The sequence below is a fragment of the Saccopteryx bilineata genome, chromosome 12, assembly GCF_036850765.1.
Source record: "Saccopteryx bilineata isolate mSacBil1 chromosome 12, mSacBil1_pri_phased_curated, whole genome shotgun sequence".
In the NCBI taxonomy this organism is placed as follows: domain Eukaryota; kingdom Metazoa; phylum Chordata; class Mammalia; order Chiroptera; family Emballonuridae; genus Saccopteryx; species Saccopteryx bilineata.
Genome location: NC_089501.1, coordinates 33,406,120 through 33,547,999, shown reverse-complemented (window position 1 = coordinate 33,547,999; position 141,880 = coordinate 33,406,120). Strand labels below are relative to the sequence as shown.

General features: G+C 44.5%; 6 protein-coding genes and 1 pseudogene across 8 annotated transcripts in view; 4 read left to right on the top strand and 3 right to left on the bottom strand.

The window, feature by feature from the left end:
* The window catches only part of LOC136316061 (microtubule-actin cross-linking factor 1, isoforms 1/2/3/4/5-like), a 30,577-nt gene extending 26,862 nt beyond the window's left edge, over positions 1-3,715 (top strand). The window contains 2 exon segments of the mRNA XM_066247804.1: positions 3,127-3,184; positions 3,563-3,715. Of these exon segments, the coding sequence (XP_066103901.1) occupies positions 3,127-3,184; positions 3,563-3,715 (211 nt within the window).
* A 19,823-nt stretch (positions 3,716-23,538) lies between these two features.
* Positions 23,539-25,059, bottom strand: LOC136316060 (serine/threonine-protein kinase MARK2-like). The gene has a single exon (XM_066247802.1). It carries the CDS (start codon positions 25,057-25,059, stop codon positions 23,539-23,541), a length of 1,521 nt encoding a protein of 506 aa, XP_066103899.1.
* Positions 25,060-26,301: 1,242 nt separating this feature from the next.
* Positions 26,302-36,339, top strand: LOC136316307 (solute carrier family 22 member 2-like). The gene is made up of 6 exons (XM_066248295.1): positions 26,302-26,367; positions 28,673-28,787; positions 31,514-31,793; positions 32,605-32,713; positions 33,239-33,351; positions 36,170-36,339. Exons 3-6 carry the CDS (start codon positions 31,670-31,672, stop codon positions 36,292-36,294), a joined length of 471 nt encoding a protein of 156 aa, XP_066104392.1. The 5' UTR covers positions 26,302-26,367; positions 28,673-28,787; positions 31,514-31,669; the 3' UTR covers positions 36,295-36,339.
* A 4,082-nt stretch (positions 36,340-40,421) lies between these two features.
* Positions 40,422-42,443, bottom strand: LOC136316059 (uncharacterized protein DDB_G0287625-like). Its single transcript, XM_066247801.1, has 2 exons — positions 42,382-42,443; positions 40,422-40,953 (listed from the first exon to the last, which is right to left on the bottom strand). Exons 1-2 carry the CDS (start codon positions 42,441-42,443, stop codon positions 40,422-40,424), a joined length of 594 nt encoding a protein of 197 aa, XP_066103898.1.
* Positions 42,444-46,990: 4,547 nt separating this feature from the next.
* LOC136316058 (solute carrier family 22 member 2-like) lies at positions 46,991-48,137 on the bottom strand (annotated as a pseudogene).
* Positions 48,138-48,525: 388 nt separating this feature from the next.
* LOC136316057 (microtubule-actin cross-linking factor 1-like) lies at positions 48,526-140,350 on the top strand. Its single transcript, XM_066247800.1, is given in 47 exon segments — positions 48,526-48,693; positions 49,216-49,365; positions 51,695-51,928; positions 53,460-53,663; positions 56,177-56,695; positions 57,471-57,647; positions 57,905-58,055; positions 58,827-59,035; positions 60,550-60,716; positions 62,109-62,247; positions 62,377-62,508; positions 86,098-86,169; positions 88,412-88,566; positions 90,087-90,093; positions 92,843-93,026; positions 93,420-93,590; positions 95,330-95,337; positions 98,455-98,633; positions 101,964-102,102; positions 102,896-103,089; positions 105,399-105,482; positions 109,202-109,361; positions 109,698-109,758; positions 109,761-109,967; positions 109,970-110,022; positions 110,974-111,058; positions 112,657-112,898; positions 113,571-113,601; positions 113,604-113,776; positions 114,910-115,029; positions 116,571-116,774; positions 118,383-118,614; positions 119,250-119,354; positions 119,357-119,474; positions 120,979-121,020; positions 121,065-121,080; positions 121,456-121,521; positions 121,608-121,718; positions 122,217-122,318; positions 122,404-122,577; positions 122,669-122,824; positions 130,638-130,775; positions 131,359-131,554; positions 131,990-132,167; positions 138,318-138,479; positions 138,923-139,087; positions 140,282-140,350. Coding segments are annotated over 42 exon segments (5,928 nt in total). The 3' UTR covers positions 130,665-130,775; positions 131,359-131,554; positions 131,990-132,167; positions 138,318-138,479; positions 138,923-139,087; positions 140,282-140,350.
* LOC136316198 (microtubule-actin cross-linking factor 1-like) lies at positions 63,041-82,782 on the top strand. Of its 3 annotated transcripts, XM_066248052.1 has the most exons (7): positions 63,041-63,458; positions 64,195-64,361; positions 79,167-79,244; positions 79,843-80,004; positions 81,307-81,419; positions 82,022-82,117; positions 82,740-82,782. In XM_066248052.1, the coding sequence occupies exons 2-6, from the start codon at positions 64,329-64,331 to the stop codon at positions 82,059-82,061; spliced, it is 426 nt and encodes a 141-aa protein (XP_066104149.1). In that variant the 5' UTR covers positions 63,041-63,458; positions 64,195-64,328; the 3' UTR covers positions 82,062-82,117; positions 82,740-82,782. The 3 variants fall into 3 exon arrangements, 1 of the variants encoding a protein (XP_066104149.1); XR_010727671.1 differs by lacking the exons at positions 79,167-79,244; positions 79,843-80,004; positions 81,307-81,419; positions 82,022-82,117; positions 82,740-82,782 and adding exons at positions 70,625-70,758; positions 71,917-72,227; XR_010727670.1 differs by lacking the exons at positions 79,167-79,244; positions 79,843-80,004; positions 81,307-81,419; positions 82,022-82,117; positions 82,740-82,782 and adding an exon at positions 70,625-70,991.
* Positions 140,351-141,880: the final 1,530 nt, after the last annotated feature.

Sequence of the window (141,880 nt, the reverse complement as noted above, 5' to 3'; positions counted from 1 at the left end):
CAGACCTGTGGGAGACACTGCCTGTGATGAGCCCTCAGCCACCTGCTTGGTGCTACAAGCAGTCCAGCATTTGTGTCTGCCTGTGCTGGGTCTAGGTGCAAATGGAAATCCCAAATTGCAAACCTAGGCTGGCTTTAATCCACATTGGGCCTGGCAGAAGTTCCCTTGAAAATGCCAAGATTCCCTGGGTCTCACCTCCTGAAACATTTGTCTGCAGGCTGTATTTTGTGCTCCACCACTGGAAAAAACTGTGGTAAATTCTAGAGCCTGCGGGAATTCAGGTATTAAAGTGAGGAGTGTGACTTTGCCTCTCTGCCCCAGGTGTCAGTCTGTCCAGACTTTTTCACAGTTCTCAGGTCGGTGTGGTCCCAGGAGTCTGGTACGTGCTGCCTCAGATTTCCAGAAGTGTGTTTTGCTTGCACTCTGGACAGTTTCTATAGAGTCTTCCATGAGGTGGAATTATTGGTCTTAGACTCCAGAGTGTATAAAGGAAAGCTACAGCCTCCACACCTACAAAACTGGGTCACTGATATGCCCATTTTTTCACGGCTCCTCAGCCAAACAAAGTCACCATGACTCGTGCAGGAGAGACTCAGAGGACAGAGCTGTTACCTCTCCCTAGGCTGATGCTGCTCAGAGGAAATGCTTCAACCAAGAATGATGGTAACAGCAGTATTGGAGAGTGACTCAGCACAGGGATCCTGTGGCCATCCCCCACAGTGTCTCTCCCTGAGCCTCCACCTTTAAACTCTCCTCATGCATCTCTATTCCTCTCAGCTCTCCCTCTACTGGGGTCCTGGGTAAGTGGCTTTGAACAAGATTTTCTGTGTGGGCCCTTTAAAACTGAATGGCATCTCTCAGAGCTTAGTCTCTTTCCCACATACAGTAACCTGGCTCTTTTCACCTCCACATGCTGTGTAGGCAGTGCTTCTAGGCTCTTGGGCTCAGGGTTGGGGATTCCCTACTTCAGGGTTCTCTTAGTCAGGAGCTCCATATCAGGAATGTGGCTCTTCCTCCTGAGCTTCTTCCCTCAGTCATTTTGGATACTCAATTTTTGTTTCTCCGCAACAAGGGGATCAGCAGGGTCACATCAAGTGGGGCTGACAGTCTCCTCTGTAGAAGTTCTTACAGCTGGTGAGACCTTGGTCTCAGGGAGGAAGACTTAGAGGGTCCTCTTCTAGGGCTGACGTAGCCCCTGCCACAGCATGTGGCTAAGCCACTCGACCAGATCCAACAATAATTTGACAGGGACCCACACTTTAAATGTCCATGCTCCAAGCCTCTGTCCTTTCCCCTGTGGAATCTAACCCTGGAGAGCAGGATATCCAGCACCAGGCTGGCTCAATATGAAGCTCCACCGTATCTAATTCTCATGAGCCACTGTGCTGGTGCTGATCACACAGAGCGGAACTTGCCTCAGCTGGGCCAGGTGTGAGGAGCCATTTCTTTGGATACCAATCTAGCAAGGGATGTTAGGTTCTGAACCGATGTTCTCTGCAGCTGGGCACTGAATGTGCCAGCCCTGGGCCTCCCTGGCAGGAACACGGTGCAGACCGATGGGAGTCACTGCCCATGATTTGCCTTCAGCAACCTACTTGGAGCTACAAGCAGTCCAGAGTTTGTGTCTGCCTGTGCTGGGTCCAGGTGCAAATGGAAATCCCAAATTGCAAACCTAGGCTGGCTTTAATCCACACGGGGCCTGGGAGAAGGTCCGCTTAAAATGCCAAGATTCCCTGGGTCCCACCTCCTGAAACGTTTGTCTGCAGGCTGCATTTTACACTCCACCACTGGAAAGAACTGTGGTAAATTTTAGAGCCTCTAGCAATTCAGGAATTAAGAAAGGTGAGGAGTGTGACTTTGCCTCTCTGTCCCAGCTGTCAGTCTGTCCAGACTTTTTCACAGTCTGAGTGGGGGTGGTCCCAGGAGTCCGATGGGTGTAGCCTCAGATTCCCAGAAGTGTGGTTTTCTTGCACTCTGGACAGTTTCTATAGAGTCTTCTGTGAAGTGGAATTATTAGTCTAAGACTTAGGAGTATATGGAGGAAATCTGCAGCCTCCACACTTACAAAACTGGGTCACAGATGTGCCCCTTTCTTCTGGCTTCTCAGCCAAACCAAGTCCCCATGACTCATGCAATGGAGGTTCAGAGGACAGAGCTGTAGCTTCTTGTCTGCAGTTACTGATCTCTATGCTGTTTGTGTTTGTGCATGTATAGTCAGCGACGAGCCAAATTTTGTGTAAAGATCAGTTTTCTCCTCAGTGATGATTGTAGCTCCATAAAATCCGCAAGCTGCATGAGATGGGCCTTCAGTTTTCATCTGGTCCACCTCTGTTTGCTGCTGCCTGGACTTCCCAAGAAGTTCTGTAGAAAGACTGTAGTGTAAGCTGAGACTGCTCTCAGCCAGCCAACCTCGTCTACAGGTTGCAAGGTGGTAGTTTTAGGGCAGCTGAGTTTGAGAGTGCCATTTTAGTGGGACCCCCTAGTTCAGGACCTCAGTATGGGGAATGTGGCCCCTACTCCAGAGCCTAATTCCTCAGCCACTGCTGAATACTTACATTTTATTTCTACTGAGCTAGGTGAATAGCCGGTTCAGATTGAATGGTACTGACAGTCCCTTCTCCTGATGTTCTTACAGATGGTGAGACCCAGTCTCAAGGAGGAAGACTGAGAGAGTTTTTTCTTGGGCCTGACTGTGCTCCCCCACCAGAAAGTGGCTAAGCCCTTGACCAGATCTATCCATAGGGTCAGAAAGGCCTTCATGTTAAATGTCCATGCTCCAGGCCTCTCTTCTTCCCCTTTGGAATCTAGCCCACTGGGCAGGATATCCAGCACCCAGGCCAGCTGAATGTGAAGCTCCACCTTATCTAATGTAAGTGAGATGCTGGGCTGGTGCTGGTCTCAGAGAGCTGAACTCGCTTACAGGTATCCTTAGGATGCCACTCTAGCAAAGGCTGTTATATCCAGAAGCGATGCTCTCTGCAGCTGGACACTGGATGCCCTAGTCCTGGGCCTCCCTCGTAGAAACCCAGTCCACACCAGTGGGAGACACTGCCCATGACTGGTCCTTAGCAACTTTCTTGGATCTACAAGCAATCCAAAAATTTTTGGCTACCGTTTTTGGTTCAGGTGCTCGGAAATGCCCAGCTGCACACCTAGGCTGGCTTCTGCCCGCTCTAGGTCTGAGGTAAGGTCTGCTTAAAATGCCAGGGTTCTGTGAGTCCTGCTCCTGCGGCCTCCATCTGCTGGATGCTTGTTGGACTCGGCCACTGAAATAACCTCTTGTAGAGTCTGGAGCATGCAGCCCTTTGGGGATGAGGAAGGGTAGTGGGTGTGGCTCTGTACCTCTGTACCAGGTGTCAGTTTTTCCAGACATTTTTCAGAAACCTCAGTAGGGTGTGGCCTCTGAGATCCAGATGTGTTGTCCACCCACATGCTGGACAGCTGGTACTGAGTCTGCCGTGAGGCAGGATTACTGGTCTTAGACTTTGTAGTGTGTGAGGGAACGCTCCGGCCTCAACAACAATCTGAGTCACTGACACACCCCTGCCTCCTGGCTTCTCAGCACAACCTGGTCACCATGATTGGCACAGGAGAGACTCCTGAGGCAGAGCAGTTGCTTTCCCTCAGGATTAGTGCCTCTCGGAAGAGACTGCTCCATCCAGGAATGATGATGACTGTGATGTTGGAGAATGACTCGGCACAGGAGTTCTGTTGACTGTCCCCCACTGGGTCTCTCCCTGGGCCTCCAGCTTCACACTCTCCTCTCAGAACTCCCGTCCTTTCAGCTCTTCCTCCACCATTGCCCCGTAAGTGGCTGTGAAGGAGATTTTCTGCGCATGCCCTTGAAGGACAGAGTCTGCATATCTGAGAACTCCATCTCTTTCTTGTAAACAGGAACCCTGCTCTCTTCACCACCAAATGCTGTGGGGGCTTGTCTTCTAGGCTCTGGGGCTCTAGGCTGGTGCTCTCGGCCTGGGGCTGAGGACCTACACCTCTCAGGGCGACCCTCCCCTCAGTGTGAGTCCCTCTGGACCCTCACGCTCCGCTTGCTCTTGGGAGCTGGGTGGTACCCTTCAAATCTCCACCTTTCCTACCCATCTTGTTGTGGCTTTTTCCGTGACCCTTGGTTATAGACTCCTGTTCCTTTAGTCCAAAGTTGGTTGTTCAAGATGATTGTTCTTAAATTACGTTGTAATCCAATTTGGTCCTGGTAGGAGGCAGCTTGTACACCTGTGTACTCCTTCACCATCTTGGAATCTGGAACTGAAAATTTTGATACAAGCAGTCAAATTCATTCTGGTAATAATTACTAAGTCCAATGGAGCTTTATTTATAATTAAAATGGGAGGGGAAAAAAGGAGACTAAATATGCAAGAAAGAAATCTATTTTCTTGAATCTATAATTATAGTGGCTTAGTTTTCTTCATTCTCAATTCAAAAGACAATATCTCATGGGAGTTTTCCTCTGGAGAACTTAAGGATAAGTAATGAGAAATAGATAGCCCTCTTTAGGTAATCAATATTAGGCATTTGCAAATTCAGAATTTTAGTGTGATCCTTTAAAGTAAATTATTCTAAATCAACTCTGGTCATTTATTGTATATAATTTATTCCACTGTGTAATTTTATCTGAACTATTATTGCATTTTTATACAATACCCATAAAAGCTTGCCTGCACTCCTCTCTTGGGTTCCAGTTTATAGTATTTCTTCCGGTTCCATCTATTGTGTAAATATCATGTAGTTATCCCTTCTCTGCTATAACTTGGCCAAACTACATTTTAAGAAGTAGAGTAGTAATTATAGCCAAATCACCCCTTTGCATATATAAGGGTGAGCTGAGACTTTACTTACACATTTCAAATAAAAAGAGGCAATCCCTTGTCCAGGAAACTGGTATTCTAAAGACCTCTCATGTGTATTTGTTAAAAGTGAAAATAAAATGGAAGTCTGCATCCTTTTCTTACAATTTCACTCCTTTAATCTCTCCCCAACACTAGTATCCTCTAAAATAAACAGTATCTTGAGAAGGAGTGTTTTTTTTTTCCTCTCCTTTTCCTGTTTTAATGCAGGAGTAGGCATCTGGATGCTTAAAGCTGCCAGGTGCATCCCACGTAAAACCACCAGCTGTTCCTTCTAATAACTGGAAACATAAAGAGCAAAGAGCTAGACATTTGGAGTCAGCAAGAGACAATGCACTATTATTATAATTAGGGCAATTGATTTGTATTGTAATTGCAATATTATATTTCTTAAATTTCCTGGTATTCATGGAAAAACACCTAGTATGTCATTTTCATTAGCTCTAAAGGTTGCCAATAAGAACAATGTTTAGGCACATAACTCAGGAGAGAAGGAAAAATGATGATCGCCACAGTTTCTGAAACTCTATTTTAACATCAATATGACTGGGAGATTAATAAAACAAATAGTGAAAATTATATGCATTCTCTAGTTACTCTGTCAAGACATTATTTTCATGATCACTTTCTATTATGATAGCTTTATCTGAAAATTTCCTACATAAATGCATTATTTTTAAAATGTATAGCTTTTAAAATATAATTTTACTTATAAGTTATCATTGCTTTGGGTTCATATCTATATTTAAGAACTGATGGTTGTAGAAAATTGCATTGGCTTATATTAAAAAATCAAAATTAAAGAAAATATTATTTAAAAATAATATAGGTCTTGTTTATTTGGATCAATCATGATATACATGTAGACTTCACTAAGATTCACTATATTATTACAGTTAATCTAGAGTAAGATTTCAATACCATAACCACATGAGTCAACAGATGGTTGATTTAGCAGATTTTCTTATGGCAATACTGTGTTAATCAATATGATTACAAGTACAGATTTAGTAAAAGATTTTTAGATTCAGAGTTCAGACCATGGCAAAATAATTTACTTTGAAGCACATTTCATGCTTTGGGAAACATTCTTTGCATTGGAATGTACAAACATTACATTTAACTGTTATGCTTTTCATTATAAAAGTTAAATCAATATTTAAAATGTGTTGGAAGATTTTAGGAATGTGGACTAATATGCACCCTCAGTCTCACTGTTTACAATGTAAACTTACAACCATTTGATCACTTCTGAGAGGCTTATATGTGCCAGGCACTACTTTTAAGGAGCTGACATTCTAGCAGATGTGCTGGGAAAGAAGCCATAGGAGCTCAGTAGGGAAGGGAGGTTGTCAAGCAAACCAGCGTGAGATGGGAGAAGGGCGGTGAGCAAGAGCATGCTGTACCACAGGCCTCGGTGGGAAGCCTCTCAGGTTAGGTTCCGTCTTTTTAGAAAAGAACTAAGGCAAGTGAGAGATTAGGACGTGCAAGTATCCTGGACAAGAATCAACTTCAAATAAGAGGTAGCACTCTCTTATACATAAATTACTATAAATATTTGTTTGTTGAAAAGATATTTATTGAGCACTTCTAAGTCCTAGGGACTGGGCTCAGCAGCAGGATTACAAGGGTGAATAAGATATAGTACCTGCCATCAAAATAGTCACAGAAAAACAAAAAAGGTAATAATAATACAAATGCTAATTATCATGACTGGGGCTATGCATAGGTACAATTTCTCCTCCTTATCTTTATTATACTAGTAATAATATAACTCCCATATCAAATTTATCTTTAATAAAGTCTTATAGTGATTAATATAGTTACATAATCAAAGGGACTCGTTCAAGTTCTGGCCCTAGTACTTTATCAGGACTTTTCCTATAGTGTCTATAGAAATCCAACTCTAGTTTTAATGAAAGTAGCATTTATTGGCTTTTGATATTGGCAAGTCTGAGGCGTGGCCTCAGCCTCAACTGCTCCCAGGGTCAGCAGGTGTCATACTGTTCACCTTCTTTCCATCTCTCAGCTCTGCTTTCCTCAGTATTGGCTCCACTCACCACAGGCTGTGTTTGTGTAATGAGAAAAAAGGCCACTAGTACCCTAACTATATGCGACTCATACTGCTGTCATAAGAGTAGAGAGATCATTCCTTTCCCAGCATCCATACCCACTGTCCTGGCGTCTGATCCCGCAAAAAGCACATGGTCGGTCGCTCCTACGCCATCACTGCATCCACCCTGACTATCCATTATGGTGACTTAGTCACTTGCTAAGTTAAGTCAGGGACAAGCAGAGGCATGTAAGTAACATATTTACCAGAATCCTATCCAATTTGAAATGGACAGTATAGAAATGGTTCACTACTACCAGAATAAAGGCACAGAGTACTGTGCGGGCAAAGACCAAAATGGACTACTGCAGGTAGATTAATTCTGTGACCTAAGTCAAATCATATTACCTTTCTGAGTCCCAGTTTCATGATCCATGAATACACCAGCCTCATAGTGTCAAATTAAAGTTAAGCGTATAGAAGATATGTTTAATAAATATGTCATCATTATCACTAATGATAAACAAGTGCTACATGAGTGGTAGCAAATTGTGGCTGGTGGAGCCAACAATTTCAGAAAAGAGGAAAGGTAGACTTTTCCCCTGAGAATGAAAAGGTGACAGGGCCACCCAGAGTCTCACTACTGTGTGGTTGACTGAGAACCCTCAGCCTTTGGCTACAGGGGCCACTTAACTGCACAAGGTAGCTCCACATGGAACTGATGCCCAGAGATCAGAAAGCTCTCTTTTTGCTATTTCTCAAACACACTAAGATGTTTAACATTTTAATGACTTAGAGAGAATGCAGATTCTCTTGGTAACATTCTTATTTACTGGAGTTGATCATTTAAACTGTATCAATATATACACTTCCTTGTTATGATACTAAATTATTTTCATTTAGAATGAAATGTAAATGTGGTGTTTTTATATATTCTGTCTTGGCTCCTGGTCAGATATGACTGCTCACCACTGCTCTAAGCCAGGGTAACAAACCCACTGGCTTAATGACCAAGTGTGGCTGTCCATCTGTTTTTGCATGAGCCCCACACTAAGAATAGTTTTATGTGTTAACCAGCTGTTTTGAAAATAAGTTTGCTGACCTGTTTCAAGATTATTTTTTCTCTGAGAATTTCATTCTTTTTCTTCACAGTTACCAATATATCTTGGCAAGTAGCACAGTTTATATCCTCTGTGCTGTTCTAGGCAGTTGATACAAAAATATGTGTCTGAACAGGAAAGCCGTTTTGCTTCAGATATAGATTTGGCACATTTTGTTAATGTTACCGTTTAATATGCTCCTTCCCCAATACCTTTAAAGTAATTCTGTGTGCGCCTTCAGTCTCCCAGGCTCTGAAGATGGACGTTGCCATCAGAGCTTCTGAGCTCTGAACCCGCCCTTTGAGTCTCCACTGTGTGTCACTGTGCACGTGCACCGATGCAGTTTGCCACATGGTTGACTGTAAACATTCTCAAATATACACACGAGACCCCTTTAGTTGCTTAAGTCTTTCAGAGCAGCAGCTCATCATTCAGCAGACCCGCAAGGAAGAGACTACAGAACAGGTCTGGATAAGCAGACCCGCAAGGAAGAGACTACAGAACAGGTCTGGATAAGTAACGGAGCACAGCTTACTTTGGGTTCTTTAAGGGGCAGACACAGAAGCGGTGTTTCCCAACGTGGGGCCCACGCCCCACAGGGGGGCAATTCGATAGTTAAGGGGGGCAATTTGAAAATGGACTCGACACGACTTTAACTCTTTTGTCCTGGGCCATTTAAATGCAATGCTAGATATCGGTGCCAAATTTAACAAAAAATGCAATTCTTAAATAATTGCGGTAAATAATTATTAAGTATAATATCGTTTGACGAGACCAAAATATCAACTGAGTGATTGGCATCGTCAAGTAAACTTCGTCCTGGGTTCACTGTGGAGCGTGCTGTCTGCCGCGGTGAACCCCGGACGTTTTAAAAACTCGCTAAACAACGCAGTTATTCTCACCTAACTGGCCCATCACAATTTTTGTAGTGTTTCACATCATTCAGTTGGTGCTAATTTGAAATAAGTGTCAGTCAAAACTGTTGTAAAAGCTCGTTGATTTAATAAATATACATATATATATTGTATAGATATAATTGGTAAGTATTTGATTTTATTTTGATCAATATTAAACTCTTTATTAAGTACTTCTTGCATCGGGGCTAGAAAGCAATAATATTTTATAAATATTATTGGGGCTATAATAGTGCATGCACGACAATTTTAATTTTAGAAGCATAACTTTCCAGAAAATTTTGTCAAGTGGAAAAAATATCGATACCTTTTGATTTGCGGTGGTAGTGTAGTAAATGTGTTATATACATTTAAATAAATATGAATTTTTAGTATACGTTTACTCTATGTCACATTGAATATATTTTAACACTTTTTTTTTTTTTTTTTTTCTGAAGCTGGAAACGGGGAGAGACAGTCAGACAGACTCCCGCATGCGCCTGACCAGGATCCACCCGGCACGCCCACCAGGGGCGACGCTCTGCCCACTAGGGGGCGATGCTCTGCCCCTCCGGGGCATCGCTCTGCTGCGACCAAAGCCACTCTAGTGCCTGGGGCAGAGGCCAAGGAGCCATCCCCAGCGCCCGGGCCATCCTTGCTCCAATGGAGCCTTGGCTGCGGGAGGGGAAGAGAGAGACAGAGAGGAAGGAGAGGGTCGGGGTGGAGAAGCAAATGGGCGCTTCTCCTATGTGCCCTGGCCGGGAATCGAACCCGGGTCCCCCACACGCCAGGCCGACGCTCTACTGCTGAGCCAACCGGCCAGGGCCTTAACACATATTTTAATATTAGTTTTTAATTGATCTTATTTTTATTATAGCCCATAGTAAAATGAGTGGTGCAAGCAAGAAAAAAACTCGTCAATATTCGGAGGAATATTTAAAATTTGGGTTCATACCCGCTGTTCACGATGAGCGGATTCCTTTTTGTCTTTTATGCCAGCAATGCTTGACCAACGAATCAATGAAATGAGGTCGTCTTGAGGCGCATTTGAAGGCAAAACATAGTGCTCATGTTAATTCAGATTTGAGTTACTTTAAAACTTTAAAGAAAAATTTTGAAAAAAGAACATTAAAGTCTCTATTACTGCTCATACTTCAACTAATAATTGTGTTCTTGAGGCTAGTTATCAAATTTCTTTATTCATCACTAAAACTGGAGAAAATCACACTATAGAAGAGAATTTAATAAAACCGTCAATATCAGCATTTCTTAAAACGGTTCTTGAAAAAGATGACAAAGATGTAAAAGCTATGCCACTCAGTGACAATTCTGTTAGCAGAAGAATAGACAAAATGAGTGAGGATATTGAAAAACAACTTATTGAAAAGCTGAAAACAAGAAAATTCTCCTTGCAAATGGATGAATCAACTTTGAGAGACAGTGAGGCAGTATTGATAACTTACGTAAGATATATTAATAAAGGACATTTTGCTGAAGAAATGTTGTTCTGTAAAAGATTAGAAAGCACTACTACCTCCAAAGATATATATAATAAGCTAAAAAACTACTTAGATGTCAATGATATACCAATGAAAAATATAACATCTTGTGCTGTAGATGGTGCTCCCAATATGATGGGCAAGAAAAATGGCTGCTTAAAATTGATGAAAGATGCGAATCCAGAAATGATTCTTGTGCATTGTGTTATTCATAGGGAAAACTTGGTAGCTAACAACATCTCGCCTGTTCTGAATGAAGTATTACATACAGTAATAAAGTGTGTTAATGCTATTAAAGCTAGTGCCAAATGTGAGCGTCTTTTCAAGCTATTTTGTGAAGAACAAAATGAAGACCATGTGAGACTTTTACTTATACTGAAGTAAGATGGCTATCTAAAGGAAACTGTTTGAAAAGATTCATGGAACTGTTTGATACTCTTAGTGATTTTTTAAGCGACAAACCTGAAATGAAGTATCTGTTAACAATAGATGGTAAAGCATTTGTGAGTTATTTAGCCGATATCTTTGAAAAACTAAATATATTAAATAAGCAACTTCAAGGAACAAATAAAACTCTTGTCGATGCAAAAGCAAAGATATTTGGTTTCATTACCAATATTGAGTTATATCAGAAACATATTAACAACAAAAACTTTAAACAGTTTCATTGGCTCCAAAAATGTGAAGTAACTGATACCGCTTTACTTGTTATTGTCAATCATTTGAATATTCTATCGGCTGATTTAAAAGAAAGATTTTCTGATTTAAAACAAATTGATTTCCCAACATTGATGATGCAGCCAATGTTAGTGGATTTGTCTGATATATCAAATATGCAGTATCAAGAAGAACTCACAGAATTGCAAAATGATGAGTCAGTTAAAGCTTTATTTAATATCAAAGGAGCGATGGCATGGCTTTGTGAGGAAACAGAAATCAAATACCCAAATTCAACCAAATGTGCAAGAAAACTATTGCTACCGTTTCCATCTTCATTTTTAGCTGAATGTGGATTTAGTGCTGTAAATGATTTACTGATAAAAAAAAGAAATCGGCTGGATTTAACATAACGTGGAGACTTGAGACTAAAGCTAACCAGTTGGAACCTAATATAAAATCTCTGTGCAGCAAGCATCAAGCACAAGGATCACACTAAATTAAAATAATAAATTAATATAGAAAAATCTGTATTAAAATTATTTGGAATTTAAATTTCTGTTTTTCATTATATGTTTTGAAATTTTACTTACTGTGTTTTGTTAACAATTTCATAGTCATTTCTTCCTAGAACCTATCATTTATGTTTATTAAGTGAACAAATCAATTTTTTAATGTTAAAAATTATGTATGTTACATAGGGGGGGACATAAAAATTTTAGAAAGGTTAAGGTGGGTCATGGCACAAAAAAGGTTGGGAAACACTGGGTTAGAGGAAATGTGCAAGAGGCTGGGAGAGCTTCCAAGTCATGGTGCAGATGCAGCTGCTGTGAGAGAGAGAGGGCAGGAAGGGAGGGCAGGACAGTTCTAGTGCTACTGTACTGTTCTAAGAAAGGTTGACAAGGCCTATGCATAGTTCCTGAGCCAAAGGCCCTGTTAGAGGAGTTTCATCTCTGGGAAATGAGCCTACATCAGTATTCCTGCCACACTCAGTCATTGCTGCAAGCAGCCTGTGGGATGTCTGGGCTTAGCACAGTGGGGGTTTCAGAGAGGCAGCTGGGTCCCTTGGTCAATTACGCTCCCGTGGTTGGAGTTTTGCAAGGTATATTCTCATGTCTGCCACACGGAACAATAAAGAAAAACAGATCGCGCTGCTAAGAAAGCAGGTCATACAAACAAATGAGAAAAAGGAAGGTCATTGGAAGACAGTGTTTCTCTCATTCACTCTACCTAGACTTGATTCTACCGGAGATGTGGCTGCTGGGAAAGGAAGACTGGAGATCAGTTGTCCTTTGTCACCGACCAAGGTGAGGCAGTCATGGAAAGCGGCCGGTAAGAGTGTGGCCCGAACCAAAGAGGTAGACGAAGTCTGGCTAACACATAGACAGGAAACTCGGACTGTCCACTCCATAGCTAGAGAGTAGGGCTGTATTTTGAGATCTGGGCTGGACTTTTGCAATCTTCTCTCATTTTCCCCCCCATTTCTACCCTGTCTCTAAGTGGTCTGTTTGAGATGCTGCTGTTCAAATAGCTCTTCTTGATGGCTGCCACAGCTGGGAGAATGTGGACGTGGGGGCTGAGCTGCAGTGGGGGTCGGGGTGGGGGCTGAGGCCTGGTTTCTACAGCTGCCAGCAGTGACATGGCAACAGTTTCCAGATCTGGGAAGACAGTTGAAGAATGATATCTAGTCTTATTAAAAAGAATGTCCTTTCAATGAGCTAGTTCTTCAAATTGTTCAATTTCTTTTCATGTGTTAATTAATGCAAGAAAAGTGAGAATAGTCCTTCCTTAAAAAGAATAATATATGTGAGATTTTGAAATTCTGCATTTCTCACTTTAAACATCTCTAAGGAAACTTGACATTGACCTGCACTTTTCAGTATAAATTGGCAATATTTGATATTCTATCAGCTTTGGGCTTTGTGTGTGTGTGTGTGTGTGTGTGTGTGTGTGTGTGTATGTGTTTATATGCTACCTTTCCCAAGGGATAAGCCATTTAGCTGACGTGCTCAGTATTTTCTTGAAACCAACTCAGGTAATAAAGGTGAATGGTATTTACTTTTTCAGTGTCCTTCCATCTGTCTTGTAAAGACTAAGAAGTGGTGAAACATCAGACAATGCTATTTAATATTTTATAACTTTAAAAACTATAAAAGATATAACTACCTCTCTGCCCTTCTCACTTCCTGACTCCTTCCCACTCCTGTAAGCATCCAATACCTACATGTTCTCTCAGTTTCCCAGTGACTGTCCTGGGCTTCCCTCCTGTGAGTGCACGTAGTGGAGTAGCAATTTTGATGTACTAAGAAGTTAAATGAGCCCTGGCCGGTTGGCTCAGCGGTAGAGCGTCGGCCTAGTGTGCAGAGGACCCGGGTTCAATTCCCGGCCAGGGCACACAGGAGAAGCGCCCATTTGCTTCTCCACCCCTCCGCCGCACTTTCCCTCTCTGTCTCTCTCTTCCCCTCCCGCAGCCAAGGCTCCATTGGAGCAAAGATGGCCCGGGTGCTGGGGATGGCTCTGTGGCCTCTGCCTCAGGCGCTAGAGTGGCTCTGGTCGCAACATGGCGACGCCCAGGATGGGCAGAGCATCGCCCCCTGGTGGGCAGAGCGTCGCCCCTGGTGGGCGTGCCGGGTGGATCCCAGGTCGGGCGCATGCGGGAGTCTGTCTGACTGTCTCTCCCTGTTTCCAGCTTCAGAAAAATGAAAAAAAAAAAAAATGAAAAAAAAACAAAAAAAAGAAGTTAAATGAGAATTGGGTGGATAAACTCTACTAATGTAAGGATTTTGGAAAGTTTTTCACAAATAATACTCTTTTGAAGGACAGGAGCTATACCTGTTAGGAAGATAAGTGATCTTACTTTCATTTCCCCCCTCCCATTTGGCCTTTTGATATTTGGAAATGGTTTAAGAATTATTGTACAACTAATTTCTTCTGGAAGAATATGTCCCTGTCTACTGACATTCTTATCCATTAGAATCATAGAAGAAGTTTCTATCTTTTTACCTCTTTTCTTTTTCTTAAGTGAGAGGCAGGGAGGCAGTGGCAGAGAGACAGATTCCTGCATGCACCCGGTCCAGGATCCACCAGGCAAGCCTCCTACAGGGCAATGTTCTCTCTGCCCATGTGTGGCTGCTCATCCCTTGCTCAACAACCGAGCTATATTGGCACCTGAGATGAGGCCATGGAGCCATTCTCAGTGCGTGGGGCCAGCTTGCTCAAACCATTTGACCTCATGGCTGCTGAGGGGACCAGAAAGAGAGAGAGAGAGAAAGGGGAGGGGGCGGGGTGGAGAAACAGATGGTCGCCTCTCCTGTGTGTCATGCCTGGAAATCAAACCAGGAACTTCCACATGCTAGGGCAGACACTCTACTGCTGAGCCAACTGGCTGGGGCCTCTTTTTACCTCTTTCAAAAGTGAGAGACATTAAGTCATTAAAAGTACTAATAAAAAATAATATTTTATGAGAAATAACCCAACTTTTAAAATGGTTGCTCTTTCTTTTTAACTCTAGGACCGTAAGACTGCAATTATTTATAATTTGTTCTCTATTATCAGTGATTGTGGAAAATATTCTTATTGTCTAATTCAATGTTAATATTACTCTGGTACCCAACACATATGATCTTTGAGGTTATTTGTGCCAACTTATTGGTTAGAATAGAAAATTCTCATTTCTAACTAGTGAGAAATTATATGAAAAAAGAAAATTCTAAAGCTCACACAAAGAGTAATTTTATACGAGCATCTCCTATAGTATATGTGGCCTTTGTACTCTCAAAACTACAAATCAATAATAAACTAAGATTAATACAATTACTTTAAATTTTGTTGTTTTTATTAATTTCTTCTGCTGCTAATTTACATTTTCAGAATATAATTATCTTTGTCCTAAACATTCAAACCTTTATTAATTAACTATAATATGCACTGGCACATAGTAGCATCTATGTAATAATAGACCTTTCAATATAAATAAGGCTCTGGATAGTTCATTTTGGAAGTTTGTTTTAAAAAATTAAAGTGTTCATGTTACCTTACTCTTTTTTGCCCAGCTGGCTTTGGTGTGTTTAGTTGCAGTAATATTGGTGGAGAGCTGAAATGAAAAGAACTTGAACTGCAGAGCGCAGGATTCTGGAGACGGTCGGGGTGGAGAAGGAGACGTGGGCAGATCCTGGGGTCGCCCCGGGCCGTGCAGGCTTCCTCTTCGGTCCTCCTGGGCTGTTTGGGTCTTTGCCTTTTGTCAGCAGAGTTGGAAGACATGACAGGAAGTGTAATTATGTTTGTCATTTAAAACATCTTCTTATCTTTTTTATTTCTGTGAAAGAGTGAAAACACTGGTTTGAAATATTATGGTCCCGTTTTAGAAAGTAAAATACTTTTGTTTTCATCTTTAAAAATCTGTTAGCAATGTTTGCCTTTGTGGAACTAGTTTTGAGGAATTTCATCTTAGTGATTAAAATCTTTTTAACGTTGTTAAAAAGACTTCTGTAATTTGAAAGTGTTACAAATCAATAAATAGAGATAATATTAATTTTCATTGTTTCTATTAATTTCTTATATTACCTATTTTGATTTTAACAATATAATTACTCTATCACCAATATTAACAAATTTAAATATTATAATAATGACTTATAGCCTGACCAGGCGGTGGCGCAGTGGATAGAGCGTCGGACTGGGATGCATAGGACCCAGGTTCGAGACCCAAGGTCACCAGCTTGAGCACGAACTCATCTGGTTTGAGCAAAAGCTCTCCAGCTTGAACCCAGGGTCGCTGGATCCAGCAAGGGGTTACTCGATCTGCTGAAGGCCCATGGTCAAGGCACATATAAGAAAGCAATCAATGAACAATTAAGGTGTTGCAATGCACAATGAAAAACTAATGATTGATGCTTTTCATCTCTCTCCCTGTCTATCCCTCTCTCTGACTCACTCTCTGTAAAAAAAAATGACTTATAGATCAACTGTAGTCTTCAATTTTAAGGAGTTTTATGGTGGCAGAGAAGTTAAAATTTATTTGAAAGCATACAAACTTTGCTCTTTTAACTCTATGCTTAAGTATTTTGACAAAAATAACTGCTAGGTTCCTTCTCAAACAACTGAAAAATTATATATTTCAGAAGTTACTTATAAATAAAGTAGCCAGATATTTCATCTTATAAATCAGGACAACTAAAGATAAAATATTAATAAAATAAATAGAGGAATTTTTAGGAAACTTTTAATTAATATAATTTAATAAATGTGTAGTGCAAAAAACACTTCTTAAGGTCTCATGTTAATACTTGAAGGTGATATATGAAAAACATGTCACTAAGTTAATCAGAATAATGCAGAATTCAGTATAAAGCAGGTGGGTTTATCCTCATGTTGCCAAAGGTTTCATCACTGAGGTGCCCACTGGCCTCACTGTGATACTTTTCCGCTCCGTCACCAGGACTTGAGGAAAGTGCTCAGAGGGAGGCTTCAAGGTGGTCTGAGTGGGTCATGTACCCTCTAGGAATGCAGCTTCAGTTTCCATGCTTACAGCTGTGCTGCTCCTGTTTCTCTACCCAAGTTTTCAGATATAGTTCATCTGTATAGACATTATTCACAGTCCTTTAAGAGGGAGAGAGACGAAGGGAGTGACTATGTGAGGATGAAGTTTAACATAATTCTGAGAGAACTTTTAAGGAAAACTAACACAGCACATTTGAAAAGGCTTTTCTTACTCATTATTCCTTGCTGCTAAGTATAGTGATACCTCAGTTTTCGTCAATAATTCGTCCAAAAACAATCAGCGAAATCTGAAACCAATGAAAACTGAGGCAATTATTTCTATATGTATCAATGTAAATCCAATTAATTTGTTCTAGACACTCCAAAATGCATACCAAAAACCATTTTATAGAGAATAAATGTAGTGTTTAATACTAAAAACAATAAGAAATTAACATAAAATGAATATAAAAGACTAATGTAAAAAATAAATGAACATTTAACATGGCATTTACCTTTCTGAAGACTCTTCTTGGCGTATGGAAGACGGTGAGGAGGGGAGAGAGGTGCAGATACTGCATACGCAGTGATCACTTACATGTCATTATAGTATTAGCACTTGCAAGCAATAAGAAAAGCACAAAAACACTGGGAAGCAATGGAATTGTTGGGTAGACATGCGGGGTGATGCTCACACAATGAGAGGCAATGCCACACTGAGCAGGAGAATGCAGGGGTCGCCCTTTGTTTTTGCAAAATTAGCACTGAGGTCACGTGGGCACGCCGATGAAATCCATGGCAACTGACAAAAACCAAGGTAAATGTTTCCTAGAAAAAAGCAACAATAACCGAAGTCAGTGAAGACTGAGGTACTGTAGTCCTACTTATCATGTCTTAAAAGAGACAAGGCAATTTCACAGAGCATGTGGCAAAAATCAAAAGCCTGTAAAAAGAGAATAATTTACTGTCAAGGTGCTCTATTGGGCTTATGTGTTTTTATATTGTCTACCATATCATTTCTCAAACATTAGCCACTGCATCATATCCATGGAAACCTCTCTAAGCTCAAAAGACATTTTAAAGATGGTAGATGTCATTATTTTCTCAGGCCAATAGCTAGGATCTGATTGGTTATTACCCTATTTCAGGAAAGTTTCAGGAGCTAATCAGCAGTGTTATCAGCTATGACTTTCATTGCTGCTGTACTATAAACTTAGCAATAAAGAAAACTGTAAATTCAGAATTTATTCTTTGGAGGAGTGTACCTCATGCTGAGAAGATTAATGAAAAATTCCTGGCCCATTGTTTATTAAAGATACCACCATTTTATAGCACTTTAATTGTAAATCCACTCTTTGACATCCTAACTAATGGTTCTTGCTAAATTAATAAAAGTAACATATTAGGTTTAAATCCCAGATAGGTAGAGATTGCTGTTTTAATATCCCATCAGTATCCTTTCTCTTTCTACAGGGGCTGTCAGGCCAGTAGTGTTAATAACATGCATGAGTGAAGATGCTCTTTTATAACTCTAATGGTGGCAAAGAGTTTTTCCTTTATATTAGCAGGCAATCAATTCCAATAGCTTTTTAATGCTTTCTTAAAGAATCAATTTTAAAACAGAAGCTCTTCAGGGGACCCTCTTAAATTTCTGCACAACCCAGTCTCCTAATTTTCCATTACAGTGCAATCTAAAGCAGCTACCAAAATACTGCAAAATTTTTGTCTGTAGAAAATTTTTACAAAATGCTTGTCTGTCTCAGCATCTCTCTATGCGCTCAGCACAGTGAAGGACACTGCAGAGAGACTCATAGGTGTTTGCTGAGTAAAGCTAAGTGATCTGCTGAAGTGAATGGGGGTGGGAGGACATCAATTTGCATTTGTACTTGGACACCATTAAATTTAACTCCAGTGAGCAACACATAGAAGTTCATTAAAGCAAATGTTCAATAAATCCTTTACAAAGGACAGCCTATTTGCAATAAAAGGGCCATAGTTTATGCACAATTTTGAAAAGTTTTGTTGGAGATAAAGTATAATAAAGAAAAATGTTGTCTTTCTTATAGCAGCTACAAAAATTTGCTGGGATATGGTTTTCAATCTCCCCATTGCATGTACCCAGTTATTAGGAGAATCATCTAGGTTATGTCAATTAATTTTCAATTCACTTCAGGGGAACAGAGCAATGATTTATTTGGCAATAGTGTTGAAGAAAGTGTTGGGAGAATTTTAGCAATCTGAAAAACAAAATCAGTTTGTTCTGATTATCGCCATATTAAAGGGTAAAAGGGGAGAAACAAAAGTTACTAGAATGTGTGTCTGGACTGTTGCAAGCACACTAGAAGCATGATTTGATGGTGGGTTGTCCCTTCATACATGCGCTTAGCAAGAGAATGGTGCTCAGTGATTCATCTCAGCTTGGAGATTACACAGTGAAATACCAGGAATATTCCTCCATATGCTACTTCAGTTAAAGATCTTCTAGGCAAGATAGCCAACAGTCATATTTCTTTGAAATAAAGAAGTATCATGCTAGGTTACAATCAAGGAAGAATAGTTTTCCTGCATACAGAATAATTAGCCAGGTTGACCGAATGTAAAAGAGGAGCTGTCAAAGCAATTGTCTCATAACTATAAGAAAGACACATTTTTCTTTATTATACTTTATCTCCAACAAAAATTTTCAGGATTGTGGATAAACTATGGCCCTTCTATTGCAAATAGGCTGTCCTTTGTAAAGGATTTATTGAACATTTGCTTTAATGAACTTCTATGTGTTGGTCACTGGAGTTAAATTTAATGGTGTCCAAGTACAAATGCAAATTGATGTCCTCCCACCCCCGTTCACTTCACCAGATCACTTACCTTTACTCAGCAAACACCTATGAGTCTCTCTGCGGTGTCCTGCACTGTGCTGAGTGCATAGAGAGACGCTAGACAGACAAGCAAACTGCTGTAGGTGTGACATTGCAGCCTGCAGCACAGCCTGTGAAGATGCTCGTGGTACTCTAAGGACATACAATATTTTCAGTAATTTAAGATTAATAATTTAAAGAATCAATCAAATTTAACAAGGCCAGAAAGAACAGGGGAGGTTTGCCCAGGAACTGATGGTCAGAATTGTTGAAGTCTAACCAAAGGGTCAGGAGAACTAACTAGAAGAGGGGAGGGAGCAGTGTTCTAGGACAAGAGACATGATCAGACTTGTGTTTTGAAAAGGACACTGTGGCTGCATTGTGGGGGACATACTGGGAGGAGCATAGACAGTGGATGAAAGAATTCATATAGAAGACTGTTACCTCCATCTAGAGAGAGAGGAAGCTTACCAGTACTGTATGCTTACTGATGTTGCAAATCTCTGACCCCCCAACTGTAGGCGGCCAGGTTGGACATTTCTTTCTTGATTACATGTAACTGATGGTGAAGGCCCTGATCTGTGTGGATTGTAATGAAGTGGGCTCAGTTGGATTTCTGAAACTTGGTGCATTTAGGATGAAGGTTGTGCTGATAAGTAGGAATAGATTTAGGATCCTTGACTGAGTGGTGGACAGTCATAGGAAAATGCAGAAGTATGAGTTTGACTTATGAAGCTAAATCTTTGTTTGGTTTGATTTGTATATTATTTTGGGTTACTACTGATAAAAGCTCCTGTTTCTATTGAGTAGTTTTCTTAATAACACATAAATGTACTTTCTTGGCCAGATTCTTTTTCCAGGTCAGACTTCAGCTTGTCTTTCTCCTAAGAAGTGGTTTGTGAAGTGATTATATAGGCCATGCTCAGCCTGAGGTGTGCAAAGCCAGGCTTAGTGACTTATTAGCTCTATGACTCAGGAAGCTCCCCAATCCTTGAGGCTCAGTTTCCTCTCCTGTAGGTTGAGCGCACTCAGTACTCCCTCATATGAGCTTATAGGGACTAGGTAAGGTAGAGCTTGTGCAGCTCCAAGCGGAATCCCTGCCATTCAGTCATCAGATCACACACACCTTTTCTCTTGTTAATCCAGAGTTGTCTGACTATAGATAAGCAGTCAGGAAAAATAAACGTTTTGGCACCAGATGGCAATGTTCTTGGTCAGGGTTGTAGTCAATCTTAGTTGGACAGGATCAGATGACCCACTTTAGGCAGTTCCATGGCACTCAGAACAGATGTGACCCAAGAATCCAGGAGCCAGGGCAGTGGCAAAGCAAGTTTCCTGAACTTGTGTAGTAAGGGACACAAGATGACTGTTGGAGAGTCTGTCGGCACCAGAGTGTCCTGGTGAAGATGGAGTTCTGGGGCAGTTATCACTGTGGTTTCTGCTTCCTTTATAATGGCTCAGCATAGGCCAGCGTTATGAGACCTGCGCTCAGGACACACCGGGGCTCTCAGTCGTGCCCATGATGTGTCTCAGACAGCACTGCCTGTAGCACTTCAAGAGAGCGTGAGCACCTAAGGACTGGCCTCTGGAACCCGGCTCCTGCACAATGGTCTGACTTCTAAGAGCCAGACAGGAACCTGGGCCATCTGACTCTTTAATGTGTCCTCTCTTCCATTATCCAATGTGCTTTGACCTCTTGATGTTGTTTTTGGCATTGGATTAACCCTGTAGTAAATGGCTTCAAAGAAGACCAAGAACTGGGACATACATATTCACAGACATATATTCCTGAATCATCCCTTTTAGTCTTCTTTAAAGACATAAAGTAACAATAAGGGTAGGTTAGGCTATCTAGAAGATTGAAATATGAGCTCAATGTAAATAATGTGGAAACTCAAGAGAACAGGGTTAGTGGGATTTATTATTTATGGTCTCTCAACAATGCAAATGTAAATAAATAATTAACATGTGTGTGTCTACTAGTTTGGGCTGTTCAACAGAAAAACTATTTTTAATGTTTAAAACTTTTATGAATGTTAAATGCTGTTGTAGAAATAGAACTACTATATATTTGAAAACTACATTTATGGGAGCTAGTGGTATTGATTTTTTTGTTTGTTTGTTTGTTTTGTTTTGTTTTCATTTTTCTGAAGCTGGAAACAGGGAGAGACAGTCAGACAGACTCCCGCATGCGCCCGACCGGGATCCACCCGGCACGCCCACCAGGGGCGACGCTCTGCCCACCAGGGGGCGATGCTCTGCCCATCCTGGGCGTCGCCATGTTGCGACCAGAGCCACTCTAGTGCCTGGGGCAGAGGCCAAGGAGCCATCCCCAGCGCCCGGGACATCTTTGCTCCAATGGAGCCTTGGCTGCGGGAGGGGAAGAGAGAGACAGAGAGGAAAGCGCGGCGGAGGGGTGGAGAAGCAAATGGGCGCCTCTCCTGTGTGCCCTGGCCGGGAATCGAACCCGGGTCCTCCGCACGCTAGGCCGACGCTCTACCGCTGAGCCAACCGGCCAGGGCTTGATTTTTTTTTAATATCAGTACTTTTTCCCTGGGCTTGTCAAAAGAGAAGAAGCTATCATGATTTCAAAGAGCATGCAAACTATGTTTATTAATCTTTCGATTATTTTTGAATTATAACAATAAACAGACAGCTTGAGTTAGAAATAATCACACTGCCTTGGCCAGTAGGCTCAGTGGTAGAGCGTTGGCCTGGTATGCAGGAGTCCTGGGTTTGATTCCCGGCCAGGGCACACAGGAGAAGTACCCATCTGCATCACCCCTCCCCCTCTCCTTCCTCTCTGTCTCTCTCTTCCCCTCCTGCAGCCAAGGCTCCACTGTAGCAAAGTTGGCCCTGGCGCTGAAGATGGCTCCATGGCCTCTGCCTCAGGCCCTAGAAGGGCTCTGGTTACAACAGAGCGATGCCCCAGATGGGCAGAGCATCATCCCCTGGGGGGCATGCCGGGTGGATCCTGGCGGGCGCATGCGGGAGTCTGTCTGACTGCCTCCCTTTTCCAACTTTAGAAAAATACCAAAAGAAAAAAAAAGAGAAAAGCCAAAATAAACCTTTTAAAAAAACACACATAAATATTCTGTGCTTGAGGATGACTACCTCCATTTACTTAATCTCTCAAAAACATATAAAAGTTAAATCTGCTCGTTTACCAATGCTTCATGAGAAAATGGATATGTGAATAGTCACCAAATTTATTGCTTATGTTTGAAATGCTGATATAAAATTGTAAGCTGTGTACCATCTACAGAATTCACTTTGGGAGGCTCTGAAAGCAGCTCAAAAAGAGGGATTATGAGGGTGGCTATCAGTACATATGAAAGGTAAGTGGGAGGTTGTCTGACTTTAAAATGCAGATATAATTGAAATTTATGATATATTCCCTTTTGAGGGCAACTGTAGACTCCTTACATGGAGAAAAATCCAACTTCCAGAGGTTAAAAGTGAGGTCCATATGCTGCTCTTTGGAAAAGAACTATCTTACATTTTAAGATAAGCTGGATTGTAAAGACAGTCAGTAGTTTTAACAAATAATAGGACAGATGCTCAGAATTCCAGGCATTGGTTTGCAATTGAGCTGTTTCTCCCAGGGGCAACTTTGCTGCCTACTCAAGGACTAATTGCAGAATTGTGGCAAGGATTTTAAACACACACACAAACACAAATCATGGTTAATGATTTTCCTAAGAAAAGTTGGAAAGTGCAGCTAAGAGAAAATATACCTGTTATTCAGCATTTAAAATACTGACTTCACCTGCATCTTGCCTTCACCATCAACACGTCAAACTGGTGTGACTTTTGCCCTTCGGACTGTTGACTTTGTCTTGGATGGGCCACAACAGAGGCATTTTAAAAAGCCTCTTAAGAACCTCCTGGTCACCCTCCGCCAGCCGTGGCGGTGGCCAGGAGAGGCTGGGGTCCCACCATCAGGCAGCCCAGTCCTTTCTTCTTGGGTTCTACTCCCGCAGCTGGTGTTATGGCTGCTGGTTGTAGGGGAGGAGCGCACAGAGTCAGGCTGGAGCTCTGGGCTGCAAGCAGCATTCATGTTCTCTTGGCTGGTTGGTGGAGCACTGGCCCTGCCCTCATGGGTGGATGGTGGAGCTCCGGCCCAGGAAGCTAGACCAGATTATGGAGCACTGGCCCGAGAGGCTGGGCCAGATGGTGGAGTGCTGGCACAGGGGGCTGGGCCGTATGGTGAAGCTCTGGCTCGGGACTTGGGGCTGGATGGTAGAGCACTGGCCCGGGACTTGGGGCTGGATGGTGGAGTGCTGAGCCAGGACTTGGGACTGGATGGTGGAGTGCTGACCCGGGAGGCTGGGCCAGATGGTGGAGTGCTGACATGGGAGTCTGGGCCAGATGGTGGAGTGCTGGCCCAGGAGGCGGGGCCAGATGATGGAGTGCTGGCCTGGGAGTCTGGGCCGGATGGTGGAGCACTAGCCCAGGAGGCTGGACCAGATGGTGGAGTGCTGGCCTGGGAGTCTGGGCCAGATGGTGGAGCAGTAGCCCGGGAGGCGGGACCAGATGGTGGAGTGCTGGCCCGGGACTCTGGGTTGGACATACCTTCTCCTGAGATACTGGCAGAGTCCTCCTCCACCGAAACCTGGGCTGAGGGAAGGACGATGTCAAGAGACTGAGGGCAGGGCCTTAAGGGGACAGTGCTTCCCTTCCTCTTATATTTCCTGGCCTCCAAGAGGAGGTAGGTCCCCATTATGTGATTGTATGACTGTCCCATCAGCGCCTTCCATATCTCAGGGTGCTGGAAGCCAATGCAGTTCATTTCTGCTACAATTTCGGGGTCCAGGTTGCCCCGGGGCACATCGCCGTATGGCTCTAGTTGTTCCTTTTGGCTGTTAATTACCCATGGATGTTGGAAGAGTTTGTCAGCAGCTGACCTCTCGCTGGGATTGAGAGCCATTAAGTTCTTGAGTAAGGCTTGACTCTCCACTGACAAATAACCTGGTATTCTGAAGTTCCCAGTCATGATGTTCTTTTTCACTTTAGTTAAGTCCTGGCCCCTAAATGGTGACCATCCCATTACCATGTGAAAGGAAATTACACCGAGGCCCCAGATATCCACCTTCTGGCCCTCATAAGTTTGCTCCAGCAGCATCTCAGGCGCCATACAGTTCACAGTCCCACAGTATGTTTTCAGTTCATCCCTTTGCACCTTCCTCCCTAAACCAAAGTCTGTTATTCTGATATTTTTATCCACATCGACCAGGATATTCTCCAGCTTCAGGTCCCTTTGCACGATATTCAGCCTGTGGCAGTACTGAAGGGCCAAAAGGAGCTGTCTAAAAATGCATCGTGCTTCTGCATCAGTGATTGGGCGGTCCCTTAATAAATAATCAAAGAGGTCACCACCGCTGACATACTCCATGATGATGTATAGTTTGGAGTCCCTGACAATCACCTCCACCAGCTTGACCACATTTGGATGGTTTAATGTTTTAAGGAACTCAACCTCCCAGATGGCGTTTGGGCAGTCCTTTAAACTTACAATTTTTATGGTGATGCATATGCCCATTAGGACGTGATGGGCTAGCTTAACTGTGCCAAAGCCCCCTGTGCCCAGGGTATGAACAAAGATATGATTCCCCACGTCGCCCATCATCCACCAAGTTGTTGCTTCGTAGTCAGCAAACATGGTGACTTGGCGATGTTGTAAATTCACGCCTTAACCAAATCAAGATCCAGATACACTAGTCCAAGTCACAGTCCGAGTTCCAAATCCAATACAATAAATCTGAGTCCACAAATCAAAATCCAAAGAGAATTGTCCAAAACAGTCCAAATCCAAATCCAAATCACAGTCCAAACGTGTCTAAAACCTCAGGTCACTGTAACGCTCCCTGGGCCGTAAAAGACAAAATGCTCAGCTCAGCCAGGGCCTTATATAGGTTACTTTGTTATTCCATCACAATGGTGCCCTTATGAGGTCAGAGCCAATCACGGCCAATCATGGCTGAGCATATACCACAGTGTTTTTTCTCCCTTTTGTGTTCCATGACCCTTTTACTAAAGAAAATAAAGAACCCCCCAAAAGCTTTCTGTTTATGTGAGATAGTAAATAATGATTAATATTGACTATATTGGAAATAAAAATCTATGATGCAAAAAAGTAAAATAAAATAAATAAAAGTAAAAAGTCTGGCCCTTGCCTTTGGGGCATTGAGGACAGTTGTTCCCAGCCCAAGGACATCAGTTCCAATGTGAGGTTGCCAGTTCGACCTTGGAATCATGCATGCTGAGGTCATTAGCTCTAACCCTGTGGCACTGGCTAGAGCCCCAGTCAGGGCACATATGAGAAGCGATCAATGACACAACACAGTGCAACAATGAGTTCATGCTGTAGTGTTCCCTGTGTCTAGCACAGTGAGTGGCAACACAGTACAAAATACTGTGTTTCCCCATGTATACAACACACCTATGTATAAGATGCACCTTAATTTTGGAGCCCAAAATTTGAAAAAAAAAATGTATTACATAAAGTTATTGAACTCAAGTTTTATTCATTATAAAATTTATACAATTCCTTATCACTGTCAAAACTCCCATCTATTAGCTTGTCCTCATTTGTGTCTGATGACGAATCACTGTCTTCTTATATTGCCTCGTCATCAGTTCACTCTTCCGTTTCATGGAAAGCCAGGGTCCACATTTCAGGGACAGAGGTCGAGAGCTTCCACCATGTTGGAAACCAAAGGGCTTTTTACTTCAGGCTTGAACGTTTCCTATCTTGGATCTTACAGTTTTCATATTATTTATCTGGTGTTTAAGTTGGCTTCTAGTGGTGGCACCCTTTGAAGAGAATACAATATGACTGTTCTTTCTCTGTCCCTTCTCAGAGGAAACTTCGGGATACAGATAGCAGAGTATGGCTCTCACATCCCCACTTCCCATATCCATGCCCAAAGCAGACATCCCTGATCAATCACAGCAGTCTTTGTCCCAGGTAAGACCAACATGGGACCCCACACAGACCGTAACAATCCATCTGAGTTCCCAGGGCCAGAGAAATGCACTTGTCACCCTGCCCAAGGGAAACATGGAAAATAGCAGACACTTCAGAAATTCCTGCTGTGCAGGAAAGCAAGAGAGAGGCTGCATTTTCAACCAAAACTCTCCCATACAACAAACCCAGGATGCTTCATTCCTGGACAGACCCACCTGGTCTTCCCATAGTTGTCTAAGAATTAGACATCTCGACCTTCCCAGAAAATCTGTTTCTCCTCCAAAATCCAGTAAAACTCTAAGAGCAAGCCTTAGCTCCATCCCTGTGTCCATGTATGGCAGACACCCCTGGGCCACCATTCCCATTTGGAGTTCTTGATTTCTGACCTGGATGCTGCCATCTTTCCTTCCGCATCACCATCCTCTACCCTACACATTTAAAATTCTAGCTCCACCTTGTCGCTCTCCTGCTTAAAAGTCTCTCGATGATTTTGTTCTCCACAGAATAAAGACCCAGTGCTTTAGCATGACAGAAAAGTTCACCTATTATCTGACTTCTGACCACCTCACAAATACCCCTTCTTTCCACTTTCACTCAATAGAATCAAACTTGATTTACCTACAACTTAACTGACTTCATGATGTGATGACATTTTCAAAAGGTCACTCAAGGTGCAGAGTAGAGAACAGGTATTTTGGGGGGATGAATGCAGGAAAGAGGATCAGGGGAGTCTGTTGCCATAGTCCTTGCAGGAAAGGACAAGGGTCTGAATGGAGATGGAAGGTGTGGTTATGAGGAGGAAGAATTAGAAGCAGTATCAATAAGGTGGCAATGACAGAGCTGGGGACTGAGGTGGAGGCTTAGAGGGGGCAGGTACTGAATGGATGACACCCCGAGCGCCAGCTGGGCGTCCATGTGCTGGTGGCGTGTGCTCAGAGAGACAGGCAAACAGAGGAGGGGCGGGTGTGGGGGGGGAAATAGAGGCGAGCTTGGACAGGAGGAACTTTGGGGCTGCAAGGACATCACCATGCAGATGTCCAGGGGCAGTTACTCTTCTTTTTTAAAACTTTCTTTTTTTTAAATTCATTTTAGAAAGGGGGTGGAGAGAGAGAGAGGAGAGAGAGAAGAGGGGGAGGAGCAGGAAGCATCAACTCCCATATGTGCCTTGACCAGGCAAGCCCAGGGTTTGTAACCGGTGACCTCAGAATTTCCAGGTCGACACTTTATCCACTGCACCACCACAGGTCAGGCCGGCAGTTACTTTTCAGGATCAGAAGTTCAAGAAAAATTCACGTCATTGTAGCTCTGATGGTGGATGAGATCATTTAGAGAGGATGAGAGGGCCAGGGGAGGAAGGCAAGGGGGCAGAATTTTTGGAAACCAAGCTAAGGAGGAGAACCCGAGACTGAAGAATGAGGTGGCCCCAGTGGGGAGTAAAAAGGAGGTGCAGGGGCAGAGGGGGTGTGGAAGTCACAGTAGGAAGGACTCGTGCAAGCCTCACCTGATTGGTGATGTTGAGCACCTTCTCATGCACCTGTTGGCCATGGAGATGTTTTCTTTGGGGAGAAAGATACCTATTCAAATTCTCTGTCCAGTTTTAAATCAGGTGTCAGTGTTTTTGCTATTGAGTTTTAGGAGTTTTGTTTTTTTGTTTGTTTGTTTGGTTTTTGTATTTTTCTGAAGCTGGAAATGGGGAGAGACAGTCCGACAGACTCCCGCATGCGCCCAACCGGGATCCACCCGGCACGCCCACCAGGGGCGACGCTCTGCCCACCAGGGGGCGATGCTCTGCACCTCTGGGGCGTCGCTCTGCCGTGACCAGAGCCACTCTAGCGCCTGGGGCAGAGGCCAAGGAGCCATCCCCAGCGCCCGGGCCATCTTTGCTCCAATGGAGCCTTGGCTGCGGGAGGGGAAGAGAGAGACAGAGAGGAAGGAGAGGGGGTGGTGGAGAAGTAAATGGGCGCTTCTCCTATGTGCCCTGGCCAGGAATGTAACTCAGGTCCCCCACACGCCAGGCCGATGCTCTACCGCTGAGCCAACCGACCAGGGCCTAGGAGTTTTTTATATGTTTTGGATATTAACCTATGATCAGATGTACGATTTGCAAATATTCTCTCGATTGAGTGGGTTTCCCTTTCACTGAGTTGGTGGTGTCCTTTGCCGGGCAGCCCCTGGACAATTCTATTTCCTGTGTAGTAGCCCTACTGTGTGCCTCACAGACAGCTGGTTATGGCTGCTGGGGAAAGGGGGCCAGTACAATTTTTCCTCCACTAATGACACAGTTGACACTTGCACTGTCCCCTAGGTGTATCCCTGAGTCCCCAAGATGGCTAATCTCCCAGAACAAGAATGCTCAAGCCATGAGGGTCATTAAGTACATCTCAAGGAAAAACAGAAAGTCAGTACCTGCGTGCCTTCAGGTGAGCCAGCAGCTGTGAGGTCAAGTCCAGGGCCGTGAGGAGGAAGATGCAGAAAACCTGGTCCTGTCACCAAGAGCTGGTCCTGTCACCGAGGGGTGGTTCCTGTCACCGAGGGGTGGTTCCTGTCACCGAGGGGCCAGTTCTGTCACCGAGGGGTGGTTCCTGTCACTGAGTGGCCGCCATGTGCCCAGGGTGCTTCTGTCGTACAAGATTCATGGTTCCTGGGTCAAATGTCTTACATAGGTGGACAACATAAACCTGAAAGGAAACCCCCATAAAATCACTTAGAAGTCAAATGAGGAGCCTCAGGACTGCCCGGGCCCCTGCGCCTGACCATCAACGTCTGGTTTACCTCCGAGTCCGCCAGTGGCCCCGTGGACGGAGGTCTAATTCAGAGGGAAGAGTCTGATCAGGGGACAGACTTTCCAGCACAATCACATCTTAGAATTCAAACACCGGGGATAGAAAGTGTTCCGAGAGTTATTCAGCACCCCTTCCCTTCCAGAACAGAAGGCACCGAGGCAGTCTGTTTTCTGGGCTGTGCGTGGTTTGCCCTCAGTAGACCTTCCTGCTTTAACTTAAAGCTTCTCATCTGGCAGGGGCTGGAAAAGAGAAAATCAGGTTTATTGGGAAAGCATGTTGCAAGGAGAGTAAATCATTTCTGACCAAGGAGCTAAGATGGAAAACAGTGGGAATCTGAGATTTTACGCGACACTCAGATTGAGGATTTGGGAGCTCAGAGGCCTCTTTTTTTTTTTCACTTCCTCTCTGGTTTCCTGGGGGCATGAGGAGGGGGCTGGAATACACATTCTTTTCCAGTAATGACTGGCAATAGCACTGGTTCTTAGGTTTTAGATTTCTGCAGAGATTAGTCAGAGAACAAAGCAGGTGAGGGGCATTGTCAGGCCAGAGATCACCGCTCAATTACTGGCGATAAGTCTGGTCAGTGCTGGACCAGCTGGAGGTTTGCTCCTGATTCCTTGGTCTCTCACACACCATCCTGTGAGGCTCAACCACCCCACCATGCTTTCCCTATATAGGGTCACTTTAAATGTGTGTGTGGGTTACCCCACCGCCCTGAGTCCAGCTTCCTTGCCTAGGAAACAGGCAGCCCTGTGTGTGCAGGGCTCTGCTCAGTCCTGGCACATTATCAGCATGCAAGGGACTATGATTACACCCTGTATGACCCGGGGACACCATCACTGAATATGAAAAGTGGTTCTTATTGTTTCTACTCTTAGAGCCTCAGAGGAGATGAAGAAGTTGGCAAGAAGTTGAAGCCTTTGTTTCTCAACCTGGTCAGAACCCCTCAGATAAGAAAACACACTTTAATCTTGATGTACAACTGGTAATGAACACTTTTCACCTTAAATCCTTCCCAATGCCTTCAACCCCTACCGTCCACTTTGGGGAAGGGAAAGCCGTAGCCCAGTTCCAGTATTGGCAGTGATGGTGGAGAGCCGGGCGGGCTCATGGACAGCAGGCTTCCTGATACCGTATTTGTTAGACGCTGACAGCAGCTTCCAGGTCTAAACATCAGCCGGTGTGTTCTCAACCTTGGCTGCACCTTGCAATCACCTGGGAGATTTTTAACTATTAAGGCTGGACTCGTTCTTGCCAAGGATACTGTTTAATTAATTGAGAGGAGGACCCAGGAACCAATATTATTAAAATATACAGCCAAAATTTGAGAGCGAGTGGTATCGATCAATCGATGATGGGTGTGGAGATCTCCTGATTGTATAGGGCTGGCAACGAAACACCCTTTTTTTTCTCTTTTCTACCTGGAGAAACAACTTTTGAACAAGAATAAACCACAAGAATAAGCCAGCAGCTCAGCAATCCAGCAACTTCAGCTTGAAGGCATTCGTGGTCTGAGAGCTCTGAGCCGCAGCCCCGTGCTGAGCCCTCCTCCCAGGTCGACACGGGGCAGGAGCGGGGACAGGGGCGGGGACAGCTCGCACCAGCCAAGGGAATGTCTGAACCCCTGGCAGAGGCAAAGCTCCTCAGGAATTAATTAAGCAACCGGCACAAATCGCATAGATTGGCCTCCGTGTTCTTCTTTCCTTGCCTGGATAAATTGTGACCCTTGAAAAGGACCCTCATGTTGTCCATTACAGACAATGCACACTTTCAGCCCACACACTAGACACGTGGTCAAACTTTGGTGAAGAAGAGAAGCCTTACCCATTGGCTCACCTGGTTTCACAAAATCCGAATTAAGTAGTCAATTCTTGGGTTTCAACAGCATGAGCAGACCACAGAGAAATCATGGACAACCACCATCTGTCTGGTTTTATTAAGCAATCACTCTATTAAGACATTTCTTCTTGCCTTTCAAAGTTGACCAGGGAATGATACCTTTTTCATTAGGCAGGAGCTAGAAAAGAGAAATTCTGGCTAATACCGTATTTCCCCATGTGTAAGTCGCACCCTTTTTTGAAAATTTTGGGGTCTAAAAACTGGGTGTATCCTATACAGTGGTTGTAGTTTCCTTTTTTTTTTTTTTTTTTTTTTTTGCATTTCCCACTTTTTCACACGGATGAGGGGTGGTATGAATTTTATGATGAATAAAACTTGAGTTAAGTAACTTTATATAATACATTTTTTTTCAAATTTTGAGCTCCAAAATTAAGGTGAATCTTATACATGGGAAATATGGTATATTAGGAACTCAGAGTAAGATGACAATGAAAGGTGACTACAGCCAACCCTTGTTTTTCCAGAAGTCTCCTTGCGCCGGTGACTTGCTCTCAGAGCCGGCCCAGACCTGAGCTCTTCTCCCTGTCCAGGTTCTCGGGTTCCGCCCTCTACCAGGACCTCATCATGTATACAGGCCTCACGGGGGCAGTGTCTAGCTGGACTTCTTTATCTTGGCCCTGATGGAATTCCCAGCTGCCCTCATCATCATCCTCTCCATCGACCGCGTGAGTCGCCGCTATCCATGGGCTGGATCGAATCTGGTGGCGTGGGCAGCCTGTCTAGCCTCAGTTATTATCCCCGATGGTAAGTGTCAGGCCCAGCTATGGTCTTGCTCTCCAAGATCCTAAGAAGAGGGCTGTCACAGCCCTTTGATAGGAAGACCATGTTATTTATTATCCAAAGTAGTTTGGAAAAAATAAACAAAATATCTAGCATCTTTCTGACACACTCATCGGCCTTTGAGAACAATCGCAGCCAAAGGCTGCCTGATGTCACACGATGACATCCAATTGCTACAAGCCATCCAGCTGGCCCAGAGCAGAGAGCACGGGCTTTGGTGTGCAGCTGGCTCAGGGTTCAAGTCCTTTTCCAGCACGACACTTCTCAGATGTTATTTAGGCAACTCCCTTGACCTCCCCAGTGTCCTGCAGAATTAATGAGAAAACGGCATCAATGAATAATTATTCAGCTCCTTTCCTTTCTTGTAAAATACTTTCTCAGTGAAGGGGAGTGAAACTGTTACAACAGAATTCTCTTAGCAACATGGAGCTTTGCTTGAATCCTTCAGTTATTAGCAACTATTTCGAATATGCCCATATGTTGCTATTTCTTTAGTGTGGCCTCTAATAGACTCAAGTTGGCCCAGCTTTGGAAACTGATATAATTCTGTTGTCATTAATGGCCGAGGTCTCAGGTTAAAGGAGTATTAAAATTGTGTCTAAAGTTAAAACTAAACAGACGTGTAGAATTTGCTGGCATTGTCCTGACTGTGAGAAGAACCAACTTCACTGTCTTGTCCCAATCTGGAACCTGGGGTTTCCCCTTGCAAAGGCCCCTGGAGCACAGTTTGAAAACCAGGGATAGTGCAGTGCATGAAGTGCTGTGTTTCCCTCAGATCTCCAATGGCTAAGAGTGACAGTCGCTTGCTTGGGTCAAATGGGGGTTACACTGGCCTACGAAATGGTCTGCCTGGTCAACGCGGAACTGTACCCCACGTTCATCAGGTGAGCACGTCTTCCTCCGCGGGAAGAGGGTGGGGAGGGGGGGCATTTGCTCCTTGGCTAGAACACCACAGGTGCCGGTAGAGGACACTTGACTTTTCAAAACACAGGTGCAGAAAGATGAGAATTGAAAGGCAGTAGGCAGGTCACATCTCACACTTACAGGCTGGGGTAAAGCACAGAAGATGAGTGGAGAGTGCAGGAAATCTGAGCCGCAGGAGAGGACCAGCAGAGGCAGCGGGTGGAAACAGCGCGAATGGGACCCCAGACACAGGGAAGCCGGGGGTAACAGTGCAGGGAAAAATCACCCCCCCCCCAGCGTTTCCACGGGAATGAATATAAAACCAACCTCACAGAATACAAGCGAGAGGTGGAACATGTATCGTTCACGTGTACTGAAAATAACACGAACATGTTTCTCAGTTCATGACACTGTACTGATTTGGGGCATCATTTACTGGAGATGGGATGAGACAGCACACTACACTGTGATAGGTTAAAAGGTTAAATTGGCCCCCTGCCTTTCAGGAATCTGGGTGTCCTAGTCTGCTCCTCCATGTGTGACATTGGCGGCATCATCACCCCGTTCCTGGTATACTGGCTCACCGAGGTCTGGCATGAGCTCCCGCTGGTAGTTTTTGGTAAGAAATCCTAAGAGATGTTGAATGAAAACCTATTTTTCCAGGGAGACTCCATTCTTCTACCTCAACAGAGGTGCCTGTTAGTAACTACTCAGTACGACTAGTAAGCAGTAATACCGTCAATGTCAGTAATACTAGTTTTAGTAATCGTGTCAATAGCTCCTAATGCTCAGGTATGGGAATCATTAGGACCCCCCGGAGAGGTGCCAAGTCAGGGAAGAATGCGGTGGAAGGAAGTGTCCCTGAAGAAGCCCCTCGCTCTCTCCTCTCTGGTTTCCACCCTCCTCGGATCTCTCTGTCAAAGAGCTCACTCACTCTGTCTGCCTCCTCCAGAGCCAGACGTAGAAAAGTACGGACCTTCACTTCACTGCTTTAAGAAAAGGCTGTGGAACTTGACAAAGAGCAGCTGCAAACCCAGCGGAAACAGAGACCGTGCACGAGCACTCGGAGCCCCTGTGGGGGTTGGGCACCGCCTCAGCTCCCTCCAGCAGTCAGGTCGAAAGGGGCACATGCTTCTCCTCGGGCTGCAGGAAAGCACAACGCAGAGCCCGCCCCGCCCCCGCCAGCCTGCCGGACAGACAGTGACAGGGACAGATCTAATGATCAGGGAGGAACACACAGAGGCCTTTGTTGACACAAAGTCCACAGACCGTGAGAGGGGGCTGGGCACCCTGGGCAATGCCATTCCTTCACACCCACGGCCTTCGCCCACAGCCATAGACGACGGGACAGTCCTCCCCTCGGCGGCCACCCAGATGCGGCCTCAGATTCACACACAGCACATTCACCTTTGCACGCCAGCTGGGACTTCCCAGCACCCTCTATTGTCCCCTTTAAGACTCATTCTGAGCCGGTTCCCATGTGACAAAAACATGCCACTTGTCACCGTGGGCAAGCAGCACTCACTGCATGTGGGAGGAAGAAGGGACCATTGCTTTTCTCCTCACTCTGACGTTGTCACACACAAGTGTCCCTGCTCCTTCCTCTACTCAGGGGATCTATGAGGGGACATTCCCACTGCTGTTGTCCTGCCAGTTAAAGCTCCAGGCCACATGAATGCCACCCCAATCCAGCTTAACAAGATGGCCAAGGTCGGGAGCTCTTATCCTGAGATAACCACGACGTGGTCACAGAATATCTGGCACTGTTTACGGGATGTGCATGCCCCAGATGTCTTCCTCCCCCAGCACTGTCTGAGGGACCTGTCCCCAGAGCCCCCTTCCATCTTGAGAAAGTGCCATCCCACCCTCGAGACTCCTTCCTTCCTGGGAGGACACTGGAATGAGCTCCCTCTCAACCACTCCCTTAGGTGGGCAGCAAGTTGTCCATGGGTCCCTGGGATATTTCTGGGCAGAGAATGGCTACTTTGAGTGTCCTTAAGTTATTTAAGAAAGCAATGCAAAGCCCAGACCCAGGAGATCCACTGGTAGGTTGTAGCTGCATTTCAACACTTACAGTAAACTCTGTGATGACTCTCCATTATATTTTTGCTAGTACAGTAGTTTCATCTTCTTCCCTCACCAGCTTTTAATCTGAGTTGCTAACAGGAGTCAAAACTAATGGTTTTACATTTCAACTTCTTTCCCTTCCTTTTCCACACAATCATAGTGTACCAATCCCGGTCTTGAAACGACCAGAAATGAAAACCTAGAAGCCTGAAAATCAGCAAACCGGCACGTTTGGATAATCGGCATGAAAGAGCAGGGGGAAGGGGATAAGGGGAGCACTGGTGAACTAGGCTGATCTTTGCAAATACAAAATGCTAAGTGGATGGTAACAATAGAGTTTCTTATCTTCATAATTCAGGCCAGAGACTCAGAACCGCTGAATAAGTTCACTGTGTGAGTTACAACCAAGTGTGTCTTCAGAGGTTTGGAGAGGTGTTTGAGGGGCTGGCTATTTAGTTCACTCTATGCGGCAGGCACTGTTCTAAGTACTTAACAAATTGAGCCTCAGACTGGGAGGAGGGCATGTCTCCCCACATTCTGGAGAGGAGTCCGGAGCCTCGGGGAGTGGGCAGAGCTTCCCAGAGCACGAGAACCAGTCAGCAGGTGCCCGGCTGGGGGCAGGCCCCCAGAACCACTGAGCTCTGGGGCCTCTACCCCCACCATTTCCTAAGGACTCAAAAGTGGGAGTCCAACATGCCTCTTTCTGAAACTCTGAGACTAGTGAAGCACCTACATCCCACTTCCTGCATTCATAACAGAAAAACATATAAAATGTAAGCTTAACATCTCAAACCTTTAACGAGAATTTAAGAAATAGAAACATAATGTTTGCTGTTATGCCCCCCCCATATACCAAAAATTAGAGACAAAAAAAATTAGGAAATTATTAAACACCTGAACTCGAGATCAAAGTCCTGGCTATACTTTTTAACGCTGTCTCACAGTAACACTTTAAAAGTGACTCATTACTTCTACTTGCCAGTGATGATAAAAGTTTCTGACGCAGTTTTCCTTCCTAAGTGCTTTATGTTGGCAAGGTTATGTTCTTTCTTTTCTTAGAGTTGATTTTCTTTTCCACAGTTATTCCTAACCCCAAAGTTCCTTACTCTTATGGCAAGGTCCTCCAGCCCAGAATAACTTGACTCAAAATGTGAAGTATTTCATCTCCCTATAAGGCAGTGTCATCCAACAGAGTTTGGGATCAGCCAAATATTTATTGGTGGAGAGTAGGGTTGTCAGGTAGCAAAGAAATTTGTTAAGTATAAAAAAATTACACACACAAAAAGGGTTTTTTTAGAAATAAGGGGAGTTCTAACTATAGACCCCACTGCTTCCCTGCTTAACGTGCTGCGCCTCTGTATGGCTTCCAGCTGTGATCGGCTCGGTGGCCGGAGGACTGGTGCTGCTGCTGCCAGAGACCAGAGGGAAGACCTTGCCCGAGACTATCGATGAGGTTGAAAACATGCGGAGGTACGGAGCTGGAAGTCCCACCTGAACTAACTCACGCGTGTGTTCCGCCTGCGCGGAGGCCGGTCGGAAGGAAAGAGGAGGGAGACCCTCTCTCCTATCACACACGTTGAGATCAATCCCAGCAGAATCAGGCTTGCGAGTACAAATGAAGAAACAGTAAAATAATAAAGAAACTGTAGAAGACCTTTCTTCCACCTTTGTAGTGGGGGAGGTCTTTGTAAATACGGCCAAAAATCCAGGACCCGTTAAAAAACATGGTCAGTAAGTTGTAAGTTTGCTTTCACAAAAAAATGTTAAAATCTGCATTAAAAAGTTACTCTAAGCTTTAAAATACAGCAGACTTTAAAATATACAGCAAACTTAGATAAAATATTTACTCCTCTCTCCAAAGGGCTAATTTCCACAATTTGTAAAGAGCTCTAACAAAATCAAAAGAGTAACCACTCAATAGGAAAAAAAAAGAATAAATGAGCAAAGGATTTGAACAGATAATTCAGTGAAAAAGAACTTTTTTTATTTTTTAAATAATTTTATTTTTTTAATGGGGCGACATCAATAAATCAGGATACATATATTCAAAGATAACATGTCCAGGTTATCTTGTCATTCAATTATGTTGCATACCCATTACCCAAAGTCAGATTGTCCTCTGTCACCTTCTATCTAGTTTTCTTTGTGCCCCTCCCCCTCCCCCTTTCCCTCTCCCTCTCCCCCCTCCCCCCGTAACCATCACACTCTTATCTATGTCTCTTAGTCTCACTTTTATGTCCCACCTACGTATGGAATAATGCAGTTCCTGGTTTTTTCTGATTTACTTATTTCACGTCGTATAATGTTATCAAGATCCCACCATTTTGCTGTAAATGATCCGATGTCATCATTTCTTATGGCTGAGTAGTATTCCATAGTGTATATGTGCCACATCTTCTTTATCCAGTCATCTATTGATGGGCTTTTTGGTTGTTTCCATGTCCTGGCCACTGTGAACAATGCTGCAATGAACATGGGGCTGCATGTGTCTTTACATATCAATGTTTCTGAGTTTTTGGGGTATATACCCAGTAGAGGGATTGCTGGGTCATAAGGTAGTTCTATTTTCAGTTTTTTGAGAAACCACCATACTTTCTTCCATAATGGTTGTACTAGAAAAAGAACTTTTAAACATATGAAGATATGCTCCCCCTCCTGAATCAGAGACGTGCGAATGCACGCCGCATTAGGGTCCCCTCGGATGCTTGATGACCAAGCTGCTTGGGGACACACTGTGGCGGGAAAGACTGTGGAGCAAATGTCTTCAATGGCCAGCAGGGGACAGGCTGGAAACGTCTACAAGGGGCAATCTGACCACAGTATAAAAATTGCCAATGTCCATACCCTCTTACCTCGCAATTCCACAAGTCTAGGAGTCTGGGTGGGCACTAGCAGAGGCTCAGGACTGTTCTTTAAGGCACTTTGTTAATATGTAACAAAATTCTGCCCGTTGATCTGGAGACCAGTTATATAAGTTATAGTAGATCATTCAATAAGATATCATACAGCCATTGAAAAGACTAAAGCAGCTTTGTAGACACTGGGAAGGCAAGTTCTCCAAGACATGTTATTAATGAAAAAGGCAAAAAATAGAAAGTATAAATTCTACAGTTTGTGGGGAAAAGAGGAAAAATGCACATGGAGTAAATAGATAAGCATATTTACTTGTATCTTTGGAAAGATATTCAAGACCCATAACACTGGCTGTCACAGAATTGGGTAACTGTGGGACCACAGGGGGAGGGAGACTTGTCAATGTATACTTTTTGTACTTCCTGAATTTGAAGCCATATCAATCTATTCAAAAAGTAAACTTAAAAAAATGCAGAGAAACATATAGGAGACACTCCCTGCAGGTTTGTTCATGCAGTAGGCTTAGATATCTTCATTTTGTCCATTCTCCATTTCTGGCCTCCTGGTGCCATGAACTGACCTGAATGTCATCCGCTCTACAAAGTGTTCCTGTTGAACGCGTTCAGTATTCAGGCAAATCTTGCGGCGAAGGATCTCCAGGGTCTGAGGCTTCCCCTTGGGCTCGAAGCTTAGAGTTGGGAGAGGCCTTTGAATCCATCCAGAGGTCACATGGGCAGCCCGCCAGAGCAGGGTCTCAAGGGCTTTGCTTGGCCCACTAGGTACTTTTTAAAGTGGGAAATTCCACATGAACTGGATTTCCAGGATCTGTTCACATAAACCACCAGAAGATGGATAACCCTGAGAAGGCACTTCCTCTTGCGGACAAGTTGCAGGAGCTGTGTGATGGCTCAGCAGTTGGAGGGCGTGCCCACTGGAGTCGGCCCCCACCCCCCAGGCCCTGTTCTCCTGTGCCTGGTGTGTGTGCACTTTCTACCTGGCACGTGGTAACATTTGAGTGTGAGATCCTCGATCTAGACAACCCTTCCCCTGCACCCTGATCTCGATGCAGTGTCCCCTGCACACAGGCCCCTCCCCATGAGGACAGACTGTATAATGTGTAATGTTCTATCCCAGAGCGTAGCCCTGAGCAGGTGCTCACCGATAGTTCTGGAATCAATGCTGAGTTCCTTCCCGAGTCCCTGACTGAGGTCCCTGTGGCCAGCTCTCGTTTCAGGAAGGAGGAGCCGGGCCCTCAGGACAGGCCTTCCCGTTTCCTGTCCCTGTGGTCTTGCCTCCCCCAAGCCTCAATTCTTCATCCGTAAATGGGACAACAGTTCCTGCTCCTTGGATTTTTGTAATGACCAGGTGAGGTAACACAGACAAAGTGCCTGGCTCGTACACTTCTAATAACCACTGTTATTAGTCATTAAAGTTTTCATAGCTGTTGTATAAAACAGAGAATATGCACCTAGATGTTTTATTGGAAATCCATTTTAAAACATGTTCTGCATATTTTGAGACACATACACCTGTACTTACAAGGGTTTTCCATTTTATCAGGTGGTTCAAAGAGGCTAAAGAGTTATTTTGAAGATTAACTCTGTTATTTTTTATTCTGTCTATTTCTGTGATTAACACATACTTCTATGAAGACTTTCACTTTCCTTTTTCTGCATTACTGCACCCAGCTTCCTTTTCAAAGATAGAATACGGACCTGCAGAGACCTCGGGGAACTGCAGAGGGGCGTGGGCGAGGCAGGGTTGGGAGGGTACCTGCAGACAGACGAGGACAGCCTGAGTGAGGACGGATGTCTGGGAACAGCAGGCAGACCGCACGTGGCACCTGGGGGTTGGCATCTGGGATACCTCACTCAGGAGAGCTGACACCAGGCAGAGTGTCACACACTGAGAGAGACCCAGCAAGAACAGCGTCTGTCGGAAGCCCCTGCCCACCACCCAAGTCATTCAGTTCCTAAGGGCACTAAGCCCGTCCTAGTTACAAAGATAGACTTTGACTTTTAATGTGTTCTGTATTTCATCTCATGAGCATGTTTTCTTTTCTGTAAAATTGGAGCAATAGCTAATATTTACTAAGTGCTTTCCACCAGTGCCTCCCAAGGCCTCTCGTTCAATCGTTGCAACAAACAACCTTTGCAACGGGCATTAGTAGTAAGTCCATTTGACAACTGAGAAAACTAAGGCAAGACTTTTCCAGGGTCACACAGCCAGTAAGTGACAAAGCCAAGGTTCTAGTTCTGGCAGCCGAGTCCAGGGCCCATGCACACGTAGGGCTGGGTCCACAGGTGGGACAATGACAGTGAGGTGCTCAGTGCCAGGCCGCACTTAGTTACCAGCCAGTCAACATGGTGGCTGTTGTTGCTGCAGATACTTTTGTTGGCTACTGTTGTTCCTTCTATTGTGGTTCCTGTTGTTGAGGCTGTTCTTATTGCTGTTGTTGCTATTGTTGATGTTTTCACTTCTGTTGTTTCTGCAGCTGTTACTGCTGTTATTGTCCCTGTTTTTGTTGTTTCTGCTCTTGTTATTGTCACTGTTGTTATTGCTATTATTGCTGCCGCTGTTTCTAATGTTGTTGCTGCTATTGTTATTCCTGTTGTTGCTGCTTTTGTTCCTGCTGTTATTGCTGCTATTGCTGTTGTTACTGCTCTTATTGTTGCTGTTGTCATTCCTGCTGTTGTTGCTGCTGCTGTTGTTGTTTCCACTGCTGGACCTGCTGCTGCTGTTCCTGCTGCTGCTACTATTGTTATTATCTCAGCTATTATTATTGTCACTATTGTTGCTGCTGCTGCTGATGTTATTGCTATTGCTGCTGCAGTTGTTTCTGTTGCTGTCACTACTGCTGTCACTGCTGTTGTTGCTGCTGCGACTGCTGTTACTTCTATTGCTGCTGCCATTATTTCTCTTGCTGTCCTTCCTGCTGTCATTGCTGTTCATGTTGCTGTCATTGTCCTCACTATTGTTGCTGCTGCTATTGTTACTGTCATCCCCACTATTGTTGCTGCTGCTATTATTGTTGCTGCTGCTATTATTGTTACTGCTGCTGCTATTGTTCCTCTTGTTGCTGCTATTGTTGCTGTCATTGTCCCCACTATTGTTGCTGCTGCTATTGTTCCTGTTGTTGTCCCCACCATTGTTGCTGCTGCTATTATTATTACTGCTGCTGCTATTGTTCCTCTTGTTGCTGCTATTGTTGCTGTTGCTGCTGCTATTGTTGCTGTCATTGTCCCCAATATTGTTGCTGCTGCTATTGTTGCTGTCATTGTCCTCACTATTTTTGTTGCTGCTATATGACACATTCCAGCCGCAACGAGTCTATAACTGGGTCCCAAACGGAAAAAGAAATGGAATTGAATAAATTATACACAGAAACTTAAAGATATACACACACACAGATATGTTCCAGAGGACGCCACAGCAAACAGTCTCTACTGTTCCTCAGTCATGACGTAACTACTCCCAAAAGTGCATCCACCTTTATTCATGAAAAAAACATGGTCCATTCAACTAAGTTTCTTAGGCAATCTAAAGACAACCCCCACCATACCATTCAAATCCAACTTTACACTAATAAGAAATGAGCTTCCAGCCTCTTCTGGAGAACATGAATGAGACAAATGAAAATCCGGTATAGCTCTTTGTTCACTAGGAAGGTGAGGTGGAGGTTGGGACCAGCACCTCTATCCAGATTTGCAAAAATACCCCGTTTATTTATTCAGTCCCCAAAAAAGAACCATAAATCCATGTTAGATTTATATATTTATATCTTCCCACAGTGGAAGATGTGCTCAACTGATGAACGTGGGGTACAGTTCCGCATTGACCAGGCATACATTTCGTAGGCCAATGTAACCCCCATTCAACCCAAGCATGCAACTGTCACTCAGAGCCATTGGAGATCTGAGGGGAAACACAGCACTTCATGCACTGCACTATCCCTGGTCTTCAAATTGTGCTCCAGGGGACTTTGCAAGGGGAAACCCCAGGTTCCAGATTGGGACAAGACAGTGAAGTTGGTTCTTCTCACAGTCAGGACAATGCCAGCAAATTCTACATGTCTGTTTAGTTTTAACTTTAGACACAATTTTAATACTCCTTTAACCTGAGACCTCGGCCATTAATGACAACAGAATTATATCAGTTTCCAAAGCTGGGCCAACTTGAGTCTATTAGAGGCCACACTAAAGAAATAGCAACATATGGGCATATTCAAAAGAGTTGCTAATAATTGAAGGATTCAAGCAAAGCTCCATGTTGCTAAGAGAATTCTGTTGTAACAGTTTCACTCCCCTTCACTGAGAAAGTATTTTACAAGAAAGGAAAGGAGCTGAATAATTATTCATTGATGCCGTTTTCTCATTAATTCTGCAGGACACTGTGGGGAGGTCAAGGGAGTTGCCTAAATAACATCTGAGAAGTGTCGTGCTGGAAAAGGGCTTGAACCCTGAGCCAGCTGCACGCCAAAGCCCGTGCTCTCTGCTCTGGGCAAGCTGGATGACTTGTAGCAATTGGGTGTCATCATGTGATATCAGGCAGCCATTGGCTGCGATTGTTCTCAAAGGCCGATGAGTGTGTCAGAAAGGTCCTAGATATTTTGTTTATTTTTTCCAAACTACTTTGGATAATAAATAACATGGTCTTCCTATCAAAGGGCTGTGACATCCCTCTTCTTAGGATCTTGGAGAGCAAGACCATAGCTGGGCCTGACACTTACCATCGGGGATAAAAACGGAGGCTAGACAGGCTGCCCCCGCCACCAGATTCGATCCAGCCCATGGATAGAGGCGACCCACGCGGTCGATGGAGAGGATGATGATGAGGGCAGCTGGGAATTCCATCAGGGCCAAGATGAAGAAGTTCAGCTAGACACTGCCCCCGTGAGGCCTGTATGCATGATGAGGTCCTGGTAGAGGGCGGAGCCCAAGAACCTGGACAGGGAGGAGAGCTCAGGTCTGGGCCGGCTCTGAGAGCAAGTCACCGGCGCAGGGAGACTTCTGGAAAAACAAGGGTTGGCTGTAGTCACCTTTCGTTGTCATCTTATTATTGCTGTTCCCTCTATCCACTGCTTTTACACCACCTGACCCACTGCGATGGCTGGCTGTGACTTCAGAACCAAGACAGGCAAAGAAATTATGCTCACATATAAAGCTATGCTATATATATCCTGCTCACAAATATTAGAGGATATTTCAAAATGAATATGAAGCTATAAAATATCCCCTAATTTTTGTGAGCAGTGTAGACACAGCACAGCGGGGTGATCGAGCCTCACACGATAGTGTGTGAGAGACAGAGGAATCGGGAGCAAACCTCCAGCAGGACCAGCACTGACCAGACTTATCGCCAGTACCTGAGGGGTGACCTCTGGCCAGACAGTGGCCCACGCCTGCCTGCTTTGTTCTCTGACTAATCTCTGCATGGATCTAAAATGTAAGAACCAGGGAGAAGGGAAGGGGGGTGGAGAGGGGCACAAAGAAAACAAATAGAAGGTGACAGAGGACAATCTGACTTTGGGTGATGGGTATGTAACATCATTGAATGACAAGATAACCTGGAGATGTTTTCTTTGAATATATGTACCCTGATTTATTGATGTCACCCCTATAAATTAATAAAAACTTATAAAAAAAAAGAACCAGTGTTACAGCAGTCATTACTGGAAAAGAATGTGTATTCCAGCCCCCTCCTCACGCCCCCCAGGAAACCAGAGGAAGTGAAGAAAAAAGAGGCCTCTGAGCTCCCAAATCCTCAATCTGAGTGTCACGTAAAATCTCCGATTCCCACTGTTTTCCATCTTAGCTCCTTGGTCAGAAATGATTTACTCTGATTGCAACGTGCTTTCCCAATAAGCCTGATTTTCTCTTTTCCAGCCCCTGCCAGATGAGAAGCTTTAAGTTAAAGGGGGGAGGTTTACTGAGGGCAAACCACGCACAGCCCAGAAAGTGGACGCTTCGGTGCCTTCTGTTCTGGAAGGGAAGGGGTGCTCAATAACTCTCGGGACACTTTCTATCCCCGGTGTTTGAATTCTAAGACGTGATTGTGTTGAAAAGTTGTCCCCCTGATCGGACTCTTCCCTCTGACTTAGACCTCCGTCCACGGGGCTGCTGGCGGACACGCAGGTAAACCAGACCTTTGTGGTCAGGCGCAGGGGCCCGGGCAGTCCTGAGGCCCCTCATTTGACTTTTACATAATTTCTGGGGGGGTTCCTTTCAGGTTTATGTTGTCCACCTATGTAAGACATTTGACCCAGGAACCATGAATCTTGTATGACAGAAGCACCTTGGGCACATGGTGGCCACTCGGTGACAGGACCAGCCCCTCAGTCACAGGACCCACCCCTCGGTGACAGGACCAGCCCCTCGATGACAGGACCAGCCCCTCAGTCATAGGACCCACCCCTCGGTGACAGGACCAGCCCCTCGGTGACAGGACCAGCCCCTCAGTCACAGGACCCACCCCTCGGTGACAGGACCAGCCCCTCGGTGACAGGACCAGCCCCTCGGTGACAGGAAAGGCCCCTCGGTGACAGAACCGGGTTTTGTGCATCTTCCTCCTCACAGCCCTGGACTTGACGTCACAGCTGCTGGCTCACCTGAAGGGACGCAGGTACTGACTTTCTGTTTTTCCTCGAGATATACGTAATGACCCTCATGGCTTGAGCATTCTTGTCCTGGGAGATTAGCCATTTCGGGGACTCAGGGATACATCTAGGGGACAGTGCAAGTGTAAACAGTGTCATCAGTGGAGGGAAAATTGTATTTTCCCAGCAGCCTTAACCAGCTGTCTGTGAGGCACTCAGTAGGGCTACTACACAGGAAATAGAATTGTCCAGGGGCTGCCCAGCAAAGGACACCACCAACTCAGTGAAAGGGAGACCTACTCAATCGAGAGAATATTTGTAAATCGTACATCTGATCATAGGTTAATATCCAAAACATATAAGGAACTCCTACAACTCAATAGCAAAAACACCAACATCTGATTTAAAACTGGACAGAGAATTTGAATAGGTATCTTTCTCCCCAAAGAAGACATCTCCATGGCCAACAGGTGCATGAGAAGGTGCTCAACATCACCGTTCAGTGGGGACGTGCAAACTAACCATGGCGAGGGACACCTGTTAGAACAGCTACTCACCAAAAGACAGGAAATAACAAATGCTGGTGAGGATGTGGAAAAAAGACAACCCTTGTGCACTGTTGGTAGAAATAAAAAGTGGTGCAGCTACTAACAAAAACAGTGTAAAGTGTCCTCAAAAATTTTCTATATAGAGCTACCGTATGATCTAGCAATTTCACTTCTGGGAATATATCTGAAGAAAACAAAAACACTAATTCTGAAAGATACGTGAAACCTCCCATTCATTGTAGCATTATTTCCAACAGCCAAGATAGGGAAACAACCCAAGTGTCCATTGGTGAATGAATGGACAAAGAAAATGTTATACACACACACACACACACACACACACACACACACACACAATGGCATATTATTCAGCCATAAAAAGAGAATGAAATCTTGCCATTTCTGACAACATGGAGGGACCTGAGGGACATTACAATGAGTGAAATAAATCAGACACAGAAAGACAGGTGCATTATGATTTCACATAGATGTGGGATCTAAGGGGAAGAACAAGCTCACTGATACAAGGAACAGATTGGTGGTTCCCAGAGGGAGGGGATGGGGGTGCATGAAATGGGTGAAGGGGGTCAAAAACGACAAATTTCTGTTTAAAATAAATAAGTCGTGGGGATGTCGTGTATAGCGTGATGACTATAGTTCACAATACTGTGTTGCATATTGAAAAGTTGAAAGGGGCCCTGGCCAGTTGGCTCAGCGGTAGAGCGTCGGCCTGGCATGCGGGGGACCTGGGTTCGATTCCCAGCCAGGGCTCATAGGAGAGGCGCCCATTTGCTTCTCCACCCCCACCCCCTCCTTCCTCTCTGTTTCTCTCTTCCCCTCCCACAGCCAAGGCTCCATTGGAGCAAAGATGGCCCGGGCGCTGGGGATGGCTCCTTGGCCTCTGCCCCAGGCGCTAGAGTGGCTCTGGTTATGGCAGAGCGACGCCCCGGAGGGGCAGAGCATCGCCCCCTGGTGGGCAGAGCGTCGGCCCCTGGTGGGCGTGCCGGGTGGATCCCGGTTGGGCGCATGCGGGAGTCTGTCTGACTGTCTTTCCCCGTTGCCAGCTTCAGAAAAAAATACAAAAAAAAAAAAAAAAAAAAGAAAAGTTGAAAGGTAGTAGGTCTTTAAATCCCTCATCACAAGAAAAAAATTCTGTGAAATCGTGCAGTGGAATGTAGAATATTTTCTCCTTCTAATGCTGACTTCCACTCAGCCCTGTGCAGGAAGCCGCGGGTCTCCTCTCCAGAGAGTCCCCACGGACACCCTGGGGAGCAAACCGCACAGAGGGTGCAGGTGAACACCCAGGTCTGAGCCACATGTCAGCTCAGGGGGGCTCCAGGCCTTTTAGTTGTGAGAACTGGAGGGAGGTGGGACGTGGGAGTATGTGGACCGTCTCAGGGAAAGCGGACATACTATCTGTGTATCATTCTGAGAGCTGACTTCTTAATGGAATGAGCTGAGAGTGTGAGATTGGAGGGCAGGAGAGCTGATATGCCAGACTGCACAGAGTGCACCTGCCTAGAGGACATGGGCACCCCTGCACATCAGGACTAGAGCTGCTTGGGTCTGTGTCTGCAGAGGATTCTGAGCGGCTGGGCCACGGGTGATGGGAGGAGGGGCCGTCTGGACTGCTCTGGGTCATTCCTCAGGGACAGAGGGTGGCTCTGTGAGCTGGGCTCGGGTTGGAAGTTTTTGTAGGAGCGCGGTGGAGAGAGGAACCAAGGATGATTCCTTGGCTAAGACCTGATATCAGAGACAGAAGGCTTTTGTGCTCAGTAACAGTCAACCCACAGCTCCCAGCATGGTCCTCTTCACTGTGACATTTCCGGGAAGTTTTCTAGGTCACACGGGGTTTGTGTTCAGCTCTGGCCACTCACAGTTCAGGAAGCAGAGTCGGTTTGGCCAACTGCTGTCTGAGCTGGAGGACCAAGAAAGTGGAGGATGTGGGGACTGGGTCTGAGAAGGCAGGAACTGGAAATGGCTAGCCCAGAGGTGGTGTGTCTGGCGTATCCAGTCAAAGGACTGACTGGTGGAAGAGCAAGGGAAGTAACTTTTTTGAAACTCTAAGTGCAAAGTTAGGAGTACTGGGTAAACTCGACAGGGGTGTGAATTCTGGCTCAGCAAGCAGTGTCCTGGACCCGAGCTTTGGGTTCCGCCATAAAAGGGCTCACTTGATGTGGAAACAGCATTAGTCATTATGGGGTTCTGGCAGAGGCTGGGAGGTCATTTGTTCGGGGCACTGCTATGGGGCCCTGGACCAGAAGAAGGACAAGAGGGCCCCTAACGTTACCTGATCTCAAAGAGCTGACGGTCTTCAGGGACATACAGTCAGGTCACACAATGTCATGTCAACAGTTGACCCCAACAAGCAGTGAGATGTGAGAATTACAGAGATGCATGCGTAATGCCACCTGGCTGGCTTCAGGGAAGGTGAGGCTTGCACGGGGTCCTTCCTCTGTGACTTCCACACCCCCTCTGCCCCTGTACCTCCTTTTTTCTCCCCACTGGGGCCAGCTCATTCTTCAGCCCCGGTTTCTCCTCCTCAGCTTGGTTTCCAAAAATTCTGCCCCCTTGACATCCTCCCCTGGCCCTCTCATCCTCTCTAAATGATCTCATCTACCATCATAGTGACAATGATGTGAATTTTTCCTGAACTTCTGATCCTGAAGAGTAACTGCCCCTGATAGTCTGCATGCCTGTGGTTTCCTGTGGGTTTAAAGCCCCTGTGACTCTGATCTCTCTCTCTCATCATTGAATTTTCTCTGTGTATAGCCTTGTTGGGCACATTTCTCTCTCTGTGTAATACCCTTGGGTCAGAAACCCTGAATTTCTTAAGAGCTATATAAGAATCTGGACGGTGTGATGTTTACCTCATTCCTGACATCACTGTTTTCTGTCCAAAGTGCATGTCTGGCTTCTTCCTTAAGAAAAGTGGTTCTCACCTCGGTCACGATGGAGGAGCCGGGCGTGTCGTACACCCAGCCATGCTGACAGGGGCCCAGCGGCAGGTGGCTCTTGTTGGTGGCCAGGACGGCCAGCGGGTCCACACAGCCCAGGGCGCTCTGGTTCCAGTCCGCCTCGTAGCTGCGGCAGTGGCGGGGGAAGGTGTGAAGTTCGGCTCCTCGGCCGGGCTCCAGCCACAGCACCGGCTCAGCTCAGCCACGCCGGGGCTCCGGCAGCGGTGGTCGGGGGTGAAGCCCAGGAAGACGATGCCCACGTAGATGGGGGCGAAGGCGGCGGAGAGCAGAGCGAGGAGGAAAAACGTTTGCTTCTGGAAGAAGTTGAACTCCCCTACGTGCTCTAGGATGTCATCCACACTCGGCATTCTTGCTGTAGGCAGAAGTCCTGATGCGTTTCCCTCCACGGCCACACTGTCCCCGAGAGAGGCTGCGGCCAGCTCAGCACAACTCTTGACCAAAAGTCAAAGTGTGAGTGTGAGTTTGCTTTAGAAAGAGGGCAGCTTTTGGTCCAGACCTTCCTGAGATCTGGCCGGCCCCCAGCTGTGCCCTTCTCCAGAGGGAGCTTGTCCTGCTACTCTCCTGATGTGCCTGAGCAAGTAACAGGGCCAGATGTTGTGTTGAGTAACGTTGCTCCTGAAGAGCTTGCACAGCCTCCTACCAGCGGCACAACCAATCCTTCCTCTGTGTCACAGTGGGAGACACCTGAGCACTTGCATATCATGGACCTGTTCATCTTTCCCTCGTGTACCAAGTGTCCAGGAAATTAATATATGCGTAGCTCACCCACACAGTCCGCCTTTTCTCCAAGGCTCCGCAGTGAACGCACAAGCACTTGGCCATGCCCGCCAGCGGCTACTGACGCAGGGACTGGACCAGAGCCCTCGCCGGTATTTGAGGAGCTGTGCAGACCCTTCCACCGGTCTGCACTACAGACAACGGCATGTGCCCCGGACGTGTGGCGCGGCTGTTTATTCGGGGTTTTCTCTGCATGTTATAATTCTACTTTTTAAAAAAAATGCCAGTTCTCGCCTTTCAACTCTGAAGTGTCCTTCCCTTGACCCATTTGTAAGGAAAAATATTTGCCACACTTGTAGGTCAAGGGTGAGACAGGAGCGTTCTCATCCTGCTGTCTTGTGTTCCCAGATATTTCTGCCTGTGGTCAGGGTGCCCCATCAGCATGGTGTTGGGTGCACCCAGATGCCAGGGAAACAGGCGACCCATCTTCCTGGTGGGCTAAAAAATACTGGCTGCATGGGGGAGTTGCCCCGTGAAGGTGGCCTGTTGGTACCTCCACATGTGAGAACACCAGACATCGAATCCAATTTTCTTTCCTCCTGTTCTCATCTCCCACCAACTTTGTCATCCTGAGCTATAACCTTGTTTTATATTTCAGGGAATTATCTTGTTTTTGTAGAATGAAAGTTATTAATTGTCTCTTGGCCCCTTTGCATTTTAATTAGACCCTGCAGAAACAACAAAATACTTGTCACCAGAAACTGGAGGATCTTTGCAGCTGGGTAGGACAGGCGGAAAGAGCATTGGTGGGCCACCAAGGCAGAGCCACCCAGCAGGATCTTTCTGCTTTGCAGAAGAACCAAAGTGACTCGAAGGTCAGTGTGGGTTAATTCATTTCTTAAATTCCTTCAACAAATATTTATAAAAGGTTGCTAGATATCATGCATAGTGCTTAGTGCTACCAACATGCTGGTAAATATCCCTGCTCACATGAAGCTTACCATCTAGTAGAAGGGTCAAGTGTGTGTGTGTGTGTGTGTGTGTGTTTGTGTATAGAATCATGATAATGTATAAGTATTATTAATTATGTCAGGAAGGAAAAGTTACAAGAATGTATAATAGAGAGACCCAATCTAGTCTGGGATATCAGAACAGTTTACCTTGAAGAAGTGTCGCTTAAACCGAGAAATGAAGGACACACAGGGTTGAAGGCATGAAAGGGTAAGAGGAGGAAGAGAATATGCAGCTTGTGTATCTGTGTTGGTGAGAATGGGATTGAGCCCCTCACTGTCCAGAACTGAAAGACAGCTAGTTCAGTTGGATTGAAAAGAACACAAGAAAGAAAGATTAGTGACTAATGAGGCTGGAAACTACTCGGAGGTGCCCACATCATGCTGGTTCTTACAGGCTGCAGTAAGGATAAGGAGAGGATGGAAGACCAACCAGGCCTCGACTCAGCTAGAATCCTGTTGTCAACTCTCATTACACAGTCAAAATATATTCAACACGTTTATGGGGTTCTTCATTTTTGTCTTCCCTAAATATTTGGTCAGAAATTTAAATTTTGCTTTAGGCCCTGGCCGGTTGGCTCAGCTGTAGAGCGTCAGCCTGGCGTGCAGGGGACCCGAGTTCGATTCCTGGCCAGGGCACATAGGAGAAGCGCCCATTTGCTTCTCCACCCCCCACCCCCTCCTTCCTCTCTGTCTCTTCCCCTCCCGTAGCCAAGGCTCCATTGGAGCAAAGATGGCCCGGGCGCTGGGGATGGCTCCTTGGCCTCTGCCTCAGGCGCTAGAGTGGCTCTGGTTGCAACACAGCGACGCCCCGGAGGGGAAGAGCATCGCCCCCTGGTGGGCAGAGCGTCGCTCCTGGTGGGCGTGCTGGGTGGATCCCGGTAGGGCGCATGCATGAGTCTGTCTGACTGTCTCTCCTCGTTTCCAGCTTCAGAAAAATACAAAAAAAAAAATAAAATAAATAATAAATAAATAAATTAATTAATTAAATAAATTTTGCTTTAAAATTGAATATTAGAGCCTGACCAGGCGGTGGCGCAGTGGATAGAGCATTGGGCTGGGATGAGGAAGGACCCAGGTTCGAGACCCTGAGGTCACCGGCTTGAGTGTGGGCTCATCTGTTTTGAGCAAAAGCTCACCAGCTTGGACCCAATGTTGCTGGCTCGAGCAAGGGGTTACTCAGTCTGCTGAGTGCCTGCGGTCAAGGCACATATGAGAGAGCAATCAATGAACAACTAAGGTGTCTCAATGCGCAACGAAAAACTAATGATGCTTCTCATCTCTCTGTTCCTGTCTGTTCCTATCTCTCTCTCTCTCTGACTCTCTCTGTCTCTGTTTAAAAAATTTTTTTTGAGCCTGACCTGTGGTGGCGCAGTGGATAAAGCGTCGACCTGGAAATGCTGAGGTCGGCGGTTCAAAACCTGGGCTTGCCTGGTCAAGGCACATATGGGAGTTGATGCTTCCAGCTCCTCCCTCCCTTCTCTCTTTCTGTCTCTCCTCTCTCTCTCTCTCTCTCTCTCTCTCCTCTCTAAAATGAATAAATAAAAAAGAATTTAAAAAAAAAGATAAAAAAAAAATTTTTTTTGAATATTAGAAAATTTCTTAATTAAAAATTATGTTAAAGCCTAACCAGTCAGTGGCTCAGTGGATAGAGCGCCAGACTGAAAAGCAGAGGGCCCAGGTTCAAAACCCCGAGGTCACCGGCTTGCACGTGGGCTCACCAGCTTGAGCACAGCGTCGCTATCTTGAGCGTAGGATCATATAGACATGACCCCATGGTCACTGGCTTGAGCCCAAAGGTCATCAGCTAGAAGCCCAAGATCTCTGGCTTGAGCCCAAGGTCACTGGCTTGAGCAAGGGGTTGTTCTCTCTGCTGTAGCCCCTGGGTCAAGGCACATATTAGAAAGGAATCAGTGAACAGCTAAGGTGCCACAACAAGGGATTGATGCTTTTCATCTTTCTTCCTTCTTGCTTATCTGTTCCTATTTGTCCCTCTCTGTCTCTCTTTCTCTGCCTCTGGCACAAACAAAAAAAAATTTTTTTATTATTTGCATTGGTTTAGGCCTAAACCTTAAGCAATTATAGTCAGGGACATACATCTGTTGCAGATAGGTCATCCCACCTCGTAGTGTTGTTAGAGGTCTTAGGTGTACTGCAGTCAAAGGCTCTGCCATCCCTGTTTTCATGTGTTAAGGATTTAAAGGATGACATTCAGAATCATGCCACCTCATTTGCCAGTGTTATTAGAGACATTGAAGGGCTCCTGGAAGAGAACCAGACCAAGATGAGCCCCCACGCGTTGACAACTCTTCAGGAAAAACTTCGTCAGGCTAAGGAGCAATATGAGGCTCTCCAGGAAGGGACGCGGGTGGCCCAGAAAGAGCTGGAGGAAGTGGTGACCTCAGCCTTACAGCAAGAGACTGAGAAGGTAACCAGACTGCAGTGACACTTGCTATTTCTCCAAAAATGTTTTGGTACCTACACAAATGAAAGGTAATGAGGGGAAACCGCCTTATAGAGAGCATAGACTCATGAACAAGGGTTGTTTCAGGAACAGATCTGTGAACCAACATTTTATTTTTTACAAGAAACATCCTGAAGAATTTTAAGTCAGGAATAGTTGGTAGGAAATTCATATTACCCCTACCCCCCCCCAAAAAAAAAAATCTGGCTGCTGAGTGCTCAGTATTCTAGTTGGAAAATGTCAGAAAGAATTTAGTGAGAAAGAGGTACTCTGAGGAGGAAAATGCAAATGTCATATTTCTTCCAGGAATCTAGACTCGTGATTCGAGAGTGCTGGGGGGATGGGGAGTATTCGTGGGCTGCAAGCCACCCCCACCTGCCACTGTGGTTTCAGTGGGAATCAGCACTGGGATACCCTGTGAGAAGGGAGGTCTCAGGTGGTCTTGTGGGCCCACTCGGCACTGGCAGATTGAATTGGAATCCTTTGTCTGGCCACGGACTCAGATGCTAACAGGGAAGTAGAGAAAAGAGAAATAAGTTACTTGAAGATGAATCCTGAACTATATGAATGTATCCCATGGCATATCTTTTCAATCAATTAAAATACTTGGAGAGTCAGAAAATAGTTTCAGAACTTAATGCTCTGTTTGGCAGAGAAAGGGATAGCAGGAGACTATTTCCCTTAGGGAGGAGCAGCCAGGGAGTTGAGTGTGACTGTGTTCGCTCTTACCCTGGGAGGCAGTGTATCACTTGCATACCTAGAAAGGATGCTGTGAGACCTTGCTGGGTGCCAGGACTAAATCGCCTCCTAATAAAATGAAGCCTTTTAATAAAATCCTGGGATTTTCTCCCTCCCACTCTACCTTTTAAAACAGTAAGGTATAGAGAAAATCTAGAGATAATTTTAAATAATTACTTTTTTCAATAGATTTAGATGCTTGTTCTTTTTTGTGGGTCAGTGACTGATTTCACCCTGTCTTGGAGCTTCTCTTTTTCTTTTTTTTTTCTTTTCATTTTTCTGAAGCTGGAAACAGGGAGAGACAGTCAGACAGACTCTCGCATGCGCCGACCGGGATCCACCCGGCACGCCCACCATGGGGCGATGCTCTGCCCACCAGCGGGCGATGCTCTGCCCATCCTGGGCGTCGCCATGTTGCCACCAGAGCCACTCTAGCGCCTGAGGCAGAGGCCACAGAGCCATCCCCAGCGACCGGGCCATCTTTGCTCCAATGGAGCCTTGGCTGCAGAAGGGGAAGAGACAGAGAGGAAAGCGCGGCGGAGGGGTGGAGAAGCAAATGGGCGCTTCTCCTGTGTGCCCTGGCTGGGAATCGAACCCGGGTCCTCCGCACGCTTGGCCGACACTCTACCGCTGAGCCAACCGGCCAGGGCGCTTCTCTTTTTCTTTAGTGTAAAAATTTCCCTCTTGACTTAACCTGTACCCTGTAATTGCTGAGTATCTATGGCCTTCCTATGATGGCTCCCTCTGTGGCTTTCAGAGCAAGGCAGTAAAGGAACTGGCTGAAAACAGAAGTCAGATGGATGCTCTCTTGGATTGGATGGCCTCAGTGGGCTCCCCTGCTGGACAGATGGAGCGGCTGTCAGGAGCTAGCCTGGAGAAAGGAGACTTGGATACCACTGATGGTCACATGGGAGTGAACCACACCGCAGAGAAACTGGACAAGTGATGTGAGAAGATGAAGGTGAGGGTGTTAGCTTGTCCTCACTGTGCTGGGGACTCTCTTCTGCCCTGGACAACTTACCATAACCTTGCTCATAGATCCAGTGAGCTGTTCAGTTTATCTCTTTGATGTCTCAGCAGCTTTGTACTGTTGGGCGCTCACCTTGCAGTACTCTGCCCCTTACTTTGCACAGCACTGCTCTGCCCTTCATAATCTTTCTCCTAGGCCCCCTTTCTAGTGCTGTTGTGCTTTCCGCTAGTGTGCTAGGCCTCCTCTCATCTTTCAGAATATACTTTTCTAGTCTTGTCCATTTATGACATTTCAGTTAACATTTATACTAAATAATTACATGTGTATATTTGTCTCCAGCCCAAATGCCTGTGCTGAGATTCAAGCCAGTATATAAACCTCTATCGGTGACTTGGAATCACAGGCGCCTCAAACTGACAAGTGGAACTCCTGTTTCCTATACTGCCCCTCCCTGATCAAACACGTTCTCCTTCCTGTATGCCCATCACTGCCTGCATTAGACCTCATCTTAGACTCCTTTCCCTGCCTCACTGCCCCATATCGCATCAGTCATCAAACCCCATGTTGCTTATCTCTCTTTCACAGCAGCCACACTGCTTTGTCTCCAGTGAGATGTTATTGTAGTTCCGACTGCTATCAAGTCATCTTCTACTGGTCTCCTTTCCTGTTGGCTTTTCTCCTCCAATCCATCCCCCACACTGAAGGGATCTTTCTAACATGCTATACCCTTTTAATGGTTCCCTATTGCACGCATGAAACCATTTCTTACTATGTATCTGTACTCATTTATTCATTCATTTAGCAAATATTAACCACCTGCTATATGACAGGCAGTAGAGATTAACCAGTGAACCAACCAGATAAAGTGTCTCCTGGGACATTAACTGACATGCGCAGGTACATTGTATTACATGATTGAGGGATGCTTATATTATATATTCAAGGCACTTAAAAACACATAGATCACATGTTGTAGTAGTGATATCTTTCTTGCAAAGCAAATCTGGTTTAGCTGGAGTGCTTCATTGAACAGCTTGTGTGGTCCATTGCCTTATTGTGTACTAATAGGATTTGTGCCTCTGGCATGCTTCTGTGCTTGGAAGATTCATTGTAGTGTGTCCCCCCTAAGCCCTAGCACTCTTGTAACAGCACAGAGCAGAGATGGTTCTGCTGTCATGGGAACCTTCCTGCTGGCAACAGTCTGCTTGACCAGTGCTATCTCCATTCTAGGAAGGAAACTGCCGTACTGATGGGTGGATGGTTTAAAGGGTGAGAAGGAGACATCTGGATGTCATACAGATAGGCTATATGGTACTATACGCTCCCTGCTATCTATCTGAGCAGGATATATATATATCTCTCAGTAGTTGCATAAACAGTATAGATATTTAGGCACACTGACTGAGCTCCCACTGACTTTTGTTAGACTCGAAAAGAACATTGTTAAAACAACCACTACTTGCCTGACCAGGCGGTGGCGCAGCGGATAGAGCGTCGGACTAGGATGCGGAGGACCCATGTTCGAGACCTTGAGGTCGCCAGCGTGAGCAGGGCTTATCTGGCTTGAGCAAAGCTCACCAGCTTGGACCCAAGGTCGCTGGCTTGAGCAAGGGGTTACTCGGTCTGCTGTAGCCCCACAGTCAAGGCACATATGAGAAAGCAATCAGTGAACAACTAAAAGTGCCACAACGAAAAACTGATGATTGATGCTTCTCATCTCTCTCCATTCCTGTCTGTCTATCCCTCTCTCTGACTCCCTCTCTGTCTCTGTAAAGAAACAAACAAACAAAAAAAACAACCACTACTGTCCTCCTTTCACTTGTATTCCATTGGAATAGAAAGAAGGTCCACATAGAAACACATGGAGATAGCACATACAAATGACCTGTTCTGTCCAGAAACACTATTTACTCTAATATATAAATTTTTTACTTAACAAATTAATTTTCCTAGATCTTTCCTGTTAGAGACGTAGGTAATTGTCTTCACAGATAATTGATTGACATCTCCCAGCTAAGAATTTGCAGTTTTTATAGTGTCCCATGTGTGGCTCACCCAGCTTATTCTCCCCTTCCATTAATTTAGGTAACTATTAGTTGGCAATTTGTACCTTCTCTTTGACTAAGGTAGTTTAGTGAAGAGAGTCAGGTCAGGAGTTCATCCCTTAACTATCTGCATGATCTTTATCAGTAGTGTGTCTTTTTGGTATTCACTTAACCCTATCTTTAATATTGATATTATATTGTCTTCCCACATTGCATATTGTGCCACAAGTCAGATGAGATAATACATATAAAATATGTTTAAGAAGTATGTTTCTATATGTGTTCGTTCAGCTGGAAGTGGCATATGGCATCATGCTTAGAGAGAAAGGGAGAGATTAGTGATTTCTGAGCATCTATAAATGTGGTCTATGCATTTCTGTTTCACCTCTAGTTATAGTTATAATCAAATTATTGTGGTGTCTGTACTGATTATCCTTTGTTTGGGGGATTTTTTGCCAGGCCCATCACCAAGAATTGCTGTCTCAGCAGCAAAATTTTATCCTGGCCACCCAATCAGCTCAGGCCTTTCTGGACCAGCATGGCCACATTCTCACACCTGAGGAGCGAGAGATGCTGCAGGAAAAGCTAGGAGAGCTAAAGGAACGCTACGCTACTTCCTTGGCCCAGTCTGAGGCAGAGCTGAAGCAGGTGCAGACACTACGGGGTGAGCTGCAGAGGTTTCTGCAGGACCATCAGGAGTTTGAAAACTGGCTGGAATGGTCTGAGAAGGAGCTGGAGAGCATGCACCAGGGAGGCAGCAGCCCTGAGGCCCTTCCCTCCCTCCTCAAGCGGCAGGGCAGCTTCTCAGAGGACGTAATTTCCCACCAAGGAGACTTGAGATTTGTGACTATCTCAGGACAGAAAGTGTTGGACACTGAAAACAGCTTTGAGGAAGGCAGAGAACCATCAGCAACTGGATCCTTAGTGAAGGACAAGCTGAAGGATGCAACAGGGAGATACACTGCTCTCCATTCAAAGGTATGGAAGAGGCTCTGGCAGCCTCTGGGTCAACGATCGTGGCAGGCCTCACACTACTGTGGGTGGTTTCTGAGGCTTAGAAACCTCACAGCACAGTGAGTGATCTCATCTGTATATAGACTACAGGCAGAATGTCTTTTTGAGCTGTGCAAAAATGTAAAATGTGGAGGCCTATGGCTGATGCCTGATCCTAGCCATACTGGGTATGTCTCACTCTGGTGATGAAGGTGGAGGTGCTCACCTCTTGTATCTTGACCAGCAGACACAGCCTCCCGAGAGACATAGCACAGGGGAAGCTTACACCACGTACGCAGTCTCTGTTCCTGGACAGAGCATCTAGGGGTAACCCTTATTTTCATTCCTATCAAAGAACTCTGTTTAGCTCCTCAGGTATAGAGTCTAGTAGTGAGTTCTTCTCATCTTTATTGTGCTTTGTACCAATACCTCTTAACCCTTGAAAAGGAACACTTTTGTACCTCTTAATGCCATTTCTGCCTGCAACCTGTTGTATATTATGTTGGTGGTTTATCATCCAACTCACTAAATCTTCTCTTGTATGTAATAAAGTTGAGGTGAATAGTAGAATCAAGCAGCAAGGAACTCACTCATAAAAGGTCGTTGCTACCCCTCTATCCATGGAGGCCTCAGTACTACTTCTAACTGTAGTTACGGTGAGTTCCCTGTAACAAAGCCAGGCCTCTCTTTGGACTCGGCCTAGGCAGCTGCTGCCTTTTGCTGGGCCTTGCTTAAGCTTGCTTTCCCTCCTCTCTGGCAGTGTACACGATTGGGTACTCACCTGAACATGCTGCTAGGCCATTACCGGCAGTTCCAGAGCAGTGCTGACAGCCTGCAGGCCTGGATGCAGGCTTGCCAGGCCAATGTGGAGAAGCTCCTCTCAGATACTGTTGCCTCTGACCCTGGGGTCCTGCAGCAGCAGCTTGCAACAACAAAGGTAAGCCGGGACACAGGCTGTGGTTTTGTATGGCTTACAGTATCCAAAAGTAAAACAAATACTGGTGTTTAGGTTAAAAGCTGCTGTTGAGTTGGAATGCCTGGGAGAAGATCCCATTCCTAAACAATTTATTCTAGTATCTATGGCTGTGGATAATTTGAGAATTACTTTGTAAAGCATCCTAGTAGTCCTGGATTCCTAGAACCAGCTTTGATTACTCACATGTTTTTCTTTTGTCCTTTTTCATGGACAAGCAGCAGTTGCAGGAGGAATTGGCTGAACACCAAGTACCTGTAGAAAAGCTCCAAAAAGCAGCTTGTGACCTCATGGAAATTGAAGGGGAGCCAACCCCAGACCACAAGCATGTTCAAGAAACTACAGATGTGAAGTGGCAACAGGAATAATGCAGTCTCAAATCCTAGTATGTACCTCTGTCCTGTAATAGATCCCATTGTGTTCTGTAAGTATCTGATCCTAGCTGGGTGCTGAGGATATAAACATGAATAAGTTACCCTCTTATGAACTTGATTCTTCTGTCATTGAAGGGCCTTTGCAATCTGGCTTCAACCACTTTTCCCTAGGCATTCTGCCTTCTATCCACACCCTACATTTTCCTTTCCCAAGTAAATTTTACATTTCTTAATTGCTTTACCCCTGAAGTTTTTCCTGTTGCTTAGCTGATAACATTAATTGTTTACCATACATCTTGTGCATGCTTCAAGACATAGCCAAGAGGTTGCTTACTTTGTATACTCCTGACTTCTGCTGGAAAGGTGGTCTCCTGACCTCCTAAAAGAAATGAGAGAGAAATAATTGTTCTTCTTTCAGGCTTCTCTAGTACTCTTAATCCCAGTGTGAGGCACTCGTGCTTTTGTCTTCACGGTTAGTTGTGATGTGCCTTCCTCTGTCTATGCTGTCTTTTATGTTTATAAAAAGCAGGATTTGACTGTGATTGTCTTTAGTCCTCAGCTTCTAGCACAATTTCTGGCACTTAGTAGGTGCCAAATACATAATGCTATGGAATTTGGCTCAACTACTAATGCCCTTTAAGCTTATTCCTTCTATTTGTCTTGATGTCTATTATTATTATAATTAACATGCCATTTAAATACATTCTTTTTTAAAAGCATAACACAAAAATAGTCTCCACTCTCTCTTTTCATGGCCTTGACTTTCCAGATTCCATACTTGGCCATTTCCAAAGCCTGTCCTGTGGCCTGGCCGGACGCTCTGCTCTGCTGCAGAAGGCGATTGCCCAGTCTCAGAGTGTGCAGGAGAGCCCGAACAGCTTGCTGCAGTCCATCCGGGAGGTGGACAAAAACCTGGAAGAGAAGCAGGTGGCATCCCTCTCATTGGGAGTCATCCAAGAAGCCCTTGCCACTAACATGGTGAGACCTCTACCACCAGAGTTTCATATAGGGTATATTTGCCATGTTCCATAATTGTATCACTTTGAAAAAGTAACAGGAGAAGAATTCTTTTTTTGTGTGTGTGTGTGTGTGTTTTTCTGAAGCTGGAAATGGGGAGAGACAGTCAGACAGACTCCCGCATGCGCCCGACCCGACGCTCTACCGCTGAGCCAACCGGCCAGGGCCTGTTTGTCCATTTTTTAAAAACATAGCCTAATTTTTCTCTCATAATACATGTTCAGCCCAATCAGAAGGATACTTAGCTCATCATAGTCACTCAGGGATGGAAGTTGATGAAAACTTCATCCTGACATAAGTTTTCATGATTATTGCTTCACTAGGAAGAAAGAATACCATATATATTTTGTTAATCAAAGCAAGCTTTACTTGCCCGCAGCTGACTGATATGTAATCCTGCCATGTAACTAGAAGGCATGGAAGTAGGAATATTTGGTGAAGAGTATTATCTACCAAACATAGATACATATATCCAGCAGTGGAATTGCTGGGTCATAATATATAGCCAGCCAACCTGTGCTCTGAAATGGCTGCCCATTCTGTTTCATTAGCCTTTCTATTCATTTACTATAGTACACTATTATTACCAGAACTTTAAGGTATGTTTTAATATCTGGTATGCTCTCATTCTTGTTTTTTTCCTTCAGGATTTTTCATAGCTATAACTGTACATTTATTTTTCCATATGAACTTTTTAATCAACTTTATTCTATAGAAAAATTGATATTTTTATTTGAGTCATATTAAATTTACCTATACATACATACATGTATATGTAAATACACATTTTTATGGACACCTTTCCATTTATTCGGTCTGCTTTTGTATGTTGCAGACTGCTTTACTCAATAAAGATTTTATGTTTCTTATTAGCTGATTCCTGAAATTGTACCTTTTGTGTGGCTATTGTCTGAAGTCTTCACACTTGATTTTTATATGTTGGTTTTATGTTCTGATACCTTATTTATTGAATTACTTCATTGTTTGATTTACTTGTATTTTTTATTCTCTTAGGTTTTGCAAGTACACTTTCATGTAATGTGAAAATGTAGTTTTATCTCAGAATTTTTCTGCCACAAATTGTTTTCTCTTGCCTAACATCTTCAATGCAATGTTAACTAATAGTGGGGAGAGTGTTTGCCTGGTTTATGGAAGAAGAGGTAGACTGTAGAAGCTTGGAGAGGTGTAATGGCCTAAGATCACAAGCCAGGAAGAGGCAAAACTGCCATTGAATTTCAGGTCTTTTTGACTCCAAAACCTCCATTCTTTTCATTCTCTTATGCTGCCTAGCTTCTTTCATCTTTTAGTGTGTACTTATTTTTAAGGGTTAATATATTTCCTGTTAATATATTTTAGGTACTCAGATACAGTGGAAAGAATGCAGGCTTTGGATCTTAAGTCCAGCTCTGCTACTTTTTTAGGCAGTTGACTAATATATTTCAGAGAAGTTAATATATTTCCTGTTTGTTTGACAGGAGCTCAATTTGGAAATGGAAGGCCAACAGGAGAACCTTGATACTCTCGAGCACCTGGTCTCGGAACTGAGCTCCTGTGGCTTTGCACTGGACCTTTCTCAGCACCAGGACAGGATACAGAACCTCAGAAAGGACTTCACAGAGCTACAGAAGATAGTTAAAGAAAGGTGAGTTCTCATATATGTGGGTCAGTGTCGGGGAGCTAGTTTTTTCCTTGCTGTTGAGTGAAATGATTATCTCACCATTAATCACTAGAATATATGATACCAAGAACTCTACTATGGAGTCATAGGAGATTTGGAGAGTGCCTCTTACAACCAAAGCTATTTAATCTACTTTATGTTTAGTGGTTTTTCTGTTACTAAATAATGAGTTGGTTTGTTTTTTCAGTAATGAGGCTCAGTTACCTCTCTGTACTATAAAAAGCTTAGGTCACCTGGACCAAACAGATCAAATTTAGGGCAGCAAATAGGATTATGGCAGGATTTGAAATAAAGAGAAAAGTTGGAGACTTCGCAGACATAATTGAGGGTTATATTGGCAATAAGCCTGCTTGTTTTGACCACATTTAAGTTGCTGTTTTAGAGGAGTGTGTGGGTTCTCTCTCTTTTTTTAAGGCATACATGGGGATGTGACAAAGGTGGCCAGTTTCGGGTTATCAGCTCACTGCTGTAAAACCATGATTTTTTCATTAGAAAGCCTCATGTGGATCTAAGAGCTTGTTAAGATTTCGTCTCTTGGTTTAGCCATATGTATTAGGGGTAGTCAACCTTTTTATACCTACCACCCACTTTTGTATTTCTGTTAGTAGTAAAATTTTCTAACTGCCCACCGGTTCCACAGTAATTGTGATTTATAAAGTAGGGAAGTCACTTTACTTTATAAAATTTATAAAGCAGAGTTACAGCAAGTGAAAGCATATAATAATCATTACTTACCAAGTACTTTATGTCGAACTTTTGCTAAGTTTGGCAGAATAAATCTTTATAAAACAACTTACTATAGTTAAATCTATCTTTTTATTTATATAGTACTTTGGTTGCTCTGCTACCACCCACCATGAAAGCTGGAACGCCCACTAGTGGGTAGTAGCGATCAGGTTGACTACCTCCGATATATATAATCTTGATTTAGCAGATGACGGCCTTAGTGACTAGAGGAAAGTAGTTGCTCAAACCAATGCAGGTAGGTAATTTAGGGGAGGGGAGAAGATGGGGACAAATGCCAAGAAGGCTTTATTTTTCTTCCCCTATGCTAAGGCCTTTTAGCTCTGGCTTGAAGTCTGATAGATGTGGCTGGCCATTTCCAAAACTTGAGTTCCAAATTGATTTCTCTTTTCTTGATTTTTGTTATTTGTGAGTATACTTACTCTAACTTCACAGAGCCTCTGTTTTAACATCTTCCTTGCTAAAGGAATTAGCATTTGAATTAGGCCTTGAAAGAGTCAACTGCCTAAAAAGTAGCAGAGCTGGACATAAGATCCAAAGCCGGCATCCTTTCCGTTGTATCTGAATACCTAAATAGCAGGCTCCCTTTAGTTTTTCTCACTTTCACTCTAGCTTAAGTAAGACTGAAGACTCCTTTCCCCAGAAATGTCCAAACAAGGGCAACAGATTCCTCACTCTGATGTTCTCCTACATTACACGTGGTTGTTCAGCCAAAGCTGCTGTGGCAAAGATGATGGGAAGGAACGGCCCTGTTAGGAAACTGATGCCATTGTCTCAGAATAAACTTAGTTTTTGTTTGCGTTGACTTCTTTACACAGCTTAGTCTGGCAAGTAACAAAACCTCTTCATTAACTGAGGGGAAGATGCATCATCTTGCCAGGAGCAATTGGATGAATTCCGGAAGCTAGTTAGGACCTTCCAGAAATGGCTGAAGGAAACAGAAGGGAGTATTCCACCTACAGAGACTTTCATGAGTACTAAAGAGCCTGAAAAGCAGATTGAATACCTGAAGGTAGGTGAACAAAAAGATCTCCAGGACTCGGGCTAGACAGCAGTTTAGAAATATATATGGATTCATGTCCAGCTGTGGGAAAGTGGTGTGAGATATCAAATTATCCCTTTGTATGAGAATAGAAATTCCCACCTATCCCTTCCCCCTACCCGAGCACTGAGCACCAAAAATCTCCTACTTAAAAACCAGGCCTGCCCTGCCTGACCTGGGTGGCACAGGATGGAACACGACAGGGTCCGGGGGGAGCTGGGCCAGGGGTGGGGGGAGAAGAGGGCGGGACTCTCCCTTGTCAGGGGATTTGCGCTGCTTGGCGAGACTGGTGCAGTGCGGCTCCCGTCCTTCGCCCTCCCTGGGGGCGGGGCTTTCCCTCCGGCCTGAGGGCCGCGGGGGCGTGGCTTGCTGAGCCGAGCGGCTGGCGCCCAGGCTTCGTCGTCCCGAACCGCGCAGAAGCCCCTCCCCCGGTGCCTCGGCCTCCAATCCCCTCCCTGTCCGCTCGGGTCTCTCCTTTTTCCTGCCCCCGCCCAGCTCCCTGTCCGCCGTCCTCCCCTGAGCTTTGCGTTGCTCCAGGGCTTCCAGGGGAGCTGCCCGACCGGTGCGGCTGTGGCGCGGCGGCGCGGGAAGGGCGTGGAGAGCCGCCCGCCAGCCCGGCGCTTCCAGCGAGCCGCGGGCAAACGGCGCCTTTTGTTCCCAGCCAGAAGTTTGCTTGCCGGACCGTGACAGCTGCGGGCCGGGAGGTCGGCGGGGCCGGCGTCGGCGGCAGCGGGGGAGGCGGCGAATACAGGCGGCTGCTTGACGTGCAGCCCACGGCGCGGCGGCTGCGGCCCGGGGACTGGCGGCGGCGGGGGAGGCGGCAACCACAGCACGCGGGACTCAGCTGCCGGAGGGACAAACTAACTTCCGGAGCGCGGGACCCGAGGCCGGCGCGGCCCGGAGCCACCTGCCAGCCAGCGGTGAGGCAACCCTGGCCCTCGGGGTGCGCAGCAAGGCGCGGGGGAGCGGGCCGCGCCGAGCGAGCCCTTCCGACAGACCCGCGGTGGCTGCTGAGTATAAAGTGTGAAAGCACAGTTGGGACAGTGAACTCTTAACAGCCGCAGGGAGTGGCAGACAACACATTCGCTTACACTTTAAGAAGCGTGTTCAGTTTTAGTGGAATCCTCACATACTTTGTGTGATCCTGAAAGAGAAAGGTAGACATTTATTTTTACTATCTTTAATGCACTAGTTTACTGTGGCATGTATTGGACTGAACACTTTGACTTAAGTATCCTATTTCAGTGTTTTAGCCACAGCTTTAGCTTAAGAGGTTTTTGGGTCAGCAAAATTTTAAACAATGCATTTATATAATTTTATGTATAAAGAAAAGTCTATCTAAATATCGGGAGGGTGTTAATTTTTATTTCAGTGCATTTTTCTCCCAGTTCAAAGTAAGTTCCCTGTTAGTCACGTAATGTTGGCAGTCACTGCTCCATTTAAAAACTTAAATGTATGAAAAGTTTACGTGGATGGTAGAAAATGTGCTGTACATCTTATGTTTTTGCCTCAAGGTGAAAAAAGTTCCTTCTATTATTAAGCTTAGTATTTGGTGGGGTGGGGATTGGGGAGTTGTTTTTTCATTCTTATTGCGAATTTTAAAGTGACCGACCCCATGTTATCACTTTTCATTCTTTTTAATCATGTGTACGATAGCTGCTCCAGCGACCCTTGGATGATTGAAAGGCCACTGTAGACATGCTTCAAGCAGAAGGAGGCAGAATAGCCCCGTCAGCTGAATTGGCTGATAGAGGAAAAATGACTGGACAGTCGGAGAGTCTGGAAAGTAGATGGGCTGGGCTCCTCAGCAAGGCAGCAGCCAGGTAAGGCCAGAGGCGTTTTGAGAATGGGTCAGAGAAGGTTTGTTTTGCCCTATTTTTGACTTGCTATCACTGAGATGCTCTAAAAGCTCCTGGGTGCTTCATACAGTGCTTTGAAAGGTATTTAATGGCTTTTATCTTAAAGAGGGTACAGTCTTACAGATGATCCTCATAACCAGAATAACTCTCAGGTTATGAGTGTCACTCCTCCCTAAATTACTGAGACCTGGAAGACACCTTGGTCTGTTTTTCTGCTGCAGCATAATTGTGATTCCAAACGACAAGACACAAGATTCCCACCATCCAGCTAGTTAATTTTCTGAGTGTTTGAAACAGATTTTTCCCCTTCATATTTATAAACAATGTTTTTGATACTTAGAAATGAAATTTTCACTGATTTTCTTTCAGCTTATTAGAATAGTAGATGTTTTTGCATCATAGAGCTAGTCTGTGGTTCTGTTAAATGTGCTTTCAAGAAATGCATAAATATTACTTTCTTCAATAAATGGCAAAAAGACAGGTAGTATATTTTTCTCCTCTAAGGCAATGCCTTCTCATTCCATAACTAAAAGTTCCCCTAGTGTCACATGGACTTAATAAGTCACATGGATGTCTTTACTTTCAGCCTATACAGTCCCCAGTTTTAAAAGTAAATAATAGCTGATCAGAAATCAATATGAGAGTAGTAGAGTTGATTATTGATTATTTCTTATTGTGGACTAATTCAGTTGTCTGCCAATAGCAGTCTTCAAATAACTTCCTCCTCAGTCTGTTTACTTTCACCTGCTCATGGCTTATGTCTTATCTGAGTTACAAAGCAATTGCTTGCCCATATTAGTGAGAAAAAACAAAAATAAAAGAATTCAACTTATTTTTACTTCCAAATTGCACTGCTTTTCTTCTTTTTTTCTTTTTGCATTTTTGTGAAGCTGGAAACAGGGAGAGACAGTCAGACAGACTCCCGCATGCGCCCGACCGGGATCCACCCGGCACGCCCACCATGGGGCAACAGCTCTGCCCACCAGGGGGTGATGCTCTGCCCAACCTGGGCATCGCCATGTTGCGACCAGAGCCACTCTAGCGCCTGGGGCAGAGGCCACAGAGCTATCCCTAGCACCCGGGCCATCTTTGCTCCAGTGGAGCCTTGGCTGCGGGAGGGGAAGAGAGAGACAGAGAGGAACGCGCGGCGGAGGGGTGGAGAAGCAAATGGGCGCTTCTCCTGTGTGCCCTGGCCGGGAATTGAACCCGGGTCCTCCGCACGCTAGGCCGATGCTCTACCGCTGAGCCAACCGGCCAGGGCTCACTGCTTTTCTTCTTTCTCTGGCCATTTCTATCAGGATTGCCATTAAACTTCCAGTAACGTAGGCCTAAAACCTCAACCCTAGTGTTAGTTCCCCTTACCTCCTACCAGCACCCCCAGTTTGTCACATCTACCAGCATGCTAACTTCTGTCCATTTTACGTCTATGGGGTCTTCCAATTCACATACCTCAGTTCATGACTTGAGTTCTCATTTGGCTTAGTTCACATGAAGTAGCTTCCTAACCAATCACTGTACTCATCTCTCTGCTGCCACTTACCCCAAGGCCTTTGCCTTTTTGCACACTCAAAAACATTAAATGTTGCCTATAAATAAAATCTAAACTATCAATAGTTAACCCAGCATTCAAAACTTTTATTTATTTATTTATTTATTTATTTATATATTTTTTTCAAAACTTTCTACTGTTTGGTCTTAATTTACCTTCTTAGTTTCCCCTATTCCTCTCAGTTTTTATACAGTGTGTCCGTAAACTCATGGTGCACTTTGACCGGTTACAGGAAAGCAACAAAAGACGATATAAATGTGAAATCTGCGCCAAATAAAAGGAAAACTCTCCCAGTTTCATACCTATTCAGTGCAGTTCGATGTGGGCTCACGCACAGATGTTTTAGGGCTCCTTAGGTAGCTATCCCGTATAGCCTCTACAGACTCGTCACTTACTGCTGACCTACCAGAATGGGGTTTCTTCACCAAACTGCCGGTTTCCTTCAACTGCTGATCCCACCGAGTAATGTTATTCCTATGTGGTGGCGCTTCGTTATAAACGCACCGGTATTCACGTTGCACTTTGGCCACGGATTCGAATTTAGTGAGGCACAGAACACACTGAACTTTGTACCATCCACATATCGACTGGCATGGCCGTGGGCTGCTCTGCTGTATACACGGTGTTACATCATCATCTGCGTGTGCGCACATGCTGCCACATCATCCTACAGAAACTGGGAGGGTTTTCCTTTTATTTGGTTCAGATTTTACATTTCTATCGTCTTTTGTTGCTTTCCTTTGACCAGTCAAAAGTGCACCATAACTTTACAGACACACTGTATTATAGGTAAAGAAAATCATATTTTGTTCTTCAGTCTTTTTGCTGGTAGTGTTGCATCTCCACAAAATACTTTTGGCCATCTTCCCTTCTTCTGTGAATTACCTAAGTACAGCGGTACCTTGAGATACAAACAGACCAACATACGAATTTTTTAAAGATAAGAGCTGCGACTTGGTCCGTATTTTTGTTAGAGATCCGAGCGAAATTCCGAGATACAAGTCATGATTCAGGAAGCTGCCGCTAGTTAGCACGTTGGCACACGGTCCAGTATCGGCAGTTTGATATACGAGTTGATTGACTTTTGAACTCGGTTACAGAACAAATTAAATTCGTATCTCAGGGTACCACTGTATAGAATAATCTCACCTTCCTCTTAAATAGCTGTTTATTAGTACCTTGTACTCTGGTTAATAGTTTAGGTAGTACTTATCTCCTGGGTCCATACTTTCATTAAAGTCATTTGTGTCTAATGGACCTATGATTCTTGTTCTTCCCTACTCAGTCCCATCCTCCTGGCCTAACACAGTTTTTAGGCCATTTTTTTAAAGAAAAATGTCAAAAGCAGCTTCATTTGCTATAGACATTGTAAAGATCTTTTTGGAGTTGTTTTTTTTTTTTTTAGAGTTCTTGATTATTTTTTTAATTTCTTTTTTTACAGAGAGAATGAGAGAGAGAGGGATAGATAGGGACAGACAGACAGGAACGCAGAGGCATCAATTATCAGTTTTTCATTGTGGCACTTTAGTTGTTCATTGATTGCTTTCTCATATGTGCCTTGACCGTGGGGCTACAGCAGACTGAGTAACCCCTTGCTCAAGCCAGCAACCTTAGGTCCAAGCCGGTGAGCTTTGCTCAAACTAGATGAGCCTGCGCTCAAGCTGGTGACCTCGGGGTCTTGAACCTGGGTCCTCCGCATCCCATTCCGACGCTCTATCCTCTGCACCACTGCCTGGTCAGGCTAATTTAGAGTTTTAATACTAGATTTTCGATGCCTCTATATTACTTTAGGTTTTCTCTTTGCACCCCAAGTCCTGTATACATTGAGTTTTTCACACTTCCAGAATCCAAAATTAGAGATGAATCAGAAAGACAAATTAGGGCCAGTTTTTTAAAATGAAATTCTAGTTTAATATTAATCTTTAAAATAATATGTTCTTGTTTGCAAGAGAGAGAGAGAGACCAGTGAAGCATCAACTTGTAGTTGTGTCACTGTAGTTGTTCATTGATTGCTTCTCATACGTGCCTTGACTGGGGGACTCAAGCCAAGCCAGTGACCTTTGGCCTTCAAGCCGGTGACCATGGAATTATTTATTTTTTATTTTTTTTTTGTATTTTTCTGAAGCTGGAAACGGGGGAGGGGGGGAGACAGACTCCCGCATGCGCCCCACCGGGATCCACCCGGCACGCCCACCAGGGGGCGACGCTCCACCCACCAGGGTGCGATGCTCTGCCCCTGGGGGGGGGGGGGCTCCACTGCGACCAGAGCCACTCCAGTGCCTGGGGCAGAGGCCAAGAAGCCATCCCCAGGGCCTGGGCCATCCTTGCTCCAATGTAGCCTCCCTGCGGGTGGGGAAGAGAGAGACAGAGAGGAAGGAGAGGGGAAGGGGTGGAGAAGCAGATGAGCGCCTCTCCTGTGTGCCCTGGCCGGGAATCGAACCCGGGACTTCTGCACGCCAGGCCGACGCTCTACCACTGACCCAACCGGCCAGGGCCCATGGGATTATTTTGATGATCCCATGCTCAAGCTGGTGCCCCTATGCTCAAGCTGATGAGCCTGTACTCAAGCTGGCAATCTTGATGTTTCGACCTTGGGACTTCAGTGTCCCAGGTCAACCCTCTATACATTGTGCCACCACTGGTCAGGCTAGTCATATTAATTAAAGATATATTTTGAAGGCTGGTATAAACTAACTAAGAAAGAAAATTCTATACTTTATGTTGACACTTACAAATGACATCTAGAAATGTTTTTTTAAATATTTAAACATAATTGAATTTCCAGATAATTAAAAGGGCATACCTATATATTTAAATCATGTCTTATTAAAATAAGTAGCACAAAGGAGCTCTTCGGTAAAGGTTTGCTGAACTAAAGTGCATCCTGTACTCCTGAGCCTTTTCAAATGATAGAGGAGTTAGTCTGTTCTTAACGCTTTTTTTTTTTTTTTTTAATAAATTTTTATTAATGGTAATGGGATGACATTAATAAATCAGGGTACATATATTCAAAGAAAACATGTCTAGGTTATTTTGTCATCAAATTATGTTGCAAACCCCTCGCCCAAAGTCAGATTGTCCTCCGTCACCCTCTATCTAGTTCTCTGTGTCCCTCCCCCTCCCCCTAACTCTCTCCCTCCCTCCCTCCCATGTCCTCCCTCCCCCCCCACCCGTGGTAACCACCACACTCTTGTCCATGTCTCTTAGTCTCATTTTTATGTTCCACCAATGTATGGAATCCTGTAGTTCTTGTTTTTTTCTGATTTGCTTATTTCACTCCTTATAATGTTATCAAGATCCCACCATTTTGCTGTAAATGATCTGATGTCATCATTTCTTATGGCTGAGTAGTATTCCATAGTGTATATGTGCCACATCTTCTTTATCCAGTCTTCTATTGAAGGGCTTTTTGGTTGTTTCCATGTCTTGGCCACTGTGAACAGTGCTGCAATGAACATGGGGCTACATGTGTCTTCACGTATCAATGTTTCTGAGGTTTTGGGGTATATACCCAGTAGAGGGATTGCTGGGTCATAAGGTAGTTCTATTTGCAGTTTTTTGAGGAACCACCATACTTTCCTCCATAATGGTTGTACTACTTTACAGTCCCACCAACAGTGAATGAGGGTTCCTTTTTCTCCACAGCCTCTCCAACATTTGCTTTACCCAGTCTTGTTGATAATAGCTAATCTAACAGGAGTGAGGTGGTATCTCATTGTAGTTTTGATTTGCATTTCTCTAATAACTAATGAAGCTGAGCATCTTTCATATATCTGTTGGCCATTTGTATTTCTTCCTGGGAGAAGTGTCTGTTCATGTCCTCTTCCCAATTTTTATTGGAGTGTTTGTTTGTTTGTTGTTGAGTTTTATGAGTTCTTTGTAAATTTTGGATATTAGGCCCTTATCTGAGCTGTCGTTTGAAATATCAGTTCCCATATAGTTGGCTGTCTGTTTATTTTGATATCAGTTTCTCTTGCTGAGCAAAAACTTTTAATTCTGATGTAGTCCCATTCATTTATCTTTGCCTTCACTTCTCTTGCCATTGGAGTCAAGTTCATAAAATGTTCTTTAAAACCCAGGTCCATGATTTTAGTACCTATGTCTTCTTCTATGTACTTTATTGTTTCAGGTCTTATATTTAGGTCTTTGATCCATTTTGAATTAATTTTAGTACACGGGGACAGGCTGTAGTCGAGTTTCATTCTTTTGCATGTGGCTTTCCAGTTTTCCCAAACCATTTGTTGAAGAGGCTTTCTTTTCTCCATTGTGTGTTCTTGGCCCCTTTATCAAAGATTATTTGACCATATATATGTGGTTTTATGTCTGGGCTTTCTATTCTGTTCCATATGGTCTGAGTGTCTATTTTTTTGCCAATACCATGCTGTTTTGATTATCGTGGCCCTATAATAGAGTTTGAAAGTCAGGTATTGTAATGCCCCCAGCTTCATTCTTTTTCCTTAGGATTGTTTTGGCTATTCGGGGTTTTTTATAGTTCCATATAAATCTGATGATTTTTTGTTCCATTTCTTTAAAAAATCTCATAGGGATTTTGATGGGAATTGCATTGAATTTGTATATTGCTTTGGGTAATATGGCCATTTTGATTATATTTATTCTTCCTATCCAACTTTTTTTTTTTTTTTAAGATAATTTTTTTTTTTTCTTTATTCATTTTTAGAGAGGAGAGAGAGAAACGGGGGGAGGAGCTGGAAGCATCAACTCCCATATGTGCCTTGACCAGGCAAGCCCAGGGTTTCGAACCGGCGACCTCAGCATTTCCAGGTTGACGCTTTATCCACTGCGCCACCACAGGTCAGGCTCTTAACGCTTTAAAGCAGTGGTCCCCAACCTATTTTGGGCCATGGACCGGTTTATTGTCAGAAAATATTTTCATGGACTGACCTTTAGGGTGGGACGGATAAGTGTATCACATGACTGAGACAAGCGTCAAGAGTGAATCTTAGACGGATGTAACAGAGGAATCTGGTCATTTTTTTTAAAAATAAAACATCGCTCAGACTTAAATATAAATAAAACGGAAATAATGTAAGTTATTTATTCTTTCTCTGCGGACCAGGACCAAATGGGTCTCCGGCCCGGGTGTTGGGAACCACTGCTTTAAAGTCATCATTATGGCCTTTATTATTAATCTGTGTGCCAATAGAGTTCTGTGGTGGTTCTCCTTATTAGACTGCCTCCAACATTCAGGCTTCCTCTCCTCTTTGTAATTTGCTGTTAAAGGGGGGGGGGGATCAGTGCAACCTTCATGCAAAGGCCCCTAAATTTTAGGAAGGGGTTTGATGAATTGGAGACACTGGGCAGTCTGGGACTGGAGCCTGGCAAGGGTGGGTGAGGAGTTCAGGGATGTCTCTGCCGCTCTCATGACTCCCCCAGCCCTGCACTGTGCCTCCAGCAGCCCCTCTGCAGGCTAGTTCTGCACTGAGCATGTGGCCTCCCCTTGGAAGCCAATTTTCCACACAGCGAAAATGTTTTCTCTTGCCCACTTTAGCAGATGGTCCCCTACCTCGGCCTGAATTGAGAAGCACAGAAATCACACAGGGGACAAACGGCCTCCTTGGCAATGTCTTCCAGGCACATTAGCTTACAAACTCACCTCCATCCTCACCCTCGCCATTTGTCTTCATTGTTGCTATGCCCTGGAGCTGGCCAGGGAGACCACCAACAGGGCACTTGGCTCAGATGCTGCTCAGGAAGTATGAGGGAGGGAGGAAAGAAGGTAGGCAGTTTTTGAGGGCTTGGTTGTGGCTTTTTGTTTCCTTAACACCCTTATCTGCCCTGTCCCCTCCACCCTTCCCAAAAAGGAGACTGCTGAAGTCCAAGTCATCCTGGTGGTTGGCAGTAGAGAGGGGTGGATTCCTAGCTCATAGAGGATGAATTCATAAGTCATGGCAGAAACTCAGGATCTGGACTTCGACAGTGAAATCCTCACTCAAGTGTCCTCTGATTTAGACAGCAGAAGAGATTCTTCTGGGAAGAAGACGTGACTTGGGTCTTCTACAGATTATCAGAAATATGAGCTTCACCTGACCAGGCGGTAGTGCAGTGAATAGAGCATCGGACCTGGGACATGAAGAACCCAGGTTCAAAATCCCGAGATTGCGAGCTTGAGCATGGGTTCATCCGGCTTGAGTGTGGGATCAGACACATGACCCCATGGTCACTGGCTTGAGCAAGGGGTCACTCAGAGTGCTGTAGCCCCCTGGTCAAGGCACATATAAGAAATCAATGAACAACTAGAGCTGCAACAAAGAAATGGTGCGTCTCATCTCTCTCCCTTTCTGTCCGTCTGTCCTATCTGACCCTCTCCCTGTCTGTCTCTGTGTAAAAAAAAAAAAAAAAAAAAAAAAAAAAAGAAAGAAAGAAAAGAAAAATGAACTTCTATGAGGTTGAAGGGCAGAAGTCTGGCCTGAAGGTTTGAGGAAGGACAACAGGGATCCCCAGAAGACAATCAACATTGTAGTGAATTCTGGTGAGGACCGTGTCCCTGGAGCAGGACTGATGGTAGGCAGGGGACATGCAGTGGCCAGGGGCCAGAGCCCCTGTGTGAGCAGGGTGGCGTGGAGTGGGCTGCATCAGGGGTCTGTGCAGAGGCCACCACTGGTAGCCATGGGCTGGGGAGGTTAGTCCTTAGGCTCCTGGAACAGCCCAAAGGGATGGCAAGACCATTTGATCTTGCCTTATCGTTCTGTGCCAGGGGAAACCAAGAGGACCACTGTCTACTTCCCAGAGCGACTATGGGAGTCTCAGGAAATGCAGGTGTCTTCTTGGAGAAACTGAGAGTTGAAATCATTATACAGGTTTCCAAGATCAGACAGTTCGAGACCATTTATTTGAACACCAGGAGAGGAAGGAGTTTCTGCCCCTGTAGGGAGGAGCATCTTGGGAACCTGAGTCTCAGGGACTTCCCTGGACATGACACGTGGTTGTGTGTGGACCGGAGGGGTCATGGGTGTCTGAGCAGTAAGGTCCCAGCAAGGAGCAGGTCTGGGGAGAGCTTAGCTGGGGTCTGGGTGCTTTGTGAGGTGTTGGGCACCTCCAAAGATGAACTCTGACCCAAAGGCTAGTGTGGAGATATGGGCTTTGTAGCTGAAGTGCCACTCTGATTCTTGGAGCTTAGAGGTCGCCCAACCTCTTGCTTACAAAATCAGATGTTGTCATTAGGACACCGATTTGGATTGAGCTTCCTCAGTGACAGTTGCTTGGATGGTCTCCTCTCTCCTGATCTGCCCAAAAGAGTCCCTGTGCCTGGTAGGGGCGGAGTGGGTGGGGAGCCGGTGAGGAGGGGTAGGGGTAGGGGCGGGGCAAGGAGGGGTAGGAGCTGGCGAGAAGGGGTAGGAGCTGCCTAGGAGGGGTAGGAGCTGCCTAGGAGGGGTAGGAGCTGGCGAGGAGGGGTAGGAGTTGCCTAGGAGGGGTAGGAGCCGGCTAGGAGGGGTAGGAGCTGCCTAGGAGGGGTAGGAGCTGCCTAGGAGGGGTAGGAGCCGCCTAGGAGGGGTAGGAGCCGCCTAGGAGGGGTAGGGGCGGGGCGGGTGGGGAGAGAGCCCGGAGTGTGTGGACTGGCAGCCACTCTGCAGTTTGGCCAGTCTCTGGGAGGTGGCTGCAGACTGGGGTGCGCCAGTGGCCGGGCAGCGGCCCTGACAGCGCCCGTCATGGGGAGCGAGGAGCCCGCACACCTTGGCACCGGTGGCTCCAAGACCCAGGAAGGAAAGAACCCAGACACACAGACATTTTGGGCGGATCGGGAGAGAGGAGGCCGGCCAAGCAGCTGTCACTGAGGACGCCGCGGGATGCTCTGCCCTCAGCATGCGGACACGCTGGTACCGGCTCCAGGCAGGAGGATGTGCCCCCCCCTCCCGCAGAGCCACTGCGGGTCCCAGCACTGTGGGTCTCCAGCTCAGGCGGCTGCCTGTGCTGTGCCCGCACCGTGGGAGCGCGCCCTGCAGCACCTGGCTCCAGTCTCCCCAGGAAGTGCAGGAAACGCTCCCTAAACTCCACTTGGTACGTCTCACCCGCTTCCTTCTCTTCTCCGCTCCCGCCGGGGACCTCCCAGCCACCTCCTGCGTGTGGGGCCCTCCCGCCTCTTTCTTTCACCAGCCCTGCTCGCTCCCATTCACACAGACTGGCTCTGCGCCGCGCCGAAGCCCGGGCAGCCAAAACCTGAATTAACAGCCGCCAGGAGTGCTGGAGCCGCCCAGCGGTCTGGTGTGACCCGCTGCCCGGCCTCGCGTCCTGGGTTCGCTCCCTCCCGCACCGCGGCCCCTGCCGCCACCGCCGCCAACGCCAAGGACAATGGTGAGCTGGACATCCGCCTCCCCCTGGGGACGGGACCTAGCACAGGGCAGAAACCGCTAGATCTGGGGTGAAGTGACAAGGGCGGAAATCAACTAGGGAAGGACAGACCCGGGATGGCAGCCACAGTACTTTTTTGAGGCGCGGTACTGCTGGGCAATGCCTGGGGAAGACTTTTTTTTTTAATAATTTTTTTTTCTTTACAGAGAGAGTGTGTCAGAGAGAGGGATAGACAGGGACAGACAGACAGGAACGGAGAGAGATGAGAAGCATCAATCATTAGTTTTTCATTGCGTGGTGCAACACGTTAGTTTTCATTGATTGCTTTCTCATATGTGCATTGACCTCGGGCCTTCAGCAGACTGAGTAACCCCCTGCTGGAGCCAGCGACCTTGGGTTCAAGCTGGTGGGCCTTTTTTTTTTTCTTTCTCTCAAACCAGATGAGCCCACCCTCAAGCTGGCAACCTCGGGGTCTCAAACCTGGATCTTCTGCATCCCAGTCCGATGCTCTATGCACTGCGCCACCGCCTGGTCAGGCATAAATAAATTTTTATTAATGTTAATGGGGTGATATCAATAAATCAGGGTACATATATTCAAAGAAAACATGTTCTGGTTATTTTGCCATTCAATTATGTTACATATTCATCACCCAAAGTTAGGTTGTCCTCTTGTCAACCTCTATCTAGTTTTCTTTGTGCCCCTCCCCCTCCTCTTCCCCTCTCCCTCCTTCCCTCCCACGCCCCCCCCCCACCCCTGGTAACCACCACACTCTTGTCCATGTCTCTTAGTCTGGTTTTTTTTTTTTTTTAATTTTTATTTATTTATTTATTTAGTTAGTTCATTTTTAGAGAGGAGAGAGACAGAGAGAGAGAAGGGGGAGGAGCTGGAAGCATCAACTCCCATATGTGCGTTGATCAGGCAAGCCCAGGGTTTCGAACCCGCGACCTCAGCATTTCCAGGTCGACGCTTAATCCACTGCGCCACCACAGGTCGGGCTCTTAGTCTGGTTTTTATGTCCCCCCAATGTATGGAATCATATAGTTCTTGGTTTTTACTGATTTACTTATTTCCCTCCATATAATGTTATCAAGATCCCACCATTTTGTTGTAAATGATCCAATGTCATCATTTCTTATGGCTGAGTAGTATTCCATAGTGTATATGTGCCACTTCTTTATCAGTCTTCTGTTGTAGAGCATTTTGGTTGTTTCCATGTCTTGGCCACTGAACAATACTGTGATGAACATGGGGCTACATGTGTTTTTACGTATCAATGTTTCTGAGATTTGGGGGTATATACCCAGTAGAGGGATTGCTGGGTCATAAGGTAGTTCTAATTTTAGTTTTTTGAGGAACCACCATACTTTCTTCCATTATGGTTGTACTACTTTACATTCCCACCAACCATGAATTGAGGGTTCCTTTTTCTCCACAGCCTCTCCAGCATTTGCTATTTATTACCTGTCTTGTTGATAATAGCTAGTCTAACAGGTGTGAGGTGGTATCTCATTGCAGTTTTGATTTGCATTTCTCTAATAATTAATGAAGATGAGCATCTTTTCATATATCTGTTGGCCATTTGTATTTCTTCCTGGGAGAAGTGTCTGTTCATGTCCTCTTCCCATTTTTTTATTGGTTTGTTCGTTGTTGAGTTGTATGAGTTCTTTGTATATTTTGGATATTAGGCCTTTATTTGAGCTGTTGTTTGAAAACATCATTTCCCATTGAGTTGGCTGTCTATTTTGTTGTGAGTTTCTTTTGAGACATTTGCTGGGGCTTGAGGTTAAACTAGTGTGAGATGGGCACGAGCGAGGTGATTCTTGGGGTGAATTTAGAGTCATCGGTGTGTGTCTTGCCCAGAGGTGGGTGCAGCGCTCTGGGCTTTCTTTGAACTGTGCTCAGCAGAGTTTGGGGGCTCGCGCTGGGCCACTTCCCGGGGTGGCCTTGGGGACTGTCGCTTGCAGTGCAGATGGCTTTGGGAGAGGTAGGGGTATGCGAGGCCCAAGCACAGGGCGGGCAGAGTACAAGCAAGGATTAGTGAACTTGAAGGTAGGGTGTCTTCTCCTCCCCAGCCTGTCTCTACTCCTCTCAACCCCAATCCTTGCCTCCTGGTAGCTCCTGTTCACACCCCCCCCCCCCCCCCCCCGCACACACACACAGTCACTCACACACTCAGAAGTTGGATGCCATTGAGGGGATTGTCATATTATTACTACTAAGAGGTGCGTGAGATCTTGTGACTACTGGCTGGAGCGCGAGACTCCTGCTTTTAGGACTTGGGTGACAGCCGTGTTTTCCGGATGAGAGGAAAGAGAGCCCAGTCATGGGTGGATGCCTCTACCTGGCGTTTACCTGTATCTGTGTACAAATGGTCCTTGATTAAAGTGATTGAATGAGCAGCAGGGTAGACTTCTTTACTTTAGGAATGTGAAGTCACTTATCAGTGAATTGATGGAGACACACAAAGATATTAAAAGAGGCCCTGGCTGGTTGGCTCAGCGGTAGAGCATCAACCTGGCCTGCAGGGGACCCGGATTCGATTCCCGGCCAGGGCACATAGGAGAAGCACCCATTTGCTTCTCCACCCCCCCCCCCCCCCCCCCGCCCTCCTTCCTCTCTGTCTCTCTCTTACCCTCCCACAGCCAAGGCTCCATTGGAGCAAAGATGGCCTGGGCGCTGGGGATGGCTCCTTGGCCTCTGCCCCAGGCCCTAGAGTGGCTCTGGTTGCAGCAGAGCGATGCCCTGGAGGGCAGAGCATCGCCCCCTGGTGGGCGTGCCGGGTGGATCCTGGTTGGGCGCATGCGGGAGTCTGTCTGACTGTCTCTCCCCGTTTCCAGCTTCAGAAAAATACCAAAAAAAGAAAAAAAAAAAAAAAAGATATTAAAAGAAACATAATGATGGGAAGGGAAATGTTGCTTACATGTAACTGCCTCCAGTGCAGGGAGTTTTAACAATGGAGCAATGAAAAGTGCTCTGGCCCCTTTCAGATTACTCTCCAGATCTTTCAAAATATCTTTTCTCAATTAAGAAAATATATAGAATATCATAAATAATGTAAAACAATGTATTCAAATAGATGCCTAAAGCAGATTACCTGGGAGACTATGAGCATAGTATTCAGTGGAGTTTCACACAAGTACTAGGATCATGGTTTCTAGATTAAGCCAGAGCTCATGATTAGATTTTAAAATTGAAAGTTGCTTCCCTTTGACATCTCTGTGAGAAGGTGTGGCTGACAAGGTGCTGATTATGCCTGCATCATTGTCCTTATCATTTTGCAGGCATACACAGATGTTTTTGAATGAATAATCTTACTCACTGAATTTTCACTCACTCAAAAAGTACTTATTGAGTCAATGAGCACATAATATACAGAGCTGAGCTGGTTATTTTTTTTATTAATTTTAATGTGGTGACATTGATAAATCAGGTCAATATGTTCAGGGAAAACATTTCCAGATTATTTTGACATTTGATTACGTTGCATGACCCTCACCCAAAGTCAAATTGTCTTCTGTCACCTTCTATCTTTCTTTGTGCTCCTCCCCTCCCCCCACTCCCTCTCTCCTTCTTCGCCCCCCCCCTTACCTTCACATTCTTATGAGTCTCATTTTTATGTCCCATCTATGTATGAATTTATATAGTTCTTTTGTTTTTTCTGATATACTTATTTCACTCCGTATAATTTTATGAAGGTCCATCCATGTTATTGTAAATGATCCAATGTCATTTCTTATGGCTGAGTAGTATTCCATAGTATATATGTACCAAAGCTTTTTAATCCACTCATACATTGATGGACACTTAGGCTGTTTCCAGATCTTCGCTATTGTGAACAATGCTGCCATAAACATGGGGGTGCATTTCTCCTTTTAGAACAGTTCTATGGTTCTCTTAGGGTATATTCCTACAAGTGGGATAGCTGGGTCAAAAGGCAGTTCGATTTTCAATTTTTTGAGGAATCTCCATACTGTTTTCCAGTGGCTGCACCAGTCTGCATTCCCACCAGCAGTGCAGGAGGGTTCTCTTTTCTCCACATCCTGGCCAGCACTTATTCTGTGTTGATTTGTTGATGAGCACCATTGGACTGGTGTGAGGTGATATCTCATTGTGGTTTTAATTTGCATTTCTCTAATGATTAGTGATGTTGAGCATTTTTTCATATGCCTATTAGCCATCTGTATGTCCTCTCTGGAATAGTGTCTATTCATTTCTTTTGCCCATTTTTTGATTGGATTGTTTGTCTTCCTGGTGTTGAGATTTACAAGTTCTTTATAAATTTTGGTTATTAACTCCTTATCAGACGTATTATCAAATATGTTCTCCCATTGTGTAGTTTGTTTTTTTATTCTGTTCTTAGTGTCTTTAGCTGTGCAAAAGCTTTTTAGTTTGATATAGTCCCATTTGTTTATCCTGTCTTTTATTTCACTTGCCTGTAGAGATAAATCAGCAAATATATTGCTGTGAGAGATGTTGGAGAGCTTACTGCCTGTTTTCTTCTAAGATGCTTATTGTTTCACGGCTTACATTTAAGTCTTTATCCATTTTGAGTTTATTTCTCTGAATGGTGTAAGTTGGTGGTTTAGTTTCAATTTTTTGCAGGTAGCTGTCCAATTTTCCCAACACTATTTATTAAATTAAAGAGGCTGTCTTTACTCCATTGTATGCCCTTACCTCCTTTGTCAAGTATCAGTTGTCCATAGAGCTATGGATTTATTTCTGGGTTCTACGTTCTGTTCCATTGATCTACTCCAGGCTGTAAAATCTGACCCAGAGATTTGTTGTCTTAAGTTTCTATTTTCTGAGTAAGTGATCTTTACTTATGTGCAGACATAGCATTGACATAGTTGAAGCTATGCCATAAATATACTTTTCCTCTAATTATTTTTATTTCATACCTTTCTTACCAGGGAAAAATGTCCCAGAATTTTCACACTAGTTATGTTGAGACTCCTGGGAAGCTGGAGACACAGTATTGTAAACTAAAGGTAAGTTTTGACCAACTCTCCTGTGTTCTGTTCATGGAGAATCTGCTTCGCTCCATACAACGCTGCCCTAGCTAGGAGAGCTCTGAGTTTGGCCCTGTTTTGGTTTTCTGTTAATAGATTGTATCATTTACTCTGCAGTTGTTCACATGTAGTATAATATTTTCTTAATGGATCAGAACCACTGCCCCAGGAAGTTTTAAGTAGAACCTGTCTGAGCTGTCATGCTTTACAAAGCAGTGGCTGTGTGTGCTCTGAGACACCATACTGCAAGTTTGAGGTTGATTAGGAGGGGACTTCTGTGTTCTTCATTTCTATCATTCAGTGTTGCCCAGGGTAGGACAAGCCCAGGATCATTTTTTATCCAGGAAGCCCCACAAAGGCCTGGTTAGTTCCAGCTTTTAGTTAAAATTGACAAGGGCTCTCTCTGGGAGTCCTGTACCAGACTTGTACTACATTTAAGTCAATGGAGAAGCACCCAGAGTTGTAAAAAGGAAGACAAAATTCATTTCCTGAATTATTCTTTGCTTGGCAGTCAAATGTGCTATCTTCTGTAGATGAAAGGCTGGTGGTTTCATCTTGTAACCCTTGCTTTGTGTAGGGAACTTCTAGCTTCCGGATGAGGCACCTTCAGAGCCTGCAGAAATTTGTTTCCAGAGCTACAGCTGAGTTGATTTGGTTGAATGAGAAGGAGGAGGAGGAACTAGCATATGATTGGAGTGACGACAATCCCAATATCTCGGCCAAGAAAAATTACTTCTCTGTGAGTCTAGCACAACATGCCTGTCATATTTCTGTAATAGCAGCAGAAGGAGACAGAGGGTCTAGTCTGCTGAGAGCTTGGGTTTCTGGGTTTGCATTCTGCTAGGTAGAAATAAGGATACTGTTTAATGCATCTGCGCATGGGAGAAGTGGATGTGGAGAGAGAGAACTCGAACGCTAGAATGAGTTTGTTTAGAAAGACAGTGTCTTGGGTTCGCAGAGCAGCAGCCTGCAAGTTGAGTCATTTCAGAAGCAGCATGGCTTGTGGTTAAGCTTATAGTCTTTGAAGTGAGCTAGTTCTAATGTAACTCCTTATTCCTCTGCTTACTAGCTCTGTGACCTTTGCAAGTCATTGAATCTCTCTGGACCTCTATAAAATGGGATAATAGCACCACTTCAAAGTGTTGTGTAAAAGATTCAGTAAGATTTCTGTAATTCATTACAAAACTTTTTGGTCTCAATCTCTTCATTTGTGAAATGGGAAGGAAAAATCAGCATTGGACTATGGGACAGTACTTTGTATTCTTTTCAGTGAAAGATGGACACAAGTTAATAGGGTTACTATTTGGTGTTTTTACTATTTCTACATCTCAGAGGATTTTTAAACATTTTGTAAATCCTATGCAAATAGGAAACTTTTTAACTAACATTTACATTATATATTTTAATTCCATGAATTTAGAGTTTATTTTAAAATATAGGCTTTTCCTGAATAGAGAGTGGTACAGGATTCTTCTGAGGTAAAGGAGACGGAATAGATATGATAATTCCTAGAACAGTCTGTATGAGAACAGACTATATAGATATAAAGAAGGTGCTTGGAAAGCATCAAGGGAGAGGGGTCAAATGTGATAGAAGAGCTGGCATCTAAAGTAGGTCTTGCAATGTTAATAGAATTCAGAGCCAGAAGAGGACACTGCAGGCTGTGGGAATAGTCTTAGCGAAGCCAGCCACTCAGGACCTCGGGTCCACTGGTGTGTCAGGTCCTGTGTTAGGTGGGTGCAGGCATGAACTAGCCACTCTAGCCCAGTTTTGTCCTTTCTCTGCTTTCAGTACTCGTCCTATGTTCCCTCTCTTACTCAGGTCTGGCGTGGGACCCATATCCTTTGTGAATCATTTCTCAGTAATTCCAGTATTTTTGCTCCTTTCTGAAATCCTTTGGCATGTACTGTTCAAGCATCTCGTTTTGGCTGTAACCCAGTGCTGTAGGCTTTTAAAAAGTAGGGCAGGGAACAGAGCCTTTTCTTCACTGATACTGTCCCTTTAGTAGTGCTTATTGTATAAACCTTTATTCCATATTCAGGAGTTGAGAATGGAACTGGAGGAGAAACAGGATGTGTTGTTTCGGTCTCTACAAGATACAGCAGAGCTGCTATCACTTGAGAACCACCCAGCCAAGCAGACTGTGGAGGGGAGGTATGGACTGGAGGGTGTGTGAGGGCCAAGTGCTCAGAGGCAGTTGTTATAAAAGTGTTCAAATCAGTGGCTTTGTTCTGCTGAAAGACCTGGAGGAATGATGGGAACATTTGTCTTGGGTCTTCTCCCTTTTCATCTGAGCCCTCAAAAGACTGCAAACAGTTTAGATGGTCTAAGAAGAATACTATGAAAAACAAGAAGGGATATTGACTCCTAACTTCACGGGGAAAATGCCTTGGACCATATTTTTTCAAGTAACTGCCCAGACAGATCCTCTTGTTGATGTGGTAGCATTGCCCAGAGAGGAAAGATGGTAGAGGAACTCAGGAGGGGTTTGTTTATGCCTGAGTTTTGCTGGCTAGATCCTTTAGTTGCAACTGAGTGTGGAGAGGCCTTTTCTGTGTAACCCCTTCTTACAAGACCATGTTAGATAAAAGACAAGCCTCTTGCTTACGGGAAGCACTGAGCAGGTGCCAGTCAAGTACCTCCATGTATCTTCTGTAGGCCTCCCTATCCTTAGGAGATTGCACTTGGAGGAGAGCGTTGTGCGTGTATTGGGTGTGTTGATTTCATGCTGCTCTGCCTGTGCTTGGTGGTTGCAGGCTTACAGCGCCGCTGTCCAGTCCCAGTTGCAGTGGATGAAGCAGCTGTGCCTGTGTGTCGAGCAGCACGTGAAGGAGAACACTGCTTACTTTCAGGTATGTGGGCTGTGTGTTTGTCTGTGCACGTGCCTTTGTGTAAGTATGTGTGTATCAGAGACTGAGGAGAATATTTTCATTCTCGTAAGAGATTGTGTGTGCACATGCATATACATGGGGAAGGCAAAGTTAATCTCACCTGTGTCAGTTAGCTTCTATTGTATAAACCAGCACCCTAAAACTAAGTTGCTTAAAACAGCAATCATTTAGGTAGTTAATGATTCTATGGTTTGACACTTAGGGCTCTGCTCAGCTGCGTGGTCTTCTCATCTTACCTGGCTGAATCATGACTGCAGGCAGCTGGCAGGCAGGCTAGGGTTGGTGGGTCCCTAATAGCATCACCCCATGTCTGACCTCATCTGAGGTGAGGAGCTACAGGTCTGTATACAAGTCTGTAGCTCCCAGCAGGTTATTCTGGACTTCTCCACGTGGTGCCTCTGTCCACAAGCAGCCAGAGAGAGGGAGCCCCAGCGCACCAGCGCCTGTCTGCTGCCTTGCTTAGTAACAGACCAGTGGCCAAAGGAAGTCATGTGGCCATGCCCAGTTTCCAGGGGAGGAGAAATAGACTCCATCTCGTGGTGGCAAGACCTAAAGAATAACAAGGCCAGTTTTTTTTCTACAGTCTCTCACAGAATGAAGGATATGCTACTTGTTTTCAAATGAGGGTAGGCAGAGACAATAAATTATTATCTGTTTGGCTTTGCCCTAAATTAAATATTCTTCCTGATGATTTTGTAATTATACCAACAAATTAAAACATTTGATAACTCAACCTCTAGGCTTTTGTGACCTATACCTCACAGCCCAGTGCTGTCACTAGTGAGAAGTCAAGATGAATGAGCAGAGCTTTCTGGGGGGGTGAAGCCGGCTGACTTTTCCACAGTGCTCAGCAGGCTTTGTGCTAGTCACCAGTAATAGTTCTAGGCCACGGCATCATAAAAGCTCCCGTTTATACTTTCACGGCCTTTGTAATGAACGCTCATTGAGTCGGGAGAGTATAATCGGCTCTGCGCAGTAGGCTGTCTCAGTTAAGGTCTTGGTGTTGCGTTGTAGTGAGCACAAGGCAGCCCTCCCGTCTGTCCCCACAGTTCTTCAGTGATGCACGAGAACTGGAGTCTTTCTTTTTATTTATTTATTTATTTATTTATTTATTTATTTATTTATTTATTTATTTTCATTTTTTCTGAAGCTGGAAACAGGGAGAGACAGACAGACTCCTGCATGCGCCCGACCGGGATCCACCCGGCTCGCCCACCAGGGGCGACGCTCTGCCCACCAGAGGGCGATAATCTGCCCATCCTGGGCGTCGCCATGTTGCGACCAGAGCCACTCTAGCGCCTGGGGCAGAGGCCACAGAGCCATCCCCAGCGCCCGGGCCATCTTTGCTCCAATGGAGCCTTGGCTGTGGGAGGGGAAGAGAGAGACAGAGGGGAAGGAGAGGGGGAGGAGTGGAGAAGCAGATGGGTGCTTCTCCTATGTGCCCTGGCCGGGAATTGAACCCGAGACTTCTGCACGCCAGGCCGACGCTCTACCACTGAGCCAACCGGCCAGGGCCTCAAATAGAGTTTAATCAGTTTGCTCCCTTTCCTTTTTTCCTTTCTTTCTTTAAAGACATTGCTAATAAGATTCCTTTGGGTACATTATTGAAGTAAAGGCCTAGTCATCTCCCCTGAGCCTCTTAGCGCTCATCATACTTTCTTTGCCTTGTTCCTGTCTGTTTCAGTTCTGTAGTTGGAGCCAGAGATGAGGTGTAGAGCAACAAAAGTAGGGTTGAAGGGGATTAACTGACATCAGATTCTTTTTCACTCAGAAAACCCCTATGAAACTAGACTTGAGCCAAATTTCTCTCCTTGGCAATTTTCTTTTGGTAATGATGAGGTACTAGAATATTGAATTTAATTAAGGACATTAAAATCTTACTTAGAGGTAATGCTCTCTTTTTCAGTTTTATTTACGTAACAATATTTACTTTAAAAAAATAGTATTGCATTTAGTATTTAACCCAAATCAGTTTTACCTTCATTTCCTCCAATGAACTGTCCCTTCAGGAGTACTGTAATGAAATCAGCAGGACTACTTCCATTTATTGAATGTCTATTACGTAGAGTTGGCAAGACAAGTCTCAAGGTATATCTCTCAGTAAGATATAAATATGTTTGTAATAGAGAAATTACTTTTCCTATAGGGGAAGCCAGGGGACCCTCACACTTCAATAGAAGATTATAAATAAGAAAAGCAGAATAACTCAAAACAATGCCATTTGTTTTGTGGGTAAGACTTGGGCACTTATGAATGTTGGTTGGTGGGTATATATGTATGTGTATATATATATATATATATGTATATATATATGTAGTTAGAGGAATTATAAACCTATGAATGAATTTGCATTGAGTGTTTCACCTGGGCAGATAATCTGTTAATTTGGAATGAAGGGTAAAAACCTGACTTTTCAGATGTTGTCTCTAGAATGTCTCTTTCAGAGGTACTTCAGGTGTGAAGGAGGATTATAATAATCCTTGGCTGTTATCTCCTCCCTTCCACAGAGTACCTTCCTGTCGTAGGGTAACTCCTCTGCAGTTGTTGTCATATCTTCTCTTCTCGAGGGTCGCTGCTCTGTTCCCTCCTCTCCAGGTCAGGGGCATCGGGTTGGCGGCATCCTCGGGGCATGGAGTCACCTGGGTCTGCTCCTCAGCCTGTCCTCAGCTTTCCGTCAGGTTCGGGAGCATCTGTCCTGGCTTCCGGTTCTTTTCAGAACTTTTACCACGCTGAGCACTTGGTGTCTCGAGTTTGAGATGTTTGGCTCTGGGTTAGACAGAAACTGACATCTTTATTGCAAGGCAAATGACATGGGTGGTGAGCTTGCAAGTATGGAACAGTGAGGCTGTCTCCCTGATAGATTCCATTCCTCTTTCTTAACTAATAAGTTCAAGTTGTATTTCTTCCAATAATGTTCCCCGGGACAGGTACAAGTAGTTTATTTAAGCATTTCTTTTTTTAACTTGCATATTCTTAATTCCTTAATGACATTTCTTAGCATTATTAACTCTTTACTCTCATTACATTTATTTCCATCCTTAGAAAGCCCTCTTCTGGGGAGTTTTTGTACCTTGAAACGGGCTCAAAACATTCTAGTTAATCTTTTACGTTAATGGAATTGGCAGTAGATCCCTACCAATTTTGTTGACAAGAGGTTCATTAGTTTTTAAGATAATTAGTTTTGCAGAGACTTGAGAGTTTTAATTTTGCATGATACTGCTTTCAAACCAGTCAAATTTACATGATTGTCACACAGCAAGGCACTAAAAGGTGAACTCTAAATCATTTGTCGCAATGCCTTCACCAACAGTATTGATTTGTAGATTGTTGGTTGGAGAGCTAAGATCTTTCTGGAGAAAGTTTGTGGTAAAACATTTGTGGTGGATATAATTTAAAATTTTTAAAGAACTTAACTGTAGCTTCTCCTAAGCAGAAGGCAAGAACTGGCTTTTCCCATTGAGAAGTTGAATAACAACAACAATAACAACATGGTTGTTATTGTTTTTAATTTCTGTGTTCTTTGAACTTTATTTGGGGAAATCCTTTGCTAGCTTTATAGTTGTATTTGGCAGCTAGCAGGTCTTTTTGTTTTATTTTTATCTTTTATTTTTATTTTTTGCATGTAGCTTTTATGGTTCCTTGAAAGGGCACAGGGAAAAAGCTGCAAAATTTGAGTCCAAATGCACTTGGTGGAAGACAGAAACGGTCTCTCCTTCTTTCTCTACCCCGGTGTTTCTAAGATGGCTGCACCAACAATTATTTAACTGAGAAATGACATTCTCTAAGGGAGTGGAGCATTCACATTTTGTTAGTCACTCTAGCAACATTAGTGTCTTTTTTATTTTCTTCTCATTTTGTAGGATGAAAAGGAGCAGCTTATACAGTCCAAGAGTTCTGTTGCCAGTCTTGTTGGGAGATGAAAAACAATTGTTCCGTTAAAGCCACGAAGTCCTGACCATGTGCTGAAGAGCACCATGTCGGTGCAGGCCATCTGTGACTACCGGCAGATCGAGGTAAGGAGAGGGAATGGATATTCTGGCTCTAGAGGGAAGTGAGGGACAAGGGAAGCTTCCTCATAGAGTTATGACAGTAAGGAAAAATCAAATGATAAAGAGAGGGTTTTTTTGTCTGTTTTTTAAATTTTTTATTTATTTTTTAAACAGAGACAGAGAGTCAGAGAAATAGGGACAAACAGGAACGGAGAGGTGAGAAGCATCAATCCTTAGTTTTTCATTGCGCTTTGCGACACACCCTAGTTGTTCATTGATTGCTTTCTCATATGTGCCCTGACCGCGGGCCTTCAGCAGACCGAGAAACCCCTTGCTTGAGCCAGCGACCTTGCATCCAAACTCGTGAGCTTTTGCTCAAACCAGATGAGCTTGCACTCAAGCTGGCAACCTCGGAGTCTCGAACCCGGGTCCTTCCGCATCCCAGTCCGATGCTCTATCCACTGTGCCACCGCCTGGTCAGGCAAGAGGCTTTTTAAAATTTAGAAATCTTTAAACTTTTTTATTTATTGACCTTAGAGAGAGGAGAGAGAAAGAATGGGGGTGAGGGGAGGAGCAGGATGCGTCAACTCATAGTAGTTGCTTCTCATACGTGCCTTGACCAGACAAGCCTAGGGTTTCGAATTGGTGACCTCAGCATTCCGGTCAATGCTCTGTCCACTGAGCTACTACAGGTCAGGCTAACGTTTAGAATTTAGACATGCTCAAATCTCTTCTGTCATTTTCTTTTAGAAGCTTCAACTCTATAATAATAATTTGCTCCCGACCTATGTGATTGGCTTCATCATCTACCCAGCTGCCTAAGTGGTGACGGAAATGGTACTTGGTAGCACCTGGGAGATACCTTTGACTTCTCTCTCGTCCCCTATGGCGAGTAGGACTGCCAAGTCAGTACTGACTTATAAATAATTATCCCTTAGCTGTTCCTTTTTCTATCCCAAGTTTCTTTCACTTGGATCATTGTGTCAGCTTCCCCATCCAATGCATTCTTTTTCTTCTTCTTCTTTTTCCAAGTGAGAGGAGGGGAGATAGAAAGAACAGAGTCCCACATGTGTCCTGATGGGGATCCACCCAGCAACTCCTGTCTGGGGCCGATGCTCTGCCCATCTGGGACAATGGCTTGCAACCGAACTAGTTTTAGCACCTTAGGTGGAGGCTCCCCAGAGCCATCCTCAGCACCCAGGGCAATGTCCTCAAACCAGCCGAACCATGGCTGCAAGAGGATAGAGAGAGAGAGAGAGAGAGAGAGAGAGAGAGAGAGAGAGAGGGAGGGGTGGAGAAGCAGATGGTCACTTCTACTCTGGGCACTAACCAGGAATTGAACTGGGACATCCACATACTGGGCCAACCATCTACCACTGAGCCACCAACCAGGGCTCTAATGCATTCTTTATCCTACCACCAGCACGATCATTTACAAAGAATTGTCACTCCCCTGCTTAAGTCCTACAGCAATTCCCCTTTCTATTTAGAAAGTCTAAATTCCTTAGTATGGCTTCAGATGTCTGAAGAATTTTTCTTTACCTCTCTGGCCAAGGTCATGTCTCTTCCGTGCACTCAGAGTAAATTTTATTATTCACACAGTATTGTAACTGTATACCCCTTGAGAATATGTGGAATATAGACCATGTTTGTCAGATTTCCATTTTATCATTTTTATCTCTAGTGAACTAGCACACTTTCAGGTACATGGCTGGCTTGATAAATATTGGTTATACAAAAGAATGTATGAACTTCTCCTGCACTTTTCTGTCTCAATATTTGTCCATAAAATAGTGATAACACTAGGTTACTTATCTCCCAAGAGAAAGTCCTGATAATTCCAAATACTTAACTGTTTTCAAGGATTTGGGTGGGATGACAGGAAGGGAGGAGGAGGAAGTATCACAAAAGCAAAGTTGTGAGTATTCATTGTCTATTTCATTTTTATTCTACTGGTTGATTATGCGAGAGATTGCTCTTGGAGGTCTTAACAGTCTCCTTCTACCCTTCATTTACCGTGTTATTTGACATGTACCAGGCATTTCATAAACACTCGCTTCCTGGATTTATTTGACATCTGCACCCTTTCCTGTGTTTTGTATTTTTACATGTTATCTTTTTGTCTGAATCAGGGACTCGCCCTAAGTGATGGCAGATCTCCAAAATGATTTTTTCTTACAGATTTCATAGCCTTGAGGTCAGGCCCCAGGTAATAATGGGTTGTTGATTTATCCATTAGCAATTATTTCTAAATTTGTCTCTTCAGATCACTATATGCAAGAATGACGAATGTGTATTGGAAGATAATTCACAAAGCACCAAGTGGAAAGTGATCAACCCCACGGAGAATGAGGCAATGGTGCCATCTGTTTGCTTCCTCATCACTCCACCCAATAAGGATGCCATTGAGATGCCCAGCAGGTGACTTTGCTCAGCTGTCCCTGTGTGCTTCCACCTCTGCTGTTTGTCCTGGGAATACAGGTATAGGGACAGTCTGCGTTTATGATCTTGAACAGAGGGACCAAATTTTAGTTTCTTTTGGGAAGACCTTCTATTAAAATTTCAAGTCTTGGTCCTGGCCGGTTGGCTCAGCGGTAGAGCATCGGCCTGGCGTGCATAAGTCCCGGGTTCAGTTCCCGGCCAGGGCACATAGGAGAAGCGCCCATTTGCTTCTCCACCCCCCCCCCCTCCTTCCTCTCTGTCTCTCTCTTCCCCTCCTGCAGCCGAGGCTCCATTGGAGCAAAGATGGCCCGGGCGCTGGGGATGGCTCCTTGGCCTCTGCCCCGGGCGCTGGAGTGGCTCTGGTTGAGGCAGAGCGACGCCCCGGAGGGGCAGAGCATCGCCCCTGGTGGGCGTGCCGGGTGGATCCCAGTCGGGCACATGCAGGAGTCTGTCTGACAGTCTCTCCCCGTTTCCAGCTTCGGAAAAACAAAAAAACAAAAGAAAGAATTTCAAGTCTTACTCTCCCAGCCACAAGTAGAGTTTCAGTAAATGCTTATGTTCAGTTGAGACGTTTTCTTTTTGTTTGTTTTTTTTTAATTCATGAGAAAAGGGGGGGGAGGCAGAGACATTATAATAAGACCTACCAACCACCCTCCCCATCCCAGAGTTATGCTTTCCAGAGTCAACTATTTTCAACTCTTTGAAGCAGATTTTTCTGGTTTTAATTCCAAATTTCTTAATCATGTGATTTTTTTTTCCTATTTTCTGATTTTTTTTCAACTTTGTTGACTTCCTCCTCTTGAAAATTAACATTTAGCTTGCTACACATACACCTGCATACACTTCTTTTTCTATCTTCCAAATGTAGTTATGTCACAAGTTTTGTTTAAATTGATACTTTTGTGTTACCACATTAAATGGTTTATGGCTGAGCCACAGGTTGATGACTGTGGGGGATTGCTGTGAGGTGTCTTCTCCTTGGGCCTTTCTGCTCTGAGCGCATCCTCAGCCACTCTCCTTGCTTGTGCTTGGCTCTGGGACTCTCATCTTTTTCCTGTTTCTCAGGCACCCCGAGCATACCCTTGCCTCAGGCCCTTCTCTTTTCTGTGAATATTGATGGGATTTACTCCCCTACTCACTGCTTGTCACTTTCTGTCTCCTTTATTCATCTTTCTTTTTCTCCATGAAACTTAACACAGACTAACAGATAATATATTTGTTTATTGCTTCTCCCCTCCTCTTAGAAGTTCCAAAGGAATAGAGGTTTTTGTTTCTTTTTTTTCTGTTTTGTTTACTTTTTAGCTTTAGCACCTGGAACTAGTGCTGGAACATAGTAGGTGCTTGGAGGTGGTTGAAGGAAAGAGTGAATGAGTAGGTGACTGAAAATATGTATAAGTAGATTACTTCATTTACTTTCTTGTATGGCTTCATGTTTCCTTGAAAGTGAGAATTTTTTTGCTCTTAAGTTTGATTAGTTTTTGTCTATTTGCATATTACAGATATAAGGCCAGTGGCCTTGGCCATGCAGGTTCACGTTGGATTTGGGCAGACTTAGGTAAAGGAACTGTGGAGCCAAAAAATGCTAGGCCATTCTGTTTATTAGAGTCTTGCAACAGCTGATGAGCAAGCCAAAAACAGGCCAGGGTGGGGGGAACCCCTTCCTTGGCAAACTGTAGCAAACAGTGGCCCTTCCCAAGCTGGCAGGCAATCCGCAATTTGCGATCTGCTGCCCTGAGGGTGAGCGCCCGCAGCCTTACCTAGACTAGACCCACATGGCGCTGCCCTGTACTCATGCACCAATCAGGCCAAGTACAAGCAAGCAAGCATACACACTTACCACACACTTTTTGCCCAACAATGACTTTATTTTCAAACTCTCCTACATTTCTCTAAAAGACATCACAATATGGCCAATCACCGTTGATAATTTTCATTTTTATATTCTCTTGGAAACATCTCTTTTGGGTCGTCCTGTCTTCCTTTCCAGTCTGAATCTGCGGTGGGAGCCTGCTTCAGTACTGCCTCCCTGGCTTGTACTTCATCTTCATCCCGAAGATCTTCTCTACCTCTCTTCTGGGCTGGGCCCTCTGCTTCCTAGAAACCAACTCTTATTTGTTGGTGTATTTTCTGGATTGGGAGAGTCCACTTTCTAGGAACCTCCTGAGAAAAAGTCCATGGGAAGTAAATTTTTTGAGACCTCTCATATCTGAAACTTTCTTCCTTCATAACGAATTGTCCAGTTATGAATTTCAATAATATGAAGGCACTGTTCCCCTGTTGTTTAGCTTCCAGGGTTTGCTGTTGAGAAGTACAGTTCTATTCTCATTCTTTATCTTTTTTTTTAAGTTTACTTACCTATCAAATTCTTCCTTTGTAGTGAGCAGTACTATGGTTTTGACAGATGCACAGAATTGTATATCCTCTCATACAGTCACAGTACAGATCAGTTTGATACTTTAACCTCCTGAATGAAATCTTTATCTCTCTCATGCTTTTGAAATCCTAGTTTGTCTTTAATTTTTGGAGGGAATGCTTTGTTTTCAGGGGAAGCTTTATGCTAATTCTGAACACAGGCTGAAAACACACATCTTTGAGATCTGGGGAAAATTTTCTTGGACTATTTCTTGAATTGTTTCATTCCCTATGTTGTGTTCTTGCCTTAAGAACTCTCATTTTTCAGATATTGGACCTCCTATACTGATTCTCTAATTTTCTTTCTGTTTTATATTTTTCTGTGTTTTTGTTCTTTGAGATTTTCTGAACTTTTATTTCAACTATGCTGATATTTTAGTGGGGTTTTTGGAAAAGGGGAAGATAAATTAATGAGTTTAATGTCTTTTATTTAACTGTCAATCTTGGCTTCTAGTTTTTCATCCTACTTTGGTATCTCACGTTTCTAAACTTAAAGAAATGCATGGTAATTTGATATTTGTTGCTTGTGTCTGAATATCTGTGAGTTTAAGTCTTCCAGAAGTTGAGACTGAATTAGGGAATGGGATGCTTACAAAAAAAGTCGTCTTCTCAAGCAGTTTCCTTCAATCTGCCAGATGAACTTTTTTTTTAAATTTTTTAAATTTATTTATTCATTTTAGAGGAGGCAGATAGACAGAGAGAAGGGGGGGGGGAGGAGCAGGAAGCATCAACTCCTATATGTGCCTTGACCAGGTAAGTCCAGGGATTTGAACCGGCGACCTCAGTGTTCCAGGTCAACGCTTTATCCACTGCGCCACCACAGGCCAGGCCAGATGAACTTTTAAATAGATAATAGCAATCATTTTTGAAGTGTTGAGGTTGACATTTTCAACAATTCCAAATGAGGTTCTTTTATCTCTTGGTTTTCTCTGTAATTGTTTTCCCTGGGTATTTCCACTGACTTCTCATAATTATATTACATGCAGGTAACATTTATGAGATTGCTAAATGTGTGCTGATATAAAATACATTGATAGCATAGCAAATCCAAATTGTTTGAGGATCTCTATTAACTTAGTTCTAAAGATTCCTGGGTTTTTAGTGTCTGACTTACTCATTTTCCCAGCTCAGCATATACACTCAGTTCTGCTAAAGTAATCACATTTATTCCTTAGAGGGTCCCTAATGTGAAGCTGAAGTCTTACAAAAGCTATGCCCTGGCTCTGTGTTGTTCCTAGAGTGGAGTAGTCTTATCAGAAGGTCATGCCCTTTGGCATCAGCTACATGTTAACACCAAAAGCCTTATCTCCTGAAACTACCTGAGGAAGGACCTTGACCTTGTAAAGACCTGGAACCTGGAAAAGGTAATTATGAAAGAAAGCATGAGCCCAGGCTCATATCCTATTGGCAAGTTTTTTCCCTACTCACCCAATCAGAAAACAAAAGGGTCAGGGAGACTGCTTCAATGTTAAGGGCCTGTGGCTTTTAACAGGTTCAGTGTTAAGGAAATTTCTGATGAAAATATATAACATATTTGGTCCTCTTGGCAGAGAGAGAAGGGTGCAGGCTTCTCGCTGCAGGATAAAAATCTCTTCTGCATAAGTGTATGTCGCAGGGGACTATGGTGAATTAACCGTTATTAAGGGTTATGTCCAAGGGGGCACAGAGGGTGCTTCTGGGTGCTAGTGATGTTCTCTTTCTTTCGGACAAGTTCAATTTGTGAAAAATCAGCATGTGTACAGTTATGGTTTGTACATAATTTTGTGTCTGTTAAATGTCAATAAAAAGGAGAAAGTATTATGTTCCCATTCTATTGAAATTTCTTGTGGCTTTTCCTGCCTAGCTTGGGTCATCACCCCCAGGGGACTGGCACCAAGTGATGAAGACCCTGCAGGCCCACGACGAGGACTTCCTTCAGGACAGCCGGGACTCAGTGCTCTTCTCAGTGGCGGACCGTCTGCGTTTGGAAGAGGAAGTGGAGCCTTGTAAAACCCACTTCCAGCACCTGATGCAATCCATGGAGAACGGTGTGTGCCTGGGAAGAGGAGGGTCCTGGTGGAATGAGCCCTCATGTAAACTAGAAAGTGCTATCACCACTCAAACTAAAACCTTGAAAGAGAGAAACTTGTAGAGATGAATTCAGATCAGGGAAGAAGAGGCCATATTTTAGTCTATGTTGCTAATCAGTCCTTCACCTTGTCTTGTGGAAATAAAGTATTTGGATCCTTAAAGATCATTATATAATGCAGGGAATTTAGGCCCAGGCATAAGGTTGCCCATGTAAAGCCTTGCTTTCATTGGTGGACTGTCGGTTCTGCCGGAACCATTGGTTCCCTGTGTCTGAGGGTGGAGCTGCTGTGCCCAGGTTTGCTGATCTCTGGTGTGGTGCTTGATGGTCTTCTGTGCTTGTGTATTCACAGAGGACAAAGAGGAAACAGTGGCCAAGATGTACATTTCAGAGCTGAAGAATATTGGGCTGCGCCTGGAGGAGTGTGAGCAGAGGCTAGTCAAACGAATTCAGACTCCAGCCAGCTCTAGGATCGACAAGGATGCCCGGCAGGACAGTGCATTAAAGGATCGCAGAGCAAGAGGTACGCACTAAGGGCAAGGCGAGTGTTGGTTGCACAGTGAATGCTTTCAGAATGAATTGGGTGGCAAGAGAGTATGTCCAAAAAAATAAAGCAATAGACTCATGCTTCCCTGCAGCCTGTGCCTTTTACCTGTGGAAAAGCCTGATTTCAGCTCTGTGATTGCCAAAAATTGATTAGTTCCATCCACAGTTGGGAAAGCAAACAGACTGGTAAATTGCTCTAAGCACTGCATTTGGGCTATGTATTTGAAGACTGCTTAGTAAAGATGCTCTTGTCTGGTCTCTTACATGTAAGTGTTACTTTGTATTACATAGTTACTGCCAGTCATTTGACTCAAAAAATTTTAAGGAAAGAATCAGATTCTACTGTGGATTCTAATGCACTTTCTCTGTGACTTGGAGCAAATTAACTCTCATCTTTAGTTTCCTTTCTTAGAAAATAGAGACAATATGTGAGTCACAGAGTTAGTTATTTTGAAAAAATTAAGTAATATAATACATATAATAAGCTTTCTGGAAGGGTAACATGCTATGAAAATTTGAGTAGTATTCTTGAAGTAAAAGCAGCAAATACTAGTTGCTTTCTTAAGTGCTCGGAGACATGCATAGAAAAGTAAGGCAAAATTCTTGTTTTTGGCTTATAGTGTAGTTTAAAAAGAATAAAAGGTTGAAATCACAATTAGAGACTTCAGTCTAAGAGAGATTATAAAATAGTACCTACTGTACTTCCAGATTTCCAAGCGAACATTACTCTAGGAATTTCTAGAGGGTTTTAGAACATTTCCACTTGGCATGGTAGAGTGAGTTCCAAAGAATATTCGACTTGGTGCTCGCTCCATAGTCCATATGCTAAGAGTGGAATAATACAGAGATTAGCATGGCCCCCATGGGGGAAGTGTGACACAGATTTGTGAAGCGTTCCATATTTCTATTGGCCTGTTTGTTCCAGGATATTACTGTCACAGAATGTTTACCATTTAGTAAAAATCTACCATCAAAAAAGTGTATTAGATTTGATCTGGGAGCTTAAAGGAAATGAAAAGGAATGGCTAATGAGAAGGAGGGATTTCTTTTTTCTTCTTACCTTTCTTAATTATTCTTAAGCTTGAAGAGGAGGTCGAGAGGGCACTGTAGCGTTCATTGGCCGTAAGGGACCTAATATGCCTGTATGACTCATATCATATGAACCTGTAATTCTCATTTGAAGTATTTTACTTTTCTGTGGTCCTTCAAAATCTACTTATCCCTACAAAATTGCACATCTTAAGAAATAAAGGTTGCCTGACCTGTGGTGGTATAGTGGATAAAGCGTCGACCTGGAAATGCTGAGGTCACCGGTTCGAAACCCTGGGCTTGCCTGGTCAAGGCACATATGGGAGTTGATGCTTCCAGCTCCTCCCCACCTTCTCTCTCTCTCTCTCTCCCCCCTCTCTCTTTCCCTCTCTGTCTCTTTCTCTCCCTTTCTCTCTCCTCTCTAAAAATGAATAAAAAAAAAAAAAAAAGGTTAACATTTAGCTCTTCTACAGGACTTTCATTTTTCTTTTTCTATTTTTATTTTAAAATTGTTTTTGATATACAAAAAGTTTTATTCTTCACCTAGATTTATCCTTCACCTAGATTCCCCAAATGTTAACTTCTCTTTACATTTGCTGTGTCATTTTCTTCTACAACGTATGTATACAGAATCATAATCTTTTTTCTTGAGAGTAACTTTCAGAAATGATGCTCCTTTATCCGTAGATACTGCAGTGGGTGTTTCCAAAAACCAGGGTAGTTTCTTATATTACCACAGGACAATGCTTAAAATTTGGAAATGAATATTGATAGAAAACTTTACTAAAATTTTATCAATTGATCTAATAATTCTTTTTGGGGTAGCAGCCCAACCCTCAACTCGCCCTACCCCTCTTGCAACAACCAAAATGTAATTTTGCCACCCTGGCTGGTTGGATCAGCGGTAGAGCGTCGGCCTGGTGTGTGGAAGTCCTGGGTTCAATCCTTGCTCAGGGCACACAGGAGAGGCACCCATCTGCTTCTCCACCCTTCTCCCTCTCCTTCCTCTCTCTCTCTCTCTCTCTTTCTCTCTCTCTTCCCCTCCCACAGCCAAGGCTCAACTGAAGCAAAGTTGTTCCGGGTGCTGTGGATGGCTCCATGGCCTCCGCCTCAGGCGCTAGAATGGCTCCTTTTGCAGCAGAACAACGCCCCAGATGGGCAGAGCATCGTCCCCTGGTGGGCATGATGGGTGAATCCCAGTTGGGCATATGTGGGAGTCTGTCTGCCTCCCCGCTTCTAACTTCAGAAAAATAAAAAATTAATTTTGCTACAGGATTTAACCCAATATCACACGTTGCATTTAGTTGCTGTATCTTTTCAGATTATTTAACCTGATACAGTTTAAAAATTTTTTTTTATCATCTTTCATGAGCTTAACAATTTTGAAGAGTGCAGGCCATTTATTTTGCAGAATGTCCCTCTGTGTTTTTCTGAGGCTTCGTCATGATCATCTGCTTCTCCACCCCTCCCCCCCTCCTTCCTTTCTGTCTCTCTCTTCCCCTCTGGCAGCCGAGGCTCCATTGGAGCAAAGATGGCCCGGGCGCTGGGGATGGCTCTGTGGCTTCTGCCTCAGGCGCTAGAATGGCTCTGGATGTAACAGAGCGACGCCCCAGTGGGGCAGAACGTTGCCCCCTGGTGGGCATGCTGGGTGGATCCTGGTTGGGCGCATGCGGGAGTCTGACTGCCTCTCTGTTTCCAGCTTCGGAAAAATGAAAAAAAAAGAGAGAAAGAAATACTGTATTTCTATGTGTAAGATGCTTCCATGTATTAGACACACCTTAATTTTGGGGCCCGAAGTTTGAAAAAAAAAAAGTATTACATAAAATTATATATTCAAGTTTTATTCATCATAAAATTCATACAACTCTTCATCATTGTCAAAACTCCCATCCATTAGCTTGTCCTCATCTGTGTCTGATGATGAATCACTGTCTTCAACAATGAGTGCAAAACAAGTGCGAAAAAGCGGGAAATGCAAGTAAAAGAATCGACAACCAGTGTATAAGACACACCCAGTTGTTTTTTTTTTTTTTTGTATTTTTCTGAAGCTGGAAACGGGGAGAGACAGTCAGACAGATTCCCGCATGCGCCCGACCAGGATCCACCTGGCACGCCCACCAGGGGCAAAGCTCTTCCCACCAGGGGGCAATGCTCTGCCCCTCTGGTGCATCGCTCTGTTGCGACCAGAGCCACTCTAGCGCCTGGGGCAGAGGCCAAGGAGCCATCCCCAGTGCCTGGGCCATCTTTGCTCCAATGGAGCCTCGGCTGTGGGCTTTATCCACTGCGCCACCACAGGTCAGGCTCTGTTGTTGCATCTTGAGTGAATCAATATTAGTATGACTGTTGCCAAAAGATTTTCTAATTGTGTCATTCCTTTTACATTTTTAAATTTTTATTCTATCAAATGGAAAGAGCTCCCTCCCTCTCTCCTTTCTCTCTTAGATTTATGAATTCTTATTTTATTCAGTGGTTTGTAATTTGCTACTATCCCTATTTTGATGTTCAAAGTTTTTCAAATTTAGCCTTGGGAGCCCTGTAAAACTGGCTCATATATTATTTTAACACGTCATCATTATCCTTTGAGTGCTTTATTATTTTGCAACAAAACAAGATATTCCAGGTTTATCTTGCACTGGCCATCCCCATCGTGGAATCAGCCATTTCTTAAGGTAGTCCTGCTTCCTTTACGTAGAGAATGATTTTAGAAACCAGCATCTGGGTGCTCATTGTTGTTGGGGTGTCATTGCTGTAAGATTGCTCAGCAGATAGAGCTAGAAAAATACATGGTTACATATGTATATATGCATTCACACATACAAACACACTCCTATGTTATACACACACTTATTTATATATGTGCATATTTATGTATATATGTGTATATGCATGTCTAAGTATGTATATATAATTATATCACAAAGGTAGATCAATGTATTTATCAGTCTGTCATACACACAAAACTATGAATTCATGTATCTCTTATCTCCATCCAGTTCCAAACTAATACCATAGGGCAGTGGTCCCCAACCTTTTTTGGGTCACAGACCGGTTTAATGTCAGAAAATATATTCACGGTCCGGCCTTTAGGGTGGGACGGATAAATGTATCACGTGACCGAGACAAGTGTCAAGAGTGAGTCTTAGATGGATGTAACAGAGGGAATCTGGTCATTTTTATTTATTTTATTTTATTTTTTCATTTTTCTGAAGCTGGAAACAGGGAGAGACAGTCAGACAGACTCCCGCATGCGCCCGACTGGGATCCACCCGGCACGCCCACCAGGGGCGGTGCTCTGCCCCCCAGGGGGCGATGCTCTGCCCATCCTGGGCGTCGCCATATTGCGACCAGAGCCACTCTAGCGCCTGAGGCAGAGGCCACAGAGCCATGCCCAGCGCCCGGGCCATCTTTGCTCCAATGGAGCCTTGGCTGCGGGAGGGGAAGAGAGAGACAGAGAGGAAGGAGAAGGGGAGGGGTGGAGAAGTAGATGGGCACTTCTCCTGTGTGCCCTGGCTGGGAATTGAACCCGGGACTTCTGCACGCCAGGCCGACGCTCTACCACTGAGCCAACCGGCCAGGGCCTACTTATAGTCTTTTTGTTGTTAGCCTGAAGGTGTGTCAATAGGCCAGATACTTTGTCCAGAAATTAGTTGTGTCTGTTTTTTCCCCTTCATCCCCTTCAGTGCTGTTTCAGAGTTTATTCAACCACTCTCTTACAGATGGCATTTAGGTTGCTTCCATATTTGGCTATTACAAACAAAGACTTCTTTGTTTAATTCTGTCTTCATCTTTGTTGTATGTTTTAGTCCTGACAGCGTACCCAGGATGATTTGCAGCAACTGAGGTCAGACTTGGATGCTTTTTCCATGAAATGTAACAGCTTTCTCCATCAGTCCCCATCTGGTTCAAGTATTTCAACTCTGCACTCAGAACTCAATCTGCTGGTGGAGAAAATGGACCATGTATATAGTCTCTCCACTGTCTGTCTGAATAAGTGAGTGAGCCGAGGATTTGGGTGCAAATGGCAATGTTTTCCATTGGAATGAGAAAGGAAAGTTCCTGGAGTGTTTCATGAACAATCCAGAGAGGTTGTACATCTTTTTTTTTTTTTTTTTTTTAATAATTTTATTTTTTTAATGGGGTGACATCAATAAATCAGGATACATATATTCAAAGATAACAAGTCCAGGTTATCTTGTCGTTCAATTATGTTGCATACCCATCACCCAAAGTCAGATTGTCCTGTCACCTTCTATCTTTTTTTCTTTGTGCCCCTCCCCCTCCCCCTTTCCCTCCCCTCCCCCCCCCCCCCCCGTAACCACCACACTCTTATCAATGTCTCTTAGTTTCACTTTTATGTCCCATCTACGTATGGAATAATGCAGTTCCTGTTTTTTTCTGATTTACTTATTTCACTTCGTATCATGTTATCAAGATCCCACCATTTTGCTGTAAATGTTCCGATGTCATCATTTCTTATGGCTGAGTAGTATTCCATAGTGTATATGTGCCACATCTTCTTTATCCAGTCATCTATTGACGGGCTTTTTGGTTCTTTCCATGTCCTGGCCACTGTGAACAATGCTGCAATAAACATGGTGCTGCATGTGTCTTTATGTATCAATGTTTCTGAGTTTTGGGGGTATATACCCAGTAGAGGGGTTGCTGGGTCATAAGGTAGTTCTATTTTCAGTTTTTTGAGGAACCAGCATACTTTGTTCCATAATGGTTGTACTACTTTACATTCCCACCAACAGTGTATGAGGGTTCCTTTTTCTCCACAGCCTCTCCAACATTTGCTATTACCTGTCTTGCTAATAATAGCTAATCGAACAGGTGTGAGGTGGTATCTCATTGCAGTTTTGATTTGCATTTCTCTAATAGCTAAAGAAGATGAGCATCTTTTCATATATCTGTTGGCCATTTGTATTTCTTCCTGGGAGAAGTGTCTGTTCATATCCTCTTCCCATTTTTTTATTGGATTGTTTGTTTGTTTCTTATTGAGTTTTATGAGTTCTTTGTTTATTTTGGATATTAGGCCCTTATCTGAGCTGTTGTTTGAAAATACCATTTCCCATTTAGTTGGCTTTCTGTTTATTTTGTTATCAGTTTCTCTTGCTGAGCAAAAACTTCTTAGTCTGATGTAGTCCCATTCATTAATTTTTGCCTTCACTTCTCTTGCCTGTGGAGTCAAATTCATAAAATGCTCTTTAAAACCCAGGTCCATGAGTTGAGTACCTATGTCTTCTTCTATGTACTTAATTGTTTCAGGTCTTATGTTTAGATCTTTGATGCATTTTGAGTTAATTTTAGTACAGGGGGAGAGACTGTAGTCCAGTTTCATTCTTTTGCATGTGGCTTTCCAGTTTTCCCAGCACCATTTATTGAAGAGGCTTTCTTTTTTCCATTGTGTGTTGTTGGCCCCTTTATGAAAAATTATTTGACTATATATATGTGGTTTTATTTCTGGACTTTCTATTCTGTTCCATTGGTCTGAGTGTCTATTTTTCTGCCAATACCATGCTGTTTTGATTGTTGTGGCCGTATAATAGAGTTTGTAGTCAGGTATTGTAATGCCCCAGCTTCATTCTTTTTCTTTAGGATTGCTTTAGCTATTCGGGGTTTTTTATAGTTCCATATAAATCTGATGATTTTTTGCTCTATTTCTTTAAAAAATGTCATTGGAAGTTTGATGGGAATTGCATTAAATTTGTATATTGCTTTGGGTAATATAGCCATCTTGATTATATTTATTCTTCCTAGCCAAGAACAAGGTATATTCTTCTATCTCATTATATCTTTTTCGATTTCCCTTAACAATGGTTTATAGTTTTCATTATATAAGTCCTTTACATTCTTTATTATGTTTATTCCTAAGTATTTTATTTTTTTTGTTGCAATCGTGAAGGGGATTATTCTTTTGAGTTGGTTCTCAATTGTTTCATTGTTGGCATATAGAAAGGCTGTTGACTTCTGTATGTTAATTTTGTATCCTGCGACCTTATTGTATTGGCTTATTGTTTCCAGTAGTCTTTTTGTGGATTCTTTGGGGTTTTGATGTATAGGATCATATCATCTGCAAAAAGTGATACTTTTCTTTCTTTGTCTTGTCTGATTGCTCTGGCTAGAACCTCTAGTACCACATTAAATAATAGTGGAGAGAGTGGACAACCCTGTCTTGTTCCTGATTTAAGGGGGAAAGCCTTCAGTTTAGTGCCATTTAATATGATGTTAGCTGATGGTTTATCATATATGGCCTTTATCCTGTTGAGATATTTTCCTTCTGTGGGGTTGTAGATCTTGAAGAGCATGTAGCCATGACAAGATACTAGGGCTTTAGTTCCAAGTGTGGAATGCGTTCATTTGGGCTCCCCTGAACAAATGCCAATGGGTTGGGAGTTCATTTGCAGTGTTAGGACTCTTTCTTACCTCATTTTTGTTTGATCATATACCTCAGGACAAAAAGAAAGGAAGTCTGTGGCCAGAGGCTCAGTAGATAGAGCGTCAGCCCGACGAATGAATGTCCCGGGTTTGATCCCTGGTCAGGGCATACATGAGAAATGATCGACTGCTTCTCTGCCCCCCATTCCCCCTTCTCTCTCTCTTTCCGTCCCCCAGCCAGTGGCTGGATTGGTTTAAGTGTGGCCTGGGGCACTGAAGATAGCTCCCTTGGAGCACATCAGCCTCATGAGCTAAAAATAGCTCAGTACTTGAGCATCACCCCCAGATGGGGTTGCCAGGTAGATCCCAGTCAGGGCACATGCAGAAGTTTGCCTCACTATCTCTATTCCTTTCACTTGAAAAAATAAAGAGAAAGGAAAGGAAAGAAAGGGACACTAAAGAACAGGAAGAAAAGTTTTGAGTAAACCAGGCCTTTGAACCTCTTCCCTCTAACCACCCATCTCCACCCCTGACCTTGAGGAGAAAAAGGTCTTAGATGCTTCACAATGTTGAGTGGATTTCAGGTCTTACACCTTTTCTCCCCCAAGTTTACCATGTGTGTGCATGTCTCAGTGCCACCTAGAACTTGATTGTGAATTGGTTTAAATTGGTACCACATATGCCATGCCCCCATTTTTTTTCTTTTGAAATTCACTAATCAACTAGTGATGCTGAAATTGATTTGGGCAAATAGTTATGTTTTGTGACCCTCTCCTTGGTACTCTCATCCAAGTGTTAACAAGGGCCGACCCTGCTTAGCTTCCGAGATCAGACCAGATTAGGTGCTTTCAGAGTAGTATGGTTTAGACACACCTTGGTGCTCTGGATCTGTAGCCCAGCTCTTAAAGTGCATGTGTTAATGAAAAGGATTTTATCCTCACAGGCTCAAGACAATTGATGTCATAGTGCGTAGCATTCAGGATGCCGGATTCTTGGTCAAAGGTAATGAGATCAAGCTGAGTCAAGAAGAAGCAGTACCAGCAGACCTCTCAGCCCTGGAGTCCCATCGCTCTACATTACGGGTTGGTTGCACTGAGTTTCTTAGGAGGTTGGCTTAATATAAGGGTGAGCAAAAGTAGGTCTACAGTTGGGAGTACATGAAACACGGAGTTTATTCTTGTATTACTTACTTGTATTACAACTGTGAACCTCCTTTTGCCCACCCCTGTATATCCAATGCTTTGAGTTGGTGAAGAAATACAGTTTTGGATGGCATGACGCTGATTTTAAGTTTGCATTTGAACTAGGCAGAATATCATTGAATATATTGTTATATGGATTCAAAGAAGGGACTGAGAAATATGTCTAGCTAGAAAGGGGAGATAAGGAACTTTGCTTTCCCTTTTCTCTCTCTTCTCCCCAGTAAAATCATGGCTTAATTGGATACAATCAATGGCTTTGCTGTAAGTTTGTAAATCTCTTAGCTGTTATTTCATTTGATTTTCCCAGGCAACTCTGTGAGGGGGATAGGGAAGGGATTTTTATTTTCATTTACAGGTAAGAAAACCATGAGTCAGAATGGCTAAATGATGGATGTTATTTTCAAAAATTATAGATGATAAGCCAGGTTCCCAACACAAGTTCTTTGCCCATTTCTCTGTGCTGTGCTGTGCTGTCTGCCTGTGGCTGCTCAGTGTGCGTGAGGTCTGTGGAGGCATTTCTGGCACAGATGTTATAGGGTCTAGCTTCTGAACCACAGCTATAATGGGGGCCAGCTGTCGGCCATGTCCTTGCTGCCTACCTTAGTCTGAGTCTTTCTTACTTTTTAGCGTGGAATATTTTTAATCTTGTGTTGCTCTGCTTGTGTTTCTATAGCACTGGCTTAGTGATGTGAAAGACAAGAAATCAGTGTTTGCAGTCCTGGATGAGGAAATTGCCAAGGCCAAGGTGGTGGCAGAGCAGCTGAGTTGTCTGACCCCAGAGCGAAACCTGGATGTGGAGCGCTATCAGGAGAAAGGCTCCCAGCTGCAGAAGTGTTGGCACCGGGTCATTGCCCAGCTTGAGACCCAGTGAGTGTCTCAGGGTAGTGACCCTACCCTTTTCTCCTTTCAGGGTTCAGGGAGTAGGTTTTAAACAAAAATAATAATATCTGCGTATTCTTGTTTAAAAGCAGGAATTGGTAGGGAGAGGTAGAAATGAAATGTCACGATGAATTCTGGAAAAGATGAGTAACAGGAAGTTTAGACCACCGGCCCCAAAGCAGACTTGAGTCTTGCTTTTGAGTCAGCACTGATAGTTCTATTCAGTAGTGCCTCTCCTTTGTCCCTTGTCTTACCTAATGAAGTCATGATGACAGTGCTGACTTAGAATACAGACTGGAAAGGTGACCTGGTGATCTCTTAAGGACAGAACCTGAGGTTCAGGTCTTGTTTTACTAGCTTTGAATCTAAATATAAACCGTTTTCATAGTGGGCCTTTGCAGAATTTCTTGCTTCCTTTCATTTGCTAACTAGGTGGTTTTTATCTCAATTACTTAAGGTCATATTTCTTTTTTTTATTTTTATTTAATTTTTAAAATTTATTTTTAGAGATGAGAGAGAGAGGGAGAGAAAGAGACAGAGAGAGAGAGAAGAGAGAGAGAGAAAGAACGAGGGAGGAGCAGGAAGCATCAACTCCCATATGTGCCTTAACCAGGCAAGCCCAGGGTTTTGAACCCGCAACCTCAGCATTTCCAGGTGGACGCTTTATCCACTGCGCCACCACAGGTCAGGCAAGTCCTATTTCTGATGACTGATTTGAATAGGAAAGATAGAAAACTGCCTATCTGAAGCTCGGCTCAGTAGGCAAATACATGGGGTGAAGAGTTATAGAAACTCAGATAAGTTTGGATTGATTCTGTATAATTGAATTACTATCCCAAGGATGGGCTAGGCTAACAAAAATGATATTTTAAAAAATGCACTGAAATTAATAGTAAATAGGTACTATTTTCCACCCACTCTTTCATCATCCTCCCCAAGAAATGACAGTGATTCATAAATTATAGCTGGGGTAATCTGATAGGCACCGCATCATTCAGGGACAGAAGTGTACAGTCAGTACTACCTATTGGCAACCCTGGTAATCCTGGGAAATCTCATTAAAAATTTGACAAGGATTATCATAGGATGCCAGGTCTCAGTTCCCAGAGCCACTTTTTACCCCACAGGGCACTGGGCTCCTACGTAGCTCTCAGGATTGTACTGCTTTCTCCCACAAATAAAGATGTATCCTGTGTGGTCAAGCTCAGCTGGAGGCACAGGCCAAGAAGGAAATTCTCATTTACTTTATTACATTGACACCAAGATACCTCATAGCAGTTTTTCTCTGCTCCTTCAGCCAATTGGAACTAGAAAGTATCCAGGAAGTTCTGGGAGACTACCAAGCCTGCCATGGAACTCTTATCAAGTGGATTGAGGAAACCACTGTCCAGCAGGAAATGATGAAGCCAGGCCAGGCAGAGGACAGCAGAGTGCTCTTAGAGCAGCTCAGCCAGCAGACGCTGGGTGTGGCAGTAGCATGGTGGAGATTGGGGGAGGGTTAGCTCATCATAGCTAAAGATGATGTACTTGCAATTATGCTTCCCCTAAATGTGAGATTCTGAGCCCTGTCTCCTGAAAAGCATTCAAGCAGGATTGTCTCAAGATGCTGGTGTTACATTCAGGCCAGATGACCTAAAAGGTCCCTTTTAATCCTAAATTTCTGAGTATCTATTGAAATCATTTGATGGACAGGTTAAAAGGACTTTGGTTTATTTTGTTTCTTGATATTAAATTTTATTTTACTAGGATTAAAATATGGGGAAAAGCTATGAGTGAAAGAAAATGACTTCTTTCAGAGCAGTTTTTATTTGTTGGTATTTTGGGGTCTTTTGTTTTGTTTGGCATTACAGTTAGGTTGCCTGGATACCAATCCTGGTTTACTCACTTACTATGATACTTTGAGCAAATTGCTTTATCTCTCAGTATTATATTCCTCGTCAATAAAATGGACATAGTCGGTTATTTGTTCAGCTGACCTCATACAGTTGTAGTTGTTAGGATTAAATGAAGTGATGTGTGTAAAGTACTTAGAACAGTGCTTTTTGAAGTGTGTGCCCCAGACTAGCATCTGGGAACATGTTAGAAATTCAAGTTCTCGAACCCAAACCCAAACCTACTGAGTCAGAAACTCTGGAGTTGGGGCCCAGCATTCTGTGTTATAGGCTGTCTTCCAGGTGATTCTGATGATGCTAAGGTTTGAAAACTGCCTTAGAACCTAATAAATGTTCTTTCATTATTTATTATTCATTTCAGCTGTTTCAGTGAGAAAGCTAATGTTGTGATATTTTGGTTCCTAGGATCTGTTTGCAGAAACTCAGAGAAATCAGACAAAACTGGACCAGTGTCAAAAATTTTCCCAGCAGTTCTCCACTATTGCAAAGGTAACTACCACGCCCCAAAGGGAACGTAGTGATCGCCAGCATAGGAACACCTGCAGTGTCGCTGCAGGTTTTTCACTGTCGCTCCTCTGCTCCGGGCTGGCCCCTCCCTCAGCTGGTGCAGATGTGCACTGCTCCTGGCCCTGCATTTCAGGATGCTCAGGGAGGTGCCAGACATAAACCGTGATTCGAGGAAGCTTCATTTGGATGACCCCCAGGCCTCCTAAACTTAACATGTCAAAACAGTATTTGGGGCCCTGGCCGGTTTGCTCAGCGGTAGAGCGTCGGCCTAGCGTGCGGAGGACCCGGGTTCGATTCCCGGCCAGGGCACACAGGAGAAGCGCCCATTTGCTTCTCCACCCCTCCGCCGTGCTTTCCTCTCTGTCTCTCTCTTCCCCTCCCGCAGCCAAGGCTCCATTGGAGCAGGGATGGCCCGGGCGCTGGGGATGGCTCTGTGGCCTCTGCCTCGGGCGCTAGGGTGGCTCTGGTCGCAGCATGGCGACGCCCAGGATGGGCAGAGCATCCCCCTCTGGTGGGCAGAGCGTCGCCTCATGGTGGGCGTGCCGGGTGGATCCCGGTCGGGCGCATGCGGGAGTCTGTCTGACTGTCTCTCCCTGTTTCCAGCTTCAGAAAAATGAAAAAAAAAATGAAAAAATAAACAACAACCAGTATTTGGGTTTTCTCTCCATGTTGCTTCTATCAGGATAGAGTGTCACCATTTTCCTACTTGCTGAGACAAAAACCCAAGAGTCATCCTTACCATTTCTCTTTGCTTTAAGCTTTGTGTTCAGTCTTTGGACTTAACAAACTGGCTCCATCTTCCAACGTGTCTTGTATTTGACTACCTCTCATTCCCACCCACCCCCACCATTTTCCTGGTTTACATCTAAGCAAGGACTCTTCTTAAACTGCTCCACTGCCTCCAAGCTGGCCTCTTGCTCCTGCCCCACAGGCTGTTTTTCCATACAGTGCAGACTCAGACTTAGAACATACTACCTGGCTCAGAGGTTCAGACACCAGCTATGATATGCACTACCAAACAAAAAAAGAAACTGCTAATTGTGCAAATGCCATTGATTATAAGACATATTTCAATTTTAGAGCTACTAAAATGTGAAATTTTGTACCTTACAATAGATGAAACATAGAAAATTGGATCACGTTGTTCTTCTGCTCACAACTGTCCAAAGGCTTCATATCATACTTATAATAATTTTTTGTGTGTGTGAGAGAGAGACAAAGAGAGGGACAGACAGACAGGAAGGGAGAGAGATGAGAAGCCTCAATTCTCATTGTGGCACCTCAGTTGTTCATTGATTGCTTTCTCATATGTGCCTTGACCGTGGGGCTACAGGAGACTGAGTAACACCTTGCTCAAGCCAGCAACATTGGGTCCAAGATGGTGAGCTTTGCTCAAACTGGATGATCCCACGCTCAAGCTGGTGACCTTGGGGTCTTGAACTTGGGTCCTCCGCATCCCAATCCGACTCTCTATCTACAGCACCACCGCCTGGTCATGCTAATTTAGAGTTTTAATACTAGATTTTCGATGCCTCTATATTATTTTAGGTTTTCTCTTTGCACACCAAGTCCTGTATATATTGAGTTATTCACACTTTCATATTCCAAAATTAGAGATGAATCAGAAAGACAAATTAGGGCCAATTTTTTAAAATAAAATTCTAGTTTAATATTAATCTTTAAAATAATATGTTATTGTTTGCCAGAGAGAAAGAGACCAGTGAAGCATCAACTTGTAGTTGTGTCACTGTAGTTGTTCATTGATTGCTTCTCATACGTGCCTTGACTGGGGGACTCAAGCCAAGCCAGTGACGTTTGGCCTTTGAGCCAGTGACCATGGGATCATTTTGATGATCCCATGCTCCAGCTGTTGACCCTATGCTCAAGCTGATGAGCCTGTACTCAAGCTGGCAGCCTTGGCGTTTTGACCTTGGGACTTCAGTGTCCCAGGTCAACCCTCTATCCATTGTGCCACCACTGGTCAGGCTATTCGTATTAATTAAAGATATATTTTGAAGGCTGGTATAAACTAACTAAGAAAGGAAATTCTATACTTTATGTTGACACTTACAAATGACATCTAGAAATGTTTTTTTTTAAATATTTAAACATAATTGAATTTCCAGATAATTAAAAGGACATACCTTTATATTTAAATCATATTAAAATAAGTGGCACAAAGGAGCTCTTCGGTAAAGGTTTGCTGAACTAAAGTGCATCCTGTACTCCTGAGCCTTTTCAAATGATAGAGGAGTTAGTCTGTTCTTAACGCTTTAAAGCAGTGGTCCCCAACCTTTTATGGGCCACAGACTGGTTTAATGTCAGAAAATATTTTCACGGACCGGCCTTTAGGGTGGGAGGGATAAATGTATCACATGACTGAGACAAGCGTCAAGAGTGAATCTTAGACGGATGTAACAGAGGGATCTGGTCATTTTAAAAAAATAGAACATCGTTCACCGTAAGTATAAATAAAACGGAAATATTGTAAGTTATTTATTCTTTCTCTGCGGACCAGTACCAAATGGCCCATGGACCTGTACCAGTCCGTGGCCCTAGGGTTGGGATCCACTGCTTTAAAGTCATCATTATGGCCTTTATAATTAATCTGTGTGTGCCAATAGAGTTCTGTGGTGGCTCTCCTTATTAGACTGCCTCCAACATTCAGGCTTCCTCTCCCCTTTGTAATTTTCTGTTTTTAATCTGAGGGAACTTGAAACCCAAGCTTAGTATGGATTGTTATATTAAATAAGATTTAAGATTCCAAATGAGCAATAAAGTCCATGATTCTGCCATTTGTGTTGGCAAATTTAGCTAGTCTGAGGTGGTGGTGTTGTTTTGTTTTATTTGTTTGGTTTGGGGTTTTTTTTTTTCCTCTTTTTTTTTTTTTTTCTTAAATCTGAATTCAAAGTTATGTTCTGGGGCTTGAAATTACTAGAAGCCTTACTGGATTTGGAGAGATGGGAAGGAAGGTCTAGTTCACAGTCTGCCTTTGCTTTTCAAATGCTCTATTCTCTTCACTCACACGTGAAGGTAGTAGTGACAGAGAAAAATGGGAACTGATGCTTTTCCTACTCCTTTAAACTGTATTTTGGTCTCATGTTTAGATGACACATGAGCTACATTCCAAAGCAGAAAGAGCATTAGAAGGTCTGATATCATCTTCATTGTACTTTTTCAACTCACTGGGCACCTTGGACAAATCCTTAGGCCTCCAGGGTTGGTTCTCTCTTTTGTAATAGGGAGATAATAATTCTGCCTACACTGCAAGGTTATGACAAAATCAAAATAAGGTAATACTTTTGAAAACCTTTAAACAGCAGAATGCTATATATGCGTGTTTTGTTTACGATTGGAACTCAAAATGTGCCTGGGTAAGATTGATCTTTTACTGAATATAGTACTGTTATACTGTTATCCATTTCAAAATTTTTTAAAATTTCTTTACTTATTCATTTTAGAAAGGAGAGAGATAGAGAGAAAGAGAGAAGAGAGAGAGTGACCGAGAGAGAGAAGGAGGGAGGAGCAGGAAGCATCAACTCCCATATGTGCCTTGACCAGACAAGTCCAGGGTTTACGAACCGGCGACCTCAGCATTTCCAGGTCGAAGCTTTATCCATTGCGCTACCACAGGTCAGGTTCTGTTATCCATTTTAATGTGACTTTTTTGCCTTAGCAATTTGTTCTATGTATTTGTGTAGGCAAACACAGCTGGAAGATATCCTGGTTCTACCCAAACTGTTCCACGAGACAGCTGAGCCTATTTCTGACTTCTTATCTGTCACAGAGAAAAAGCTTGCTAACTCTGAACCTGTTGGCCCTCAGACCACCAAAATACAGCAACAGATTATCTGGCACCAGGTAGGAGGTAGTTACAGTAAGTGAAAACAAAAACTGGAATCAGAAGCCCTGGAAATTAAACTGCCTTCAACATGCTAGAATATGTATTTTGAGGGGTTTTTTAAAGTTTAAAATATGGTCACATTATTAATTGGAGTAGTCACACCTTTGGTAGATATCTACTAATAGTCTACCACTTAAAAGATAAACACAGTTCTTGTGTTATTGTTGCCCTTCAGTAGGTAAAATTTTTTGTATTATTAATTAATTTATTACATCATTTATTCATTTTTTTCATGTTTACTTTTCATTTATTTTGTTTCTGTTATTCTCATTTTTTTCCATCTGGATTTCCAGGCTCTGGAGGAGGAAATAGAAAGCCATGCAACAGATGTGCACCAGGCAGTCAAAATTGGGCAGTCCTGTCCTCCCTGGCATGTTCTGTGGAACAGGGCATGCTCTCAGAACAGCGAGACTCCTTGCAGGCCCGATACAGTGAGAGTCAAGACCGGTGCTGTTGAAAAGCAGCCCTGCTTGAACAAGCACTGTTTAACGCTAGACGGTTCGGGGAGGATGAGGGGGAGGTGCTCAAATGGCTGGCTGAGGTTGAAGACAAGCTCAGTTCAGTGTCGTAAAGGATTACAGACAGGATGTCCTGCAGAAACAGCATGCTGACCACCTGGTATTCATGTTTTCCATTCTTACTGGTTGTGTTTCTAGTTATTTTGTCATTTTGATTCATGTTCTCTTAATTTCTTTTCTTTTTATTCCTAACATTTCAACTTCAAACACAAGTGCATACTTACAGACTTGTTGCTAAGAACTTAGCTATTTTCTGATGAGTCCATGGAAATATCTGTACTTAACACTCTGGATTAGGAATTCTAGAAAATGGTTCAGAGTATAGTCAGGGGCCATCTCAATTCCAACTCCGTTTACCTCATTAGGTAATGTACCGCTCCGTTTCCATTTGAAGAGCAGCTTTCATAAAACCAGATAACCTGAACATTTCCCAGGGTTTGAATTATACAGCTATAACTCTTAAAACAGTTCTACAATCTGTATGCTCAAATTCTAGGGGTTCTGCATTGCCTTAGAATAGTTTGCCCTTTTCAATTCATCAAATGAGGTTCATTAAATTTCATTTCATGACATTTCTTTTGGGATGGCAAAAATGAGCAAACGCAGGGAGGGTTTTACTTTTGTGTCTAGTAATCGAAACTCCATCTACTTCGTTGATTTCAGATATTGAGATTTTTTAACCAGGATTTAAATCTGCCTGTTTCTTGCTTTCTTCTTTTGAAGTGTCTTATTCCTTGTTTCACATATAAAGAATTTTGCTGAATTCTATTTTACTTTTCTTGGGCTCGGGTTTGGAACCAATAGATTGATAAAATTAATTGAATCCCAAAACTCTTCTCATCAGTACAAAAAAACCCTAGCCTGTATATATCTGATTTAATTATTTTAAGTAATTAATGGTATAACTAAAGAGATAATGAAGGAGTCAAATATCTGATGTTTAAACTAGCTGATACTCATCTGTTTACTTTCAATTTCATCTCTTAAAGGTCTCATTTCTTTCTTTTTATTGTGCCATAGTTTTAGGATTAATGGTATTCTTTCCATTCAGACTTTGAATGAAAAAATTGTTAACAGAAAGAAGAATGTAGATCAAGCTATTAAAAATGGTCAGGCTCTTCTAAAACAAACCACAGGTACTTTGAAAAGTACATCTCTTAGCACCTCTGTATGTAGATACAATCACATAACGTAGGGAAAGAAGCACCCTGCATTAGCCACTTCCCTAGATATACAAGCTTACTTATTAATAGTTCACTGATTTATTTATTTATTTTTTTTACAGAGACAGAGAGAGAGAGAATCAGAGAGAGGGATAGATAGGGACAGACAGACAGGAAAGTAGAGAGATGAGAAGCATCAATCATTAGTTTTTCATTGTGACACCTTAGTTGTTCATTGATTACTTTCTCATATGTACCTTGACCATGGGCCTTCAGCTGACTGAGTAACCCCTTGCTCGAGCCAACGACCTTGGGTCCAAGCTGATGAGCTTTGCTCAAACCGCATGAGCCCGCACTCAAGCTGGCGCCCTCAGGGTCTCGAACCTGGGTCCTCCGCATCCCAGTCTGACTCTCTATCCACTGTGCCACCGTCTGGTCAGGCCTAGTTCACTGATTTTATTACCATGTTGTTATGGCCCCCACCTCACCCACCCACGCCCACTCTACCCACTGGTCAGCCCTCAGCCTGGGTTCCTGTTTCCTTCTTAACCTTTTTTTTTTCTTTTTGTATTTTTCTGAAGCTGGAAATGAGGAGAGACCGTCAGACTCCCGCATGCGCCCGACCGGGATCCACCTGGCTCGCCCACCAGGGGGCGACACTCTGCCCACCAGGGAGCGATGCTCTGCCCCTCCGGGGCGTCGCTCTGTTGCAACCAGAGCCACTCTAGCGCCTGGGGCAGAGGCCAAGGAGCCATCCCCAGCGCCTGGGCCATCTTTGCTCCAATGGAGCCTTGCTGTTGGAGGGGAAGAGAGAGACAGAGAGGAAGGAGATGGGGAGGGGTGGAGAAGCAAATGGGCGTTTCTCCTGTGTGCCCTGGCCGGGAATCGAACCTGGGACTTCTGCATGCCAGGCCGACGCTCTACCACTGAGCCAACCGAAAAAACTTGGTTGTGGGCCTGACCTGTGGTGGCGCAGTGGATAAAGCGTCGACCTGGAAATGCTGAGGTCGTCGGTTCGAAACCTTGGGCTTGCCTGGTCAAGGCACATATGGGAGTTGATGCTTCCAGCTCCTCCCCCCTTCTCTTTCTCTGTCTCTCTTTGCGCGCTCTCTCTGTCTCTCTCTCTCTCTCTGTCTCTCCCTCTCCTCTCTAAAAATAAATGAATAAAATAAATTAAAAAATTAAAAAAAAATAAAGCCTTTTAAAAAAAAAACAAAAAAACAAAAAAACAAACAAAAAAAAACTTGGTTGTGGTTATAGATGATGACCCCACTTCCCTCCAATATATTGAAAGCCAGTATTTACTGGAAGGTGCTGGGAACATCTAGAAACACTTGCATTTGGACTCAAATCTTAATAATCTCGGGAGTGGCTTCTTTTATTGATTAAAGGGTTTATTTCCCCCTTCCTTTAATGTGGGATGGTGGGTGAAGTCACTATCATTGGGAGATAGCATCTATAAAATTTAAGCGCTGCTCTGAAGGAAGGGGGATTAAGGGACTCCCTCATGCCCAGAAGGTGAGTTCCTCATGTTTTCTTTAATACGAATAATTGTGTGCGGTCTCCCACAGGTGAAGAGGTTTTGCTTATGCAAGAGAAACTGGACGGAATAAAGACCCGCTACGCAGACTTCACAGTCACTAGCTCCAAGGCACTCAGAACTTTAGAGCCAGCCCGGCAGCTGGTCAACAAGTTCCAGTCTACTTATCAGGAGCTGACCGGGTGGCTGAGGGAGGTGGAGGAAGAGCTGGCAGCTAGTGGAGGACAGTCCCCCACAGGGGAGCGGATACCCCAGTTTCAACAAAGACAGAAGGTAAGCTGACATTTCATTTCACACTGTAGAAGAAAAAACGTTTCCCTCTTAGCCAGAATCCTTAAGTTTAAATTCTGAAGTTTTTTCACAAACCTTGTCTACCTTAAATCTAAACCAAAAATATCTGCCTGCCTCCTTTCTTGTTTATTCACTGACAGTAAGATTTGACATAAATAGAGAATGATATAAGACCACTTGTTTCAGTCTGAAGAAAAAAGATTGAATCTCAAATCCCTGGGAAGTTTGCTTTGTATATAACATTTTAGAATCTGCTTTCCTGGTTCATTCTCTAAAGAGTGCTTCGTGTTGTGTTTGATTCTCATGCAGGATCTAGTGCAGTTCTAAATGCACTGAAGTAGGTACTTACTGAGTTAAATGCCTAAGGGTACAGAACTATCATTTCTATTGAAGTAAGGGGGGAAAAGGAAGAAACACTATTTTTTTTTTATGCAGACAGTCTGGCTCAAGAAGTCTTACAGACAGTTCTAAGCAGCATCTAAGCCTAAAGTCAGGCTTGGAATGATTGCAAAATCTGAGACAAGAAGAAATAAGTGAAGGAAGGAGGTCAAAGCCCTGCTGGGGTGTGTGGCAGAGACACCACTTCCCCCCAGCACAGCTGCTAATGTGCTTAATTTAGCAAGGTCTGGCCTCAAACTGTTTTTCCCTCCTTAGGAATTGGAGAAGCAGGTCATGGAGCACAGGCTAGGTTGGACACAGTGAATGAGGTGAGCTGTGCTCTCTTGCAGCTGGTGCCCTGGAGAGCCAGAGACGGGCTGGATAAACTGGTGTCCGATGCCCATGAGCAGGACAAGCTGGTCAGTGACACTGTTGGACAAAGGGTGGATGAAATGGATGCTGCTATTCAGAGATCACAACAGGTAATGTTTATAAACACCTCTGCATTAATACTTTCAACAGTGGAGATATATGTAAGTACAAAGTTATGACCCACATAATTAAAGGCTCAGGAATAGGAAAACGGGATGAAGGTAAATCCAATGCAACAGATTATTTCAGTGATGGGAAGTGATTGGGTAAATGTATGTGAGGAAGGATTTGGTTTGTCCCCACATTCTTGACCCTTTTGAGCAGGGAACTTGGGGAAGAGACTGTGAGTCCTCTCCTTAGCTAATGCCCTGCTAAGAGGCAGGTGGGGATTGGAATAGAGAATATCTAGACCCAAAAGGTCCAAATGCATCACAATCTTAGTTTGACATAATGAATTGTTTTAGCATTAGATGGGAGAGATAAAGGAACCAAGAACTATAATTACTATCAAATATGCCAACCAGAATAGCAGTTCCATCCAAAATAAAACCCCTCCCAGTAAACATAGGTGTCATATTTCCCTCCATCTTTTTTCCCTGTTGCTTTCTTGAAAAAGTTTAATTGCTCTTTGTAGCAGGATATGCACCTATTAATGTGTTGGAGTCTAAAAAATAATACAACACGACTCCTTGGCTTCATCGTTATAAATAAATGCTTTGTGAACCACACAGAAGTTTGCCCTAACTCCAGATGCATTCCCAGGATGTTTTTACTGAGATAATTTATCTTGGCCAGATAATTGAGTATAAAATGTCTTGTGCGTGGGAGCTTTCTTTTCTCTTTAAATAGTGTAGGTTAGCCGAGTTGAAAAGGAAGAGATGAAAGATTGAAGGACGCTTACAAACAACAGTCATGTAGAACATGTTCTTACTTTGTCTTTGTTACTACATAACTGTGTAAAGGTTGTGTTGTTCTGAGGGTCTTAAGCGTCTTCAACTAAGTATTTCCAAGTTAATTTCACTCAGCTGTCTGCTGCCATGTTAGATTATATTTAAACATGACTAAAACTATTGTTCAGGATTGACTGAAAGTCCACAGCCTCCTAAAAACACTGATTAGAATAAGATCAACTCATATTTGTTGAAGTATAAGCAATTCTAAAATGTCTGCAACTTGACTTGAATTCTAAAAAGGAAGACTGTGGCTGTATATAATCTGTCATTTTTCTTCAATATGTGTCTAGTGTGAGCAAGCTGCTGGTGCAGAACTAGCTTGGGTTGCGGAAACAAAACGGAAACTGATGGCCCTGGGTCCGATTCGCCTGGAACAGGACCAGACCACAGCTCAGCTGCAGGTACAGAAGGTAAGTATAACACTGATGTATCCAGCGTGTCCTGAACTAATGTAATCATCTTAGCTTAGTATGCCTAGGGGAGTTTCTACCTACTCTTCCAAGTCGAGTGGAATGATGCAATGTGATGATGGTGAATAGAGATTAATTTTATAAATATTTGGTTAGGATGAGGAGTTTTTTTGCTTTGTGAAAAGGGAGAAATGGGTTTATTAATCCAGGAAAGATTAATAATTTTCTGGATGATTTTTATGAGGGAAGATATTTTTCTAAAAATTATACAAATAATATACATGAGTGTGTGTGATAGAAAAGTTAGAAAATTCAGGTAACTATAACAAAAATAAAAATCGCTTATAATCTTAGGTTAGTTCATAATGTTTTAACAATTTAGTATTTCTTTTTTTAGAGTCTCTAATACAGCAATATGAAGCCATTAGTCTGCTCAATTCAGAGCGCTATGCTCGCCTAGAGTGAGCACGGGTCTTGGTGAACCAGTTTTGGGAAACACGAGGAGCTCAGCCCCTGAATTGAGGAAAGTCGGGCACTAATAGCACAATTACATCCACCAGCTATTGATCATGAGCAGCTCAGGGTGCAGCAAGAGGAAATGAGGGTAAGGAGCATGCTGAGCTTTAGGTAATTGCAGAACTAAGAATGGGCTCCACAGTCTATTCAAGTTCTGCATTATGAAATTCTTAATCAATCAAAATTTCTTTGCACAATAACAATGTATGTCTGAATTATTTCCTTTGTTCTTTAATATGAGTCAAGTAAAGAATACTTTTATATATCAGGAACCTGTGTTGCAGAAGTAACCAAAGAACTAAGTAAACATCCAGGGAACGTAGCATCGTTCCAGTGATGGCGGGCGGGGTGCTGTTAGACTTCGGGGGTGGCTGGTGGCTTTTCATTTGGTCAGGCCCCTGCTGGCCCTGGGAAGGAATGTCACACAGCATTTGCCACATGTGGTTAAGATGGAAGGAAGATTTATAGACACATCCACCAATGCTATGACCACTGTAAAAAGGTTCTTTTTTAATGTTTATTTTATCTGGTTATGGCCTGTGCTTATCCCTATCCCTGTCTTTCTGTTAAGTGGAAGGATGTAAACTAGAAGTAGCCATCAGTTAAGTCAGGGAGCGGCTGGAGTACCAGAAATATGACTCTTTGTAGCTTGTCCTGCTTGGTTGTCTCAGTCTCAGGAGGAAGGCAGCCACTAACCCATGAAAATTGCAATTAGTAAGTACACTTAAGTATTTATGAGTACAGAGGATGGTGGGATGAATTTGTACTGGAGGTGAGAGAGAGAGAGAAGACATGATCTGGGAAGGCTTCCCGGTTGGTGGGACATCTGAACTGGCTTTTAACAATGTAGAGAATCAGAACCCAAGGCAAGGTTTAGCTGCTTTTCCCCTCTATAAATGATGAAATGCTCGGACATTCAGTAATTCCATTTGTTTTTCTCAAAGTTGGTATAAGCTCTTAACAAAATATTTAAGCACATAAACTGGTATAAAAATGCTTATTTTAATCTGTATTTCTTTACATAGCAACTAAGAGAATCCATTGCTGAACACAAACCTCATCTTGATAAACTGCTAATGATGGGCCCTCAGCTAAAGGAGTTAAACCCTGAAGAGGGTGAGTTGGTGGAAGATAAAGACCAGAAGGCAGAAAGCACGTATGCCCAAATTAAAGAGGAGGTGCGCCAGCGGGCCCTGGCGCTGGACGAGGCTGTTTCCCGTTCGGCTCAGGTATGTGTGTGGCTCGACCTTGTAACCCTTCATTTGCCCTTTAGTCTAAGCAAGAAGTTTCTGTATCAGATACACCTCCATGCTCAGGAAGTCTAGACCAGCATGCCGATGGTAGTGTCAGACTAGGAACCTTGGCTGATGTGCATTTTCATTGTAAGGATCAGTAAAAATCCATTGTGATGGATGGGTGTGCTGGTGCTGAAAGGAGGGTAAAATGTCTTAGTCGGTACATGCTGTCTGTTGATAGTTTCCCTTAAAACTTTATGTTGTGATGATCCTTCAGCAGGGATAGTTCTGGATAACAGTTCCTATTGAACCTGTTTTCTTTGAGACTTATAAGACAGCACATTAAGATTCTCTCTCAGGAGGCCACCAGCTAGCTCCTCCTAGCTCAGAGAAGGATGCTTGAGTAGAGAGAAGTATGAGCCAGAGGGAAACAGACCACCAGCAGTGAAGTTTACAGCATGAAACTACATACTCTTCAACTAATACAGTACCGTTAGTGGTACTTTTGTCATGTCTGGGTATTTTATTCCTATGTTTAGTCAATAGTCTTGGTTAATATTTGTACTTAAGTTTTCCCTCCCGCCCTCCATCCCATCTCTCACTCACATTGTGGAATTGTTACTTTGTGTTGTTGCTGCCTGCTCCTGTCTTCCCCACATCCTCACATTTCATTGTTGTGTTGACCGCGCCCACCATTACAGATTACAGAGGTCCCACTGGGACTAGGGTATTCCTATGAACCTGAGAATTGAGGATGACCTATCGGGAAATTCCCCTTTACTTCAGAGGAATGAATTTTGTTAGCGCAGTTTATTATGCCAGTTTCACTTGAGGTGGAACCTAGAAGTGAGGGAGTGATGGAAAGTGATTTTGTGAAGGAAATTCCACCATGTATTTCTCACAGGACACATACAGTTGATAAGCCTAATTCTAATTCATGAATCCAGAGTTGGTTTTAGATAGCCTTTTTTGGGGGGCAAGCTTACCTGTTTTGCTCCTGTTTTTCCTCTCTCTCTGCTTCATATTGTAAGTGAAATTTTACAATAATAGTCACGTTATTCAAAGTGCCAGAGAAGTGGAAAGGTAATTGTTCTTTTAGAATAAGGTTAGATTTGGCCTGCCTTAATTACCTTTCATCATGCCAACATTTTCCTTTTTCACTGTTACATACGGTGGTTATTAAATTGCATGCTATGATGATTTTAAACTTGAAGTCATTTAGCAAATTGAGTTCCCCATCCATTTATATAGTTGGTGGAGGTCATCTAACTTGTTGGTCTCATCTGTTGCATGCAACTATCATCTGAGATGTGAACACACTGAGTCTCACCAGTTTCATAGTGTTGTCCCCTTTTGTCATGTTCCTGGTGTATTACTTAATATCTTTTTGATTCTTAAACATTTATTTTCTATTTCTGGTGGGCCAGCTGCAGTGTACTATGCCCCAAACAGTTCTTAGCCAAGCCCACAGCCATCAGACAAGGCTATGTGCAGTTTATCCTCAGCAGTAGTAGATGTATGCCTTGGCCTTGTTCCCTCGCACTTCCTCTAGAAGTGGGATGAAGTATTGCTGTGGTGGCTAACGGTCTGGCTTGTATTCAGTTCCATGATAAAATCGAGCCCATGGTGGAGACTCTGGAGAATCTTTCCTCTCGCCTACGTATGCCAGCACTGATCCCTGCTGAAGTCGACAAGATCAGAAAATGCTTCAGTGACGATGAGAGTGCCACCGTGGAGCTAGAAAAACTTCAGCTTTCCTTTGAGGCCCTGAAGCGCCGTGGAGAAGAGCTTATTGGGAGATCTCAGGGAGCTGACAAAGATCTGGCTGTGAAAGGTGCTTGATGAATCTAATTATTTTTAAAGAAAACCAATAATATAAGTTCTAGGCTGTGGTTACCTCCAGCACTCCACCGGATGTATGTACGGTGCTTTGTTGAATGTGAAGTCCCCAAGTAATGAGTATTCCAGAAAGTCATTTGGAAATCATTTAGAATTCAGAACACATCTCCCCATTGAAACAAGGTTACAATTGGTAGTTAGATTCCCGTGCCAGGAAACAAATGCTCCTTTAACCCCTAATATGAGTGAACTGCAGTATCAATAGTATGTAGAACATAATTATCTTTTATAACACTTTCCATGGGAAACAGCAAGTTGAACACGGAACACTGGGAATCGAGTTCTCATCTCAGTCCCTTTATAAGTTATGGGGTTTGTATCTGAGCAGTAGTACCTTTCTGTTAGATGGTAACTCATTCCAAGATTACCTCTATGGTCTCTTTATGTGGGAAACCAACATAAGTGGGAAATGTGAATGTAGAAATAATAATAAAACTGAGATAGATATAAATTGTTAGAGCTTTTTAAAAGATAATTTCAATGAAAATGTGAGAATTAGATGACATTTCTGATGAGGCTGATTTCCAGTACTTAGAGAAGTCCTAGTCATACCTCTTTTTTGCCCCTCAGAAATCCAGGACAAATTGGATCACATGGTATTCTTCTGGGAGGACATCAAAGCTCGGGCTGAAGAGCAAGAAATTAAGTTTCTTGATGTCCTTGAACTATCAGAAAAGTCTGGTATGACCTGGCAGCTCTCCTTACCACCATCAAAGACACCCAGGACATTGTCCATGACTTGGAAAGCCCAGGCATTGACCCATCTATCATCAAACAGCAAAAACAATCCCCTTCTCTGTGTTTGCCCACTACAAAAGCACTTTTTCCAAGTATGTTGTGTTAATGGCTTAGCCAAGGTGAGTGTCTGAAAAGTTGTTTTTGTTTTTAAGTTTAGGAGGATATTTTCCGTTTGAAAAAATACCTGTTTTTTATAGATTTCTTTTTTTATTACAAATACAAGTTTTACCATTTGTAGATTTTTATAACCTCCACCAACTGGGATATACAGCAGTTGAATTACACAACACTAATTTTTTCATCAATTTTAAACTTAATTCAGATAAATAGAATAGGCTTAGAATATTTAGTTTTGCTTTCATTTCTGAATATAGCTTTTGTTATAATGTACGTTATTTTGTTTCTCGAGTAAATTTCTTTAATGCAGAAAAATAGAAGGTAGAAAAGAAAATAAATTCTGCATTTGTCATGAAAAGTAACAATCGGCCCTGGCCGGTTGGCTCAGCGGTAGAGCATCGCCCTGGCGTGCTGGGCACCCGGGTTCGATTCCCGGCCAGGGCAGATAGGAGAAGCGCCCATTTGCTTCTCCACCCCCACCCCCTCCTTCCTCTCTGTCTCTCTCTTCCCCTCCCGTAGCCGAGGCTCCATTGGAGCAAAGATGGCCCGGGCGCTGGTGATGGCTCCTTGGCCTCTGCCCCAGGCTCTAGAGTGGCTCTGGTCGCGGCAGAGCGGCCCCCTGGTGGGCAGAGCGTTGCCCCTGGTGGGCGTGCCGGGTGGATCTCGGCCGGGTGCATGTGGAGTCTGACTGTCTCTCCCCGTTTCCAGCTTCAGAAAAATACAAAAAAAAATAATAATAAAGTAACAATCATTAACACTGACATACCTTTTTCTGGTCTTTTGGGAAAGCCTAGTTTTTATTTTTACTGAATGCATTTCTCCCCTCATTTTGTCCATTTACTATAAGCCAACCCTGTCTTGCTATTATCTTCTACTTTAGCCATTTTTCTTTTCCCTGCCCCTGTCTTTTTTAGAAATTGGCAAAGAACTGACTTTGTTCAAGATTATATAGGTCAGTGTTCCTACTGTGCTAGTCTCTCAGCTCTTAAATTTGTGACTTGTATTATTTTACCCTTGTTGACATACTTCTCTGCAATAGAATTCTGGCTATAGATTATAATCTCCTTGGAGGTAGGGGGGATAAAACCTTTGGTAAATTATTGAAGGCCCATGTACCTTTTCCCAGACTGTTTTATAGATATTGTTCTATATGATATATATGTGTGTGTTTGTGTGTGTGTGTCTGTGTGTATGTATGCGTGTGTATATATATATACATATATATATATAGTTATATATAAATACATTTGATACATACATTTTTTGGTATACATATATATGAAAAATAACCAGAGTCTAAAGCTTCACTGTTTAAGTGAAATATAACATTGAAAGTTTTTTTGTGAAATTGACAGGTTCTGTTCAACATCTGCTATTGATGGGGATGTAATTTGCAAAGTTTGTCTGCTTCTGTTTCGACTTATGTTTTATTCATTTACATGTAGACTATTATAGAAAAGGCAGATGGCCTGCATGAGGAGTTGGAGTAATTTGAATCCTGGGAGCAGATTTTATTTTATTTATTTATTTATTTATTTTTCTTCTTGTATTTTTCTGAAGCTGGAAACGGGGAGAGACAGTCAGACAGACTCCCGCATGCGCCTGACCAAGATCCACCCGGCACGCCCACCAGGGGCGATGCTCTGCCCACCAGGGGGCGATGCTCTGCCCCTCGGGGGCGTCGCTTTGCCACGACCAGAGCCACTCTAGCGCCTGGGGCAGAGGCCAAGGAGCCATCCCCAGCGCCCGGGCCATCTTTGCTCCGATGGAGCCTTGGCTGCAGGAGGGGAAGATAGAGACAGAATGGAAGGGGGAAGTGTGGAGAAGCAAATGGGCGCTTCTCCTATGTGCCCTGGCCGGGAATCGAACCCGGGTCCCCCGCACGCCAGGCCGACGCTCTACCGCTGAGCCAACCGGCCAGGGCCCAGATTTCATTTTTGCCTGTGGAGAGACAGAGAAGCCCGAAGTGAAGAAGAGCATCGATGAGGTGCAAGACCTGGATGAGGAACTTAGAACGTTAGTGGACTTGGACTGACCAGTGGTATTAATTGGAGAAACTGATGTTTCCTCTAGATGAATAACGCCTGGTAGAACTTAAACAAAACGTGGAAAGAGAGGCTAGACAAGCTTGAGGACGCCATGCGGGCTGCGCTGCAGGACCAGGACACGCAGAACCACAGCACTGTCTGTATGTCTAACCAGAATTTCCCACTGCTGACGTGAAAGGCGCTGACACCTGAATTTCCAGTCTCCTCACCGTGTTGGTCATCATCGTGTGTTCACCGTATTTGTTCTCGTGGTGGGTACGCAGTGAAGCAGGCCATACTGTGGAAGCCGTCTCTCGCCAGAGGTTGCACGCCCCGGTCATCTGAAGCACAGCGTGGCACGGTAGCTTCAGCACGTCACCAGCTTGCTGTTGGCCATGAGAAACAGTAGCTTTTATTCATATTTTGTTTTTCTAGATCGTAGTTTTTTGTGGACTCTGTCCCAGTAATGTTTGCTTTTGTTCTTAAATCTTCATATTAGAATAAGGATAATATTTTCTTACTTGTTCTCCACAACCTGAAAACAGTGTTTGGCACTTTAACTTACCTCTGCTTGTATTGACAGAGATGATACTTATTCTCTCCCAATTCTGTATGTTTTTTGTTTTCTGACCACTAATTTGTGTTTTCATTTTAGGCTATGTTTGACTGGCTGGATAGCACTGTGATTAAACTCTGCACCATGCCCCCTGTCGGCTCTGACCTCAACACTGTTAAAGATCAGTTAAACGAAATGAAGGTTTGTATTCAGGAATGGCTTTTGAAAGGGGATAGCTTCTTTTTCATTTTTAAAGACTTGTTAAGATTAAGTTTGTCTTTGACAGGAGTTCAAAGTGGAAGTTTACCAGCAGCAAGTAGAGATGGAGAAGCTCAATCACCAGGGTGAACTGATGTTAAAGAAAGCTACTGATGACACGGACAGAGACATTATACGAAAGCCATTGACAGAACTCAGACACCTCTGGGAGAACCTGCGGGAGAAAATTGCCCACAGACAGGTAAGGGAGCTGGTGGACTACATCAGTGGACTACTACTATCTGCTGTTTTCTAATTTCCTAACACTCGTTCCCTTTATATCTTCTGGGTAGCATAAGCTTGAAGGTGCTCTCTTGGCCCTTGGCCAATTCCAACATGCCTTAGAAGAACTAATGAGTTGGCTGACTCACACTGAAGAGTTGTTAGATGCTCAGAGACCAATAAGTGGAGATCCAAAAGTCATTGAAGTTGAGCTTGCGAAGCACCATGTAAGTATTTTTATTTTTCGTCTCTAAGCTTATTGGTTTCAGACTAAATACTGTCACCAGAAGCCTTTCAATGTTGTGTGTACCTTATAGAATCAGGTTTAATGTTATCTGTAGAGATAAATTGTTCAACATTTTTTTAAGTTCTAAAAATGATGTTTTGGCTCATCAAGCCACGGTGGAAACAGTCCACAAAGCTGGCAATGAACTTCTTGAATCTAGTGCTGGAGATGATGCCAGCAGCTGAAGGAGCCGCTTGGAAACTATGAACCAATGCTGCGAGTCAGTGTTACAGAAAACAGAGGAGCGGGAGCAGCCGTTCCAGTCAACACTGCCCAGGTACGCGCATGCCCACGGTGACCAGGTGGAGCTGTGCACATGATGTTTGGAGGAAAGCCGTTTGGGGTAGAGACCCCTGTGTCTTGAGAGGAAGGTCGTTTCTGTGCTGGAACTTGGCTGGAAAGAATAGCTTTTTATTCAATAGTTCGTTTCTTGGATTAGTTTGTAGCCTAGTCTCTTTATTTATTGTACTATCCAAAGTTAGTAGATTTTTTTTAAAGATAATTTTCCTTTTTTTCTTTTTGTATTTTTTCGAAGTGAGAAGTGGTATGGGGGGTGGCAGACAGACTCCCGCATGCGCCGTACCAGGATCCACCCCGGCATGTCTACCAGGGGGCAATGCTCGGCCCCTCTGGGGCCAACTGGAATCTGTTTTTTAGCATTAGGCTTTTCCTTGAGAATAAATTTGACTGCTAAATTAAAATAGAATTTCCTTCTTATAGTTTAGAAATGTATAAATTCAGAAATCCATTTGAAATTACTAGGTTCACTTTCACTTTTTCTGTATCTTTTTAAAATTTTTATTTATTGATTTTAGCGAGAAAGGCAGGACTGGGGAGAGACAGGAACATCTATCTGTTCCTGTGTGTTCGTTCCCTGAACAGGGATCAAACCAGCAGCCTCTGGGCTAAAGAAGGATACATTAACCAACCAAGCTATCTGGCCAGAGCTCCTGTATCTTTTAATAAGTATAACTGAGTATATAACATACTCTTCTCTTTAAAAGTTTCCCCTCTGACCTATTTTATTTTGCTCTTCAACATAATTTGGATCAAGAAAATGGAGCTGCTTGTTTTCTTTTAACAGCCTTACAGGGAAGCTTTTCTAGATCAGGTTCTCTGCAGGTATCAAAGAATACTACATGACAATCCCTGGTTCTTTTGGGTGATCTTTTATTTTATTTATTTTTTTACAGGGACAGGGAGAGAGTCAGAGTCAGAGAGAGGGATAGACAGGGATGGAGAGAGATGAGAAGCATCAATCATCAGTTTTTCATTGGGACTCCTTAGTTGTTCATTGATTGCTTTCCCATATGTGCCTTGACCGCGGGCCTTCAGCAGACCGAGTAACCCCTTGCTCGAGCAGGTGACCTTGGGTCTAAGCTGGTGAGCTTTTATTTTTGCTCAAGCCAGATGAGCCCACGCTCAAGCTGGCAACCTTGAAGTTTTGAACCTGGATCCTTTCGTATCCCAGTCCTACGCTCTATCCACTGCGCCACCGCCTGGTCAGGCTGAGTGACCTTTTATAATTTAATAACATTGCTATATGCCATTTCTACCCCTCATGTGTCACGGGAGTCTTGTGAAGGGAAAGAGCACTGAATTCGGTCGGAGTCAGGAGACAGTGATCTGAAACTTCCCAGCTCCATTATATGACACAAGTTATTTAACTTCTCCAGGCAACATTTTCCTATCTGTAATCTGAGAGTGTTAGAGTTAAGTAATCTTTAAAATCCCTTTGGGCTCAGATTCTGATTCCAAGCACTTAGTATAATTTATTCCCTTTGCTAAAAAAACCAATCAGAAATTGAGGATAGCCGTTTATCGTTTATCTTTTTTAACTTCAAACAATCTTTAAAAAATTGGAGAGCAGCCTGACCTGTGGTGCAGTGGTTAAAGCGTTGATCCGCAGTGCTGAGGTCACTGGTTCAAAACCCCGGGGCATGCCCGGGGAAGGCACATAGGAGAAGCAGCTATGAGTTGATGACTTCCTGCTCCCCTCCCCACCTTTCTCTAAAATCAATAAATAAAATCTTTAAAAAAATTGGAGTACAGAGCTTTTCCTTGGTTTATGAATAATGCATGGGGGATTGGGGAAGATTGACCTGGTTAGGATGGACTTGTCCTCACAAAATTTAGTCATTAGTTAGATTTTCAAAATGTCTTTTTTTTATTTATTTAACTCACATGTACAATTCTCCCATTTAAAGTGTATAATTCAATGGCTTCTAGTATATTATCAGAGTTGTACAATTATCGCAGTCAATTTTAGAACACTTTCATCACCCCCAAAAGAAACCCTATACCCTAACTCCCCCAATACCTCCCCCAGCCCCAGGCAACCACTTACTGTATTTCCCCATGTATAAGACGCACCCTTCCCAAAAAATTCGGGGTCTAAGAACTGGGTGCGTCTTACACACTGGTGTAGAAGTGTGGCATTTCAAATGCCATAGATGGAACTGGATGAGGCAGTCTATGAAGACAGTGATTCGTCATCAGACACAGATGAGGACAAGTTAATGGATGGTAATTTTGACAGTGATGAGGAGTTGTATGAATTTTATGATGAATAAAACTTGAGTTCTATAACCTTATGTAATACAGTACTTTTTTTTTTTTTTTCAAATTTCCGGCCCACAAATTATTTTGCACTTCCAGGTAGGGTCTGTGAAGTTTCGGGTCACTGTCACTTGGTTTGGACATGGCCTAGTCCAGTGGTTCTCAACCTTTCTAGTGCCGTGACCCCGCAATACAGTTCCTCATGTTGTGGTGACCCCAAACCAAGAAATAATTTTGGTGGCTACTTCATAACTGTAATATATGCATTATGTATTTTCCGATGGCTTTAGGCGACCCCTGTGTTTTGGTCGTTCGACCCCCGCCGGGGTCGCGACCCACAGGTTGAGAACCGCTGGCCTAGTCGGAGCTAGCAGTTGCCCTGCCTTCCACAGTCACGCTCAGCGTCCCTTCTCTGTATTTGGCAGTGAACAGCAAGGGTAAGAGGGAGTCGGAAAGGAGGATAAGGATTGGCCTGGAGATAGAGCTGTTGCAGCCTAAACCCAGAACTTCTGAATCTTGTTCTTGATGCCGTGGGATTTTTCACTTGTTTTCTTTGGCCCTGTCATTGCAGTCCGGTTGTCTGAAGTCTGCTCAGTTGAGTCAGAAGTGGCTCTTTAGGTGCTCTGAGTTTGAGGGGTGGGGAGAGATGTTGGTTGTGATGCTTTCAAAGGGTGAAGGCCTGCAGTCCTGCTTTGATGTAGACTGTTCTTCATCTCTAATGATGTTAAAACAAGCCTGCATAATTGTAGCACTGTTGTAGTTATTTGGGCTGCTGTAAAGAAATACTGTCATAGACTGGGTGGCGTAAACAACAGACATTTATTTCTCATAGTTCTGCCAGTTGGAAATATGAGATCGGTTCTTGGTGAGGGCCCTCTTCCTGGTTATGTCCTCACATGACCTTTCCTTGGTGCATGCATGCAGAGAGAGAGAGAGAGAGCTCGTGTTGCTTCATCTTTTTATAATGGCATAAATTCTATTATGGGGGCTCCCCTCTCATGACCTTATTTAAACATAATTGCTTCCTAAGTGCCCCACCTCCAAATCCAATCACACCGGGGCTTCGAACTTCAACATACGAATTTTGAGAGGACACAAACATTCATTTCATAGCAAACAGATTAGTAGCTGTGTTTGTGTGTGTTAATAAGCACAACCTTGTAGCATTTATCACCCCCAAGAGCAGTGGCATTTAGTAGTGCTCACCTAGTCACAGGGCCTTCATAAGGAGGCCAATATTTTCAAGTAAGTACAGCCCTACCTTTATAAAAGGATTATCTTGAATCACTTTAGAACAACTAAGCAAAGCTGTGTCTTGGACAGCTCTCCCTTATCCGTCCAGTTGCCCTACAGGAGGCAGATGGATTCGATTAGAAGGAGCACTTCTTGGTCAGGTGGGAATTGAAAGCTAATGTAGTATCTGAAGGAGGTATGGGGCATGGTTTATTTATGTCACATAAAATAAGAAGCTTAGGGCATTGCTGTGTTTGCAAACTCTCTGGACCAGAAACGTGAGTGCCTGAGGCTTAGTGGCCACATGCTTGGTGAGCCTTGGGCCTTTCTCTTCCATCTAATCATCATTTATGGCAGGCATCCCCAAACTACGGTCCGCGGCCTGCATGCGGCCCCATGAGGCCATTTATCCGGCCCCTCGCCACACTTCTGGAAGGGGCACCTCTTTCATTGGTGGTCAGTGAGAGGAGCACTGTATGTGGCGGCCCTCCAACGGTCTGAGGGACAGTGAACTGGCCCCCTGTGTAAAAAGTTTGGGGAGTCACAGGGAAATAATCACGACCTTTAGTGAAAGAAACTTTAAAAAAAAAAAAAAAGAAAGAAAAAGAACCAGAACAGAATTGGGAAGCCGTGGATGTCAGCCAGAAGGAAACAGAAAAGAAGCATTACTTCATTAGTGTCTGCCACAAACTGCTGCAGGGAGGCAAGGCGAGAGGCTGCCCGGAGGACGCGGCTGTGTGCTGAGTGGGTGAGTGTGCCCAGGGCCCGCGTCTGGGGCATTCCCCCGAAGGCCCGCCCCCGGTTCAGGAAGAGCTAGAGAGTCTCCCTGCGGTTTATCTCGGCCTCCACCTTCTAAGTGCAGCTTGTGAAGGATGGTAAAGAGAGCACTGATGGTCTCAGTTGTGGGGGACCCTGGGGGGCAGTCTGGGTGGAGACTATGGAGGGCCTAAAGTTGGCCTTCCCTTCCCACGTGGTGGGAAACCCAGAGAACCTCACTGGGAAACACTTGGTTGTCTTTTCCCTTTGTAACCTGAAGAAGAGCACTGTTAGGATTTGCATAAAAGTGATTTTGGTGTTTTAACAGCTTCACCGCCAGCAGTTGTTCAGAAGTGACAATGTAGGGTGACTGGCGTCTTCTGTTGTCACCTTTGTCTGAGAGTCCCCCTTAGATTCCATCGGCTGTGACTGTGTTGATCTGTGGCTGTCCTGCACAGACAGCTCAGTTTGATGGATCAGCCTCCCACCCCAGAAGTGACAGGCAGCGAGAAGAGCAATTCGAATCTGTCCCAAGCATAGAACAAGGACCTGTGCGGCCAGGGGGTGGGAGGAATCACCCTGCCCTTCAGGGTGATTTCTGTGAGCAGAACATGGCAGGGAGTTTCAGAACTTCATGGGAAAAATCAGCTGAACCAGGAATTAAGAGGTCCCCTTCTTGGCTGGCTGAACAGGTTTAGTTAGTTTCTGCTTTGTTCCTGGGACCAATGCTGGACCCTTAGTGTGCTTTCAAAAGATGTGTCTCGGTAGAGTGGGTCCCCCGGAGGGGGAGACAGTGTTGTTTTACAGGATGGCGGGCCGGGCGTGTTTGCCTTTCTCCCTCTTGTGGGCACCGAGAGTGGTGTTGATCTTTCTCCCACTTTCCTGCGGAGCCCGTAGGGGGCCTCGGGATTTTCAGCGTGGCTGCCACCACCTGGCCAAACATGTCACTCAAGAAGAAACTCACTGGCTGTCTCTGGGCCAGCTGGGCGGGCTGAGAAAAAGTCTGTTGTGTACCTGCTGGGTCTGTGCTGACGCGTGCTGCCTCTTTTCTGTCGTTATCATTTTTAATAACATCTTCTGTCCACCCTCCTCCCTTCTTGTTTTTCCAGAAAAGATTGGATGTAAAAATCTGGGCAACTGGCCGGTTGTCTCAGCGGTAGAGTGTCGGCCTAGCGTGCGGAGGACCCGGGTTCGATTCCCGGCCAGGGCACACAGGAGAAGCGCCCATTTGCTTCTCCACCCCTCCGCCGCGCTCTCCTCTCTGTCTCTCTCTTCCCCTCCCGCAGCCAAGGCTCCATTGGAGCAAAGATGGCCCGGGCGCTGGGGATGGCTCTGTGGCCTCTGCCTCAGGCGCTAGAGTGGCTCTGGTGGCAACATGGCGACGCCCAGGATGGGCAGAGCATCGCCCCCTGGTGGGCAGAGCATTGCCCCTGGTGGGCGTGCCGGGTAGAGTCTGTCTGACTGCCTCTCCCTGTTTCCAGCTTCAGAAAAATGAAAAAAAAAAAAAAATCTGGGCAAATTTATTTCTTCCCCCTCAAAAGAGGAGGGAAACATTCACCTCTATGCTGATGGTGATGTCTGTGGTGACAAGAAGAGAATAAGAACTAATATAACACTGTTGTGCAAGCCAGGTAAACATTTTATTTTATTTTATTTATTTATTTATTTTTTCCCATTTTTCTGAAGCTGGAAACAGGGAGAGACAGTCAGACAGACTCCCGCATGCGCCCGACCGGGATCCACCCGGCACGCCCACCATGGGGCGATGCTCTGCCCACCAGGGGCCGATGCTCTGCCCCTCCGGGGCGTCGCCATGTTGCGACCAGAGCCATTCTTGCGCCTGAGGTAGAGACCACAGAGCCATCCCCAGCGCCCGGGCCATCTTTGCTCCAATGGAGCCTTGGCTGCGGGAGGGGAAGAGAGAGACAGAGAGGGAAAGCGCGGCGGAGGGGTGGAGAAGCAAATGGGCGCTTCTCCTGTGTGCCCTGGCCGGGAATCGAACCCGGGTCCTCCGCACGCTAGGCCGACGCTCTACCGCTGAGCCAACCGGCCAGGGCTAACATTTTAAACACAACACCGGGGAAAGAAAAATACAAAAGAAGAGACATGGTCGGGCTTTTGCCAGGGGTGTGCGCACAGTCTTCCTGTCCGTTTCTTCATGGCCCTGCCAAGGGGATGAGGTCGGAAGGGGTGGAGCCCAGCCTTGCAAGAATCGGCCATCCTTAGCGATGGTCCAGTTAGATTTGATTCCCCGATCCACCGCCCCAGTCCAGTCCAGCAATGGAGAAACCATAAATGGCCTTCAAGGGCATTGTCTTGTAATTTTCCAAAAGAATTATGGTTCAAGGGGGCTGCCTCTTAGGGCTGACAGAGCGCAGCCACGCAGCTGCTGAACTTCCTCCATGGGGAGAGGAGGAAGGGGTCGTGATGGTTGACACACGCTGTCCGGGATCTCACCGTTAAAAAATACAGCGCTCTTCTGTACACCGCGTCCCTTTGTTTGCATTGCTTTACAGGGTTATAACCTACCTGCAGTCACACGTTCTGATGCTCCTCAGAACGTAGCATTGTGAGTGCTTTTGGACGCCTCTCAGTCCTAGTTGTGATTTTTAGGGGCTTCCTTGCTGGTGATGTTGAGCGTGCCCTGATTTTACTAATGTTGGGTCGGCAGCGTGCTCCCAGCGCCACTCACTGTGTCACCACTCAGCCTCTTCACCTTCCCTTGAAGTGTGTCCTTTGGAGCAATTCTCAGCTGTGGGGTGAGGTCAGGGGCTAGGATTTTTATATGGATTTTTTTTTAATTTTAAGTTATGGTATCATATGCAGAATGTGAAACTTATATTTTATTTGTAAAAGAAATTGTAGTAACATGCACATTCACGTGTTTTAACCCCTTGTAAATTCAGCATTTTCACCCCTTGTACTGGACCGTTCTATGGCATTGGGCACTTTCACTGTTGTGCATCTGTCACCACCGTCCACATGCAGAACTTTTCCATCCATCCAAAGGGACACTCTGTCCCCTTCCAACACTAACCGCCGTGTCCTCCCCGCTACCCGCAGCCCGCAGCCCGTGGCAGCCTCCCTTTGTTCTGTCTCTGTAGGGTGGACGCTCTCGGGACCTCTGGTAGGTGGACTCCTGCAGCACATGTGGGAAGTCCTCTCGGTAGCGATTGGTGAGGGTCCCTTTCTCCCCCTGACTGCAGGTGATCTGCAAAGTGCTCCGGTGCTGACACATTCCGGAGAAGAAGGCTGCTTCTACAAGTTTGAGTGGCACACGGCCGCCGCCTGCGTGCTGTCCAGGACCGAGGGCGAGAACTGCACCGTCTTTGACTTTCAGGCAGGTGGGTGTCCGAGCGGCTTCTGGTGGCAGGGTGTCCCCTGGACCTGCTTAGGCTTAGCAAACAGAAACGAAAACAAATAAGAGTGAATTCGAGGCAACCTGCTTTAAAATATTAGTCCTGTTGGGCCCACATTCTGAAAGGCTAAAGCTTGAGGGTTGAGATAATGAACAACCAGCCTCGGCTTGCTGCACGGACCCGCGGAAGTGAATCATGTTGGCAAAGGCTTTCCGCGTGAGTTTCTGGCCAAGACACCGCCCCTGGGAGACTCTCCACACAGGTCGTGCCCTGGTGCTCCCCTGCTTGGAAGCATGCTGGTTGATTATTTGACCAGCAGTTATGGCTTGGAATAGCATTTTTCGGTTAACGGTGTGACATGGTAAGGACTCCTTCTCCGAGGAACATGTCAGGAACTGTGTTTCTGGTGGCCCAATAGGAAAAGCCTCTTTTCAGCCCTTTTTGGTCTCCTGGTGCCCGGGTGGTCCCCAGGAAGAATGTCTTGGCTTGCGGCGGCGAGCAGAGGCTGCCGTGACTGACTGCGGTCTGACCGACCTTCCATCCTTGGATTGTTTTTATTTCTTCGCAGAGTTTTCTTTTGACTTGTCAACTCTCATAAAGAAAGATGGCTACAAGGTGGAGACTGAGAAGTACGACTTTTACATAAACGTGTGTGCTGCGGTGTCGGGGGGCCCCTGCCAGCCGGGCTCGGGGCCTGTCAGGTGGCAAGAAGGCAAGTCACTGCGTTCATTCGTGGGTTTGTGATGAGGGATCTTTTGTGACAGGTGTGTTCTCTGCTGACATTGCTTTGTGACAAGCAATCAGACACAGAGAGGACATAGCATGCTGACCAGTGGGTGCTGAGTGTGTGATTTCCCAAAGAGAGAGTGAACACACCCCGGGAAAAGAGAGAGGGCTATCCGTAATGCATTTTTTTCTGTGTAGCTGACTCCTCTCTGTTGTTAGACACTTACGTACATGTCTCTTCATTGACGAGTAGAAATGAGCTGAGTCGTACCCTCCACCAGCTGTGGGTTTGGGTTCTGGAGTGTGACCAGGGTTGGTCTCTGATTCCCCGCTGGGCGTAGAAATCCCTAACTAAGGATCGGGGTGGTCTGCCATCCGGGACCTGGTCCCAGCTGCTCCCCCACCCTGTGCACCAGCCCTTCCTCCTGTGTCTGGTCTTAGCATCTTTTCTGAGAGACGTTTGTTTGTTTTAGTGATAAAAAGGTTTGGAACTCGGGACGGAAGAATAGTAAATTTTCCTATTACGATGGGATGATCCAGTTGAACTACAAGGATGGCACGCCCTATAACAACGACAAGCATGCGCTGCGCGCGACGCTCATCACCTTCCTCTGTGACCGAGACGTTGGCGTGGGTGTGCCCAAGTATCAGGTGGGAATGGGCCGCGGGTGCCCATGCGTACGCCGCCTGGGAGAGGGAATCAGCCGCGTGAAGGCGGGAGGAGAGAAGAAAGGGGTCGCGGCAGGGCCACCGACTTCTCTGGAGTGAGATGGGGTTCTCACCGCAGAGGAGGTGTGGGCTGGGGTATCCCTGGGGACAGACTGTCAAGTGGTCTGGCTGCCCATGACTTCTACGCGAGCCTGCCTACCATGGCCGTTTGTGTAGAAGCTGAGCTGTGAGAACGGTTTGCTGGGGAAGTTATCACACTTTGAGGTTTTAGTTCATCCGTTTAGATTTGCTAGGATCCCAGGCAGTTGTCAGTTTATGAGCTGTTTATCCACTGGGCCATATACCCCAGTGACTGGGCCATGCACTGCAGTGACTGGGCCATACAGCTGTGTCTGGGCCGTACACCTCAGTGACTGGGCCGTACATCTCAGTGTCTGGGCCGTGCATCTCAGTGACTGGGCCGTACACCTCAGTGACTGGGCCGTACACCTCAGTGTCTGGGCCGTACACCTCAGTGACTGGGCCGTACACCGCAGTGACTGGGCCATACACCTCAGTGACTGGGCCATACACCTCAGTGACTGGGCCGTACACTGCAGTGACTGGGCCGTACACCTCAGTGACTGGACCGTACACCTCAGTGTCTGGGCCGTACACCGCAGTGACTGGGCCATATACCTCAGTGACTGGGCCATACATACACCGCAGTGACTGGGCCATACATTTCAGTGTCTGGGTCATATATCTCAGTGTCTGGGCCATACACCTCAGTGACTGGGCCATACATACACCACAGTGACTGGGCCGTACACCTCAGTGACTGGGCAATACATCTTAGTGACTGGGCCATACATTTCAGTGTCTGGGCCATACACCTCAGTGACTGGGCCGTATACCTCAGTGACAACCCACATTTATCCACTGGACCATACACCTCAGTGACAGCCCACAGTCACCTGGGTTTTGGATACAAAACACACGAAAGCATGAAAACTTTCTCATTCCCACTGAACAGAGGCTAGATTTTCATCTTAATATTTTACTGGACGTTCTCCCCTTTAATAAAAAGAGATGGGCAAAGTAGCATCCCTTTTCTGAAATGTGTTTGTAGAAGGTGTACTGGTCAACTTTTCTTTTTTATTAAATTTAATACAGTGACATTGATTAATCAGGGTACATATGTTGAGAGAAAACATTTCCAGATTATTTTAACACTTGATTGTGCTGTATACCCCTCACCCAAAGTCAAATTGTCTTGTCACCTTGTATCTGGTTTTCTTTGTGCCCCTCCCCTCCCCCCACCCCCCCCTCTCCCTCCTCGCCCCATCCCCCCCAAGCCTCCCCACACGCCCCTTATTACCATCATATTCTTATCCATGTCTCTGAGTCTCATTTTTATGTCCCATCTATGTATGGATTCATATAGTTCCTAGTTTTTTCTGATTTACTTTTTTCACTCCACATAATGTAATCAAGGTCCATCCATGTTATTGTAAATGATTCGATGTCATCATTTCTTATGGCTGAGTAGTATTCCATAGTATATATGTACCAACGCTTTTTAATCCACTCGTCCTCTGACGGACACTTGGGCTGTTTCCAGATCCTCGCTATTGTGAACAATGCTGCCACAAACATGGGGGTGCATTTCTTCTTTTGGAGCAGGTCTATGGTGTTATTGGGGTATATTTCTAAAAATGGGATAGCTGGGTCTAAAGGCAGTTCGATTTTCAATTTTTTTGAGGAATCTCCGTACTGTTTTCCACAGAGGCTGCAGCAGTCTGCATTCCCACCAGCAGTGGAGGAGGGTTCTCTTTTCTCCACATCCTGGCCAGCACTTAACTCTGTGTTGTTTTGTTGATAAGCGCCATTCTGACTGGTGTGAGGTGGTATCTCATTGTGGTTTTAATTTGCATTTCTCTAATGATTAATGATGTTGAGCATTTTTTCATATGCTTATTGGCAATCTGTATCCCTTCTTTGGACAAGTGTCTATTTCCTTTTCCCATTTTTTAAAGGTTTTTTCTTTTAATTTTTTCTTTCTTTCTTTGTTTATTTACAGAGACAGAGAGAGGGATAGACAGACAGGAACAGAGAGAGGAGAAGCATCAATCATTAGTTTTTCGTTGCATGTTGCGACACCTTAATTGTTCATTGATTGCTTTTTCATACATGCCTTGACCACGGGCCTTCAGCAGACCATGTAACCCCTTGCTCGAGCCAGAGACCTTGGGCTCAAGCTGGAGAGCTTTTTGCTCAAACCAGATGAGCCTGCGGGGTCTCGAACCTGGGTCTTCCACATTGCAGTCCTACACTCCATCCACTGTGCCACTGCCCGGTCAGGCTCCTTTTCCCTTTTTTTTTTTTTGTATTTTGTTGAGGATTTTAGCATTTATATTCATCAGGGATATTGGCCTATAATTTTCTTTCTTTGTGTTGTCTTTGCCTGGTTTTGGAATCAGAATTATGCTCACTTCATAAAAGGAGTTTGGAAGTCTACCTTCCTCTTGAATTTTTTGAAATAGCTTGAGAAGGATAGGAGTTAGTTCTTCTTTGAATATTGGGTAGAATTCACTTGTAAAGCCATCAGGCCCCAGACTTTTCTTTGTTGGGAGTTTTTTGATAACTGTTTCAATCTCATTTGTTGTAATCGGTCTGTTTAGGTGTTCTGATTCTTCCTGATTGATTTTTAGAAGATTGTTTCTAGGAATTTGTCCGTTTCATCTAGGTTGTCTAGTTTTTTGGCATACAGTTCTTCATAGTAGTTTCTTACAATATTTTGTATTTCTGTTGTGTCAGTTGTTATTTCTCCACTCTCTAATTTTATTTGAGTCTTCTCTCTTTTTTTCTTGTTGTGTCTGGTTAAAGGTTCATCAATCTTGTTTACCTTTTCAAAGAACCAGCTCCTAGTTTCATTGATCCTCTGTATTGTTTCTTTAGCCTCTATGTCATTTATTTCCACTCTGATCTTTATTATTTCCTTCCTTCTACTACATTTGGGCTTTACTTGATGTTCTTTTTCTAGTTCTTTTAGATGCAGGGTTAAGTTATTTATTTGAGCTTTTTCTAGTTTCTAAAAGTGTGCTTGTATTGCTATGAGCTTCCCTCTCAATAATGCTTTTGCTGTGTCCCATAAATTTTCAGTTGTATGCTTGTTGTCATTCATTTCTAGGAATTTTTTTATTTCTTCTTTGATCTCATTCTTAATCTATTCATTATTTAACAACCTGCTCTTTAGTTTTCATGTGTTTGAGAATGTTTGAGCTTTTCTGTTGTGGTTCATTTCTATTTTCATGCCATTGGGGTCAGAGAAAGTGCTTGATATGATTTCAATCTTCTTAAATTTGTTGAGACTGCTTTTGTGCCCTAACATGTGGTCTATCCTAGAGAATGTACCATGAGCTCTTGAAAAGAATGTATATTCTGCTGCTTTAGGATGAAAGGTCCTGAAGATATCTATTAAATCTTGTTGATCTAGTGTGTCCTTCCAGTCTGCTGTTTCTTTGTTAATTTTCTTTCTTGAGGATCTGTCTAGTGATGTTAGTGGGGTATTAAAATCCTCTACTATCATAGTATTGCTGTTGATCTCGCCCTTTATATCCATCAAAGTCTGCTTTATAAATTTTGGTGCTGCTATATTAGGTGCATAGATATTTATAATAGTTATATCTTCCTGTTCGATTACTCCGTGTATCATTATGTAGTAGCATTCTTTATCTCTTACTATATCCTTTGTTTTAAAGTCTATTTTGTGTGATATAAGTATTGCTACCCCAGCTTTTTTTTCATTTCCATTTGTATGAAATGTGTTTTTTTTTCCATTCTTTTACCTTCAATCTATGTGCATCTTTTGTTTTAAGGTGTGTCTCTTGTAGACAGCATGTGTACAGGTCCTGTTTTCTTTTCCATGCAGTTACGCTATGTCTATTGATTGGATCATTGAATCCATTTACATTTAAGGTTATTATTGATATGTAATTATTTATTGGTATTTTATTCTTTAAAGGTGTATTCCTTTTTTGCTACATTTTATCACACTCTGATCTGTTTACAGCAGGCCCCTTAACATTTCCTGTAGCATTGGTTTGGTTGTAATGAATTCCTTGAGTTTTTTTTTTTTTGTTTGGGAAGCTTTTTATTTCTCCTTTGATTTTAAATGATAGCCTTGCTGGGTAATGTAGTCTTGGTTGTAGGTTCTTGTTCTGCATTACTTTGACTACTTCTTGCCATTCCCTTCTGGTCACAAGTGTGTTTCTGTAGAGCAGTTGGATGTCATCCTTATGGGGGCTCCTTTGTAGGTGATAGCCTTTTTTCTCTAGCAGCTTTTAATATTTTCTCTTTATCACTTAGCTTTGGTATTTTAATTATGATATGTCTTGGTGTAGGTTTCTTTGGGTTTCTCTTTAATGGCGTTCTTTGTGCTTCCTGAACTTGTGAGAATTTCTCCTGCATTAATTTAGGGAAGTTTTCAGCTATGATATGATTAAACAAAGTCTCTATCCCTTGTTCTTTCTCTTCTTCTTCAGAAACCCCTATGATGCGGATGTTATTTCTCTTCATGTTGTCACAGAGCTAAGAGTTTCCTCAGACTTTTTGAGTCTCTTTTCTTTTTTCTTCTCTGCTTTCTTGCCTTCATTCAAGTTGTCCTCCAACTCGCTGATTCGATCCTTAGCTCTATCCATCCTCTTTTTAATTCCTTCCATTGTGATCTTCATTTTTGATATTGTATCTTTTTTATACCCGCTATTTCTTTATTTTAGGTGTCTGTAATGACCATCCATTGTTGTTCTGAGATTCATAAGCATCCTTACAATCATTATTTTGAACTCTGCATCCGGAAGTTTGATTATTTCCATATCACTTAGTTCATCTCCTGAAGGTTTCTCTTGTGGTTTCATTTGGATTGTACTTTTTTATCTTCTCATTATGTCTCTGTGTTTGGGTGTTTTGTTTGTAGAGCTGGTTGATCTAGGCTTGGTGTTGTCTGCCTCCACTTTTCACTTGTGTTGTTTCTTGGTCTTCTTGGGTTGGCATCAGCTATTATTTGTAATCCACTTTTGGATTTCGGCAGCTTTGAAGTCTTGATTTGTTTGTTTTCTTAACAGGTGATAGTCTTGTTTACTGATCTCAGCAGGGGGCTTCCTTGAAACTGTATCCAGGAATGTGGTGGGTGTAACCTGAGACTCTGAAGGCCTCTTCTACCTTCTAGTTAATTTCTCTGGGGGCAGGGTGTTTTCTGAGATTCAGTAGGTGGAGATGTATCTCAGATCTCCATGGAGACCTGAGTTACTGCCCCTACTTTCCTCTTCTTTTTTTTAAGACTTTATTTATTCATTTTAGAGAGGAGAGAAGGAAGAGAGAGAGAGAGAGAGAGAGAGAGAAGAGGGGAGGAGCAGGAAGTATCAACTTCCATATGTGCCTTGACCAGGTAATCTCAGGGTTTTGAACCGGCGACCTCAGCATTCCAGGTCGATGCTTTATCCACTGTGCCACCACAGGTCAGGCCCACTTCTTGTTTTCAGCTGTGTCTTGTGCTGATTGTAGCTGGAGAGATGTCTGGAGATCTGTGATCCAGAAGCAATTCAGTCTTGTTTTGTGGAAGGATCAGTCCCTCCCCCAGCTATGGCCGCCTCCAGCACTGAATAAGTCAGCTTTTTAGGTCATCTCCTGCATTCCTGTGACCCTCACAGTTGGTCACTCTCCCCTTTCCACTTGGAAGATAAGCCGATTCTTTCAACACACCTCATTCCCTGGTCACCAGGCAAGTGACTGTGAGCAGTATACTCTGCTCTTTTCCCTGGAGTGAGAGCCCCTCTGGGCTCTCAGCCTCCCCCTCCCCCTTTGTTCCTGTATGCAGGGGAGATTCAGGTGCTTCCTACCAGGTTTATTGTGGCTTCTTCTTTGCTCCTTGGTTTTTGAGAGCTGTTCCTCTAGTCCAGAGGTGGTTTTTCATGCTGATTGTTCCTAAATTGATTTGTATTCCAGTTTGGTGGTGAGAGCTGGGCATCTGTGCGTCTGCCTACTCCGCTGCCATCTTCCCAATCCTGGTCAATTTTTTTTTTAATGCTGGCTTCACGTAATGTTTCCCTCTCATTGTCATCCCTCCCTGTTGCTGCTTGCCACTTGATTTAGGAGGAAGATAACTCTACCTACAATTTCCGGTGGTATACCAGTTACGCCTGCCCAGAGGAGCCCCTGGAGTGCGTGGTGACTGATGCCTTCGTCATTGAGCAGTATGATCTCTCCAGAGGTGGGGTCAGCCTGCCCTTGGCCCTGGCCTAGGCCCAGATCCAGGTAGTGCTGAGGTTCTGTAGGCATTGCTGGTGAGCATGTAACTGGGCCACTGATCAAAAGTCTAGTTAGTTCTGGGGTGCAGGACCCAGATGGGGAGTCCCAAGCAGAATGCATTCTAGAAGCGGCTTGGTAAACTATATGATAGTAACTGGTCTTGACGCCACAGAGCCTTATCCGTTGTTTAAGTCATTAAACAGCATTGTTAAGCAGCATTGTTTAAGTCAGTGACTGTCTATCCCAAGGGACGGGAGCAGGTCTGGGTGTGCTGAGTGCTCACTTGAGCAGAAGTGGAACATACTCATGGGTGTTGTGAGTCCCGGTGAGCTCATCTCTGTAGTGTGTTTGCGAGGGCCTGCCTTGCTCTGCGTTTCTCTAACTACTTAGGAATTAATTGTTAGGATGAGTCCTGGAGGCCAGATTAAGCATACCTTTTGCTCTGTAAGTTTAGTCTCGCTAAGTCAGAAGGTGGCCCTGATGGAAACTGGTACGCCCTGGACAGCGCAGGAGAACACAACATGTGGAGGAAATACTACATTAATGTGTGCCGGCCTCTCCGCCCCGTGCCATGCTATGTGGCCGCTTGCCAAATGAGTTACGAAAACCGTCAGGTGAGTCGGCCCGCCCGCTTGTCCCAGTCTCCCTCCTGCCACGCCTTGCGATGGGCAGCTGTGGTTATTTTGGATTCCCAGATTAAAGTGTGGCTGGCTGCTAACACAGGGCGCCTCCCATGGCTGCGACTGAATGTGAATCGTCATTCAGATTTGAACCCCAAACAGGCAGTGGCGTTGGTGTTGGCGAACTCGGGTCACAGATGGGGGCAGAACGTTGAACCACAACTCAGAAGTGTCCTGGAGCAGTAGACCTCTAGAAAGAGCAGTTCTTCTTCCCGAAAGCTCTCGCTCCTGGCCAGTGCGGGGGGGGGGGGGGGGGGGGGCGGGCGGGGCTGGCTTGGGAGAGTCACTGTGGATGTACTGGGTCCACGTGATTGCTTTGGCCAGGACACCGAGTGGCCTTTTGTCGTGGTCGGGCACCGTTACTGCCAGCAGCGCTTGGGTCTGTTCCCATGTGGTCTTCACCCATCGACTCTTAAAATAAAAACGGCCATGTGCTGCTGCTTTAGAAATAGCTCTGTGAGAACATCCTCTGCCTGGCGCGGTCCGGTTGTGACCTCGGAGGTGTCTGGAGTCTGTGGGGAAGGACCGAGTCCCCTGTGGCGCCTGTGTGAGAGTGTGTGAGCCCATGCGAGCGCCCTTTGTGGGAGCCGGGGCCTCAGGACAGCCAGCGCGCGTCTTTCAGGATTCTGCAGTTCTAGAGCCCTGTTCTTGCTGACATCTGTTACCCCGAAGTCAGTAACTGAAGCACTCTCTCCGTCACTTGGGACACGGGCAGAGTGGTCTGACATGCACGTTTCCCACTGAGGCCTAGTCTGTAACCCCACCCCCCACACGTGGGGGGCAGGGCCATGTGGGGCCGGAAGCTCCTGGCTCCAGGAAGGTGGACCAGGTTTGAGTTCTGCCCCTGATAACTGTTAGAGGGGAGACAAGTCTCTGTTTCTGAACCTCATTTTCCTAATTGTAAAGACAACAGTCTACGAGTATGAGACACTGAGGATTTAAGATTGTATTCTAAGTGGTCTTTGTACGTAGAGGCACGTGCTTCCCTGTCTGTAGGGCTGTATGTTCCACGTGCACTAGCGTAGCACTCACAGCAACCTTGTAGACCGCAGACGATCGTGAGTCACAGGAACCCGCTGTAGCAGTGTTGCAGTCAGAGGGGACCCTAACGGACGTGTCTGTCTGCAGGGTGTGTTTACCGAAGTCGTCTCGGTCAGTAACTTGGGGTTGGCCACGATGGGCCCCGCCGCGGAGGAGAGCGGCACCCTTCTGTTAGAGTACCTGAATGGTTCGGCGTGCACCACCAGCGACGGTGTGCAGACCACCTACATCACCAGGATCCATCTCGTCTGTTCCCGGGGCAGCCTGGTAGGCGGTGCCCATCCCGGACGGGGTTGCCCTGGGGTCTTTCTGGGACCGGTAGCGCCTGGTGTATTCCCGAACAGAGGTGAACAAGTCTGTGTGGGAGGGGGCATCGGGTTGCCCTGACTTCTGCTCAGGTCAGCATGAGATGGAGACGTGAGGAGGCAGGGAGCTCGTCGTAGGGCTTTTGTGTCTGTGCTTTCTGAAGTTGAAGCCAGTGCTGTTGTTGCTGGTATGTGACAACACGGAACTGTGTGGTTATCTGTAGCTCTGAGCTTTCTCTCCGAGTTTTCCAGGCACCGTCCTGCCTGTCCATTCTTGCCAGCGGGTTGGCCGAGGAGCCTGGCAGAAGAACAGGTCTGAGAGCTGGTTCAGGGCTCGCAGTTCACAGGAACGGAGAGGCTCAGTTTGGCACCAGCCCATGGGCGGACAGTGAGGGGCGTACGTGTAATGTGTTGGCAAAAGAGAATAAGAAAGTAGGGCCGGGAAGTAGGAAGGTGATGGCGACCCTTTGGCGCCGGGTTCCTTAGGAAAGGCAGAGTGGGAGGAAGTCTCCAGGCGTAAGTTCTTCCAGGCCGGTCTACACCGTCCCGACTGCTTTAAAAAAAATAGGGCAAAAAATATATACCCAAGTTTACCATTTTAACCGTTTCTTCGGTGTTCAGCTCAGTGGCACTCGGTATCTCCGCAGTGCTGAGCACCCATCACCTCAGGTTTGATAATTCGCCAGAAGGATTCTAAGAATGTGTCACAGTCACAGAGGGGATATTGGCCAAGGGAAGTCACGTGGAGGGCGGGGGCGGGCGGGACGGTGCTCTGTGATCCCTCCCTGTGCAGTCGGGGGGTGTTATATCCCCAGCAAGTGACAGCGTGTGCTGTGCATTGCCAACCAGGGGGACTGGCTGCCTCTCGATGGCCAGGGCTTTTATTGGGTCTCTACCATGTAGGTTTGGTTGGTTGGTTGATTGGCCGCATAGTTTGTTGATTGCCGCCCGGTTTGTTGATTGGTTGGTTGGCTGGCTGATTTGTTAATTGATTGGTTGATTGGTTGGCTGGCTGGTGGTTGGTTGGTTGCTTGGTTGTTTGGTCTGCTCCAGGCAGGCTGATAACGTGTGGCCAGCAACCACTCCAGATCATACTGTTAGCTGAGGTCAAAGGCCAGACCTCTGTTAGGGCAAAGTTCAAGTCTGTGTTGCACACTGACTTATGGCAGGGGCCCCATAGTATGTGCTCGGTACTTGTGGAGAAGAACACATGTGGACTTTTTTTTTTTTCAGAGACAGAGTCAGAGAGAGGAATAGACAGGGACAGACAGACAGAAATGGAGAGATGAGAGGCATCTATGATTAGTTTTTCGTTGAGTGTTACAACACCTTACTTGGTCATTGATTGCTTTCCCATATGTGCCTTGACCGAGGTCCTTCA

Bases quoted from the DNA above. Each gene is read 5' to 3' on its own strand.
- LOC136316198 (XM_066248052.1), top strand. From the start codon at position 64,329: ATGGGCTGGGCTCCTCAGCAAGGCAGCAGCCAG. The intron at 64,362-79,166 runs GTAAGGCCAGAG...CTTTCTTACCAG, and splicing joins CTCAGCAAGGCAGCAGCCAG to GGAAAAATGTCCCAGAATTT. The intron at 81,420-82,021 runs GTATGGACTGGA...TGGTGGTTGCAG, and splicing joins AAGCAGACTGTGGAGGGGAG to GCTTACAGCGCCGCTGTCCA.
- LOC136316307 (XM_066248295.1), top strand. From the start codon at position 31,670: ATGGAATTCCCAGCTGCCCTCATCATCATCCTCTCCATCGACCGCGTG. The intron at 32,714-33,238 runs GTGAGCACGTCT...CCTGCCTTTCAG, and splicing joins CTGTACCCCACGTTCATCAG to GAATCTGGGTGTCCTAGTCT. The intron at 33,352-36,169 runs GTAAGAAATCCT...TATGGCTTCCAG, and splicing joins GCTCCCGCTGGTAGTTTTTG to CTGTGATCGGCTCGGTGGCC.
- LOC136316059 (XM_066247801.1), bottom strand. From the start codon at position 42,443: ATGGGCTGGATCGAATCTGGTGGCGGGGGCAGCCTGTCTAGCCTCCGT. The intron at 40,954-42,381 runs GTAAGTGTCAGG...TGTGTCATATAG, and splicing joins CTCCGTTTTTATCCCCGATG to CAGCAACAAAAATAGTGAGG.
- LOC136316060 (XM_066247802.1), bottom strand. From the start codon at position 25,059: ATGTTTGCTGACTACGAAGCAACAACTTGGTGGATGATGGGCGACGTG.